This window comes from Aegilops tauschii, chromosome 2, assembly GCF_002575655.3.
Source record: "Aegilops tauschii subsp. strangulata cultivar AL8/78 chromosome 2, Aet v6.0, whole genome shotgun sequence".
NCBI lineage: Eukaryota > Viridiplantae > Streptophyta > Magnoliopsida > Poales > Poaceae > Aegilops > Aegilops tauschii.
The window spans coordinates 386,317,112-386,461,290 of NC_053036.3; positions in this window are offsets into that span (position 1 = coordinate 386,317,112).

The window sequence follows — 144,179 nt, forward strand, 5'->3', positions numbered from 1 at the left end:
GACTATCAGCAACAGGATAAATTATAGCTGCCTCAAGGAGCTTTAGTATTTCTTTTCTTACCACTTCTTTCATTTTAGGATTCAGCCGTCGTTGATGATCACGAACTGGTTTGGCATCTTCTTCCAAATTTATTTTATGTTGACATAGAGTGGGACTAATGCCCTTAAGATCATCAAGAGTATATCCAATAGCAGCACGGTGCTTCTTCAGAGTTTTCAATAGTCTCTCTTCTTCATGTTCTGAAAGGTTAGCACTAATAATAACAGGATATATCTTTTTCTCATCGAGATAAGCATATTTAAGAGTATCAGGTAAAGGTTTGAGCTCAAACACAGGATCACCCTTGGGTGGAGGAGGATCCCCTAGGATTTCAACAGGCAAATTGTGTTTCAGGATAGGTTCCTGTTTAAAGAACACTTCATCTATTTCCCTTCTTTCATTCATAAACATATCATTTTCATGGTCTAGCAAATATTGTTCTAAAGGATCACTAGGAGGTGCGGCAATAGAAGCAAGACCAATAATTTCATCCTTACTAGGCAATTCTTCTTCACGGTGTTGTCTACTAAATTTAGAGAAATTAAACTCATGAGACATATCACCCAAGCCTATAGTAACAACATCCTTTTTGCAGTCTATCCTAGCATTGACGATGTTCAAGAAGGGTCTACCAAATATAATGGGACAAAAGCTATCTTGTGGGGAACCAAGAACAAGAAAATTAGCAGGATATTTAGTTTTCCCACACAAGACTTCAACATCTCTTACAATTCCCATTGGTGAAATAGTATCTCTATTGGCAAGTTTAATTGTGACATCAATATCTTCTATCTCAGCAGGTGCAATATCATGCATAATTTCTTTGTATAAGTCATAAGGTATTGCACTAACACTAGCACCCATATCACACAAGCCATGATAACAATGATCTCCTATTTTAACAGAAATAACAGGCATGCCTACCACAGGTCTATGTTTGTCTTTAGCACAAGGTTTGGCAATTCTAGCAGTTTCACCATAGAAATAAATAACATGCCCATCAATATTATCAGCCAAGAGATCTTTAACAATAGCAACATTAGGTTCAACTTTAACCTGCTCAGGAGGTGTATAAGTTCTAATATTGCTTTTACGAACCACAGTTGAAGCTTTAGCATGATCCTTTATTCTAACAGGGAAAGGTGGTTTCTCAACATAAGAAGTAGGAACAATAGGATCATTATAAGTGATAGTCTTTTCTTCAACTTTAATAGGTGCAGCTACTTTTACTTCTATGGGAGGATGATATTTAAACCACTTCTCCTTGGGAGATCAACATAAGTAGCAAAAGATTCACAGAAAGAGGCTACTATCTTGGAGTCAAGTCCATATTTAGTGCTAAACTTACGGAAAACATCGGTATGCATAAAAGATTTAACACAATCAAACTTAGGTGTCATACCTGACTCCTTACCTTCGTCAAGATCCCAATCTTCAGAGTTGCGTTTAATTCTATCCCATAAATTCCATTTGAATTCAATAGTCTTCATCATAAAAGAGCCAACACAAGAAGTATCGAGCATGGTGCGATTGTTTTTAGAAAGCCGAGCATAAAAACTTTGAAGAATTATTTCTCTTGAGAGCTCATGATTGGGGCATGAATATAACATTGATTTAAGCCTCCCCCAAGCTTGAGCGATGCTTTCTCCTTCGCGAGGCCAAAAATTATATATATAATTGCGATCATGATGAATAAGATGCATAGGATAAAATTTCTGATGAAATTCTAATTTCAATCGTTTGTAGTTCCATGATCCCGTGTCATCACATAGCCTATACCATGTCGATGCATCTCCCTTCAAAGATAAAGGGAAGACCTTCCTCTTAACAACATCACCGGGTATACCTGCAAGCTTAAATAATCCACAAACTTCATCCACATATATTAGGTGCTCATCAGGATGATTTGTTCCATCTCCTGCAAAAGGATTAGCTAGAAGTGTTTCTAACATACCCGAAGGAATCTCAAAGTGGACATTTTCATTTTCATATTCATTTTTAGTAGGTTCAGTAGGTTGAGGAGAAACTCTTTGCTCTAATGGTCAGGGTGAAGATACCCCGAACAAGCCCCTCAGAGGATTACTTTCCATAGTAACAAGTGACAGTAAATTTCAGCACACTATATAAAATTTTCCTTACCAAATTCCACGTACCAAAGGCGCTTCACTCCACGGCAACGGCGCCAGAAAAGAGTCTTGATGACCCACAAGTATAGGGGATCTATCGTAGTCCTTTCGATAAGTAAGAGAGTCGAACCTAACGAGGAGCAGAAGGAAATGATAAGCGGTTTTCAGCAAGGTATTCTCTGCATGTACTTAAATAAGTGGTAACAGATAGTTTTGTGATAGAATAATTTGTAACGAGCAACAAGTAACAAAAGTAAATAAAGTGCAGCAAGGTGGCCCAATCCTTTTTGTAGCAAAGGACAAGCCGGGACAAACTCTTATATAAAGGAAAACGCTCCCGAGGACACATGGGAATTATTGTCAAGCTAGTTTTCATCACGTTCATATGATTCGCGTTCGGTACTTTGATAATTTGATATGTGGGTGGACCGGTGCTTGGGTGCTGTTCTTACTTGAACAAGCATCCCACTTATGATTAACCTCTATTTCAATTATCCGCAACTACAACAAAATTATTAAGGTAAACCTAACCATAGGATGAAACTTATGGATCCAAATCAGCCCCTTACGAAGCAACGCATAAACAAGGGTTTAAGCTTCTGTCACTCTAGCAACCCATCATCTACTTATTACTTCCCAATGCCTTCCTCTAGGCCCAAATAATGGTGAAGTGTTATGTAGTCGACGTTCACATAACACCACTAGATGATAAACAACATACATCTCATCAAAATATCGAACAAATACCAAATTCACATGACTACTAATAGCAAGACTTCTCCCATGTCCTCAGGAACAAACGTAACTACTCACAAAGCATATTCATGTTCATAATCAGAGGGGTATTAATATGCATATAGGATCTGAACATATGATCTTCCACCAAATAAACCAACTAGCATCAACTACAAGGAGTAATAAACACTACTAGCAACCTACAAGTACCAATCCCGGACTTGGAGACAAGAATTGGATACAAGAGATGAACTAGGGTTTTGAGAGGAGATGGTGCTGGTGAAGATGTTGATGGAGATTGCCCTCTCCCGATGAGAGGAGCGTTGGTGATGACGATGGCGATGATTTCCCCCTCCCGGAGGAAAGTGTCCCCGGCAGAACAGCTCTGCCGGAGCCCTAGATTGGTTCCGCCTCGTGGCGGCGGAGTCTCGTCCCGAAAGGTTGCTTATGATTTTTCTTCGGACGAAAGACCTCATATAGCAGAAGATGGCCACCGGAGGGCCAACAGGGGCCCACGAGGCAGGGGGCGCGCCCAGGGGGGTAGGGCGTGCCCCCACCCTCGTGGCCAGGTGGGGCCCCCTCTGACGTACTTCTTCCGCTCAATATTTTTTATTATTTCCAAAAATAACTTTCATGGAGTTTTAGGACTTTTGGAGTTGTGCAGAATAGGTCTCCAATAATTGCTCCTTTTCCAGCCCAGAATTCCAGCTGCCGGCATTCTCCCTCCTTATGTAAACCTTGTAAAATAAGAGAGAATAGGCATAAGTATTGTGACATAACGTGTAATAACAGCCCATATTGCAATAGATATCGATATAAAAGCATGATGCAAAATGGACGTATCAGCAACCTATATGATGCAACTATAATAAGTACACAAGCAAGCAAGGGATACAACACAAATAAGCTTGCACAAGTAAAGGCATGAGATAATCAAGAGTGGAGCCAGTGAAGACGAGGATGTGTTACCGAAGTTCCTTCCTTTTGAGGGGAAGTACGTCTCCGTTGGAGCGGTGTGGAGGCACAATGCTCCCCAAGAAGCCACTAGGGCCACCGTATTCTCCTCATGCCATCACACAATGCGAGATGCCATGATTCCACTATTGGTGCCCTTGGAGGCGGCGACCGGACCTTTACAAACAAGGTTGGAGCTGTCTCCACAACCGAATTGGAGGCTCCCAACGAAACCCCGGAGCTTCACCACAATGAAATATGTCTCCGAGGTGACCTCAACCGTCTAGGGTGCTCAAACACCCAAGAGTAACAAGATCCGCAAGGGATGAGTGGGGGGAATCAAATTTCTCTTGGTGGAAGTGTAGATCTGGGCCTTCTCAACCAATCCCTAGAAAATCAACAAGTTTGATTGGCTAGGGAGAGAGATCGGGCGAAAAAGAGCTTTGGAGCAACAATGGAGCTTTTGGGGGAGAAGAGGTGAGTCAACTTGGAGAAGAAGACCTCCTTTTATAAGGGGGAGACAATCCAACCGTTACCCCCGCTCAGCCCCGCACAGGGCGGTACTACCGCTGGGGGGGGGGGCGGTACTACCGGTGTGGCCAGCGGTACTACCGTTCCACCTCGCGGTACTGTCGCGCAGTGAGAAGAGAGCGAGAAGCAGAGCAGGACCTGGACCCAGGTGGTACTACCATGGTGATATGGGCGGTACTACCACCTAAGAGTGGTACTACCGCCTCTACTGCCGCAGCTAGTGCCGCAAAACCTGACACGAGAGGAGGACCCTTGAATCGAGGCGGTAGGAGCACGACGCCGCAGCGGTACTACGGCTGGGAGCTCCAAGCGGTACTACCGCCGTGGAGCGGTACTGCCGCTTGTAGCTCTCGACGGGTACTCCCGCTGGGGTTCGCGGTACTACCGCTGGGACCAGATCTCAGGGAGAAGGCAGCAAGGGAGCCTTCAACGAAGCGAAAAAGCTCCGAGGGTGCAAAGGGGATGTGTACGTGTTGATTCTACCCTAGCCAAACCAATGCGGACCCCCTCTTGATAGTACGGTGACTCCTACGACACAAGTCCACCAAAATTGAATCGAAAGGGCTACACCGTCTTTGCTTCAAACACCGAGGGGAGGGCATCGTCTCGTGCCAAAGGACTAATCTCTGAAATACTCAACACACATGATTAGTCTGCAAATATGTTGTCATCAATCACCAAAACTACTTAGAGAAAAACATGCCTTAACAATCTCCCCCTTTTTGGTGGATTGATGACAACACGGGATTTGCACAAAAAGGTAAGACAAGAAAGTAGATGAACCCCAGAACTACAAAATATAGACGGAGCTCCCCCAGAATGTGTGCACCTAAGAAGAGGAGACAAAGTAAAGCAAAGCACATACATTGGGATCAATACTCCCCCTATATTTTAAAGTCTGACGACATTAGCAACAGGAAATTGAGCAAATAGAGCTAGGAAGCATAAGGTACTTGACAAACTAGATAATACAAGGATAAGGGAGCATATGTCTCACACCATATGAAAGGGTACCGGTTCTCACAAACATAAACCAAACAAGCGCCAAACACGAGAAAAGAGTTTGCGAGAAAGACAGGCGAGGCAAACACGCCACACAAACACACACTCGCAACTCGACACGGAAAATCCCTAAGCTCTCCCCCCTTTGGCATTGAGACACTGTCGTGGTTTTGTCACGGCAGATGTCCTTAGTGTCAGGACATAGTCGCGAGGCCGACGCATCTATGTGGTAGCTTGAGAGGGGTTGATCGGGACGAGAGACGCAACACACACGATAAGGATTTAGACAACTTCGGGCCCCGGGAAACATCATCCGGCAACAACCCTACATGCTGTTTGAGGCTAGGTCTCATTATCATCACGAGAGAGTCGCCGGTAAACCGGCTCTTTGTGTCTAGCCCTAGAGATTGTTTCTTCTTGCCTTGTCCCTCTTTAGGGAGCCCTACCCCTCCTTATATATGTTGAAGGGGCGGGCTATATGCGGAGTCCTATTAGGATTAGGACTAGTCTATCTCTAATAAAAACCGGATACAAGTCCTGGTCTTAACTCCTTGTAAAACAAATATTCCTCACGCCTTTCCTCTTAAACCGGCCCACCATAGTATGAACCGGCCTTCATGAACCGCCCGTTGGGCCACTGGGTCTTGTCGCTCCTCTGACCCGCCTGCCGGATTACCAATGAATCATAAACCGCCAGGTCCAAACGGGTCGCCAGTGAATCGTTAAGTCTCAGCCGGGTCTCAAGTAAACCGCCAAGTCCGTCCGGGTTATACTGTCGGGCAGTTTACGCCGCGGGGTATATCCCCGACATTAGCCCCCAGTTTAATTCGGATTTATCCATGTTAAACTGATCCTGTAAAACAAACACAAGAACAAATTTGACAGATTATGCTCCGGGTTAAGAATTCTTGTAAACCGGCATCTGATGATCCTTAAGTCCTTGTCATTTCCTCCTTCTAGAAAATCCGGGTTAACAAGCCAGCTTCATACTGAGCTTCATACTCAATTTGCTGACATTGGTTTCTCACAGAGAAATATCGTGAAGAATAATCCACTTGAGTCGGCTTCCAAAGCGCCGGTTTAAGAAATATTGGTTTTGAAATACTCATATGATATTCAACCGGTTTGAAGATGTAGAAACTTGCCGGTTTATCATTGCCAACACTGTCGGGTTATAAAAACTGATAATTCCGGGTTATGATTGTTGCCAATGCCGGTTCATGATTGTTGCAGACACCGGGTCATAATGATTGGTGATGCCGGGTCAATCTGGTTTGCTCAAAACTGAAAATCGGAAGATATTTCTCCCTTATATCCATATTACTTGTAGCCCCCAAGTCTTGAACAGAACAAAGTGATGATTTGAGACTTGTTTCCATATAATTACTGCCACTTTGAAGAAATCCATGTTGTTCATCTCTAGTAAAAACTGAATACTCCATATATGTTGTAGCCCCCAAGTACCGGGTTGTCATGCTTGTAGCAACCTGGGACTTGTAATTGCTTATAAAAACTTCAATTAGTGTAGCCCCCAAGGGCCGGGTCATTATGCAATAATGAGCAGAGACTTTGTAAATATAATCATGTAGACTTGAGCAGTGATGTGTAGCCCCCAAGGGCCGGCTCATAAGGTAATACTGAACTGGGACTTGATATATACTTCAATGAAAATAACATCTTATAATGTACCCTCCATCGTAGGGCTTGAATTTTGACAGGAGCAATTAGTAGCCCCCAAGGGCCGGCTCATTATGATGTGATGAGTCGGGTCTTCAATAAGGCCAATAAAAATGACTTTGCATTAGCCCCCAAGTGTCATGGTGCATGCTTGCAGCGACATGAGACTTGCATATTTGATATAATCTCAATTTGAATAATGTAGCCCCCAAGTGTCGGGTCGTAAGCCTGCAGCGACTCGGGACTATTTCCTCCATTGTAGAATAAATCATATCAATTGATAAAATAATAGCCATTGCGCTGAAGCGACTTTGAAAACCTCAATCATAATACTGTTTATTGATAACCATAATAAAAATCCAGCCATGTTGGCTATTAAAGATTTGAACTTATACCCAATGATTTATGAGCCCATGATTCCATTGGCGCAATCCAAATATATACTGGCGACTTATAGTCCAAAGCCAGGACGGGTTAACAAACACCGGATAATTTCTCATCATACACTGGCGACTTATCTCTTAAAGCCAGGCCGGGTTAATAAACACCGGTGATTTATAATTATGCTTTATTCAACCTGTTTCTGCATACAACAAGTTTAAAGTGTCCTGGCAGTTTACCACCGGACGGGTCATAATGCCCAACATATAACCGGGGTTGATAACCAAGGCTGCACTTAAGAATAATCAAATATGAAATATATCATACCTGTGACATTAAATCACATCATTGGTTGGCCAACTTTATTGTAGTAAAGGTCATAACCCCAACCTTGAGTACTGATAACTTCTTCCATATTGTGCCGGTTTATGATAAAACCGTGCCGGGTTGTGATAAACACCGGATTAACCATATATAATACTGGCGACTTATAGTCGAAACCAGACCGGGTTAATAAACACCGGATTATAATTGATCTTGTACTGACAACTTGTAGTTGAAAGCCTAACCGGGTTGATAAACACCGGTTTGAAAACATCACCAATCTTATCAAAAGAAAGAGAAACTTAGCAAAAGGAAAATAAAACCGTTGTAGTCGAGGCTTTTTACGGGCTGCTAGGCCCTAAACTCGACAGAAAAAAAATCTCCAAACAACATTGTGAGCTGTGCTCAGTGGGTGCCTATGTTTGAGCTGTTGTTTTACAACACTCTCTTTGGCCCCGGATTGATGTGGCTTTGAGCCGATCAAGAGGTGTGACTGTGGTTCGGATACAACCAAGCCCCCAAGTGATGCTGTGGCATTACGCTGATCAAGAGGTGTAGCTATGGTTCGGGTACGACCAAGCCCCCAAGTGATGGTGTGGCATTACGCCGATCAAGAGGTGTAGCTATGGTTCGGGTACGACCAAGCCCCCAAGTGATGCTATGGCATTGTGCCGATCAAGAGGTGTAGCTATGGTTCGGATACGACCAAGCCCCCAAGTGATGCTGTGGCATTACGCCGATCAAGAGGTGTAGCTATGGTTCGGGTACGACCAAGCCCCCAAGTGATGCTGTGGCATTGCGCCGATCAAGAGGCGTAGCTATGGTTTGATACCACCAAGCCCCCAAGTGATCAATAATATGATAAGCCAACAAGGCATGATACCCATGTTTGAACCGCGCCTCACAGCAGCAGGTCCTCTTTGGCACCCTTTAACTTTTTGCAAGAGATAAATTCTTCTTGGACCGGGATTTTGAACCAGATATTGAGAGCTTCAAAGCTTTGTGGGAGATATCTTTCCCTTGAACCGGATTTTAAACCGGAATCTTCATTTTCAGCCGGAAGTTTTCTGACGGCCTTTAAACTCGAACTTGCGAGAAGTTAATTCCTTTTTGAACCAGACATTGTTAAACCGGATTTGATCGCTTCAGAGCTTTGTGGGAGAATAGATTTCCCTTCAACCGGATTGTAAACCGGATATTGAGAGCTTCAGTGAGACTGACTTCCCTTGAGCCAGATTTTAAACCGGAATCCTTTCTGATGACCCGGAACTTCTTCATTGAGCCAGGATTTTGTAACTGTCATATACTTTCTAAGCCGGAAATTTTCTGACGGCCTTTAAATTTTCAACAATATAACAGTAGCCACCGGGACCGGGTTATCTGTCCCTCCATCGCCATGGGGTTCTTAAATTTGCTGAAACTGGCAAGATTTGCTGAATCATGTCATCGTAGCCCCCGAGTCTCAAAGGTGACTCGAGGAGTTGGCTTGAGATTCTCTATATTTTGACCTTGATATAAACCGGCATAACTTATATATCATTGGTGTTGATAGCACGATGTGAATCCATAGAAGGTTGAGGTGACTGTGGCGGGTTGTAAATGATCCCGTATGAGCCGTGTCAGCAACTCGGCCAATGGTTCCTTCCAACTGGTGATTCGAAGTTAACCAAACTGTAGTGGCGGCGACTTGTGCGCCTGCCCATTGAACCACCTAGTGCAGACGGCGGTTGATAGTATATGATAATTTGCCTCCATTTTGTTGAAAGAAAACCGGGCTACCCAAGCTGTGACTTGCTCATACTCAATAAACAGTTCATGCAGACAGGTGTGGCCCAGTGTGTTGATGTAGACCAGGCCGCGAGAGACGGACGACAAAGACGACTACGGCTTCAGAGGCGGCACAGACACATGAGTCGGCCGCGGCGTTGTAAACCGGCGTGGACGGGCGAGTTAGCCACATTATATTGATGTAAACCGGTCTGCAAAATGGTGGTTTGCACATATATTCATCGATCTTGATGGCATGGTAAGATACTAGCACCTTATAATGGTGGCGCGAGTTATATATCCATGACACAACCATAGCTTCTGCAGTGAATAATTGTCATGCATAAACAATATTGCAGACCAAGGCAAAGATAAACTGATCTTTGACAAAAAATAATATGTGCTAATAAAACATTTTTTAGATGGACATCACCTGATGTGTTTAGGCCGAAAAATAATCCGCCATGAAGTTGATGATCACTAGGTGAAACTGAAATCCCTCACGGGTGAATCGGCCGTGGGAGCAGACAGATAAATCAGCCACGACGTTTGTAAGCCGGTGCGGACGAGCAAGCTGTCCTCCGCGTTGTAAGCCGGCGCGGACGCGTGAACCGGCGGCGAAGGCGGACGGGCGAGTCGTCCATGGCATTGTAAGATGGTGCGGACGGGCGAGTCGGCCGGCGCGTTGATGTAAACCGGACCGCTGGGGCGACGGCTGTATATAACAACACTATAGAGCAGAATGGTTGTTTTCAAAAAATTAATAAGTGCTGATAAAAATAAACTGGATGGATATCACCTGAACTGGAGCAAGGCGTATACGCTCTGGCGAGTCGTTTGAAGTGCGTCCGCCACAGCGGCGGGTTTGGAGAGGCGCGGCCGAACCGCCGACTTAATATAACCCTAGCGGCTCAAAGCGGCAAGGGCGGCTCTACGCGGCTCCGGCGGGTTGATATAGATTAAGCTGCACGGGCGGCGACTCAGCATCTGGGGTCGGCGGCTCAATGCGATGGTGACAGAGGTGAAGACGGCGACGGCAGCGGTTGTTCAGGGCGGTTCTTGGCGGAGGCAGCGTTCGAGCGGCGGTTCAACGCGACCGCAGCAGGCTCAGCGTGATGCGGCCTTAAGCGGCCGTCGGGCGCACCGACCCGGAGACGGCCGCGACTGAGGCGACGAGAGGTGAGGGCGATGGCAGCAAGGCGAATTGTGACCAGGGAATCCCGATGGCGGCTCGACGCAGCTGCTGGTGAGGAGGCCCGCGGCCGGGCGAGTCATGGTGGTGACTCGGCGAAGGTGAATCCAGAACAGAGGGCGCGCGTGGCACGGAACTTGGTAATTCCCGCTCGGAGTCATGCAGGCACGACCACGAGGAGAAAGAACACAGTCGACGAGGCATGGAGGCGCATGAGCCAGAGGCCGGGACAGAGACGCGCTGGCCAGAGGCCCGCGGCCGGAGGCAGCTTTGCGCAGGCAGGCTTAGAAGTGCTGCGGCAGAGACGTCTGGGCCCAAACCGGCAGTCGCGGCGCAGATGCCCGATCGTGGAGCCCATGTTCAAAGAGTACTACTAATCCCATCAAGAATATCTGCGTACATACATGCCTTACTTTTCCTTTGATTGATCCTTCACGTGGGGTCACGGTAGCAAGTACTACTCCACGGTTGAATTGTTTATTAGCAAGTACTACTCCTTCACGTGGACTGCAGCTTTTTCCTTCCTTAATCCTTGAATTAATCTTCTAGCAGATTCCTTATAGCCATCGGAGTCGACCAAAGAAGACCGGTTCGTCTTCAGATAATTTTGGAACAAATCAACTTTGTCTTGATGTGATGTACGTACGCGGCGGTGGCAATTCGGCGAATCTTCGAAAATAATCACAACTCGGCGGATCGCAAAAAACAGCCGGCTGATGCATATCCTTCAAACTGTTTCTTTCTTCATCCGAAAAATTTGCAAACTTCTCGAACCCTAGAAGAGATCCCTTCAAGAACTCAACACCACCGTGCGCCGTTGCCCCACGGTGGGCGCCAACTTTTGGCGCGCCGGCCGGACTTGGCGGTTTACTTGAGACCCGGCTGAGACTTAACGATTCACTGGCGACCCATTTGGACCTGGCGGTTTATGATTCATTGGTAATCCGGCAGGCGGGTCAGAGGAGCAACAAGACCCGGTGGCCCAATGGGCGGTTCATGAAGGCCGGTTCATACTATGGTGGGCCGGTTTAAGAGGAAAGGCGTGAGGAATATTTGTTTTACAAGGAGTGAAGACCTGGACTTGTATCCGGTTTGTATTAGAGATAGACTAGTCCTAATCCTAATAGGACTCCGCATATAGCCCGCCCCTTCAACATATATAAGGAGGGGCAGGGCTATATGCGGAGTCCTATTAGGATTAGGACTAGTCTATCTCTAATACAAACTGGATACAAGTCTAGGTCTTAGCTCCTTGTAAAACAAATATTCCTCACGCCTTTGCTCTTAAACTGGCCCACCATAGTATGAACCGGCCTTCATGAACTGCCCGTTGGGCCACCGGGTCTTGTCGCTCCTCTGACCCGCCTGCCGGATTACCAATGAATCGTAAACCGCCAGGTCCAAACGGGTCGCCAGTGAATCGTTAAGTCTCAGCCGGGTCTCAAGTAAACCGCCCAGTCCGGCCGGGTTATACTTTCGGCCGGTTTACGCCGCGGGGTATATCCCCGACAGACACCAAAAAGGCAAAGAGCGCAGCTATGGCTCCAGGTGATAGCAAACTGAGGGGCTCCATCATCACATCCCGACAGGATCGTCTGCACTGCCATCCTTAGTCGGAAACTGCTCGGTGTCTGAATCGGTCCACGGACAGTGCTGCTGAATCCACTCCTCCTCATCAGTGATCTTGCCCTCAGATCCAGTGGCAACGGTCCCACCCAATTGATGCATGAGCTCCTTGTGACGACTCCTGGCCTGCTTCTCAGCCACATGAGTCATGTACTGACCATGAGACTCCATGCAGAAGAGTTTCTTCATCTTGCACTTGGGCTTCTTTGCCCAAGAGGGCTCTGCTCCAGAAGGCTCATAGTCATTGTCATCATCAGCCTCGGTCTCCATGTCAGCAGCTCCAGGAAGAACGCCAGAACTCGGAGCTGCGGTGCCCAAGTTCTCCTTCTTCCTCAGACGCTTGATCTCATGAGAAACTAGATCCCTAGTCTCCAACAACACCTTAGGATAAACACGCTCCCAGACCTTCTCAATGAGCAACATGATAAACGGTCCATAGATAGGGCACTTTCGCTCAGAGATGGCGGAAACCAACTCAGACCACATGACATGAGAGATATCCAAAGATTCTCCAGTGTTTTCTTCCTTCTCATGTTAACAGAAAAGAAGCATGTCCACAAGGAAAGAGTGTACCATATCCAAGTTGCCAATGCGAGGGAAGAGAGTCTCCCTGAAGATGCGATGGAGAATGTCTAGAAATGCAGGCAGCTCATAGGTCTCCTTCTTAGTCACTGGGTGAATCCTCAAGGTATAGTATGGCCAGAGAGATTGCTTGTGAGTGGAAGTTGCATTGCGGTGAGGACAAAATCCAACTGGGTTCTCAAGACCTTGATCCTCAACTTCAAAAAGCTCCGTGAAGGCCTTCCACTTGACAGAAAGCAGCCTGCCATTTGTCATCCAAGTCAGAGTCCTGTCCTCATCTGTTCCAAGATGGACGGTGGCATAAAACTGAGCCACCAAATCTGCATCAAAGTCCTTGTTGAACTGAATGATCCTGAGGATGTTCAACTGAGAGCACATCTGAAGAGCCTCCCCAAAGTAGACAGGATCCTTCTCCATAAAGTCAACGTCGATGGAGCGAACATCAACAAAAAGATTCTTCTTGGATTTGATCACATCAAAGTAGATGGCATACTGAAAACGGTTCCAGAACGGGCGGCTGACCAAGGCGGGTTCTTGAGCGACCTCATAGGGGTTGCGCCGACACTTCTCCTAGAATTCCTTGGCAGACAACTCTGTCACAGACTTGGTCCTTGGCTTGGGCTTGGACGCACTCATCTTCTTCATTTGAGGAGGAGGCGGAACACTTGATGAGGCCGCCGTTGTCTCAGAGGTGCGGTAGCGCTTGGAAGTTGCACGCCCGGGGTCGACACGGCGCGCATGCTGCTCAGAAGGACCATCACCTGGAACCGAACACACGGACACACGAAACAGCCAGAAAGAACGAGCATAAGCCACCAAACACAGCAAAAGAGATAAAAAATTGGCAGGAACAGGATGGAATTGGGCAACCAGCGGTAGTACCGCGATCCATAAGCGGCAGTACTGCCCTAGCGGTAGTACCGCTCCAATGGGAGCGGTAGTACCGCTCAAGACAGGGAAACAGCGGTTCCCTACTGCCGTGGTCAAATCCGGCACTACCGGGATGCCAAATTCAAAAATACTCCTACCAATTCTCAATCCAAATAGTCTAGTCGCCTTCTCCAACCTACTCAAGCCTTGATTTAGCCAAAAATCGAGAGATGCAACCACTATTGCCCCTAAGACACTAGATCTGAAATCTAGACAAGAGGAGAAGAGGAACGGGGGCAATACCGGCATCCATGGCAAGAGGACGGGGTGGGATCGACTCCACCGAACGAAATGGAGAGGGACGGCCTGGAGACGGCGGCCCGCCGGAGCCCTCCCGCGGCGAGACGACGCTGGAGAGATGAAGAGGGACGAGTGGGCGGTGCAAATGGGTATGGGGGAGACGAAACCTCCCCCTGCCCCGACATAACCCCTTGGTCCCGCCCCTCAACGGTAGTACCGCTCGTGTGAGCGGTAGTACCATTTGTCAACACAAGTGGTAGTACCGCGCACCACCAGCGGCAGTACCGCCCAGCAAGACCCAAAGACTAGACACCAAATGGCTAGCTCAAAAAGAAGGAAAAACAAAAGGCAAAAAGAGGGAACCAAGACACAGCAACGAGAACACTAGCGAGAGGACAAGAAACACACACCTCTTCAAGAGAGGGCGGTGGCCGAGGCCACCTATGTTTGAGTCAAGAGGTATGGCACCACGAAGATTGTAACCTTGGGCCCATGACCAAAACTCGTCTTTGAAGCACAAGTACCATAAAAAATGGCTAATGTGAAAGACTTGATCAATTTATGCATAATGGGGGGAGGGAGAGTTCATTGAGAGAACAACACTCCCCCTATGTCCTTGCCTACACCTAAACAAGACAACAAGTTGAGTATGGTGGGGTGTGCAAGGGTTCAAGCAACATTGCTCGAATCAATGATATTTAGCTCATGCCTTAACTCGCGAAATCTTGCTTCATCCAAAGGCTTCGTGAAAATATCTGCAAGGTTATCATGAGTGTTGACATAGTTGAGCTCGATCTCCCCTCGCCTAATGTGATCCCGGATGAAGTGATACCGAATCTCAATATGCTTCGTCTTGAAGTGTTGAACCGGGTTGAGAGAAATCTTGATGGCACTTTCATTGTCACACCAAAGAGGCACTTTGTCACAAATGACACCGTAATCCTTTAAAGTTTGCCTTATCCAAAGAAGTTGTGCACAACAACTACCGGCCGCCACATACTCCGCTTCAGTGGACGAGTGTAGCGACCCGACCCGAATGGATCAAGTCTCTGTGCTTAAGTGTCATCCCTGGATCGGTATGCTGACACACACAGTACTCGAGGATTTATAACAGAGTTAAATCACATGTATAAAGTAACGTAAATACTATTACCTCAATCCAAATAGCGGAAGTAACAAGGTTGTGGATTCCCATCAACACCAACGGCAAAGTTGAGTGTAGAAATCGTAACCCTAACGTATCACTTACTCGTCGTTAGAATCCTGCAACATGAAACGTTGCAGCCCGAAAACGGGTCAGCACATGGAATATGCTGGCAAATTCACACCATAGAGAAATGATAAACAAGGGCTATCACTACATGCATATATGGCTGGTGGAAAAGCTCTATGGTTATAATGTTTTTGCGAAAAGCCAATTTTTCCCTACTGCAAAGGAATAAATTTTATTTAACTATCATGGTGGTTGTGAAACATTGAGATGGTTGACAGCATCTCAATCCCAATTAAGAAGTAATTAACCCAACAAATTATTTAAGTAACGTGATGAGATCAACGGGATAATCCAAGAACTAGATACTCAAGATGTCCATAACCGGGGACACGGCTAATCATGATTAGTTTATACACTCTGCAGAGGTTTGTGCACTTTTCCCACAAGACTCGACCGCCTCCGCTGGATTCTCTCACTACATGATGTTCGAGAAACGGATGACCGAGACATAGTCTTTCAGAAGCGTTTGCACCTTACGATGTGATAGACCGTACCACCTACATCCCCTACATCTGCTAGTCTACCACTGTAAGAGTTCACACAACTTAATCAACTATGCTAGAGCCCATAATAGGTTGCGGCTACACACGGAAGTTTCTAGCATGAAAAATCTCATGATCCCTTTGAACCTGGGTGGCGGTCCAAAAGAAAAATAGGCAATCCTGGAATACCCAGGTACCTCAATCCACCCAGATGTGAGTTTTAGTTGCCACCTTAAGGTTAACCATTAATTAACAATCTCACATCTGTAGTGAATATCTCTCAAACCCAATCCACGTCTAGAAGCATAGCATAGCAATATAAGAAAACGTAGAAGTAACTCCCAAGGGTTTGATAATAAAACAGGTAATAGGTACTACCTCAACTACTTCCCGATACCCACAATTTAATTAGATCCTAACCATGCAATGTTTGAGGATTGATCTAATGCAATAAAACTGGGTAGTAAAAAGGTATGATCAAAGTGTGAACTTGCCTGCAATGTTGATGAAGATGATTCACACTCATAACTCTTTATAGTTCTACTCATCACACACCGGTCAATCTATCGTAAGCAAGCAATGGTAACCACACATAAGCAATCACTCAAAAGATCGAGAAGAACGAAGAAGATACTTCGAAAAACACCAAAACCAAGCAATTAACTCTTGCAACATAAAACAATTTCTAACATTACCAAAATTATATGAATTTGGCCTTATCAGAAAGTTTAGGTCAGGAGCTTCGATTAGCAAAAAGAATCAACTAAATCGGAGCTACGAAACTCAAGTTACGATCAAAAGAAGATTTAAATTCAAATCTGATCTAATTCAAATTGTAAAATTTCAAAAACATGTTTGAGTTGGATTACTGGATAGAGGGGATCGTAACGAAGAAGTGGGCGTTGGTTTTGTTGGATTTGGACAAACGAGCAAAAAGTTGTGACCGTTTGAAGAACAGGGACTAAACTAGAAGTAAAATCATCACAGATAGGTCCCTGGCGAAAAATAATCAGAAAAAGGAAAAGCTAAATAATGAACGTTCACTGCCGAACCCTAATCTATGCACACGTTTGTTCCAGAGGCTTACATAACGAACGCTCTCTAAATAATCTAAACCAAAAGAACAGGACTAGGTTTTCTAAAGAAAACCGATCTAAGTGTTTTTTTTAAACCGAAAGAAAAGCGGCGGCTTTTACCGGCTTGGCGAAATAACCCGGCGGCGGTGGCGGTTCTCCGGTGACTCTCCGGCGAGGCGGGGCAGTGGCGACGGCGAGCTCCGGCGCGGCGCGGCTTCACGACGAGGGGCGAGGGCGGCGAGGTGGCGCGGGCGGAGTGGGGCGGTGGCTGTGGTGTAGGGCAGCGGCGGCGGCGGTTGACCACGGCGGCGGCGGCTGCGGGCTCCGGTGAGATGCGGGAGGGCGGCGCGTCGAGCAGAGAGGAGAGGGCCCGGGGTCTCGCGATTTATAGGGGAGGGGAGGAGGCGGCGTGGAGGAGGGGCAAGGGGAGGCGTGCCCGACCGGGACTCAGCGGCGGCGGCGGAGTCGGCCACGCTCGGGACTTTGTCCCGAGCTCGGAGGCGGGCGCGAGCGCGGTGGGCTGGGCTGGCTTGGCCCGGTTGGCTGGGCCGGCCCAGTTCGGTGGTTTCTTTTTTTTTAAACAGAGGGAAAAGAAAAGAAAACAAAAATAAAATAAAATATTAAATAGGCATATAATATATCAAAATTTTCATAAAAAGATTTTCTACAACATGAACATTTTTCTAAAGTCAAATAAAATCCACACAAATTTAAATAAATCAAACAGTGCTACTGCCTTAATAAAATCCAATAAAAATAATTTTAAAAATACCAAAATGATTTCAAATTTATTTCTCTCCAATTTTCTGATGTAGGGAATCATTTTACCCTAATTTCCATATATTTTATTTTTGGAGAATTTTTTTTGAATAAAACTCAAATAACTATATTGAAAATAATTTCAAAATGGATTTTAAATTTGAGTTTCTTTGAAACTCCCAACTCATATTTCATATATTTTGAAGAAGTCATTTTATCTTCTCTCGTGAAAATCATTGAGTTGCATAAAGTTTTAGAATTGGAAATATTTTCAAATGAAATTCAAATATTTTCAACACCCCTTGTCATTTAAATAAATGGAAGAAGTCATTTCATCTTCTCTCCAGGGTTTTGTGGTGAAAAGAATTTGAATTCATGGAGATCATAAAAGCAAAATGAAAGTTTGGGAAAGTCCTTTTATTCCCTCTCATTTAACTTTCAAAAGATTTCGAATTCACTCACTTTCAGTCAATCAATCAAACAATCAATCCAATCTATCTGTTTATTATAACATTCCAAAATTTAGAATTTTGGGATGTTACAACGAGAGAGACACACAACCTTGCTTTTTGGAAGACCAACTTACCAAAGAGCAACCAAGGAATTGGCACCCTCCGGAAGTGGACTTCCTATCCACTTTGTCCCCCGCCCAATCCGAGTCCGAATATCCTGCAAGCATGAAGTTTGCTCCTCTTGGGTACCATAAGCCAAAGTTTGGGGTATGAGCCAAATATCGAAAGATTTGTTTGACCGCCACAAAGTGGCTTTCCTTAGGTGCGGCTTGAAACCATGCACAAATTCCCACACTCAACATGATATCCGGTCTAGATGCACAAAGGTAAAGCAAGGAGCCAATCATGGAGCGATATACCTTTTGATCCACCGCTTTACCATTGGGATCAATGTCAAGTTGGCACTTGGTGGGCATTGGAGTGGAAACCGGCTTGACATCACTTAGCTTGAATCTCTTTAGCATGTCTTGAGTGTATTTGGCTTGGTTGATGAAGGTTCCTTCTCTTCTTTGTTTGACTTCGAATCCAAGGAAGAAATTCAACTCTCCCATTGAAGACATCTTGAACTTAGAGGTCATGAGAGCGGAAAATTCCTCATTGAAAGCTTTGTTAGGGGAACCAAAGATGATATCATCAACATACAGTTGGCACACAAACAACTCCCCTGGGTCGATTTTCCCAACTTCAAATCCACGATCTTGCAACAACTCGGAAAGGTGGTTATACCACGCATGTGGGGCTTGTTTAAGGCCATAGAGTGCCTTATCGAGTTGATACACATGCTCGGGGAAGTAGGGGTCCTCGAACTCGGGGGGTTGTTTGACATATACCAACTCATTAATAGGACCATTAAGAAAAGCACTCTTCACATCCATTTTTTGCAACTTAAAGTTATGATGAGAAGCATAAGCAATCAACAAACGAATGGATTCAAGTCGGGCAACGGGAGCAAAGGTTTCACCGTAGTCGATACCCTCGACTTGGGAGTAGCCTTGTGCTACCAATCCTGCCTTGTTGCGAACTATTGTCCCATGAGCATCTTGCTTGTTCTTGAATATCCACTTGGTTCCAATGACATTGTGGTTCCCCGTTGGCCTTGGCACCAATCTCCAGACCTTGTTGTACTCGAAGTCGTTGAGTTCTTCATGCATGGCATTGAGCCAATCCGGATCTTCCTTTTGGGGTTCAACACAAGAGACAAACGCGTGATGTTCACAATAGTTTGCCAATTGTCTACGAGTGCTTACCCCCTTTTGAATGCTTCCAAGCACATTCTTCATGAGATGACCCTTGGTTGAGAGCTTGGATGCAATCTTGGCGGCATGACGCTCCAGTTCCTCCTCGGGGGTGAGTTGAGGAGCGGTCACTTGATCATCTTGAGCGCCGTCTTGAGCTTGTTCTTGATCTTGAGCTTGCTCTTGATCTTGAACTTGCTCGGAGGAGAGAACTTGACCTTGGGCATCACTTGGTGATTCAACACCGTCTTGACATTGATCTTGCCCTTGGTCTTGTTCATGATGTTGAGGGCCTTCACTTTGTTCTTCGGAAGCGTGTGGGCCTTGGGTTGGTGATGGCTCCACTTGAGTGGAGCATTGTCCTTCTCCTTCGGCCATAAGGGGTTCCTCAATGGGTAGGATAAAGCCAACTCCCATTCTTCTTATGGCTTGGGGAGGAATTTCATCACCTACATCACAAGTGCCACTTTGCTCCACTTGGGAGCCGTTATTCTCATCAAACTCCATGTTACATGTCTCCTCAGTAAGTCCCGTGGACTTATTGAGGACACGGTAAGCATGAGAGTTTGTTGCATAACCAACAAATATGCCCTCATAAGCTCTAGCCTCAAATTTAGACAAACGAACAACTTTCTTGAGAATGAAACACTTACACCCGAACACCCGGAAGTACTTGAGGTTGGGCTTGTTACCGGTGAGTATCTCATAAGGAGTCTTGTTCAAGCCCTTGTGGAGGTAGAGCCAATTGGATGCATGACAAGCGGTGTTGATGGCTTCGGCCCAAAAGTTGTATGGAGACTTGAACTCCGCCATCATGGTCCTTGCCGCATCCATCAATATCCGGTTCTTCCTCTCCGCTACACCATTTTGTTGAGGGGTGTATGGTGCGAAATATTGATGCTTGATCCCCTCATTACTAAGGAATTCATCCAAGGTGTAGTTCTTGAACTCGGTGCCGTTGTCGCTTCTTATTGTCAAGATCTTTGCATTGTGTTGTCGTTGGGCTTCATTTGCAAAGTCAATGACGGTTTGTTGGGTCTCACTCTTCCTCATGAAGAAGTATACCCAAGTGTATCTTGAATAATCATCCACAATCACCCAGCAATACTTTCTACCCCCAAGACTATCAAAGGATGGAGGCCCAAAGAGATCCAAATGAGGGAGCTCCAAAGGCCTCTTCGAGTAGATGATAGTCGTGGGAGGGTGAGCCTTTTCATGAAGCTTTCCTTCGATACAAGCACTGCAAGCACGATCTTTAGCAAAACTAACATTTGTTAGTCCACGGACATGGTCCCCCTTGAGAAGACTTTGCAAAGATCTCATATTGACATGGGCTAAACGGCGATGCCAAAGCCATCCCACGTCAACTTTAGCCATTAGGCATGTCGCGGTCTGAGTGGGTCGCTCCGAAAAGTTAATCACATAGAGACCATTCTCGACATGCCCAACAAAGGCTACTTTAAGAGTCTTGCTCCACAAGAGGGCCATGGTATCAACATCAAAGAAAGTGGCAAAACCCATGAGTGCAAGTTGATGAACGGAAAGTAAATTGTATGCAAGGGACTCAACAAGAATGACCTTATCGATCGTGAGATCATGAGAAATGACAATCTTGCCAAGCCCCAATACCTTAGAGGACGAGGCATCACCCCACTCGACATTGGTGGGCATAGATGGAATCTTGTGAACGTCCACCACCAAGTCCTTGCTTCCGGTCATATGATTAGTGGCTCCACTATCGAGCAACCATGATCCCCCACCGGAAGCAAACACCTACAAGAGATCAATGCTTGGTTTTAGGTACCCATTTTGTAATGGGTCCTTTGATGTTAGTGACAAGGGTCTTAGGAACCCAAATAGACCATTCAATGTACTCATAAGGAGAACCAACAAATTTTTCATAAACATGCCCATCATTAGCACGGCACAACACATAAGAAGGGTTAAAGTCGCCGGCTTTGTTGGAAGGGGTGGCACTGCCCTTCTTGACACCACCACCCTTCACATTGTTCTTCTTCTCCTTGGAAGCACCCTCTCCATCCTTCACAAAGGTTTTCTTGAGAGGGGGAGGTCGTTTGGTCTTGTCATTCTTCTTCTTGTTCTTGGGCATGGTTGCGAACCCAATCCCCTCCTTGGCCACAACTTCCTTTTGGTTGCTCAAAAGGTCGTTGAGGTTCTTCTCACCTTGTATGCACGACACAAGGCCTTTCTCAAGTTGCTCCTTCAACTTAGCATTCTCCTCAACAAGATGCACATGCTCACAACAAGGGTTAGTAGCATTTGCATTATCAATTAAAACCATATGAGAAAAAGTGGCTTTCTCCTTGGTTAGCTTCACTTGGAGTTGATCATGAGACTCCTTGAGGCTAGCATGAACACCTTTCAAGACCTTGTGAGCCTTGTCAAGTATATCAAACTCCTCCTTGAGTCTAGCAAGATCAACCCCAAGTTTGGCCTTCTCGGAATTTAGCGCACGAGATACAACAAGAGCATGATCAAGATCTTTCTTTAATTTAGCATGATCATCGCTGTATGACTCCTCAAGAGCCAAACGATGACCACGCTCTTCCTCAAGAGTGTTAGAGAGATCCGATATCTCATCGGCATAGTCACGACTATGCCCCTCCATCCTAGAGGTGGTCTCTTAGTGAGCCTCGATCATGTTATTGGCTTCACCAAGTTGTTCCAAGAGAGCAACGAAGTGCCTCTTGGATTTACCCTTGAGTTTGCTCATAAAAGACTCAAACTCATTCTCCTCCACATTAGACCCCTCATGTTCACCAATGCAATCCGTCAAAGAGGGATTACTAATGATGGTAGTTTTGATGTTGGGGGTTACCTTGTTGGTGGCTTTAGCCATGAGGCACTTGGCAGTGATGTTCTCATTGGGCGAGTTGAAGAGAGACACCCGTGGAGTTGTTGCAATGGCAACGGAGGCCATGGCAACCGACTCACCATCTTCATCATCATCATCATCCTCATTGTACTCTTCTTGTACCACCAACGCCTTGGGAGGAGTCTTCTTGGTGAAGTTGCTCTTGTTAGGGAAAGACTTGGCCTTGTCCTTTCGGATGAGCTTTCCACCATTGTCTTCCCTCTTCTCATAAGGACATTCCGCAACAAAATGGCTTACATTGCCACAATTATAGCAAGTCCTCACACGTTGCTTGACCTTCGCGCTACTTGAGTTGTTCTTGTTGAAGTTGGGCCTTGAGTTCTTCTTGCTCCAAAATTGCCTTGAAGCAAGAGCCATGTGTTCATGATAGGCATACTTGGTATCTTCAGGGTTGCTCTCCTCTTCTTCCTCTTCATCCTCTTCTTCCACACTAACCTTGGCTTTTAAAGCAAGGTTGGTCTTCTTTGCTCTTTGAGAACGTAGCACCGCATTGTCGGCGGTCTTGTCCAAGATGCTCATAGCCACAAACTCATCCAACACTTCACTTGAGGACAAGGTGTGGAAGTCCGGCCTTTGACGAATGATGCAGGACATGGCCTTGTGGTAAGGCATCATTGCCTTGAGAAATTTGCGCTTGATCTAATTGTCATCCGTGTCCTTGCTCCCATGATCTCGGAGTGAGACCGCGAGTTTGGTCATTCTCCGATAAATCTCACGAGGTTCTTCATCTTCTTACATTGCAAACTCATCGGCTTCATGTTGCACCACTTCATAGTTGGAGCGTTGAATGCCTGCGCTTCCTCTGTAGAGGGAAACAACTTGGTGCCAAGCATCTTTGGCCATGGCGTAGGGCCGGAGGTGAGGAAGATCTTCGGGTGGAATTGCAACTTGGATGATGAAGAGAGCATTCTCATTGAATTGATTGTCCGCGGCTTCTCTAGGAGTGAAGTTGATTCTGTCATGCGGATAGAAACCTTCTTCAAAGATTCTCCAAAAATTAGTATTCACATGATTTGGATGACGCTTAAACCGATAGACCCAAGAATCAAAGTCCTCATTTTTTACAATCTTAGGGGGAGGACCGGCATGATTCAAATGATTGGAAGGAATGGGTCCACCATAAACAAGTGGAGGTTCCACATGGGCAAAGATGCCGGTGCCATTTTTACCACTAGAAGAAGGAGCCTTTTCACTAGTAGCTTCCCCCTAGTCGGAGTTAGCATCCGTCACCTTGTTAGTGGGATCACCCACTTTTATCGGTGCGGTGGATAGTTTAAGCCCTTCAATGAATTTGTTAAACATGCTTTCAACCTCGGTCTTCATGGAGGTTTTCAATGTGTCCAAAGCCACATTGAATTCCTCATGAGAGATCGCGGTTCCCCCATTGGCCGTAGACGAGATTGGATTCACACCAGAGTGCTCCTCACCACCGTCTATGGTGTCAACCATACTCTTCGGACCGCAAAGTCCTTAATAAAGAGACGAGGCTCTCATACCAATTGAAAGGATCGACATAGTTGACTAGAGGGGGGGGGGGTGAATCAGCAACTAACAATTTTAACTTTTCTTTACCAATTTAAACTTTGCATCAAAGTAGGTTGTCTAGATATGCAACTAGGTGAGCAACCTATATGATGCAACTATAATAAGTACACAAGCAAGCAAGGGATACAACACAAATAAGCTTGCACAAGTAAAGGCACGAGATAACCAAGAGTGGAGCAGGTGAAGACGAGGATGTGTTATCAAAGTTCCTTCCTTTTGAGGGGTAGTACGTCTCTGTTAGAGAGGTGTGGAGGCACAATGCTCCCCAAGAAGCCACTAGGGCCACCGTATTCTCCTCACGCCCTCACACAATGCGAGATGCCTTGATTCCACTATTGGTGCCCTTGGAGGCGGCGACCGGACCTTTACAAACAAGGTTGGGGCTTTCTCCACAACCGAATTGGAGGCTCCCAACGAAACCACGGAGCTTCACCACAATGGAATATGGCTCCGAGGTGACCTCAACCGTCTAGGGTGCTCAAACACCCAAGCGTAACAAGATCCGCAAGGGATGAGTGGGGGGAATCAAATTTCTCTTGGTGGAAGTGTAGATCTGGGCCTTCTCAACCAATCCCTAGAAAATCAACAAGTTTGATTGGCTAGGGAGAGAGATCGGGTGAAAAAGAGCTTTGGAGCAACAATGGAGCTTTTAGGGGAAAAGAGGTGAGTCAACTTGGAGAAGAAGACCTCCTTTTATAACGAGGGAGACAATCCAACCGTTACCCCCGCTCAGCCCCGCACAAGGCGGTACTACCGCTGGGGGGGGGGGGACGTACTACCGCTGTGGCCAGCGGTACTACCGTTCCACCTCGCGGTACTGCCGCGCAGTGAGAAGAGAGCGAGAAGCAGAGCAGGACCTGGACCCAGGGCGGTACTACCGTGGTGATAAGGGCGGTACTACCGCCTAAGAGCGGTACTACCGCCTCTACTGCTGCAGCTAGTGCCGCAAAACCCGACACGAGAGGAGGACCCTCGAATCGAGGCGGTAGAAGCACGAAGCCGCATCGGTACTACGGTTGAGAGCTCCAAGCGGTACTACCGCTGTGGAGCGGTACTGCCGCTTGTAGCTCTCGAGCGGTACTACCGCTGGGGTTCGCGGTACTACTGCTAGGACCAGATCTCAGGGAGAAGGCAGCAAGGGAGCCTTCAACGAAGCGGAAAAGCTCAAAGGGTGCAAAGGGGATGTGTACGTGTTGATTCCACCCTAGCCAAACCAATGCGGACCCCCTCTTGATAGTACGGTGACTCCTACGACACAAGTCCACCAAAACTGAATCGAAAGGGCTACACCGTCTTCGCTTCAAACACCGAGGGGAGGGAATCGTCTCATGCCAAAGGATGAACTCTGAAATACTCAACGCACATGATTAGTCCGCAAATATGTTTTCATCAATCACCACAACTACTTAGAGAAAAACATGCCTTAACACGATTGCTCCCACCACTAGTGCGGAATCTTATGAAATTAATGCCGCTTTGCTTAATCTTGTTATGAAAGATCAATTTTCCGGCCTTCCTAGTGAAGATGCTGCATCCCATCTGAATAATTTTGTTGAGTTGTGTCATATGCAAAAGAAAAAATATGCGGATAATGATATTGTTAAATTGAAGCTATTTCCGTTCTCACTTTGAGGTCGTGCTAAAACATGGTTTTCATCTTTGCCTAAAAATATTATTGATTCATGGAATAAGTGTAAAGATGCTTTTATTTCCAAGTATTTTCCTCCCGCTAAGATCATCTCCCTTAGGAACGATATTATGAGTTTTAAGCAACTTGATCATGAACTTGTTGCACAATCTTGGGAGAGGATGGAATTGATGATACGAAATTGCCCTACTCATGGTTTGAATTTGTGGATGATTATACAAAAAAATTATGACGAATTGGAATTTTGCTTCTAGAAATCATTTAGATTCGGTCGCGGGAGGTGCTTTTATGGAAATTACTTTAGGAGAAGCTACTAAACTCCTAGATAATACTATGGTTAACTATTCTCAATGGCACACCGAAAGATCTTCCACTTGTAAAAAAGTGCATGCGATTGAAGAGATTAATGTTTTGAGTGGAAAGATGGATGAACTTATGAAATTATTTGCTAGCAAGAGTCCTTCTATTGATCCTAATGATATGCATTTGTCTACTTTGATTTAAAGTAATAATGAATCTATGGATGTGAATTTTGTTGGTAGGAACAATTTTGGTAAAAATGCGTATAGAGGCAATTTTAATCCTAGGCCGTTTCCTAGTAATTCCTCTAATAATTATGGTAATTCCTACAACAATTCTTATGGAAATTATAATAAGATGTCCTCTGATTTTGAGAATAGTGTTAAATAATTTAATATTTTTGCAAAAGAGTTTCAATGCTTTAATTGAAGAAAAATTGCTTAAGATTGATGATTTGGTTAGGAACATGGATATAATTTCTCTTGATGTTGATTCTTTAAAAATTAGATCTATTCCACCCAAGCATGATATTAATGAATCTCTAAAATCTATGAGAATTTCTATTGATGAGTGTAAAGAAAGAACCGCTAAGATGCGTGCTAAACGAGTTTGGTTTGTAAAATCATGTTCTTCTAGTTTTTGTGAAAATAATGATGAAGATCTTAAAGTGATTGATGTGACTCCTATTGAATCTTTGTTTTCCAATATAACACTTGATAAAGATGGGACTGGAGATGAGTCAACTTTAGTTAAAAGGCATCCCAATGATTCGGAGTTTTTAGAACCTGATGCAAAAATTGATAGAAGTGGGATTGGAGAGGTCAAAACTTTAAGTAGCAACGAATCCACTCTTTTGGATTTCAAGGAATTTAATTAAGATAATTGCTCTTTAATAGATTGTATTTCCTTCTTGCAATCCATGTTGAATTCTCCTCATGCTTATAATTAAAACAAAGCTTTTACTAAACATATCGTTGATGCTATGATGCAATCTTTTGAAGAATAGCTTGAATTGGAAGTTTCTATCCCTAGAAAATTTATGATGAGTGGGAACCTACTATGAAGATTGAGATTAAAGATTATGAGTGCCATGCTTTGTGTGATTTGGGTGCTAGCGTTTCCACGATTCCAGAGACTTTATGTGATGTGTTAGGTTTCCGTGAATTTGATGATTGTTCTTTAAATTTGCATCTCGCGGATTCCACTATTAAGAAACCTATGGGAAGGATTAATGATGTTCTTATTGTTGCAAATAGGAATTATGTGCCCGTAGATTTCATTTTTCTTTATATAGATTGCAATCCTACATGTCCTATTATTCTTGGTAGACCTTTCCTTAGAACGATTGGTGCAATTATTGATATGAAAGAAGGAAACATTAGATTTCAATGTCCATTAAGGAAGGACATGAAACACTTTCCAAGAAATAAAACTAAATTCCTATATGAATCTATTATGAGAGCTACTTATGGATTGTATGCTAAAGATGACAATACCTAGATCTATTCGTGTTTTTATCCTAGCTAGGGGCGTTAAACAATAGCGCTTGTTGGGATGCCACCCAATTTTATTTTTGTGTTTTTTGTTTTGCTATTGTTCACTACTGCAGGATGCTGCTAACGCGACACTATGATAAGAGACCCTTTGACGAAACTGTGTGCGATGCATTAATCGCAAACGAGGATGTAAAAAACCCATCAAAAAAGGTGCAAAACGTTTGCGATGGCGGAGCCATCAAACACGGTTCAAATTTTAGTTGCGTGTGCGATGCAGGGCACACGGTTAATCCATTCGAACTATTTGCGATGAGGCAGAACAATAGAAATGGGCAGCCATATCAATGTGTGTGCGATATACGGCATACAGTTCGCTGCGTGTGCAATGCAGGGCACACGGTTAATCCATTCGAACTACGGCTCGCAGTCGACTTCACCAAACTTGAAGACTAGTGGAAGATGATCATTCTGCGCCATGGTGGTGGAGGTCTGCGGGGGGGGGGGGGAGGGGAATGGGAGGCGAACAGTAAGGTTGCCCGTAATAAACAATGGCTCGGGCGCCATTAATGGAGAGTAAGGCGGGCGGCCATGGAAGTCAAAGGCCTCGCTTCCTAGTGAGTATGCGCAGCATACAGCTCGCACGCTTCCCGGTGAGCCTGCGCATTGGAGGACAGCTTGCACGCCTCTCGGTCAGCCTGCGCACCAGACTGCGCTCGCACGCCTCCCATTCAGTCAAGGTCAAGCAGCTGTCCGCACGGCACCTCCTACGGTCATTAAAACCAAGACACATGGCGTCACGTGAATGGTTAACAGAACGCACACGTTTTGAATTATACAAACGTTTGAGATATTAAAGTGGCAGCTATTTTTTCAAAATGCCTTTGTTGGCTGTCATTATTTGAGTGTGCCTTCTCTCAAAATGGACACGAAAAATACCACATCATGTCGGGTGCCATTCCATGATAGCATGCCAAGTTTCATGAATTTCAGACGAGTTTTGGATTTACTAGAATTTAAAAACCAGGCATCTTAATGTTTTGTCGGCAATCAACGGTGCCCTGGTGTTTGAAATTCATTCCCATTTCTTGCATGGGACTTAAGCATGCACCTAAGGAAACATATTTGATTTTTCAACCAATTTATATGCACTGGAGCATGTTCATTTAGTTCAAATTTGAATTATGCACATAAATGCATTGAAAACTCAGTTAATGCATAAAAATGTCCAAAAGAACCCTGAAAAATCACAAAAAATGACACAACACTCCTGTTGTTCTATGTTGACACGAGAAATTTTTTTGAAGCAATAAGAGGCAGTGGATATCGTTTCGTCCCCAAAGGTGGGACGTTCCCTACCGAAACCATGATGCTTGTTGTGAGAAACTCTGGTTTGTGAGAAGCATATACCCAAACCTGCCCCAAACGGGACAAGATTTTTACCACGGCATGTTGATGCCGCTCCATGAAAGCATGCCAAGTTTCATGAATTTCAGACGAGTTTTTGATTTACTAGAATTTAAAAATGAGGCATCTCAATGTTTTGCCGGCAATCAACGGTGCCCTGGTGTTTGAAATTCATTCTCATTTCTTGAATGGGACCTAAGCATGCACCCAAGGACACATATTTGAATTTTCAACCAATTTATATGCACTGGAGCATGTACATGTAGTTCAAATTTGAATTATGCACATAAATGCATTGAAAACTCAGTTAATGCATAAAAATGTCCAAACGAACCACGAAAAATCCCAAAAATTAACACAACACTCCTGTTGTTCTATGTTGACATGAGAAATTTTTGAAAGCAATAAGAGGCAATGGATATCGTTTCGTCCCCAAAGGTGGGACGTTCCCTACTGAAATCATCATGCTTGTTGTGAGAAGCTTTGGTTTGTGAGAAGCATATACCCGAACCTGCCCCAAATGGGACAAATTTTTTAACACGGCATGTTGATGCCGCTCCATGATAGCATGCCAAGTTTCATGAATTTCAGACGAGTTTTGGATTTACTAGAATTTAAAAACGAGGCATCTCAAAGTTTTGCCGGCAATCAACAGTGCCCTCATGTTTGAATTTCATTCCCATCTCTTGCATGGGACCTAGAAATTCACCCAAGGACACATATTAGATTTTTGAACCAACCTTAGTGCATTGGAGCATGTGCTTGTAGTTCAAATTTGAATTATGCACATAAAATGCCTAGAAAACCTATTTAATGCATAAAAATGTGCAAACGAACCCCGAAAAATCACAAAAATTGACACAACAGTCCTGTTGTTCTACGTTGACACTAGAATTTTTTTGAAAGCAATAAGAGGCAATGTATATCATTTCGTCCCCAAAGGTGGGACATTCCCTATCGAAACCATCATGCTTGTTGTGAGAAGCTCTGTTTTCTGAGAAGCTTATACCCGAACCTGCCCCAAATGGGACAAATTTTCTACCATGGCATGTTGACGCCGCTCCATGATAGCATGCCAAGTTTCATGAATTTCATACGAGTTTTGGATTTACTAGAATTTAAAAACCAGGCATCTCAACGTTTTGCCGGCAATCAACTGTGCCCTGGTGTTTGAATTTCATTGCCATCTCTTGCATGGGACCTAGAAATTCACCCAAGGACACACATGTGATTTTTCAACCAACTTTAGTGCATTGGAGCATGTGCTTGTGGTTCAAATTTGAATTATGCACATAAAATGCCTAGAAAACCCAGTTAATGTATAAAAAAGGCCAAATGAACCCCGAAAAATTCCAAGATTGAACACAACACTCTTGTTGTTCTATGTTGACACTAGAAATTTTTTGAAAGCAATAAGAGGCAACAGATATCGTCCCTTCACTAAAGGTGGTACGTTCTCTATCGAAACCAACATGCTTGTTGTGATAAGCTCTTGTTTGTGAGAAGCTTATACCCGAACCTGCCCCAAATGGGACAAATTTTTCACCACGGCATGTTGATGCCGCTCCATGATAGCATGCCAAGTTTCATGAATTTCAGACGAGTTTTGGATTTACTAGAATTTTAAAACCAGGCATCTCAACGTTTTGCCGGCAATCAACAGTGCCATGGTGTTTGAATTTCATTCCCGTCTCTTGCATGGGACCTAGAAATTCACCCAAGGACACACATGTGATTTTTCAACCAACTTTGGTGCATTGGAGCATGTGCTTGTAGTTCAGATTTAAATTATGCACATAAAATGCCTAGAAAACCCAGTTAATGTATAAAAATGGCCAAACGAACCCCGAAAAATTCCAAGATTGAACTCAACACTCCTGTTGTTCTATGTTGACACTATAAATTTTTTGAAAGCAATAAGAGGCAACGGATATCGTCTCGTCCCCAATGGTGGTACATTCCCTATCGAAACCATCATGCTTGTGGTGAGAAGCTCTGGTTTGTGAGAAGCTTATACCCAAACCTGCCCCAAATGGGACAAAATTTTCACCACAGCATGTTGATGCCGCTCCATAATAGCATGCCAAGTTTCATGAATTTCAGACGAGTTTTGGATTTACTAGAATTTAAAAACCAGGTATCTCAACATTTTGCCGGCAATCAACAGTGCCCTGGTGTTTGAAATTCATCCCATCTCTTGCATGGGACCTAGAAATTCACCCAAGGACACAGATGCGATTTTTCAACCAACTTAAGTGCATTGGAGCATGTGCTTGTAGTTCAAATTTGAATTATTCACATAAAATGCCTAGAAAACCCAGTTAATGTATAAAAAGGCCAAATGAACCCCGAAAAATTCAGATTTTAGTTGCGTGTGCGATGCAGGGCACACGGTTAATCCATTCGAACTATTTGCGATGAGGCAGAACAACAGAAAGGGGCAGCCATATCAATGTGTGTGCGATATACCGCATACAGTTCGCTCCGATGAACTGTTTGCTATTAGGGAGTGCTACAGAAACGGTTAGCCAGATCAAGGTGTGTGTGATATACGGCATACGGTTCACTCGAGAACTGTTTTCGTTTAGGGCACACAACAAAAACGGTTGAACTTAACAAGATGCGTGTGATACATGGCAAACAGCCGACTCGGATGAACTGTTTGCGATGAGAAATTACAACACACACGGTTAATACAATTAGTTTGTGTGCGATTCTGTGTGTACAAAAAACTTTGAAAATGCAAACTAGTTGCTTGCAGTGGCTAGGAGTATCGCACACGATGCGTCTGCGAGTACTCGTGTGCGATGATTAGTAAGTTACACATACATTTCCTTATGTTAACACTTGTGTGATAAATAACACGTGGCACCAGATATGGTATTCGGGTTGTGTGCATGCTCCACTTAGTCTTCCCGCGCTCCAGTGAATGCTTCCCATGCTCCACATGGGTGAATTGTAAAATCCACGCCTCTTCCCTCATCGGCTTCCCGCCACCAGCTAATGGCTTGCTACATATAACCCAGGCGGCAACGCACCGTCGCGACACTCTGCGTAGATCTAGTCCTCACCCATCTACCATTAGTTATTCCAAGCATGCCGAGCAACGACCAAAGCTTCGACATTGACGCCTACCTGCGTTACATCTTCGGCGAGGAGAACGAGCCGGAGCAGGTCGGGGAGCAAGAGCTTCATCGGCCGGTGCAGGCACCATGGCCCATCGGCAGCGATTTCGGCGTGACAGTCCTTGGGAGCACAATCAACATATTCTAGAGGAGGTGTGATGAGCAGTTTGCCATCCACCGTGCAAAAGATCCAGAGCTGCTCGGCGGCATGATCGACGACCCACCGGAAGAGCCATCGTGCCAGTGCTCATCGAGAGCCTGATGCCCCGCAAAGAATGGGCAGAGGACCTCTGCGATCCACTCAAGACACACGCAGCCTGCGACTTCATCATTGCCCGCGGCGGCCGTGTCAACCTCGATCCCGATGATGTGGTGGCCAGGATTGAGTGCATCCTTGGCGGAGTTGATGTCCCCGACAAAGTAGAACATCACCAACGTGATATCTTGAGGATGCAGGTGATGGACGAAATTTGCTACCAGGCCAGAGACATGGAAATGGAGCGGTTCTGCGGAGATATCATGCGCGCGATTGCACGTTGTCAAGCTCTTCTGGAAGAGGCCCAACAGCCCCAAGAGCCTCCCAGCGCCAGCAGCTCCGTAGCGGAGGCGGGTCAGGCTACTTGGAGTGAACGGCCGCAAGGGTGCTATGCTGATCATGGAGTCTGAGAAGACCGTCGTCGGAAGGCCGCCAGCTCAGCCTTTTAGCCTATATTTTATTATAATTGTATGGATATGTAGGTTGTGAGTGTTCTAGGCCTTGCCGCATGTGGCATTTTAAATTATCCTGAATATGTAAGACAATTATTAACCGTTACCATTGTAAATTTGCCTCAACGGCGAGCAGAGCGCGTGCAGGGACGCTAGAGCAGAGCGTGCTGTGGCCGCCTCAATGGCAGGCCGCCTCAATGGCGAGCAATACGCGCGGACGGACGGGAGCAGAGCGCGCCGCGGCCGCCTCAACGGCAAACAACCACGTGGTCAACCTTCTGCCATCAATAAATTTTTACCTTATTTCTCGTCACATTGCAGATTACAACGCAATAAGTAATTGCAAATCTATTCACACCTATCAAACTAATATGTGTTCACACTTAGCACTGGGCTATAAAAACTACCCACTCGAAAATTAGTTCACAGTTCCTCTCCTCATCACCCACAAAACTAGTATTTCCTGTCAAGTCGTTCCGCCATGACCGGTAGGAGGAGTTTCGGGTGGACATATAACTAGGCAGCAAAGACCAAGGCCGCGGAAGCACTAGAGAGGTCCCGCCACGAAGCGGCAGCCGCACAGAGATGTCCTGGTGCACCGCGGAGCCCTCGAACGAGCTCTCACGGGCACGCGAGGGCTCTCACAAGCTCACTCGCCGCATCGGCCATCGCAACGAGCTGGCGTTCCTGAAGTCCTTGGCCGGCGACGACGACATTCTCACTGGCATCATTAAGCAGCAGGAGCTGGTCGACGGCTTGATCAAGCTACTCGAGATCAGCGATGCCTCGGTTCACAAGGCGATCGGCCTCATCGAGCAACTCATGGGTGACAGTGCGAAGCTCCTCAAGGCACTCGCCGAGAAGGAGGAGGAGGCCGCCGGCTGGAAGATGCTGCATGAGCAGAGCAGTGCCTCGGGGATGACGCTGACAATGGTCGTCGGGGAACTGATGGGTGACTTGAGGAAGCTCCGGATCGAGCGCGAGCAGGAGGTGGAGGAATCCGTGGCTGCTTTCAAGCAAAGTCGCGAGGAATTGAAGAAGGAGCTGGAGGATGTCGTCGCCCGGCTATCCATCAACGAGTAGAGACAGTAGCGACCCAGATCGTTGTCTGCGATTTCCTTCTTCTCTTGCCCCCGTGTCTTCCGGGCTTTGCCGCATGTGGCATTTTAAATTATCCGGAATATGTAAGACAATTATTATCTGCGCCATTGTAAATTTGTCGTCGTATTATCCGTTGCCATTTTATTTGTCGTCGTATTATCTGTTGCCCTATGTGGAAATTTTAATTAGGCCAGAATACGAGTTGAGAACACGAACAAAGCAAATGCTGTCATGGGATCACAAGCAAACACCCTCCGTCCAGGTGCTTTAATTAACCCATTAATGGAGAAGTTGTGAGTGAGGCGGGCGGCAGCTGGTGCATGGAGGTCAAAGAGCTCGTTTCCCGATGAGCATGGGCGGCCTTGTTGCTCGCACGTGTCCCATCGAGCCTGCGAGGTGGACAGGATTGATAACCCACAAGTATAGGGGATCGCAACAATTTTCGAGGGTAGAGTATTTAACCCAAATTTATAGATTCGACACAAGGGGAGCCAAAGAATATTTGTAAGTATTAGCAGCTGAGTTGTCAATTCAACCACACCTGGAGATTAATTATCTGCAGCAAAGTGATCAGTAGCAAAGTAGTATGATAGTTTTGATAATAGTGACAACAGTAATAGTAACGGTAATAGTGATAGCAGTAGTTTTGTAAAAAAGTGCAATAGTAACAGCAGCGGTAGTAACTTAGCAAAGACAATATAAGATAAATTCGTAGGCATTGGATCGGTAATTTGTTGGATGATATTCATCATGTGACAGTCATAACCTAGGGCGATACAGCACTAGCTCTAGTTCATAAATATAATGTAGGCATGTATTCCGTAAATAGTCATATGTGCTTATGGAAAGAACTTGCATGACATCTTTTGTGCTGCCCTCCTGTGTCAGCGGGGTCCAATTGGAAACTAAGGGATATTAAGGCCTCCTTTTAATAGAGAACCGGAACAAAGCATTAACACACGGTGAATACATGAACTCCTCAAACTACGGTCATCACCGGGAGTGGTCCCGACTATTGTCACTCCGGGGGTGCCGGATCATAACACGTAGTAGGTGACTATAACTTGCAAGATCGGATCTAGAACATAGATATAATGGTGATAACATCAACGGTTCAGATCTGAAATCATGGCACCCGGTCCCAAAGTGACAAGCATTAAGCATGGCAAAGTCATAGCAACATAACTCTCAGAACATAGTGGATACAAGGAATCAAGCCCTAACAAAACTAACTAGATTACATGATGAATCTCATCCAGCTCCTCACCAACCAGTGAGCCTACGAAGGAATTACTCACTCCCGGTGGGGAGCATCATGGAATTGGCGATGGAGAAGGGTTGGTGATGACAAAGAACGAAGATCCCCCTCTCCGGAGCCCCAAACGGACTCCACATCTGGCCTCCCGATGAAGAACAGGAGGTGAGGGCGGCTCCGTCTCGTGGAACGCGATAATTCTTTCTCCCTATTTTTTTCTGGAAAAATGTGATTTTATAGCGTCGGTTTTAGGGTCTACGGGGCCACTAGGCGGGGACAACCCACCTGGGCGTGCCTGGAGGGGGGCGCCCTGGTGGGTTGTGCCCACCCAGGTGCCCCCCTCCGGTTGTTCTTGGCTCCAGAAATTCTCTTTTATTGTATAAAAAATCCTCGAAAAGTTTCGTTCCGTTCCTAGAACTTTTATTTCTGCACAAAAACAACACCATGGTAGTTCTGCTGAAAACAGCGTCAGTCCGGGGTTAGTTTCATTCAAATCATGCAAATTAGAGTCCAAAACAAGAGGAAAAGCATTAGGAAAAGTAGATACGTTGGAGACGTATCAACTCCCCCAAGCTTAAAACTTTGCTTGTCCTCAAGGAATTCAGTTGATAAACTGAAAGTGAAAAAGAAAAACTTTTACGAACTCTTTTGCTCTTCTTTGCACAAATAAGCTTAAACAGCACCCAGGTTTTCAACCAATCATTATAACTAACCATGCCGACAATAACTCTTAAAAATTATATTAACTCATATCAATGACATAATCAGCTAGCAAGCAATAATAAGATATCTCAAATAGCAACACATTATCAAAACAACTATGATATAATATGACAATAGTGGTATCTCGCTAGCCCTTTCTGAGATCTCAAAACATAAATGCAGAGCACCTCCAAAGTTCAAGCGGCGACTAAACATTATAATTCATGGTAGAAAAGATCCAGTCATGATGCACCCAACATTAGCTACACACAATGCATCAGCATGCCATCAATGCTCTCAAGTTCCGGCGCTTATTTTAGAGGGTGATGACACAAAATAAAAGTAACTGGATAGTCCCTTCATAGAGGGAAGCAGTGATTTGCAGAGGTGCCAGAGTTCAAGTTTTTAAAATAGAGGTAAATGATATTTTGAGAATTGCACCCTTCTTGTTTACTTCACGACTATCAGTTATCAATATCTCCCATGCTAAACACGCCAGTGGCGGTTCCCAAGCGATAAAGTAAATGTTATGACTCCGTAGGAGTTTTTGTTTGATTATTTGAAAGATCAATTCTTTTTGCAGTTTGGGACTGGGCATCCCTGTTACCGCCCTTTTCTCGTGCGATGGTGAGTGAATAAACACTCATCCTGAGAATAACCTGCTTAGCATGGAAGATACAGACTACCTCCTGTTGTTCCATGAATGATCCAGGCACACAAAAAGGATATTTATTTGAAGTTTTTAGAGATGGCACATGTTTACTTAGGATGGCAGGGTAATACCGCATATAGGTAGGTATGGTGGACTCATCTGGAATGACTTGGGTTTCAGGTTTTGGATGTACAAGCAGAATTCCCACTTAGTATAGGCGAAGGCTAGCAAATAGGTTGAGAAGCGGCCAGCTAGAGAGCAACAACGGTCATGAACATGCATTATGCATAAGTAACATTGGACACTAGCATGAGTAGGATATGAACACCATGAACATAAATATCATAGAGGCTATGTTGGGTTTGATTCAACTACATGCATGAACATGTGCCAAGTCAAGCCACTCGACATTCAGAGGAGGATACCATATCATCATACTACATCACAATCATTTTTAACGCAATCTTGACATCCAAGATAAATCATTATCCACTCCTAGATACTTATGCATGGCATGAGAAACTATAATCTCTAATGCTCATTGCAAACATGTTTAATCATAATGGGCTAAATCATGGATACTAGGTTAAACATATTTACAAAAACAGAACCCGTTTCTCTCTGCCACAACCAGTTCATCAAATATCGTCATTATTGCCTTTCACTTGCATGACCGAATGATGTGATAATAATAATAGTGCAAGAGTGCCGTGGACTAAGCTGGAATCTGCAAACATTTTATTCAACAGGAGAAGACAAGGTAAAATGGGCTATTTATTAGATCAACAATAATGCATATGAGAGCCACTCAACATTTTTATCATGGTCTTCTCCTCGGTGCGACTCAATAAAAAGAAAAGAAATTCAGAGAAACACACTGAAATAAATTTTGGATTTTTTGGTTTTCTTGAACAAGAAAATAAAAAGGGAAAAGCAAAAACGAGAAAAACTATTTACACGGGAAAGCTCCCAACAAGCAAAAGAAGAACAAGGAACTCTTTTGGGTTTTCTTTTAATGCTGCAGCTAACTACTCTAGAAAGAAAAAGCAAAAAGAAGCTAGAAATATTTTTGGATTTTCTCAAGGTTTTTCAAACACACAAGAAGAAAGCGAGAAAATAAATTTAACATGGATAATAAAATGAGAAAGTGTGGACACCGACAACTGGAATGAAATGTGTGAACATGAATGTAATGTCGGTGAGAAACACATACTCCCCCAAGATGAGGCTTTTGGCCTAACTTGGTAATCAGTCAGTAGCCTGGATAATAGTCGGGGTGGTAGCTCACGAAGGCTCTCGGTGCGGATGCCTCGGCCTGTCGTGAAGCCACAACTGATGCGTTGTGAGCTCGGGCCTCGCTCTCGAGAACAAAATATCCTCCCCTGTTGTGATAGACAAAGAGGGCAGGTGCAGGCAAATACATGTATACACCGTGCTCTTGGTTAAACAACAATTTATAAGTGAAATTATGGGGATCACCTCTAAGGATCTTATGACGTTTCATAGCATCAAAGTCTAAATACTGCGTGGGTAAAATAGGGTCATATGACAAAGGTGAAACACCCAGCTCTCTTGCTAAGCGTGTGGCATAAATCCCACCATAAAAATAACCACTATTAGAGTTGTGTTGCAACCTGCGTGCAACAATCGCTCCAATTATAACTTCTGTCACCCGTAAGAGCGGTGCGTATGAGGCTCAAGTCGGGAGCACAAAGTGTACTACAATCTTGTTTTCCTACAATACATTTCCCATTGAACAATGCAAACTACTGAATTGCGGGAAAATGAATGCTCTTTATTCTACCTTGCATCACTCCCCTAGTCTCACCGTAGCAAAGACTATTCAAGAATGTTTGGAACTCAGCTCTTGGTGGTTCGTCTAGCGAACCCCAGATGGGATTTTGCAATGTTGAGCAAATCTCTCTAGTGATATGGTAAATGAATTTTCGTACAGTTTAAATGACACCCTAGACTCACGGGGATGGAATTTAAATCCTTTGAAAAATGATTTAGTGAGAGTGTGGTGTTGATTGCACTTATCTTAAATGTAGGGACCGAGATCGGCATTGTGAACATATTGCTCAAATTCCCCCTTAATGCCCACGCTCACCATATAATCATCGCATGGCCATAAGCATGTTTTGGTGGCGGCATCTCGTATGGAACTCTCACTTGGTTCAACATAAGACCGACGAGCGGAGCTGTCACTAGAAGATGCCCCCGAGGATCTCCTCCGTGAAGAACTCCTTCCAAAAAGGTTCATCATATTCGCGTACAATTTTCTGAAAAAATTTGGGTGACAAAAATTTATCAACAAAACTTTACAAGATTGATAGCAACTACTCATAGGGATACATAGAGGCCATAATAAGCATTCAAACTACTTAGAACTCTAAGAATTCAACATGCAAGCTCATCTACAGCAACGCCAAGAGTAGGTAATTATTCAAAATATAAACCACTAAAACAAAAACTAATTGGACAAACGGAGGAGTCACATAGCAAGCAAGAATCCCCCGAAACAGTTTTGGAAAGGGAGCTTCGAGCAAAGAGATCAAAATCCGCGGGTTTGCGAGCAAGAACACAAGAGAGAGAGAGAGAGCAATGGTGATTTTTTCTGGAGGTAGGTGATGGTGTGGTATGAAGAGATAAGTGAGGGGGCCCACGTGGGGACCACAACCCACCAGGGCGCGCCTGGGGGTCCTGGCGCGCCCAGGTGGGTTGTGCCCACCTGGTGCACCTCCCTCTGATATTATTTGCACCAAAAATTCTTTAATATTAAAAAAAATCGTATTAAATTTTCAGAGCATTCTGAGAATTTTTATTTTTGGGTCATTTTTTATTTCACGGGAAATTCAGAAAACAGACAAAACTTGGCATTTTATTTTATTTAACTAATAAAAACAGAAAACAAAAGATAGGGATAGAAGGTAGTGCTCACTAAATTCATCAACTTCATACCTCTAAAAAATGGTCCATTAATAAGGTTGATCAAGTCTTATTAACAACCACTTTCGATTAGCATGAAACCGAAGAACTTTCGTAAATCACTAATTTACCTCAACGGGGATATGAATGTCCCCAACAGTGAGCATTTCATATTTCTTTTTGACAGTAGGTAGATGTAGTTGAAAACTTCCAATAGTGATTGCCGGAGATTTCTCAATAACATTAATACCATTCACTTGGAATTGTTTCTTCGGATAGTGCACCGTATGTTCGTTACCATTGATATGAAAAGTGACCTTACTTTTATTGCAATCAATAACAGCCCCTGCAGTATTCAAGAAGGGTCTATCAAGTGTAATTGACATATTGTCGTCCTCAGGCATCTCAAGTATAACAAAGTCAGTCAAAATAGTAACATTAGCAACAACAATGGGCACATCCTCACAAATACCGATAGGTATGGCAGTTGATTTGTCAGCCATTTGCAAAGATATTTCAGTAGGTGTGAGTATATTCAAATCAAGTCTTTTATATAAAGAGAAAGGCATAACACTAACACCAGCTCCCAAATCACATAAGGCGGTTTTCACATAATTTATTTTGATGGAGCATGGTATAGTTGGTATTCCCGGATCTCCAAGTTTCTTAGGTACCCCATCTTTAAAAGTATAATTAGCAAGCATGGTGGAGATTTCAGCTTCCGGTATTTTTCTCTTATTGGTGATGATGTCTTTCATATACTTTGCATAAGGAGGCATTTTTGAGATATCAGTCAAGCGAGTACGCAAAAAGACTGGCCTCAGCATTTCAGCAAAGTGTTCAAATTCTTCATCATATTTCTTTTTAGTTGACTTGGGTGGAAAGGGCATAGGTTTTTGAACGCACGGTTCTCTTTCCTTACTGTGTTTTCTAGCAATAAAGTCTCTTTATCATATCGTGTATTCGGGGGTTGTGGGTTATCAAGATCAACTGCTGGTTCTATCTCAACATCATTGTCTGGTTTTCTAATGTAATTCTCGAACTCATAAAGGCATTGGCTAGGGTGCATATTGTGAGGATTATCATTATCATTAAATATCATAAGAGAATTTACCTGTACCACCTTAGGCGGCGGCGGTGTATTAAGCCCATGTATTTCTTCAATAGGAGGTGAAATTTTGACATCCTCAGCTTTAATACCTTTTTCCTTCATAGATTTCTTTGCCTCTTGCATATCTTCAGGACTGAGATATAAGATACCCCTGTTCTCCGGAGTAGGTTTAATAGGTGGTTCAGGAAGAGTCCAATAATCATAATTTTTCAATATGTTATTCAATAATTCTTTAGCTTGTCCAACAGTTTGTTCCCTGAAAAAAACCCAGCACAACTATCTAGGAAATCCCTAGAAGCATCGGTTAGTCCATTATAGAAGATATCAAGTATTCCATTTTCTTAAGAGGATGATCAGGCAAAACATTAAGCAATTGGAGAAGTCTCCCCAAGCTTGTGGGAGACTCTCTTCTTCAATTTGCACAAAGTGAAATATTTCCTGTAAGGCAGCTTGTTTCTTGTGAGCAGGGAAATATTTTTCAGAGAAGTAATAGATCATATCCTGGGGACTACGCACACAACCAGGAGTAAGAGCATTGTACCAAGCTTTAGCATCACCCTTTAATGAGAACGGAAATAATTTGAGGATATAGTAATAGCAAATTTTCTCATCATGTGTAAAAAGGGTGGCTATGTCATTCAACTTAGTAAGATGTGCCACAACAGTTTCAATTTCATAACCATGGAAAGGACCAGATTCAACCAAAGTAATTAACTCTGGGTCGACAGAGAATTCATAATCCTTATCATGAATAAAGATGGGTGAACTAGCAAACTTAGGATTGTATTTCATTCTAGCATTCAGAGGTTTTTCTTTATACTTGTTGTCGTGGGAAGCAATGGCCACCTATGGGACCAAGGGCCCCTTGCTGGTTCGGCAGGGGGGATGTCGCGTTGCACAATGAGCAGAAGAACATGGGACGGTGCGGCAACGATCACACAAGCGATTTTACCAAGGTTCGGGCCGCCGTGAGGCGTAAAACCCTACTCCTACTTTGGTGGATTGATGCTGGAAGAATGGTGGTGTAGCGTAGTACACTTGCCTGGCAGGGGCAGAAGTGGCTACGTGCGTATGGGTGTGTGTGTTGTCCAACCTTCTAACCCTTTCTACGGTTGCCATGGGCCTCCTTTTATAGTTGAAAGGGGTTACCACAATGGCAAAACAGTCATTATGGACTGATAAGATAGCAAACAGTGCTATCATACCTAACTCTGCAGGCTGACAGGGTGCATTAAATGCACTGCTTAATGCCACGTCACTGGTTGCCCGGCAAGCCTTGCCGGGGTGTCTCACCAGCTCGATGCCTGCTCGCTTGACACGTCGCATGACGGGTGTCATCTATAGGCATTTCCTGTAGAGAAAGGCCGCCATGTGGCAAATGGCTGCCACTTAGTCACTTTGCGGCTCGACCGCATCCATCGACGACTTGGGTCGTGGTGGAGTGGTTGAGTGAGGTGGTTTTGCCACCGTGAGTCCCGGCAGGCCCTGCCGGGATGTCTTGGATGTTTTCTTCGAAGGGCGACCGTGCCCTTGCCGAGCTCGCCTGCCCAGGAAGGGAGGCTTTTCTCCTGGTGGTATCTTGCTTCTCCGGCTTGATCTTGGTCCTTCGAAGCTCTTGGTCTCTTGTACTCTGACACGGCCTCAGCTTGTCCATGCACGAGTCAGGGGAAAATATATACCCTTGTCTATTTTCCCCGACATAAGCACCCGGGCCTGAGCCACACGTGTTGGCGCGACACGTTGGGTTAGGCCCCAGAGAGTGCACAGACACGTGGCAGGAAAGGGCTGCGCATGTCGTTTTGCCATGGCGACTAGTCAATCCAACGTCCACTTTGCGCAATTACTACGCGTCGTGGGGTCGTGGGACTGTTGCAGTTATGATAAAACGGCAACTTTCTGAAGCATCGCGCCTTTGTTTTGCACTTCTCCCCTTAAGAACAGGGAAAAGCGGAGCGGCACGATTCACCTATTGCTTGCCTCACCCTTCCATCATCTTCTTCCGCAAGCCAAACAACGGTTCCTCCTTCCTTTCTCCCGTCCGCCGCCGCCCTTCCCACTGACTCCTTTCTCCTTCCGCATCGCCGCCGCGGAAATGGGGAAGAAATCCTCAAAGAAGGGAAAGCAGACGGTTGCGGTGAAGGAAGTTGCCGCCGAGGGAAGCAAGAGGGCAGCGGAGCTGAACAAGGAACGGAGGGGAGACGTTGTCTTCCTTCCGTCGATCTTGAGCGGCCCAGTTCTTCAAGCGGGGTATGGGTATCTATGGGGGAGGCCCGTTCCGAAAGGGCACGGTGCGCCCAAAGTTTTTGCGGAGGGGAAGGAAGATCCGCTAGACTCATATCGATTCTTCTGCGCTTACTTTATCTGTGGCCTCTGTCCCCCCTTCTCCGAATTCTTTGAGGTGATCATGACCATCTATGGATTCCACCTCCTCGACTTCACGCTGAATGCAATGGCGACCATGGCCTTTTTCGCGCACTTGTGCGAGAATTTCGTCGGAGTCAAACCCAATGTGGATCTGTTCCAGCATTATTTCGTTCCGCGGGTGGAGAACAAGGGTTACCGCTCCGGAAACATTAGCTGGATGCCACGGGTGGCGAGGAAGCTCTGGGATTATATCCATGGGAAGCAGCACGAGAGGTGGGATGAGTGCAGAGGGGATTGGTGCTGGATTCAAGATGAGGAAGCCCCTGAATTTTGTGAAGCACGGAAGGAATGTGTTGAGCGCGGAAAGGAATGGAGCGCTCATGGCCTTATTGAAGATAGGCTGCGCCCGGCAACCAACAGGATTACCCGTTTGAAAGCTGCCGGGCTAACCATTGAGCATGTGGGGGCAGATTTTGTTCTTCGCTGTATCTCGCCACTGCAGGAGAGGGACAGACCCGCCTGGCTATATGGGGATGCTGCTGATAGGATGAGGTTGCTCCCAGGATTGGCCAACAACTTATCAGTTTATGGCCACGCCTTGTTGTGCGACCAATTGTTTGGCTGCTTCGAGCTGTTCAAACTCCTGGCAACTGTTATCCCTCTGAATATCAATTCAGCCCGGGATCAGATATACTGAAGTGGATGCCGGATTGCAACGCTCAAGGGGTGCAGGTGATTGGCGTCTGCCCACCCTTGATGAATCGCTCAAGTGGTCGAGCACCCTGGTGGAGAAGGCCAGCAGGGTTGAGGCTGGAATGTACAAACGCACCTCCTCTGCGGAGGTGGCGTATATCTTAAGGAGGGTTGAGGAGGACAAGGCTGCCCATCTCGCAGAGATGGCAAAGGCCGCGAAGGCCGGGAAGGACAAGGGAAAAGCCGAGGACGAGAGCTCTTCTCATGGTGGTAGCGAAGTGCAAACCACGAAAGGAGCTGCTGGGGAAGAGCTTGCCGGGGATACTCCTGCCGGGCTTGACGCCTTGGCCACAGCAGCAACGAAGCTTCAAGAGGAGGAGGAGGAGATAGGCGAGGTGGTAGAGCTCGAGGAGGAGTGGCTTGCGGCTGGGCCTCAAGCCCCCGAGCCAGTCCCAGACCAGCGCACCCGTAGGCGCACCGCCAACCGAGGGGCGGCGGTCCCCAATCCAGCGCCAGCCGCAAAGAGGTTGAAGAAGACCACTACCAAGGTCACCAAGGCTGAGGTGGCATGTCTCTAATCTCCTCGCCTTGCTCAGACCAAGGCTTCCCCCGCCAAGCAATCGGCGGACGTGGAAGTGGATTCCAGCCCCCACTCCGGCTCGAGCTCCTCATAGAGCTCGTCTTCCCCTGAGCCCCCGGCACCATGTTGGGAGCCAAAGCTGCCGGGGAGTTCCATCCCTCCACCTCCAAAGAGAGGAAGGGAGCCTTCACCTCCCATGGAGTTCAACTTGAACTCCATGCTTATTGAAGAAGAGTAGGGAAGATTTTTCCTGCCTTTCGTAAGCATTTTCAATATGCTTGATTACCTTCACTGACTGACCTTTCGTTTTGTTGTTGCTGGCAGGGAAGTGGAGGAGGACACGGAAGCCCTTATTTACCACCCATGAAAGAAGCTCCGTTGTCTTGGGTCATTGAGGGGTGCGGAGAGCCCGGCCTTGGCGGGGAGTGATGCGGAGGACCCCGTGCCGAGCCCCCAGTCCAGCCCTCGGCCCGGGAGTGTGGACTTGGCTCCATCCGTCTGAGGCGATGGGGATGGCTTCCCTGTTCCCTCGGCCAGAGGGGGAGGTGAGACGATGGAGGGCGAGCCCCTCCCAGAGGGGCATGCTTCCCCCGCCACTAGAGCTGAAAGAACCCTCGCGGAACCCTCCGTGAATGAGGTCGCGCGGAAGGCTACCGTGACTACCATGACAAAGGGCGAAGTTCATGGCCCGACAATAGACGTTGCCAGGGAAACTGAGGTCCCTGCCTGGCAGACTTCCCCAGGCATTCCACTTATTCCCTTTCTTCTTTCTTGTTCTAATCACTTCTCTTGGTTTCCCCAATTGCCTTAAACTTCCGTTTCTTCATTGTTCGCCGGCCTTTTCATATGCAGCCCCCCAAGCCGAGGAGCCAGAGCTGCTGGAGGTGGTGGCTGATATAGGAAGGGCTGCCTCAGATGAGGCCATAGAAATTGCTACTGCTGAGGGACAGGACCTTGCCGCCGAGAACGCCCAGGATTCTTTGGCGGTGGTAGAGCATTCCTCGGAGAACGCCCTGGAGGAGGAAGTGGTGGTGGAGGGGAAAGTTCCTCACCAAATCATGGACCCGCTTCCTTCCTCTGGGATCACCATGGAAATTCCGCCGCCCCCTCAAGTACACTGGCCATGGTGTTCTCGTCGCCCGGAACTGGAGCCCCCGGCCCATCTTTGACTATGGGCGTGGAGCTCGATGAAGAGCTTCGACGCCTCCCGGCACCCCTATACTAGGGGGCTGGAAAGGCTGATGACTTTGCCACCGTCGCAATGGACTTGTCCTTCCTGGAGTCCATGGTGACAGGCATGAAGGAGATGCAGGGCCGACACGACCAGAAGTGGCAGGCGCTCAAGGAGTGGCACGAGTCTGCCAGCAAGGTGGACTAGAAGCTGAAGGACAAATGTCTGGAGCTGCATGAGTGGCATGATAAGTAGTTCAAGGTGCTCATGAGGCAGTAGGAGATGCTCTTGATTACAAAAGAGGATGTCTTGGCCCGCGAGGCGCGCCTGGCGGACCGCAAGGCATCTCTGGATGCCAGGGAGCAAGAGATCTCCCTCCGGGAGGATAAGCTCGAAGCCACTCTCCGCTCCAAGGATGACAATCTGGAGGCTCTTGTGCGTCAACGCACCAAGGAGCTGGAGGACAAGCATGGAGCTGCCCTGGACAACATTGCTGGTGACTCGGCCGACCAACTGAAGAAACTCACCGAATACCTGGCCGCTGCCTCTGCCGCCAAGACCGACCTCGACCAACAGGTGGTTAAACTGATGGAAGATCTTGCCGGGAGCGCCAAGGAGGTGACAACCCTTAAGGAAGAAGCACGGAAGGTGGAGATCCTCTTAGCTGACATGCAGTCACAGCTCTCCTCCAAGACCTAGTCTTGAGACCACCAATGGCACCATCACCGACATGAAGGCCAGGATCGGCTCCCTGGAGGGCGCGGAAGAGTCCATCGAATCCCGCCAACAGCTGTTGTCCAAGGACCTGGATACTGCCAAGCGCCTCCGGAAGAATGCAGAAGATAAACTGAAGAGCCAGTCTGAGCAAGTCAACCTCTGGATCAAGAGCCTGATCGACATTGCCGAGCTTCTCATTGCTCAGGCTGTGGTGATGGGTATGGATGGCCCAACTTTCTCGGTCAGCAAGCACGAGGTCCCAAGCGCCAAGCTGGGAGTCTTTTTCAATGAGCTGATCAAGAAGCCGAAGGTGCATGAAGAGGGGAGGGCCGAGCGTTTTGCGACTGAGTCCCGGAAGCTGGCTCACGACGCCCTCTTCATGGTCTTGAGCAATATCGCGTGCCGTCATCCGGACCTTGACCTTGATGACGTATTCAAGAAGCCGCCAGTGGGCGCCGACGTCACAACTGCCAAAGAGAAAGCTGCTTCCCGGGCCGCCAGGGTCCTCCATGTCCAAGCGGCTTCGCCCAGCCACCAGACCAAGTAACCGGCCATTGTCGCCCCTGCGTTATCCTATAATAAACAAGACGTATGTTTTGTGTTTACGCACTATATCTCTCGTGTTCGCGTGTAACTGATATTCTCTGCTGAATCTTGAATGCGTGTTTATCCCTTTGAGCCTTATATGCCTATGTTTGCACGGTCAATCCCTATATCTGTTCTGGATGCCTGCCGGTAGCATATTGCCGCGAATGTCGTAAGGGTCTGGCCCTTAACAGTCATCTTGGCATGGACGCGTCCCGATAGGTTTTTCCTTGGTAGTTCTTGATGCAGCCTCTCGCCCTGTGAGCATGGCTCGGGACAGGACGATGGTGTGATGAAATAAACTGGCCAAGGTTTCATCGCATGAGGGTTTTCATGATACGAACGCTTACTAAAGCCAAGGGATAAACAACCGCGAAAATCCAAAATGCATCAGTAAGAAAATGGTGACGTAGACTTAGCTTTTTGTCTTTAGCTTATTTTCTCTCCGCCGGGCCACGCGCACTTGGCGTGCTCGCAACGCCCGGTGGACTGGAAGTAAAAAACGGCTAGCTTTCTTGCCCCCGGTAGAGACCGATACACGTCACATGCACCTGGCAGGTAGTGGGGCTATGGTGCCGGGCTCCTCTGGTCCCCCTCCCCTTTCTCCCCTTCCCTTTCGAGTCAGCTGGGCGGCAGCCATCGCATGGATCATGCCAATGCAGGCAGCCTTATCGAAGCACGCATGCCGAGGCATCAACCAATGGATTCATACCAGCGCTTCACTCAGGATTTCCCGAAATGGGGAAATACTGGACCGAGTGTCGTGCGGTAATCATCGACATTGACGATGCCAGGGCTAAAAGCGGCTCGACTGCTGACGAAGGGAAGGGACGAAAATGAGGGAGCTCACGCCCGCACGTCTTGTCCCCTTTCTCCGAACGGCGCCTGAACGGCGGGCACGCCGTATGGGCCGCCGAGAGGAGCGCGTCTCTGCCAGCAGCAATCTCCGCCGCAGTTGCGGTCATGGCAGGATGTGGTCAACGGAATAATGCGGGCATGGGGACGGCCCCGCTTGGTCTTCGTCTTCGTAGGTGCCATAGATGCCAAAGGCTTCGAGCGGACTACCATGGATAGGGCACGATGCGCACACTTTCAGATTCGCGCAAGCGATCCCCCCTACCTAGCACGCTAAAGATGTCGCGGGAAACCACAACCACCTATGATACCAAGGGCCCATTGTTGGTTTGGCAGGGGGGTGTCGTGTTGCTCAAAGAGCATAAGAACATGAGACGGCGCGATAACGATCACACAAGCGATTTTACCCAGGTTCGGGCCGCCGTGAGGCGTAAAACCCTACTCCTGCTTTGGTGGATTAATGGTGGAAGAATGGTGGTGGAGCATACACTAGTACAAGTCGGTGCTATACAATCGGTATTTAACCCCTTTCCGCGACATTGTTCGGAAGCGTCACCTAGTGAGTGTGGGCGATAGGGGGGTCCTTCCCACACGACCCAGAAACCGTCGGGGATATGCCCTCCTGGCACACACGCTCGGCGAGCACTCAAATACAGAAATACGTACAGTAGTGATAAAAAATACAATTATACAGGCGAAATCATTTCCTGTCGTAAGTACATCCCACACAAGCAGTCACCGCTAAACGTTTCCGTTCGTATATACATCCCACACAGTCACTCCAAGGAAAACGTTTGCGCAAGGTGGCGTAACGCAAACAGTTTTCAAGAGAATGTCGTGTGTGATTGTTCATTGATCCAACACGGTTTATTCTAGAAACTGTGTGTGTTGCCTGAGGTCATCACCCATGGTGTTTTCTCAATAACTGTTTGCAATAGGAAAACCCAATTAGCGGGCTAATTACCCTATTATTAATAATCCATTTACTAATCTAATTGACATTCATATTAAGCACATAATATATTCCATTTCCATATTGAGGAAGCAGGATTTCAGAATTGAAATACATCGGAGTACAACATGATATAGCTTCAGCACTCAGCTACCCCATTACACAACTACACCAGCAGCAAGTTTCAAATGCAACATCTAGAACCTTTCAAAATTAGCATCATAGACGGTACATAGAGAGATGCATCTCATCTGGAAAACTGCTGAAGCGGAAGGCAAATATTGAGCCTTCATTCATGTTGAAGGTCTTTGCAACTTTAGGCCAGTGCCTGTGGATGATTGACCATCCATCCTTCGACCTCTTCAGGAACACTTCAACATTGAATTGTGGGTGTTGTATGAAAACTTTCCTCGCCTCCCGACCACAGAGGTAGTTTGCGAGGTAATCATCAGTGAACCCTGAAAACAAGGATATGCATAAATATCTTCTCTATATTGGAAATGGGGCAAAGGAATAAAAAAGGCAAGGTATAATAGTTAGTACCATCTTGTAAACCTTAGTGCTTCTCATTGTTTCCCTGCAACACATATATGGTAGTTAGTCATCAGGTTAAGTAAGGGTTCGCATGCTATCAGTAAAATATGTTGATGATAAATAAGCACATTGCAAATTCATCAGATTAATTCAAGCCACATGCAAAACCCATTTATCCAAACCAAGCATGATTAAGAACTAGGAAATATAGCACTTTTATATGTTTCTCATGTATTAAGTGCAGCCAAATTCGATTTATTCCTCACATGGTATACAATAACAGAATGCAGCCATAACAATTGAACATCACATTGCAGAATTGAACCAAGCAGTTAACTAAACACCACAACAAATGAACCAAACGTTAACTGAGCACCACATTGCACAATATAACATACTCCTAATAGAAGATGAGACAGTTAACCAAACCAAGCATGCTTAACAACTTGGAAATATAGCAATTGTATTTGTTTCTCATTTATTTAGTACAGCCAAATTCGATTTATTCCTCACATGGTATACAATAACAGAATGCAGCCATAATAATTGAACATCGCATTGCAGAATTGAACCAAGCAGTTAACTAAACACCACAACAAATGGGCCAAACGTTAACTGAGCACCACATTGCACAATATAACATACTCCTAATAGAAGATCAGACAGTTAACCAAACCAAGCATGCTTAACAACTTGGAAATATAGCAATTGTATTTGTTTCTCATGTATTTAGTACAACCAAATTTTATTTATTTCTCACATGGTATACAATAACAGAATGCAGCTACAACAATTGAACATTGCATTGCAGAATTGAACCAAGTAGTTAACTAAACACCACAACAAATGAACCAAACGTTAACTGAGCACCACATTGCACAATATAACATACTCGTAATAGAAGATCAGACAGTTAACCAAACCAAGCATGCTTAACAACTTGGAAATATTGCACCCTGAAGAATTGAACATCACATTTGCAGAATTGAACCAAGCAGTTAACTGAACACACGACATATAGAACCTATACACTATAGCAGAAGATTGCATGGTAAAAGTAGATAGCACATTCACTAGAATTTGTTAAGGAAAGGCAGTAGCTAGCAAGCTGAACATGGGTCCTTATAGTGAGCTAATAAGACAAGCTACTCCTCATTGTCGGAGATATCGATGACGATTGGCTCCTTGGACATGGAAGAGGGCGAGGCCTCCGCATCGTGGGTGCCCTCGTTGTAGTGGTGAGTTTCCTGAGCCGCTCCGGGCACCAACCTGCTGGCTCTCGAGATGAGGTAAGCACGCGCACGCTGAGAAAACGCCTGTAGTCTTCGTGGAAGGCACTAACGGTGGCCTCGAGAAAACGCCACGAACTGTCGTTTAAAGCAGCCAACCATGTCGCGGTGTAGGCGCGCGAGGCGTCAACGGTGGCCTCGAAGACTTAGTGCTCCTCCAAGATCTGGGGGTCGGCACGAATGGCAGCCATCACGACCTCATTCGTGTGTGCGGCCGCGATTTACTTCTCCGCTGCCAAATGCTCTTTGAGTTCCTGGCTATACTGCGTGCACCATGGCTTAGGCTGGCGCTTATTTGGTGGAGGGGTCGGTGATTTGGGTGGAAGGTGTCGCGCTCGCGCCGGCGGTCGGGGCATGTGGGATGTGGAAAGAGGAGGAGGATGGGGGTCGGGTGTGGATTACCTGCCTGGATAGGCGAGGCCGAGCAGCGTGAAGGAGGATCGCCGGCGAGGAGGCGGCGCTGCAAGCAAGGAGTGAAGGTTTCAACTTGGAAAGGAAGGCAGAAACAGGGGAAATGTGGCTTTTGGTAAGGGGGAGGGGGCGGGGAGGTAGATATTTCTGCGGAAGCCGAAAATTTGGAATCGCTTCAGCAAAAAAACTGGCACGCAAAGTGTCATCAGACACAGTCCCTTATTCAGAGCGGGCTATGGACTATAGCCATCGCACCTTCTCGCATAAGCAAGGTGGTGTACTATACTCCGACGGTGCTCCAAGATATTTTGTGCTGCATCTCACACGGTTGGTTATAATAAACTATGTGGGATCTACTTGATTTTTCGTCTTGATTTGAATTACATAATGGGGTCACATCGGCCATGGACGGTGTTTGAATTGCTAGACCTTTTATCTGTAGTGAACATGCAACTATATGCGTGTCATAAAAGAATTGGAATTATTCAGGGTTCGTTTGGACATTTTTATGCATTAAGTGAGTTTTCAATGCATTTATGTGCATAATTCAAATACAAACTACATGCACATGATCCAGTGCATATAAATTGGTTGAAAAATCAAATCTTTGCCCTTGGGTGCATGCTTAGGTCCCATGCAAGAAATGGGAATGAATGTTAAACACCCTGCCACCATCACTCGGCCGCAAACATTGAGATACATGGTTTTTAAATTCTAGAAAATCCAAAACTCGTCTGAAATTCATGAAACTTGGCATGCTCTCATGGAGCGGCATCAACATGCCGTGGTAAATTTTTTGTCCCATTTGGGGCAGGTATGGCTATATGCTTCTCACAAACCAGAGCTTCTCACACAAGCATGATAGTTTTGGTAGGGAACGCCCCACCTTTGGGGACAAAACGATATCCATTGCCTCTTATTGCTTTCAAATTTTTTCTCGTGTCAACATAGAACAGAACAACAGGAGTGTTGTGTTATTTCTTGTGATTTTTCGGGGTTTGTTTGGACATTTTTATGCATTAGGTGAGTTTTCAATGCATTTATGTGCATAATTCAAATTTGAACTACATGCACATGCTCCAGTGCATATAAATTGGTTGAAAAATCAAATCTTTGTCCTTGGGTGCATGCTTAGGTCCCATGCAAGAAATGGGAATGAATGTCGAACACCCCGCCACCATCACTCGGCCGCAAACATTGAGATACCTGGTATTTAAATTCTAGTAAATCCAAAACTCGTGTGAATATCATGAAACTTGGCATGCTAACATGGAGCGGCATCAACATGCCGTGGTATTTTTTCCCATTTGGGGCAGGTTTGGGTATAAGTTTCTCACAAACCAGAGCTTCTCACAAGAAGCATGATGGTTTCGATAGGGAACATCCCACCTTTGGGGACGAAATGATATCCATTGCCTCTTATTGCTTTCAATTTTTTATCGTGCCAACATAGAACAACAGGAGTGTTGTGTCAATTTTTGTGATTTTTCGGGGTTCGTTTAGACATTTTTATGCATTAACTGAGTTTTCAATGCATTTATGTGCATAATTTAAATTTGAACTACATGCACATGCTCCAGTGTGTATAAATTGGTTCAAAAATCAAATCTGTGTCCTTGGGTGCATGCTTAGGTCCCATGCAAGAAATGGGAATGAATTTCAAACACCAGGGGACCGTTGATTGCCGGCAAAACATTGAGATACCTGGTATTTAAATTCTAGTAAATCCAAAACTCATCTGAAATTCATGAAACTTGGCATGCTATCATGGAGCGGCATCAACATGCCGTGGTAAATGTTTTGTCCCATTTGGGGCAGGTTTGGGTATAAGCTTCTCACAAACCAGAGCTTCTCGCAACAAGCATGATGGTTTCGATAGGGAGCGTCCCACGTTTGGGGACGAAACGATATCTATTGCCTCCTATTGCTTTCAAATTTTTTTCTCGTGTCAACATAGAACATCAGGAGCGTTGTGTCAATTTTTGTGATTTTTCGGGGTTTGTTTGGACATTTTTATGCATTAACTAAGTTTTCAATGCATTTATGTGCATAATTCAAGTTTGAACTACATGCACATGCTCAAGTGCATATAAATTGATTGAAAGATCAAATATGTGTCCTTGGGTGCATGCTTAGGTCCCATGCAAGAAATGGGAATGAATTTCAAACACCAGGGGACCGGTGATTGCCGGCAAAACGTTGAGATACCTGGTATTTAAATTCTAGTAAATCCAAAGCTCGTCTGAAATTCATGAAACTTGGCATGGTATCATGGAGCGGCATCAACATGCCGTGGTAAAATTTTTGTCCAGGTTTGGGTATAAGCTTCTCACAAACCAGAGCTTCTCACAACAAGCATGATGGTTTCGATAGGGAACGTCCCACCATTGGGGACGAATCGATATCCATTGCCTCTTATTGATTTCAATTTTTTTTCTCATGTCAACATAGAACAACAGGAGTGTTCTATCAATTTTTGTGATTTTTCGGGGTTCGTTTGGACATTTTTATGTATTAACTGGGTTTTCAATGCATTTATGTGCATAATTCAAATTTGAACTACACGCACATGCTCCAGTGCATATAAATTGGTTGAAAAATCAAATCTGTGTCCTTGGGTGCATGCTTAGGTCCCATGCAAGAAATGGGAATGAATTTCAAAAACCAAGGCGCCGTTGATTGCCGGCAAAACATTGAGATACCTGGTGTTTAAATTCTAGTAATTCCAAAACTTGTCTGAAATTCATGAAACTTGGCATGCTATCATGGAATGGCACCTGACATGCTGTGGTATTTTTCTTGTCCATTTTGAGAGAAGGCGCACTCGAATAATGACAGCCCACAAAGGCATTTTGAAAAAATAGCTGCCACTTTAATATCTCAAACGTTTGTAAAATTCAAACCATGTGTGTTCTGTTAACCATTCACGTGACGCCACGTGTCTTGGTTTTAATGGCTATAGGAGGTGCCGTGTGGACAGCTGCTTGACTGAACAAGAGGCGTGCGAGCGCAGTCCGGTGCGCAGGCTCACCGGGAAGCGTACAAGCTGTTCAATGCAGGATCTGTGCATCTCTTCAATGCAAACGGTTCAGATATGGTATGCAAATTAAAGCCAGATTTGGCGCTAAGCCAAGAGACACTGCGATTTGTCAAAATATGCAGCTACAAATCAATAGCACTATCCATTTTTTGCAACTAAAATTCAGTAATTAAGCATAGATTTCATTCATACTAGAGATTAAGCAGTCGTTCTCACCGGGAAGCAAGACAGCCTTGGACCGTCGTCCGCCTCACTCCCACTGGTCTATATTAATGGCGGCGCTGAGCGGCCGCACCCCCATCCTCGCCACACACACAATTCCTCTCTCTCCGCCCGCATCCTTGACGCCGCTCTGAGTCCTCAAAGCCGTCAGTCTACGAGGATGCCGCCGAAGCGCCCCATCGGAGGGAGTGGCAACGCCGGGGCTACTGAAGCACCGGAGCATGGCATTCATATGGAGAGAGAGGTTTCCGTCGCCGCCGACGAGGTGCAGAACGAGGCTGCGAACAAGCGGAGGCGGGTCGAGAAAGAACCGCAAGCGACTCTAGCAGGCCTAGACTTCATCAACAACCTCCCCGATGATATGTTGATAGTCATCATATCCCTCCTCCCAATCAAATATCGGGCGAGGACAGCCGCCCTTTCCCGGCGGTGGAGCCCCCTATGGCTCCTCACCCCCGTCGACCTCCTCGACGCCCACAAGCTTTGCCATGGCTATTGCAAAGCTTGGATGCGTTCTCCCAGATCCTCGGCAGTCACCATGGCCCAATCAAAGGCCTTATCATGGGCAAGTTGCATTCTAATGGCAAGGACCGAGCCAAGCTTGACGAGTGGTTCCGATCCCTCGCCATAGATCAGCTCGAGAAGCTTAGTTTTAATGATGGGCATATGTGCTTGCTGCCAATGTCCGCGCTCCGCTTCGCGCCCACGCTGCGGCTCACCAAGTTCATGGACTGCCATTCCCCCCCTTAATGACGCGCCCGCTCTTTTTCTACCATGACCGAAGCACCTCGAGCTCGTCGCCGTCCACATCCCAAAGGATGACATGGAGCGCCTACTCCGCGGCTGTACTGCAGTCGAGTTCCTTCCTCTTCAGGCGATGAATTGGTCGAGTACCTTGAACATCACCTCCAGGACTCTCCGGACTATTTATGTGTGTTGCTGGTGCTGCAACGAGAGATCACAAAAGGTGGACCACAATATGGTCATCTAGGACACACCTTCACTTGAGAGATTACTTGTAGTTGATCAACAAGGTCCAACAAGAATCAATGTCATTTCTGCACCGAAATTGAAAGTGGTGGGCTACTCGTCTGTCAAATACTACAACTTTCAGGTACAACAGTCGCATTATACTCCTTGATATCAATGTTATTTCTAGTTTTGAAGATGTATGTTCGTCTGTCATCCAGCGAAGCTTCACCTAGACTCTAGGCACAGTGAAGGTGTTGGCACTAGAATCTGTCGGCCCCAACCTGGACCAAGTTGTTAGTTGCCTGAGATGCTTTCCGTGCCTGAAGAAGCTGTATATCGAGGTGATGTTCCTTTCCTATTAAATGTCAACCATAAGGGAGTTCAATTTTTTGCACCTTTTCCTAAGTTTACAATGACAATGTACTATGATTTTTGAAGGAAGTTTGGAGGATTTTAGGACATACACCCCCACCCCATATTGGTTGCTTCATTCATATGGTTACAATCGTCCATAAGCATTTCTCCATTGGATTCATCTGTACTAGTTTTATTAGGGAATTTTTCATCCAGTTCAACCTCTTGTGAAGAAGGCTACATGTTTCTAGATTGTAATCAAATGCCCATGTTAATCATGCCAGATCAAAGATGGCACATTGGTGCATTTTACAAATCCTGCAAACCAAATGGGCGTGTAGCAGTGTTCAAAACTGCATGTAGGCACTAACACGTTCTCTTCTTTTGCACATAATAATAGGCTCGGAGGTGGATAATGTTTATAATGACAATCACATCGAATGCCTGGATCTACATCTCTCAAATATTACTTTGAACTCTTACCGAGGGACCTTACCAGAGATTACACTCGCCAGGTTCTTTCTTGCCAGAGCAAAGGTGCTGAGGGTACTGAGGTTGAACGTGCATTTAATTAGGAAAGATGAATGGTATGATTATCAGAGCCGGTAGGTACTGCGGAATGGAAGAGCCTCCAAAAATGCCAAACTTCGTATTGGAAGAGCATATGGCAAAGCAATTGGAAGTCATTGTGTCAAACCCATACATGACTTGTCAGCGGCCGATCCCTTTTCAGAAATGACGCAGCTTGCAATGTTTGAATTTGGGCATTGTAATCTTCGAATTTGAACCTTGCAATATTTACGGTATTTGTTAGATTGAACTGTTTCTGTTCTCTTGTGTCAACGCAAACAGTTCATCCGAGTGAACCGCATGTCGTATATCGCACACACCTTGATCTGGCTGACCGTTTCTTTTGTGTTGCCTAATCACAAACAGTTCATCCGAGTGAACTGTATGCTGTACATCGCACACACCTTCTTCTGGCTGACCTTTCTTTTGTGTTGCCTAATCACAAACAGTTCATTCAAGTGAACCGTATGATGTACATCGCACACACCTTCATCTGGCTGCCCGTTTCTTTTGTTCCTCCTCATCGAAAATGGTTAATTGAACTGAACCGTATGCCCTGAATCACACACGCAACTAAAATCTGAACCGTGTTTGATGCATCCGTCATCACAAACGTTTTGCACCTTTTTTGAAGGGTTTTTTACACCACCATTTGCGATTGTTTCATCGCACACAGTTTCGTCGAAGGGTCTCTGATCGTAGTGTCGCGTTAGTAGCATCCTGCAGTAGTGATAGTACACTTGCCTGGCAGGGGCAGCAGTGGCTACGCGTGTATGGGTGTGTGTGTTGTCCGACCTTCTAACCCTTTCTACGGTTGCCATGGGCCTCCTTTTAAGTTGAAAGGGGTTACCACAATGGCAAAATAGTCATTATGGACTGATAAGATAGCAAACAGTGCTTTCATACCCAACTAGGCTGACAGGTGCATTAAATTCACCGCTTAACACCACGTCACTGGTTGCCCGGCAAGCCTTGTCGGGGTGTCTCACCAGCTCCACGCCTGCTCGCTTGACACGTTGCAGGACGGGTGTCATCTGTAGGCATTTCCTATAGAGAAAGGCTGCCATGTGGCAAATGGCTGCCACTTAGTCACTTTGCGGCTCGACACCGCATCGATCGACGATGTGGGTCGTGGCGGAGTGGGTGAGTGTGGTGGTTTTGCCACCGTGAGTCCCGACAGGCCCTACCGGGATGTCTTCGATGTTTTCTTCTAGGGGCGACCCTGCCCTTACCGAGCTCGCCTGCCCGGCAAGGGAGGCTTTTCTCCTGGTGGTATCTTGCTTCTCCGGCTTGATCTTGGTCCTCTTGATCCGCATGTTGGTCCTTTGAAGCTCTTGGTCTCTTGTACTCTGACACGGCCTCGGCTTGTCCGTGCACGAGTCAGGGGAAAATATATACCCCTGTCTGTTTTCCCCGACACTTGCCTAATACACTACCGTAGGATGTTGCTAACGCGACACTACGATTAGAGACCCTTCGAGAAACTGTGTGCGATGCAATAATCACAAACGGTGGTGTATGAAAACCGTCAAAAAGGTGAAAACGTTTGCGATGGAGGATGCATCAAACACGGTTTAGATTTTAGTTGCGTGTGCAATGAAGGGTATACGGTTCAGTTCAATTATCTGTTTGCGGTGAGGACGAACAAAAGAAACGGGCAGCCAGATGAAGGCGTGTGCGATACACAGCATACGGTTCACTCGGACGAACTGTTTGTGATTAGGCAACACAAAAGAAACGGGCAGCCAGATGAAGGTGTGTGCGATATACAGCATACGGTTCACTCGGATGAACTGTTTGTGATTAGGAAACACAAAAGAAACGGTCAGCCAGATCAAGGTGTGTGCTATATACGGCATGCGGTTCACTCAGATGAACTGTTTGCGTTCACACAAGAGAATAGAAACAGTTCAACTTAACAAGACGTGTGTGTTGTGCGATGGGATTGCATGCGGTTCACTCGGCCCTTGTAGTCAGTGTGTGACCTCTGTCGCAACCTTTCGCTCCCCAGGCGCCTCTTCGTGTACCGTGGCAACCGTCCACCGACTCTTCGCCTTTCCCTCTCGATTTGGAACTGCTGCCGCATGCTAGCTCTTCCTCCCTCCTCCATTTGCCTTCACCCTTCCTTCTGCCATTTTTTGATCGTCTTCTCCATGGAGGGAACAAGCCGGAAACGACCCCGTTATTCTTGCCCCGATCTGAATGATGACGCGGTGGAGGAACTCATTGATCGGTGCGACGTCATCACCTCGGCTAGCATGGCAGGTTCGTTCAAGACCATTCTCGACTCAACTAATAACATCATTACAAGGCGGCCAAGGGTCCAGGAGCGGTTTGATCTCCCCTATATTCTTCGCCGTGACCCTGCTGACTGGCGCGGGGACGAGGGAAGCCTCGCCTTGTGTAAGTTGATGCTGCTTGATAATGATACGTATGATTTTAAGATGCCATCGCTTGAGGGCAAGGCTTGGGCAGGCGCAAATGGAGATTGGGTTGTTTATATTGGCTACAACTGCGAGTGGGAACTTGTGAATGTGTACACTCGTCACCGGGTTCCACTTTGAAAAATCTCAGACTATTGCCCAGAGGTTGAGTACACCGGTATTCTATGTGAGTTCAAATACGATCATGCTGACTGTCGTCTACGAAAGATAGCAATTTGTCGAGTTCCCAAGCGCTCTTGGGGTTATAGGAATGCTTATATTGTCGCTATCTTCGACAAGCTTGTTGCCGTCCTTCATGGTTCGACTCGATGGATATTGCTCAAAAATCAGTTTCTATACACGGATGAGTACTGTGATGCAATTCAATACGAGTGTCTTGTGTTTGCTGCCACCACTCGTGGCACTGTTTTTGCATGGAATCCTTATGATTTCGGTATGTTTGTCTTCCATCGTAATTTTAATTGTTTCGTCCACATGCATGCGGGTTAGGTAGTTTCCCTTTACTAATGAACCTTCTTGTGTTTCCAAGGTCCTGTGAACATTCCACCACCTATACTTGAAAATTTTATTCACGAGCATGAGGACGAGCAGGACCCATATACTCGGTGGCGCCTGGCAACTTATTCCGATGGATCACCTCTTCTTGTCTATATACGCGGCACTGCTGATGTTACTAAGGAAGTAGGTGTTGTCTCGTATGGTCGCACTCTCCTGACCTATTCCAACATCCGTTGCAGGGTATTCGGGATGGATACTAGTGTACTAGCGCCAACACCTTCTCCCTGGTTCAGTATTGAAAGTCTTGGAGGAAACTCGCTCTTCCTTGGACAAAACTATCCAATGATGGTGGAAGGCGATCCAGCTGCTGTTGACACAACGTTACTACCATTTATGAGAAGCAACTGTATCTATACCTCGGACATTACTATGCTTCCCTACCATCCCAATATGGGTCCTGACATAGGCCGATTCAGCCTCGATGATGAGTCCTGCGTTGGTCTCGAGATTGACAGTAGCTGGCCCTTCCCAGAGAATCACTTCTGGTTCAAAGCAAGCGTTTCCAACGCCGACGAGTGGTTGATCTGAAGTTCATTTCATCGCTTTGTTATTTGTTGTGTGAGAAAAACTTTACTAGAATGTTTTGTTGGAAATGATCTATAATCCAACGTGTATCCTCGTTGTCGTTGTGGGTTGATGACTTGTTGTACGTAGTCAATGGTACATTTGCATATGCGTCCATGAACTCACGCCTGCTAGTGGTGTCCATATGAATAGTGCTAGTGATTTTAGTTGCAAAAATTAGATAGTGCTAGTGATTTGTAGCTGCATATTTTGACAAATCGCAGTGTTACAAGGTTGACAAATGGCAATGTTACTAGATAAACAAATGTCAATCTTTCCAGTTTGAGAAATGGCAACATACCCAAAATGACAGATATGCAAATCTTACCCAATTGTTTGTACATGGTTTCACACGGGTCATGCAAAACAACTGTTTGCGTTGAAGGGATGCAGAAATCCTGCTCGACACATTTTCCCTTGGCTTCATGGGGAAGCTGTCGGTTTGCATACGTGTGTTCTATGTTTTATATTTAAAAACCGTTGACATTTTTTAAAAGAAAATCATTAGGTAAGTCCGTACATTAAGAGAGAAAAACGCAAGTTCGTTCAAACCATATCTTTCATTTAGTCACACTGCGAATTTATATTCATATGATCGAGAATTCGAGATACAGTATTAAACCCCAAAAAAACTATTTCCGGCGGCGGTGGAGGCGGCGTGGCGCGCCGTCGTTGTCGTTGTCATCCTCCGGGACGCCGTTGTTGAAGTCTTCAAGGCAGCATGAAATGTTCTTCACTTGTAAATAAAACATCATGTCGACGCGCGATCGACGGGCGGGGCACGGGAGGACGACAACTGGCGCCGCTGAGAGGTAGCGGTCGACGGGAGCGTCCCATGCCGCTGGGGGGGGGGGTGCACGGGCATGGGCACGGGCGCGGCGGGTGCAGCCAAACGCACGGGGACCGGCGCCGCGGTGGGTGGAGGGGCGCACACGGGCGCGGCGGGTGCAGCCAAACGCACGGGGGCTGGCGCCACGGTGGGTGGAGGGGCGCGCATGGGTACGGGCGCTGGTCCTGGCATGTACATGAGCTCGCGCGGGTCCCCGGAGACCTCGCTGATGCCGGCAGCTTCCAGCTCTGCGATAGTGTTCGGCGACCAGCCCGTCAATGCTACGGGGATGGTCGCTGGCGCGGGCGCGGGGATGGGAGCTGGGACGGGAGTGGGGGTAGCAACCGCCGCGGCCAACTCGTTCTGGGCCATGTCCATGAGGCCCCATTCCTCCTTATTTTCTATCTCCTCCAGCTCGGAGTCGACTTCACCAAACTTGAAGACTAGTGGCAGATGATCATTCTGCGCCATGGTGGTGGAGGTCTGTCGGGGGGGAGGGGAATGGGAGGCGAACAGTAAGGACGCCCGTATTAAAGAGCGGCTCGGGTGCCATTAATGGAGAGGAAGGCGGACGGCCATGGAAGTCAAAGGTCTCGCTTCCCAGTGAGCCTCCGCAGCGTACAACTCGCATGCTTCCCGGTGAGCCTACGCATTGGAGGACAGCTTGCACGCCTCTCGGTCAGCGTGCGCACCGGACTGCGCTGGCACGCCTCCCGTTCAGTCAAGGTCAAGCAGCTGTCCGCACGGCACCTCCTATAGCCATTAAAACCAAGACACATGGCGTCACATGAATGGTTAACAGAACACACATGTTTTGAATTATACAAACATTTGAGATATTAAAGTGGCAGCTATTTTTTAAATGCCTTTGTTGGCTGTCATTATTTGAGTGCGCCTTCTCTCAAAATGGACACGAAAAATACCACATCATGTCAGGTGCCATTCCATGATAGCATGCCAAGTTTCATGAATTTCAGACGAGTTTTGGATTTACTAGAATTTAAAAACCAGGCATCTCAATGTTTTGTCGGCAATCAACAGTGCCCTGGTGTTTGAAATTCATTCCCATTTCTTGCATGGGACCTAAGCATGCACCCAAGGACACATATTTGATTTTTCAACCAATTTATATGAACTGGAGCACGTGCATTTACTTCAAATTTGAATTATGCACATAAATGGATTGAAAACTCAGTTAATGCATAAAAATGTCCAAAAGAACCCTGAAAGATCACAAAAATTGACACAACACTCCTGTTGTTCTATGTTGACATGAGAAAAAAATTTGGAAGCAATAAGAGGCAGTGGATCTCGTTTCGTCCCCAATGGTGGGACGTTCTCTACAAAAACCATGATGCTTGTTGTGAGAAGCTTTGGTTTGTGAGAAGCATGTACCCAAACCTGCCCCAAACGGGACAAATTTTTTACCACGGCATGTTGATGCCGCTCCATGAAAGCATGCCAAGTTTCATGAATTTCAGACGAGTTTTGGATTTACTAGAATTTAAAAATGAGGCATGTCAATGTTTCGCCGGCAATCAACGGTGCCCTGGTGTTTGAAATTCATTCCCATTTCTTGCATGGGACCTAAGCATGCACCCAAGGACACATATTTGATTTTTCAACCAATTTATATGCACTGGAGCATGTGCATGTAGTTCAAATTTGAATTATGCACATAAATGCATTAAAAGTCAGTTAATGCATAAAAATGTCCAAACGAACCCCGAAAAATCCCAAAAATTGACACAACACTCCTGTTGTTCTATGTTGACATGAGAAATTTTTGAAAGCAATAAGAGGCAATGGATATCGTTTCGTCCCCAAAGGTGGGACGTTCCCTACCGAAACCATCATGCTTGTTGTGAGAAGCTCTGGTTTGTGAGAAGCATATACCCGAACCTGCCCCAAATGGGACAAATTTTTTAACACGGCATGTTGATGCCGCTCCATGATAGCATGCTCAGTTCCATGAATTTTAGACGAGTTTTGGATTTACTAGAATTTAAAAACCAGGCATCTCAACGTTTTGCCGGCAATCAATAGTGCCCTGGTGTTTGAATTTCATTCCCATCTCTTGCATGGGACCTAGAAATTCACCCAAGGACACATATTAGATTTTTCAACCAACCTTAGTGCATTGGAGCATGTGATTGTAGTTGAAATTTGAATTATGCACATAAAATGCCTAGAAAACCCAGTTAATGCATAAAAATGTCCAAACGAACCCCGAAAAATCACAAAAATTGACACAACACTCCTGTTGTTCTATGTTGACACTAGAAATTTTTTGAAAGCAATAAGAGGCAATTGATATCGTTTCGTCCCCAAAGGTGGGACATTCCCTATCGAAACATCATGCTTTATGTGATAAGCTGTGGTTTGTGAGAAGCTTATACCCGAACCTGCCCCAAATGGGACAATTTTTTTACCATGCATGTTGATGCCGCTCCATGATAGCATGCCAAGTTTCATGAATTTCAGACGAGTTTTGGATTTACTAGAATTTAAAAACCAGGCATCTCAATGTTTTGTCAGCAATCAACGGTGCCCTGGTGTTTGAAATTCATTCCCATTTCTTGCATGGGACCTAAGCATGCATCCAAGGACACATATTTGATTTTTCAACCAATTTATATGAACTGGAGCACGTGCATTTACTTCAAATTTGAATTATGCACATAAATGCATTGAAAACTCAGTTAATGCATAAAAATGTCCAAAAGAACCCTGAAAGATCACAAAAATTGACACAACACTCCTGTTGTTCTATGTTGACATGAGAAAAAAATTTGGATGCAATAAGAGGCAGTGGATATCGTTTCGTCCCCAATGGTGGGACGTTCTCTACCAAAACCATGATGCTTGTTGTGAGAAGCTTTGGTTTGTGAGAAGCATGTACCCAAACCTGCCCCAAACGGGACAAATTTTTTACCACGGGATGTTGATGCCGCTCCATGAAAGCATGCCAAGTTTCATGAATTTCAGACGAGTTTTGGATTTACTAGAATTTAAAATTAAGGCATGTCAATGTTTCGCCGGCAATCAATGGTGCCCTGGTGTTTGAAATTCATTCCCATTTCTTGCATGGGACCTAAGCATGCACCCAAGGACACATATTTGATTTTTCAACCAATTTATATGCACTGGAGCATGTGCATGTAGTTCAAATTTGAATTATGCACATAAATGCATTAAAAGTCAGTTAATGCATAAAAATGTCCAAACGAACCCCAAAAATCCCAAAAATTGACACAACACTCCTGTTGTTCTACGTTGACATGAGAAATTTTTGAAAGCAATAAGAGGCAATGGATATCGTTTCGTCCCCAAAGGTGGGATGTTCCCTACCGAAACCATCATGCTTGTTGTGAGAAGCTCTGGTTTGTGAGAAGCATATACCCGAACCTGCCCCAAATGGGATAAAAATTTTAACACGGCATGTTGATACCACTCCATGATAGCATGCTCAGTTCCATGAATTTCAGACGAGTTTTGGATTTACTAGAATTTAAAAACCAGGCATCTCAACGTTTTGCCGGCAATCAACAGTGCCCTGGTGTTTGAATTTCATTCCCATCTCTTGCATGGGACCTAGAAATTCACCCAAGGACACATATTAGATTTTTCAACCAACCTTAGTGCATTGGAGCATGTGATTGTAGTTGAAATTTGAATTATGCACATAAAATGCCTAGAAAACCCAATTAATGCATAAAAATGTCCAAACGAACCCCAAAAATCACAAAAATTGACACAACAGTCCTGTTGTTCTATGTTGACACTAGAAATATTTTGAAAGCAATAAGAGGCAATTGATATCGTTTTGTCCCGAAAGGTGGGACTTTCCCTATCGAAACATCATGCTTGTTGTGAGAAGCTGTGGTTTGTGAGAAGCTTATACCCGAACCTGCCCCAAATGGGACAATTTTTTTACCATGGCATGTTGATGCCGCTCCATGCATGCCAAGTTTCATGAATTTCATACGAGTTTTGGATTTACTAGAATTTAAAAACCAGGCATCTGAATGTTTTGCCGGCAATCAACAGTGCCCTGGTGTTTGAAATTCATTCCCATTTCTTGCATGGGACCTACGCATGCACCCAAGGACACATATTTGATTTTTCAACCAATTTATATGAACTGGAGCACGTGCATTTACTTCAAATTTGAATTATGCACATAAATGCATTGAAAACTCAGTTAATGCATAAAAATGTCCAAAAGAACCCCGAAAGATCACAAAAATTGACACAACACTCCTGTTGTTCTATGTTGACATGAGAAAAAAATTTGGTAGCAATAAGAGGCAGTGGATATCGTTTCGTCCCCAATGGTGGGACGTTCTCTACCAAAACCATGATGCTTGTTGTGAGAAGCTTTGGTTTGTGAGAAGCATGTACCCAAACCTGCCCCAAACGGGACAAATTTTTTTACCACGGCATGTTGATGCCACTCCATGAAAGCATGCCAAGTTTCATGAATTTCAGACGAGTTTTGGATTTACTAGAATTTAAAAATGAGGCATGTCAATGTTTCGCCGGCAATCAACGGTGCCATGGTGTTTGAAATTCATTCCCATTTCTTGCATGGGACCTAAGCATGCACCCAAGGACACATATTTGATTTTTCAACCAATTTATATGCACTATAGCATGTGCATGTAGTTCAAATTTGAATTATGCACATAAATGCATTAAAAGTCAGTTAATGCATAAAAATGTCCAAACGAACCCCGAAAAATCCCGAAAATTGACACAACACTCCTGTTGTTCTATGTTGACATGAGAAATTTTTGAAAGCAATAAGAGGCAATGGATATCGTTTCGTCCCCAAAGGTGGGACGTTCCCTACCGAAACCATCATGCTTGTTGTGAGAAGCTCTGGTTTGTGAGAAGCATATACCCGAACCTGCCCCAAATGGGACAAATTTTTTTAACACGGCATGTTGATGCCGCTCCATGATAGCATGCTCAGTTTCATGAATTTCAGACGAGTTTTGGATTTACTAGAATTTAAAAACCAGGCATCTCAACGTTTTGCCGGCAATCAACAGTGCCATGGTGTTTGAATTTCATTCCCGTCTCTTGCATGGGACCTAGAAATTCACCCAAGGACACACATGTGATTTTTCAACCAACTTTAGTGCATTGGAGCATGTGCTTGTGGTTCAAATTTGAATTATGCACATAAAATGCCTAGAAAACCTAGTCAATGTATAAAAAAGGCCAAACGAACCCCGAAAAATTCCAAGATTGAACACAACACTCCTGTTGTTCTATGTTGACACTAGAAAATGTTTGAAAGCAATAAGAGGCAACGGATATCGTCCCGTCACCAAAGGTGGTGCGTTCCCTATCGAAACCATCATGCTTGTTGTGAGAAGCTCTGGTTTGTGAGAAGCTTATACCCGAACCTGCCCCAAATGGGATAAAATTTTCACCACGGCATGTTGATGCCGCTCCATGATAGCATGCCAAGTTTCATGAATTTCAGACGAGTTTTGGATTTACTAGAATTTTAAAACCAAGCATCTCAATGTTTTGCCGGCAATCAATAGTGCCATGGTGTTTGAATTTCATTCCCATCTATTGCATGGGGCCTAGAAATTCACCCAAGGACACACATGTGATTTTTCAACCAACTTTGGTGCATTGGAGCATGTGCTTGTAGTTCAAATTTAAATTATGCACATAAAATGCCTAGAAAACCCAGTTAATGTATAAAAAAGGCCAAATGAACCCTGAAAAATTCCAGGATTGAACACAACACTCCTGTTGTTCTATGTTGACACTAGAATTTTTTTGAAAGCAATAAGAGGCAACGGATATCGTCTCGTCCCCAAAGGTGGTATGTTCCCTATCGAAACCATCATGCTTGTTGTGAGAAGCTCTTGTTTGTGAGAAGCTTATACCCAAACCTACCCCAAATGGGACAAAATTTTCACCACGACATGTTGATGCCGCTCCATGATAGCATGCCAAGTTTCATGAATTTCAGACGAGTTTTGGATTTACTAGAATTTAAAAACCAGGTATCTCAACATTTTGCCGGCAATCAACAGTGCCCTGGTGTTTTAAATTCATTCCCATCTCTTGCATGGGACCTAGAAATTCACCCAAGGACACACATGCGATTTTTCAACCAACTTTAGTGCATTGGAGCATGTGCTTGTAGTTCAAATTTGAATTATTCACATAAAATGCCTAGAAAACCCAGTTAATGTATAAAAAAGGCCAAACGAATCCCGAAAAATTCATTCCCATTTCTTCCTTAGTACCTAAGCATGCACTGAAGGACACATATTTGATTTTTCAACCAATTTGTATGCACCGGAGCATGTGCATGTAGTTTAATTTTGAATTGTGCACCTGAAATGGCTAGAAAACCAGTTTAATGTATGAAATGTCCAAACGAACCCTGAATAATTCCAATTCTTTTACGACACACACACAGTTGCATGTTCATTGCAGATAAAAGGTCTAGCAATTCAAACACCGTCCATTGCCGCTTTGACCCCATTTTGTAATTCAAATCAAGTAGATCCCACACAGTTTATTCTCACCAACTGTGTGAGATGTAGTACAAAATATCTTGGAGCACCGCCGGTGTATAGTACGCCTATGGCTTATGCGAGAAGGTGCGTCGGCTACAGTCCACAGCCGGCGTGTCAAGCACACTAGCTCGCTCCCCCGAAACTCCCGCCTCTGCATCCCTCGCAATCTCGAAAATATCTACCGCCTGGAAGGTTTTAATGTTTGATAGCACACGATTAGTATGTGCGGACCGTGTGCGATGTTTGTTACTCCCGCTCTGCTTCAGTCCCTTGTTTCAAATTTTCAGTAGCCCCGGCATTTTACTCCTACTTGTGCATCCCTCGCAATCTCAAAAATATCTGCTCGCCCTTGATCCAAATTTTCAGTAGCCCCGCCTTGTTACTCCCGCCTAGTAAAATTTTCAGTTGCCGCAGTATTTCCTCAAACACGACCTTCGCTCACACAGACACACACAACCCTCGAAACCATTGGTAGGTCGCTGCCATCGCCGGCGCCTCCATCCTCAACCTCTGCCTGTGTGCCGGGGAGCTCGAGTAGCCAATGGCCAAAAGAGGTTTATCGCGACCTTTTCGCCCGACGCCGGAGAGGTGGCCGCCGAGGTGTCCCCGTCGTCCTCCGCGGGCCCAATCCGCCCGCCGCCGTGCCCCTACGCCGGTTCGAGGACTTCACCGTCCTCCCCCGGACCCGGCAGCCGACGAATTCCTACCTCGGGGTCTGGCAGCGGCGGTGGGGGACGTGGGTCGGCGAGATTATAGATCGAGAGACCCACACCCGCCGGTGGCTTGGTAGCTTCCACACGGCCGAGCTCGCGGCCATGGAGTACGACCGCTGGTAGGTCCTCTACCACGGCGCGGCGGCTAGGCCCAATTTCCCGTTCGGCACACGTCCGGTCAACCTCGTTCCGCCGGAGCCAGGGGTGGGGAGCTCGGCTATGGGACGGGAGGACCGCATGGCGTGGGAGCGTCTCGAGGCCGAGGCCGCCGACAAGGCCTACATGCAAGAGCTCCGCCGGCAGCACCCGGAGCTCGTGGAGGCGGAGCGGGAGATCTTTTCCGGCGTGGAGGGAGACGAGGTTATCGCACTCTCCTCCGATGATGAGGTCAAAGGCAGCGAGGACGGTGGTGCAGAGGGCGGCGAGGTTATCGCCCTCTCCTCTAATGACGAGGTCGAAGGCCGCGGCGACGGCGGCACGAAGGGTGTCGAGGTGGGCCCCGAGGACGAGGAGATCGACGTCGACGAGTGGAGGAGTGCCTTCCCCAACGACCCCGACGACAGTACTTGCCCGGACCCAGCTCGCGGCACACCGTACATGACGAGGAAGGATTGGCTCGACCTCTACTTCGACCGAAAGTAGTTTACCTTAGTTTAAATTTATGTTTTATGTTCGGTTATGCAAAACTATCTATGTTTATGTTTGAATGCATGCTACTTTTGGTTGAACCTGCTTTGAACTTGATCAAATTGAAGTTTACAACCTTAAGTTTGGGGGATCGACTAGAAAAGGCCAAAAAATGCTGGAGTATATATATATATATCCACTAAGGGTTTTAGTCCTTTAACTTTTTAAGGATCGCCTAGAGATGTCCTTATGACTTGTTTATTTTAGTTCTTCACAATGTGATGCTCTATATGTGCAACTATTTGCTGTGCAGTTCAATTTCATCAATAACAGTTTCAACAATAGCACTATGAATTACGATATTTGATTGCTGTTAAGGATATTGCAGTTAACATGCCTTTTCGTTTTTAAATTGTTGTTCAGCAACATGCATTGTACTGAATGACTAAATATGCAATCCCAGGCTACATAACAACAAGGAAGAGTGTTACCTTAATGTTCTGATGATGACAATATCTGAATCTTTTTTCTTTTGCAATGGATCCTGAAGCAGTTTACTGAAGATTACCTCTCAAACTACATTATTGGCGGCCGGCCATCACAAGGGGTTGGACTAGAGTCCTGCATGCCTTCTGCATCCAGGAGTGCACAATAGGGCCATTCCGCTTCACCTTGTTCAGCAATTGGAATGTCCGTCGCCTCTTTCTTAACCATCTGTAGTAGTACAAGTATAGAACCCTGGTACATCATTCTTTATTTGGTGCTTCTGTAATTCTTAAACATATGTACAGGTGAATCGAATAATGCATTGGTTGTTTGAACCTGATGGATATGAATAAAGCTATAGCCTACTTTCAAGTTTAAATTAGGTACAATTTTAAATAGCAACAATTAAATTACGGCGAAATTACGTTGTGCAGGTCATTACGGCACACACGGTTGGTAAAACACAAACGTTTGCGATATACACCATAATCCGAGATGGTACACAGAGAGGAAACATGTGCAAGCATGCACACAGTTGCCGTTCGCAAAGCGTGTGTGATGTCAGACACTATCACATACGGTGCGGGAAAACTAAATGTGTGTGATTGTCTACCTATCGTACATGGTTTATAATCATGAACTGTTTGTGATGTGCCAGACATCGTAAATCTCCCGTGCCTGGAATCTGCCTAGAAAGCTCCCATGCCTAGAATCTGCCTGGTTTTAGGGAGAACCATAAAGCTCCGACTGCGATGGCAATGCGAGCACAAACGAGTAGCAAGGATGAAGCGTTTGGGATATTCGAGATATCGGAAACGGTTATATAGGGACAACTGTATGCATCAAGGCTCCCTATCCCCGACGGTTTCTGGGTCGTGTGGGAAGGACCCCCCTATTGCCCACACTCACTTGGCGATGGTTCCAAATGCTATCGCGGAAAGGGGTTAAAAACCGTTTGTTTAGGACCGACGCGCACCAGTGATAATTTCTCCAGATCATCTCTATCCTTAGAAGCAAGAATATCTCTAGTTGTCTCCTCATTCATAACATAACCTTTTGCTACTTTTGGCAATTCATATCTAGGAGGGCTAGTTCTAGTAGGTGTTTCAAGATTTTCAGTTTCAAGCTCATCATCAGTTTCAATGATATCATGCTGTCTTACTCTAGCAATTTGTTCATCAAGAAATTCACCTAGTGGAACATCATCATCATGCAAGGTACTAGCATCATCATAAGCATCATTCATAGCAAAAGTAGTATCATCAATAACTTGCGACAGATCAGGATTGATAGCATGTGGTGGTGTTGCAAGTTTACTTATAACAGAAGGTGAATCTAAAGCAGAGCTAGATGGCAGTTCCTTACCTCCCCTCGTCTTAGAGGAAAAAAATCTTAGTCTTAGCATCGTTCAGATTCTTCATAGTGATAAATTGATAATAATCGCAAGTGACTCAACAAATATAGCTATGCTCCCCGGCAACGGCGCCAAAAAAAGGTCTTGATAACCCACAAGTATAGGGGATCGCAACAGTTTTCGAGGGTAGAGTATTCAACCCAAATTTATAGATTCCACACAAGGGGAGGCAAAGAATATTTGCAAGTATTAGCAGCTGAGTTGTCAATTCAACCACACCTGGAGATTAATTATCTGCAGCAAAGTGATCAGTAGCAAAGTAGTATGATAGTTTTGATAATAGTGAGAGGAATAATAGTAACGGTAACAGTGATAGCAGTAGTTTTGTAACAAGTGCAATAGTAACAGCAGCGGTAGTAACTTAGCAAAGACAATATAAGATAAATTCATAGGCATTGGATCGGTAATTTGTTGGATGATATTCATCATGTGACAGTCATAACCTAGGGCGATACGGCACTAGCTCCAGTTCATAAATATAATGTAGGCATGTATTCCATAAATAGTCATACGTGCTTATGGAAAGAACTTGCATGCCATCTTTTGTCCTACCCTCCCGTGGCAGCGGGGTCCAATTGGAAACTAAGGGATATTAAGGCCTCCTTTTAATAGAGAACCGGAACAAAGCTTTAACACACGGTGAATACATGAACTCCTCAAACTACGGTCATCACCGGGAGTGGTCCCGACTATTGTCACTCCGGGGTTGCCAGATCATAACACGTAGTAGCTGACTATAACTTGCAAGATCGGATCTAGAACATAGATATAATGCTGATAACATAAATGGTTCAGATCTGAAATCATGGCACCCGGGCCCAAAGTGACAAGCATTAAGCATGGCAAAGTCATAGCAACATCAATCTCAGCACATAGTGGATACTAGGGATCAAGCCCTAACAAAACTAACTAGATTACATGATGAATCTCATCCAACTCCTCACCGACCAGCGAGCCTACGAAGGAATTACTCAATCCCGGTGGGGAGCATCATGGAATTGGCGATGGAGAAGGGTTGGTGATGATGAAGAACGAAGATCCCCCTCTCTGGAGCCCCAAACGGACTCTAGATCTGGCCTCCCGATGAAGAACAGGAGGTGAAGGCGGCTCTGTCTCGTGGAACGCGATAATTCTTTTTGAAAAAATGTGATTTTATAGCGTCGGTTTTATGGTCCGCGGGGCCACCTGGTGGGGACAACCCACCTGAGCGCGCCTGGAGGAGGGTTGCCCTGGTGAGTTGTGCCCACCCAGGTGCCCCCCTTCAGTGGTTCTTGGCTCCAGAAATTCTCTTTTATTGTATAAAAATCCTCAAAAAGTTTCATTCCGTTCCGAAAACTTTTATTTCTGCACAAAAACAACACCATGGTAGTTCTGCTAAAAACAACGTCAGCCGGGGTTAGTTTCACTCAAAACATGCAAATTAGAGTCCAAAACAAGAGGAAAAGCGTTAGGAAAAGTAGATATGTTGGAGACGTATCTAGGATGCACGCGTCCCGTCGAGCCTGCGCGGCGGACTGCTCACACGCGTCCCGTCGCGCCTGCACGGCGGACTTCTTGAGCTCGTCCCGTCTAATCAAACAGCTGCACGCACACCATCGAGTATGGTTAAATTTTGACACGGTTCATAGAATATCCGTTTGCAATATTAATGTGTCAGCTATTTGTTTCAAAAAGGACTTCGTTGGCAATTAATGTGTGCGCCTTGTCTCAAACTGGACGATTTTTTTACCACGGCACATATGTGCCATGTTATGAAACCATGCCAAGTTTCATGTCTTTTGGGTGAGTTTTTTATTTACTGGGATTTAAAAACCGAGACTCTCAATGTTTCAGGACAACGAGAAGTTTTTAATTCATTCCCATTCCTTAAATCAGACCTAAACATGCACCCAATGACACATGTACGATTTCCCACCCATTTTGCTTCACTGGAGCATGTGGTTGTAGTTCAAATTTGAATTATGGACTACATTAAATGCATAGAGAACTTAGTAATTAGTAATATATATACAATGCCAAACGAACCCTGAACAGTTTCAAATTTCAGCACGACACTCCTGTTATTCTATGTTGCCTATAGAAAACAAAGTTCAAGGTGAGAAGAGGCATCGATTATCGTTTCGCCCACAAGAGGGGCATGTTTCCCTACCGGAACCACGAGGGTTGCGACAGGCTCCGGTTTGTAAGAGGCTTGTAATATAGCTTCGCCCAAATTGGACAATTATATGTACCATGTAGTGACACCATGCCAAGTTTCATGATTTCCTGGTGAGTTTTGGATATATAGAGATTTAAAAACTGAGATTCGCAATGTTTGTGGACAAGCCAGGATGGCGAGATGGTTGAATTCATTCCCATTCGTTCCATGGGACCTAAACATGCACCCCAGGGACACATGTACGTTTTTTCTATCCATTTTGGTGCACTGGAGCATGTATTTGTAGTTTGGATTTGAATATGGGCATTAAATGCCTAGAAAATTCAATTAATGAATAAAAAAGGTCAAACGCACCCTGAATAATTTCAAAGTTCAGCACGAATCTCCCGTTGTTCCGTGTTGTGTGTAGAAGAAAATATGAGGCTAGAAGAGGGAGCGATTATCATTTGGCCCACAAGGGGACACGTTGGCCTATCGAAACCATGAGGGTTCTTGTGACATGCTCCGGTTTGTAAGAGGTTTGTAATAAAGCTTGGCACAAATTGGCAATGTTTTTACCACGACATATATGTGCCATGATGTGACACCATGCCACCTTTGATGACTTTCAGGTGAGTTTTGGATCTATGGGGATTTAAAACCGAGATTCGAAATGGTTGAGGACGAGCCAGGACTCCTGTACGGTTGTAATTCATTCCCCTTCCTGGCATGGGACCTAAACATGCACCCAAGGACACATGTATAATTTTCCTAGCCATTTTGGTGAACTGGAGCATGTATTTGTAGTTCATATTTGAATTATGGACATTAAATGCCTAGGAAACTCAATTAGTGTATAAAAAGGCCAAATGAACCCTGAATAAGTTTAAATTCCAGCTCGGATATCCTCTCGTTCCATGTTGCCCGTAGAAGAAAATACAAGGTGAAAAGAGGCAGTGATTACATTTCGCCCATAAGGGGAACACATTTCCCTATCAGAACCATGAGGCTTCTTTGAGAGAAGCTCCAGTTTGTAAGAGGTTTATAATAAAGCTTGGCCCAAATTGGACAATGTCTTTACCACGACATATGTGTGACATGAGGTGACACCATGCCACCTTTGATGACTTTCTGGTGAGTTTAGGATTTGCGGGGATTTAAAAACCGAGATTCCAAATGTTTGATGACGAGCCAGGACACTGGTACTGTTGTAATTCGTTCACATTCCTGGCATGGGACCTAAACATGCACCCAAGGACACATGTATAAATTTTCTAACCATTTTGGTGAAGTGGAGCATGTATTTGAAGTTCAGATTTGAATTATGGACATTAAATGCCTAGGAAACTCAATTAGTGTATGAAAAGGCCAAATGAACCCTGAATAAGTTTAAATTTCAGCATGGATATCCTGTCGTTCCATGTTGCCCATAGAAGAAAACAAAAGGTGAAAAGAGGCAGTGATTACGTTTCGCCCACAAGGGGGACACGTTTCCCTATGGGAACCACGAGGCTTCTTTGAGAGAAGCTCCATTTTGTAAGAGGCTTGTAATAAAACTTACGCCAAAATGGACGAAAAAATTCCTCGACATATATGTGCCATGTCGTGACACCATGCCAGGTTTCACGATTTTTGGGTGAGTTTTGGATTTACGGGGATTTAAAAACCGAGATTCTTCTCACGAAATGTTTTCAAATACCACATGGTTCACTCACGAAAGCCATGTGCCTACCAAACCGTGGCCGATGCCCCCCTCTCCCCCTGCTGCGCGCGAGATCTGAGTCGTGCATTCTAATTGGCCAGAACCCAATCCCCACAGATCATACGTGTGCCCCGTTGGATGCTCCTAGATCGAACGGCAACCCTCAGCCCTTTCAAGAGCACATGGAGTACATGGGTAAGCACTGTGCGCATGCGTCGTGCTAGCTTACGCTTCCTTCTCTACTATGTTTTCTAAACAGGCTACCATTTCCCGCCACTCCTCTCACCGCTTTCCCGCCTCTTCTTCCATCGTTTTCCCGCTACCAGTGTCAGTGCTCATTGAAGGCTAGCGGCGACACACCGACCATGTAAATATCGCACACAGTTTCTAAAATCACAAATGTGTGTGATAGGAGGGAGTAGGTCCCATAGGGTGACTAGCGTGAAACGCATTAATGGCAAGGAGGCAATTCCTATCAGCAAGGGGCGGCTTTCCATCCGCTAGCCTAGTCAAATAGAACCCAGAAGTTTAGCATGCTCGGGCTGGAGTAGTCCAAGGATGGGTGACCCGGTGGGAAGTTGCATATCTCAAGCTTCATTTAAATGCCATGACACGATCATTATAGAGATAAATATCTCTATAGTGACCTATCATGGAAATTATATAAACCATGGGATCCTTGTTTTGCTAATTTGTAGACTATGTTTTATTGGTTATTTTTTGCTCTAAAAAATTAAAGAATGATTGACTTGACCTGTCATGGCAATTATATAAACCTTTTTCAGGTCGCATGCAGGGTATAGGGGGCAGGGTGTTCTTATCGAGCATGTCCCCCCTTGTGCGGCTTATAGATGCTGCACATATCTGTGGGCTCCTAGAGGTATATATACTATCCTTTACCCACAATGAGGGGTCCCACACAATCTATCCCTTTGACCCAACAACGAGAAGGGTTTGACCATGATGGTTTCCTATTGATACTAGTAAGGTATACGTGCATTGTGCGCATGAGATTTGGTAACCAAATTATGAATAAATACCACACTATAGCATGTAAGCTTTGAGTCATATATGCATGATGTAGATGTTCGCTTAATTCTTATAGTTCATCTCATTCAAATCAATTAGTTTTATAAAAAAATCTATTTTAAGATTCATGGAATTGTGTATTGTAAAGCATAAAGTAAAAACAAAAAAGAAAAAAAAAGTTTGGGCAATTAAGATATGGACGATTCTAGAACAAAGGATAAGTGCTTGTGTTTTGAGGTTTGTGCGTTATGCTTAAGTTCAACCATGGAGTCTTCTAGATTGTACATGTGGCAGAATCTGGTGGAATGTAGATGATATCCAACGGCCAGTAGTGCTCGGATTTGCCATCTCTGTACCGTCAGATTGGCTTCATCCAACGACCAACTTTCAAAGTTATTCGCACACTATATAGGGGTATAGATATAGATGTGTGCCATGCTAGACCAAATAAAGTCTGAGCGCATGCGTTGGACGACGCCCCCCCCCCCCCCCCCCCGCCGCCTCGAAGTTGGGGAACCGACATCGTACGTATTGAACCAGGCTTGGAGTCGGGTACGGTGTTCGGTTTGTAATGTAGTTGGTGGCCCATTGAAGTTGTGCATTCAGGATTTAAACACATCACACACCACCGTACCCATACATATTTTCGGGCCGCATGCAGTGTATACGGGGTCTTCTGATCGACCACATCTCCCTTGTGCTTTTTTTGTGACGACACGCATATCTGTGGGCTCCCTGAGTGTATATATATCATTCCTTTGACCGATAAAGAGGGGTATGTGCTGGCCATGAATGGATTCCTCCTAGTTCGTGTTAGGGCCGGTCACCGTCACATGTCGCTCAACCAAAGCTCGAGCTCATGCATTGTCAGGATTCCCTCCCACATGCTCAGATTGCTGGGTTCGACCTACATCGTACCCCGTGTATCTCGTCCTTAACTACCTTGCCTTCATGGTTGTTGTCTGTATCGAGAGGTAGGCACCACATCTAAATTGTACATTATTCTATATTGAAAACACACATAACCCCTTACCAATGTACATCATTTTGGGCCGCATGCAAGAGGTGCTGGTTTTGTGGTCCTCCTGTGTGATTTTTATGATGGTTCAATCTATTGGCCCAAGCGGTTTATCGACAACAACAGTTTTTCATTTGACCAAACGATAGATTCATTGGTCCGTCTTATGGTAGGTCATGGTAACATGCATGTATGACCAAAGTATCATTACGTGCATCCGCCCCGCTGACACGAAGTGGGAGGTGGTGGACCAAGCATCCTAGCTAGCTACGACATTATGTCATTATTATATCCAAGGGTGCTTTCGGGTTTGCGAGGCAGGTGCCACCAAAGTTATGCATTGTGTATTTAAAGTTTTAAACATCACACCCAATATTCCTGCATATATTTGGCCACTTCCAGATGGTTCTTAACTTCTGGCCCCTCTCATCGATCTTCGACGACGCGCCCAACCGTGGGCCCGCACGGTCAAAGTTGTGCATTGGAATTTTGAACATCACAGACCACCCTTTTCACTCATATATATTTGGGCCACATGCTGGTGTGGCTATCTTCTGGCCCTCTCTAACATTTTTTGCTGCAAAGACTCTGATGACGCTCAACGGACACGGGTATAGTATCTTAACCGTGTGCGATGCAAGTGTGTTGTGAATCACGACGACTGCGCAAGCGCGAGCGAAGGTGGAGGTACTGGCTCAACCGTGTGCGATGCAAGTGCACTGTAAAATCACCATGACTGAGCAAGCGCGAGCAAAGGGTGGAGGTACTGGCTTAACCGTGTGCGATGCAAGTGCGCTGTAAAATCACCACCTGCGCAAGCTAAAGGCGGGTAAGTTTATTTGGAAATTAAGACGAACCATGTGCAATAGACCAGCTATCTAGAAATATAAAAACAAACTTCCCGCCTTGAGCGTTGCAAAAATCGGCGGTTCCGCCACTTTTCCTTATTATCATACACGCATATTCTTATTGGACCGTGCACGATCTTGGGCACTCCCGCCCCGCATCAATTCCTTTACCCAAATTTTAGTAGCCGCCGTACTTCAACCGTCGCCCACACTCCTCTAGCACCCGACCTTATAGTAAAATTGCAGTAGCCGAGGCATTTGAACTGTCGCCCTCCCCCGTCCACCACCATCTCCACCCACCATTACTAAAATTTTCAGTAGCCGTGGCGTATCCTCAAACACCCCCCTCCACAGTCCCCCCACCCGGCCCCTCCCCCCTTCGAACCCAAGCTCGTGGTCGCCGCCGGCCCCGCCACCAACCCCTGCCAGTCTGCCCGTTCCTCCTAGCTTAGATAATAAAGTTCAGGTTACCCAGCGATTCCCATACCGTTTCCCCACTCCCTTGAGTTTTTAGATGAGGCCTGCGGTGTCCCTCCCCGCCAGATCAACATCCCCTGCTCCAGAATGTCGCAGCCTAAGCTCGACCACGTATCCCGGGGAGCCCGACGAGTGATCGGCCAAGAAGAGGTTTATCATGGCCTCTCCGGCGGACGTTGGCGAGGTGGCCGCCGTTTGCCCCGACCTATCGATCCCGGAGCAACACGTCGCCATGGAAGCCGGCAAAGACGTTGACTACGCTGCCATGTTGAAGGCTTCATATTAGCGGGCTAGCGTATTACTATATCTCGGGAAAGCTGGCTTGACATCAAGCTCGTCGACAACGATGGCTTCACTCAGGCCATGTCACAGGTTAAGTGGTCCATCCCCAATCCCTCTGGTTCAAACACCGTCGATCTCTTCTACAGCCCTGTTGCTGATCTCCTCTACCAAGCGGTCAAGGATTTGCGATCCTTATACGCCATCGATCCCATTTTGTCATTTCTGAAGGACACGTTCTACGGCGGCGTCTTGGGATCCTCAATTGCCAAGTCAGATCTCATCGACCACGACCACGACCATGAGGAGGGCACCCACGAAGGTTCTTCCAAGGTGAAACAACCCATCTTTGACATCAGAGAGCGCACCATGGGTCTGTGCTCTTCGAACTGGAAGGATCTCGTCCATGAAATGTGAGGCAACATCTTACCTTTTCTTGCTTGCCAACCCATACCCTTTGTTGTAGTAGCATTTTCCGTGCGGTGCTTTAACTGTGTCGTGTTTAATTATTTCAGTTATGCAAAAATGTATTGTTCAATAGGGCTATGTGATGCTTAAGTATGAATTGTCCACTTCAGTTTCACGAATGGCTATATTTGGTTGTTTATAGTGAGTAGATGCCTTTTTTTATCCGTATTTGGTTGTTAGGTTGGTTGTAGTGAGCATTTTTCCAGTTATCGAGCAGATGCCTTGTTTATATGTATTTGGTTCTTAGTTTGGTTGCAGTGAGCATTTGTCCAGTTATCAAACAGATGCCTTGTTTATCTGTATTTGGTGGTTAGGTTGCTTTTTTTAGCATTTGTCCAGTTTTCAAGCAGATGCCTTGTTTATCTGTATCTGCTTGTTAGGTTGGTTGCAGTGAGCATTTGTCCAGTTTTCAAGCATATGCCATGTTTATCTGTATTTGCTTGTTAGGTTGGGTGCAGTGAGACTCTGTCCAGTTTTCAATGGCTATATTTGGTTGTTATACTGATCATTTATGCCTTGTTTATTTCAGTCATTCACAATGTGTTGTTCATTATGTGCAAGTCGGAACTGTGCCGCTCGACTGCATCAATACCAGTTTGAACGACTATATTTGGTTCCAGTTATGCCTGGTGTAGTTAACACATGCCCTTTATTTCAGTTTTACACATTTATCCAGTGTGATGTCTAAGCAGTACATACGTTCTATTCATTTTCAACACTACAAGTTTGAATTGCAATATTTGATGGTTGTTAAGCCTGCTGTCGGTAACATTGCCTTCCATTTTATATCTGCTTTAACAGCATGCTGAAACCAGCACATTCAAGCTATCATTTGGAGATGATGTTGTTTACCTTTGCTATAGTTGTTTGATGTTAAGGTTGTTGTACTTATCATGCCTTTCCACTACTTATGTAGGACAACAACGGGAGTGGCCACCATTTTCCTCTGAGATGAGCTTCATCCCTCGGCTTGTACTCCCCCCGTCGTTCCATAATGTAGTGCTTATAGATCCTGGACACTTGTTAGCTTCTAAGACTTGTTGCTTGTAGGTACATATGCCCTTGGCAAGGATCCATGCATCGACCTTTTTGCGTATGGGGCAATGAGATATTCATTAACGAGAATCAAGTGAGGAAACTAATAAGGATTATTAGCTAAAATATACGAATGGTGGCAAGAAAATTTGTTTATGCTCAATCCAACACAACAGTGAGCCGTAGGATGGTAACTACAAACTCTGCAGCCTTCTCTTTTTACTGCCCATAATGAGTTGTTAGACAACAATGTCTGAATCTTTTTCGTTCGCAGTGGTTCCTGAAGCAGTTCACTCAAGATTACCTCCCAAAGTACATGATTGGTGGACACACAATGAAGGTTAAAGTATTTCATCCAGACCACAATGAGCATCGAGAAGTCGTAATGAAGAAAGTGAAGGATGGACGGGCAACCATCACAAGGGGTTGGCCTAGAGTCGTGCGCGCATTACGCATGGAGGAGGGCACAATATGGGCATTCCGCTTCACCTTCTCCAGCAACTAGAATGTCTTTCGCCTCTCTCTTTACAGACTTTAGTACAAGTGTGGTTCATCATTCTTTGCTCGGTGCTTCTATAGTTCTTCAGTATATGTACCTGTGCATCGAATTATGCATTCGTGGTTGAACCTATATTTGTAATAAACATGGTTGGATATGAAATAGGTGATTGCCTACTTTCAAATTCAAAACATGTGATTTTTAAATTAGGGATTACACTGCACATGGTTTGCGAAAGCGAAATGTCTGCGATAGACGTGGAGATCAGACACGTTTCGAGGATCCACTACGTGTGCGATCAAATCTCCACTGCACACACGACATTCTCTTGAAAACTGTTTGCGTTAGGCCACCTTGCACAAACGTTTACCACATAAAAACTATGCGTGATGGACAGCCTTTGCCACACAGTTTCTTCTATGCACAGTGTGTGATGCATTCAATAACGCAAACGATAAAATTGTTAATATTGTGTGCAAAGGCAACACTATCACAAACGATTTAACGGGGAAAATTGTGTGTGATGTACCTATGAACAGAAACGTTTTCCTTGGAGCGAATGTGTGGGATGTACATATGAATGGAAACGTTTAGCGGGGATTGACTGTGTGGGATGTTCTTGCGACCGGAAATGGTTTTTCCTAAATAATTGTATTTTTTAGCACTACTATACATATAACCGTATTTGAGCATTCGCCGGTCGCACACGACCTCATTTTGCAGAGCGTGTGAGCCAGGAGGGCATATCCCCGACAGGTTCTGGGTTGTGTGGGAAGGACCCCCCTATCGCGCACACTCACTTGGCGACGGTTCCAAATGTCGTCGCGGAAAGGGGTTGAAAACCGTTTGTATAACACCGACACGTACCATTGGTTCTTGAATAAATTACACATTATTACTTCTGTAGTAATTGTGTCTTGGTGTTTTAAGTAGTGTTTCTGCCAAGTAAGATCTTTGGGATAGCTTACGGTGATAGTTGATTTGATCTTGCTAAAAAATAGAAACTTTTGCGCTCAGTCCCAGAATTGATAAAAATCACAGAAGCGTGATAAAATTCTGAATTTTTTACACAAGATTTATATACAAATTGCCTCTGTTTTACTAATTTTTCAGAATTTTTGGATTTACATAAGTATTCGAACTATCCATATTACTACAGACTGTTCTGTTTTTGACAGATTCTGTTTTCTATGTGTTGTTTGCTTATTTTGATGATTCTATGGGTAGTATCGGGGGGTATGAACCATGGAAAAGTTGGAATACAGTAGATATTACACCAATATAAATAAAGAATGAGTTCACAATAGTACCAAAAGTGGTGATTTAGTTTCTTATACTAACGGAGCTTATGAGATTTTCTATTGAGTTTTGTGTTGTGAAGTTTTCAAGTTTTGGGTAAGGATTTGATGGACTATGGAATAAGGAGTGGCAAGAGCCTAAGATTGGGCATGCCCAAGGCACCCCAAGGTAATATTCAAGGACAACCAAGAGCCTAAGCTTGGGGATGCCCCGGAAGGCATCCCCTCTTTCGTCTTCGTCTATCGGTAACTTTACTTGAGGCTATATTTTTATTCACCACATGATATGTGTTTTGCTTGGAGCATCTTGTATGATATGAGTCTTTGCTTTTTAGTTTGCCACAATTATCGGCGTTCTGGGACCCGGGGACCTGACTTGCCTGCTTGCGGCCCATGGTGTGGCTCCATCGACGGCCTGGTACGGCCCATCTTCAGCACCAAGAACTCAAGACCCTCACGAGGGGCCAAGCCTCGCGAGGCGGACGGACCTCCAGAAGGAGCGGCCTCCTCTTGCTAACTCCTGAGGAGTGGAGATTTCTTTGCAAGTCTCACCTCGCAAAGTTAAGATGACGTGAGCCGTGACGACCAAGGCCAAGCGGGCGCAGTGCAGCAGTTTCCTCTTTCGTGCTAAAGTGGCAAGCGCAGGCGCGGAGTCCCGAGAATCAGCCAAAGGTTTCCATTCCCATGCAACAAGACCAAGACCGCTAGGCCGGCAGGACGAAGGTCATCGCTGAGCCCACCACGGCGTCATGACCAGAGGCTTTGCAGGCGAAGACTACCTTTTGTCAGGATAAGATGTACTAGTTGTCTCCCTTCTAATTTGGCCATTGTGGGATCCCTTCCCGCCTCCATTTTGGGGGAAGAGGACCAAGGCCACTATATATAGGACCTAGCCACCACCATAGAGGGGGACGGAACATTCAGATCATCCTCTCTCACAGCAGCTCAAGAACACACCTCCTGAGGTCGTTCTTCCACTGTACTAGTTCATCCCCGGCCCACCTTGAGGCCAATCCACCACAAAGAAGGAGTAGGGTTTTACACCGCAAGGTGGCCCGAACCTGGATAAACTGCTGTGTCCCATTTCCTTCCTGTTCATCGAGCTAGGGCGTGAGATTGGCGAGTAGGCAGACTGGGGAGGGTGAGTTCTTCGCACGCACCCTAGAGTTCGCTATCAAGGGTCTGTGGAGCCCGAAATCCGACATTTGGCGCGCCAGATAGGGGTGCGTCGGAGCCTCTCTTCCTCCAGTCGATTCATCACCGTTTTGCTGTCCCCATGGCTGATGCTCGTCGAGTTCGTGCTGAGCGCCGGGCCGCCCTCGCCGCTCGTGTTGCCCAGACTGCGCCCGCCGGCGATGGTGCTCCCCGCCGTTCCCCGTCGCCCACGATTAACGCTACCACCGGCCCCGCGGCCCACGAGCAGCAGGCATTGTCGATGCAGCCCTCCATGCGGCGAGATGGGTGCACCGCCACTTCGTCGCTAACCCCGGCGACTGCTTATCGTCTCGCGCTCGTCGGGGGCCGGCGAACGCGCAGGCTACACTGCTCATGGCGTGCGAGCTCCTACTCTATCGCCCCATCGATGACCTCTACAAGGACTGGCTGGACCGCATCGTCGAGCTCATCAGCGCCGCCGGGGAGTCTCCTGCGCCATCTCGCTCGCTGCCTCACCCGCTGCCTACCGCGGGCGATGTGGCCCACGGCGCGCCTCCTCCACCTCCCAGACAAGACGTCGCCCTCGAGCCAAGGCATGAGGCTCCATGGCGCGACCCGCCGCGTAGGGCGCCGACGCGTGACGAGGAAAGCTACCAGGTGGTGCAGCGGCCGCAAGGAGATGTGCGTGCGCTCCCAGCACCGCCACGTCAAGACCGCGCGCCGCCTGGGGTGTTGGCGCGCGAGCGCCAAGATCAGGCTCCACCTCTACGGTGGGCTCCCGTGACCACGACGGGATGCCGCACGTTCACTTTGGAGCTACGCAGCATCGTCTGGCCAGGGAAGTTCAAGCCCGAGCTACCTGCACGCTACAACGGCACCCCCGACCCTGCCGAGTTCCTGCAGCTCTACGAGCTGAGCATCGAGGTGGCCAACGGCGACGAAAAGGTTATGGCGAACTGGTTTCCCATGGCCCTCAAAGATGGTGCGTGCTCGTGGCTCCTGAACGTCCCCGCGAGATCGATCTCCTTGTGGGACGAGATGCGAGAGCGCTTCGTCACCAACTTCCAGGGCACTCTCGTGACTGCCCACCAGCTGCAGGTGACCTGCGGAGCATGAAGTAGCAGCCAGGAGAGACCTTGCAGAAGTACATTCAGCGCTTCAACAGTGTCCGCCTCAAGATTCCCATGGTGTCGGATGAGGCCATCATCTCAGCGTTCATTGATGGCATCCGTGATGTCAAGATGAAGGAGGAGCTTGCCATACACGAGGACCTGTGCATGGCTCTAGAGATGTTCAACATGGCAACCAAATGTGCGAGGGCTGAGGAAGGTCACCTCTCCCTCCTGGAACTTCCAGAGGCTGACCCAGAAGACAAGAAGGCCAAGGCCAAGGACGTGAAGCGCAAGCGACCGGCTGTGCTCGCGGCCGAACCAGAGATGAAGCGCGGCTGCGACCACCCGGAGTCATCCAAGGGCAGCCGCCCGTTCTGCGTCTTCCACAACATGCACCGTCACAACACCAACGACTGCTAGCAGCTCAGTGCTATCCGCGATGGGCGCCTCGGTCGTCGCCCCGAGCGCAATGTCCGAGGCTATGGCCGTGGAGGTGGCCAAGGCGGAGCACGCTGGGACGGCCGCGACCCCTGCCAGGACTGGCGCAATCAGTCTCGTGAGGACCGCTGGCAGGGCCAACCTCGTGAGGGCGCCTGGAGAGATCAGCCTCGCGAGGACCATCTTCAGGGCAATGTCGGCCTTCCTCCACTGCCGCCACCGCCAAGAAGGAATGACGACCACCACCAGGACGAGGGGCTGGGGGCTTCCAAGAGCCTCGAGCCATTGCTGCCATCCTGGGCGGCGCTCAGGCCCCTGCCTCTCATCGTATCTTCAAGCAGTTCACTCGTGAGGTGAACGCGGCCCTCCCCAAGCTCGAGGCAACACGTCCGCTCAGGTGGTCCAAGTACACCATCACCTTCAACTGTTCCGACTAGCTCAAGTGTGCGGCAACTGCCGGTGCCCTCCCGATGCTCTGCTCGCCTACCATCAGCAATGTCCTTGTCACTAAGACTCTCATCGATGGCGGCGCGGGGCTCAATGTTCTCTTGGTCGAGACATTCGACCGACTCCAGGTGCCCTATGACTAGCTGCAGCCTACCAAGCCCTTATCAGGAGTGACCGACGGCTCCACCACCCCGATAGGGTAGATCCGCCTCCCTGTCACCTTTGGCAAGCGCGGCAATTACCGAACTGAGCTCATCGACTTATACGTCGCCCACATTCGCCTCCCGTACAACGCCATCCTCGGGTATCTGTCCCTGGCCAAGTTCATGGCAGTAACTCATCATGGCTACAATGTCCTCAAGATGCTAGTGAGCTGCGGCATCATCACGGTTTCCTGCGAGGAGAAGGACGCGGTGTGCTCTCTCGAGCGCGCCTACCAGGCTGCGGCGGTCGAGGACCCAGATGATGAGGGTGCTGTCTACCCTCCTATGGCTGTCCCCAAGAAGAAGGAGCAGTTGCTCCGCCAAGGACCTCAAGAGGGTGGGGTGTCCGGCGGCGCTGCCTCAAGCCCTGCGCCCACTGACGGGGCGCCTTCCCCTCTCGCATAGGAAGGAGCACCCGGTGCCCCTCTTAGGCTGGGCTCGGGGGATCTCCTCTGGAGGGCCTCTGACCTGGCCAACATCACGAGGGAGGCGCTCGGCCACCATGTGGAGGCGTGCTTCAACACACGTTTCCGCAAAGAGAGCACAGGGCGCGAAGCACCAAGCGCTGAGGGGTTCATCACCAAGGCAATCGAGGAGCTTTAGGAGGCAAGAGCTATGTGAGGCGACCATCGCCCACCACCCGGCGTGGCTCCCTGCCCCGGCGAGGACTGCAAGCTGCGCGCCTGCATCAACATCCCTAGGCTCAGTAGGGCTGCGTCTCAGGAGCACTTCTGGCTGTCCATCACTGGCCGGCGCGAGTGCCCCCCTCACAGCTACATTCGCATGCCTTTCGGTTTGCTGAACATGGTTGTCGTGCATCAGCGCCACATGCGGGGCGTCCTGGCGCCTCGTGAGGCCAGGCACTAGGCGATCCTGTCGGAGGTGGTGACGGATCCCCGTGAGCACCCCAGGCCCCTAGAGCCTCCCGAGGTTCAGGACCTTGGCGGCTCATGAGGAGCGACTTCTGCAGCACGCGTCTCCAACTACTCCAACACCTCTTCAGCAACGGTGCCACGTGACACGTTTTTGGTTTGTTCAGTTGGGGGCACCCCTCGGGCTGCACTATCCGCAAGCCGCGTGGGTCCATCCCTGCGGCATGTATCATTTTTGCATCTATCAGAACTAGCTCTACCCTTTGATCATGAGTTGCTTTTATGATCATCACCTGCTTGCCTGGTGTTTATCGCCCTTTGCGGCCTCCCCGCGTTGCTGACCGGCCTCTTGCTCATCCCGCAACGGGGGCTACACATGCTGGCATGATGCTTGTGCTCGGGTCCGTCCCTACTACGCTGAAAAATCTGAGAGATCGAGCTCTGGTTCGCGGCCTACCCCGCGCACGTCACCTCACCAGATCCTCAGTGCCTTCATCTTCTTGCGGAAAGATCAGCGGCAGGGCAGCAACCGCGGCTGTGTGTTATCATCTCTTTCTTCGACTAACTCGCAGGAGCCTCCGGAGCCAGACTACGAGCGGCCTCGTCGGCCACTCCCTTTTCGTGCAATTCGCTTGCACGTTAAAGGGGGGGGGGGCTCGTGAGCATCGCGCCTCTGGAGTTCCTACTAGATCTCGAGCCCTCACCCCCTGGCCTTGACCACGGCATCACGACCTGGCATACCAGCGGCGGCTGAGCCTTGGTCGAGGGCAGGGACCCGAGGATGTAGAGCATCTAGATGAGCGAGGAAAGGGGGAACCAGCGTGAGCTCCGGCTAGAAGCGCCATCACCAGAGCACGGTCAGGCGTCGCGCAAGGGAATCACCGCAGGCTCACCAAGATAAGTCACCCATGCATATCAGCGTGAACCCTGCGATCCAGTATTTCGACTCTCGCAATCTCGCTCGGGCATTGCCACTTCCCTTTTCGGCATTCAGGGAGCTGCTTGCACGCCAAATGGGACCTCTCGAGCATCGCACCTCAGGAGCTCTTACCGGACCTCGGGCCGCTCACCTCCTGGCCTTGACCAGTACATCGTGACCTGGCATACCAGCGACGGCTGAAGCCTTCCTGGGGACTGGGTCCTGTCGGCGTAGAGCACTAAGCTATCGCGAGAACGAAAAGGGGGAACCATGCCGGGGCGAGATATGCCGCTGCGGAATCATACTAGGGAGGACAACATTTGAGCAAAAGCACTATAGTTTTTTACATACCCCCATGGGGCTCATCAAAATTCCGCGCAGGGAAACAAAAGAAGAAGACATCGAAGGACCCCGACCATTGGGTATGACCCACAACACTGAGCGGATGCCGCTGCTGTGCTTCGGGCGCGGCGACAGCTCGGCGGCACGTAGCTGTCGTCGCTGGACTTCGGAGAATCGCTGGGCTCGGGAGAGTCGCTGGATTCCAGGGAGTCGCTGCCCGCAAGGCCAGGGGCGAGTTCAACACCCATGGCCGCCCTGCGTGGACTGCCTCTCCCGAAGCAACACTCCAGACGCCGGCCGTCCTCGTCAAAGACCTTGAAGAACAACGTGGAGGCACCATCATACTCGAAGTGGATGGCGAGGGCCCCCTCTGGACAGCAGGCGCAGGCGACCTCGCCCCATCCTCGATTCATGAAGATGTCGCCCGGGGGAACGACCTTGACCTCCGCCCCCGTGGCTAGGCTGCAGCACCCGGCGTGTCGCAGCCACAGCTCAAGTGGCCCCCTTGGCGGCATCTCCTCGGCAAAGAACCTCGGGAGCCGGAACCACGTGCGCGGCGGCATTGCCGCCCAAACCATGAACTCGCGCGAGGTGACCTCCGCGTGGGTTCGCGGGCCGGCTGGCCGCGCAGCCTCAGCCTATCCACCGCGATCCCGGCCCGCGCAGCGCTGGGTACTGCTGCCTTGTCTACAGCTCTATGTGCAGGCATACAGAGGGATTGGGGAGCAAGGCGGAGGCCGCTCATACCAAGGCCGCGTTACCTCCTGCCCTTGGTCAGCGTCGCGAGGGCGGCCAAACCTCTTCTTCGGCGGAAGTGGCCCAGGCTCCTCCGAAGGGGTTTTTCCCTTCTCCGCCGCGGAGAATCTCCTGATCGGCGCCTTGGATTCTACAACAAGACGGCGAGACAAAGAAGAAGAAGAAGGAGCGGGCACAGGGAGGCCAACCGCCGGCCTCCACGATCCCACGCAATGATGATCTTTCCCTACATGCAGCAGGCTCTTGTCAAGTCGAACGATTACCGAGGCAGCATGGGGAAGCGGAGATGCCCACGTCCCATCAAGAGCCACGCGTCGACCAAGGCCGTAGGCGTTTTGGGCCCGCGGCGCTCCGCCGTTGCCCTTTGGCTTCGCCTCGAAGCAAAGCTCGACCGCGCCTTGGGCCCGGGGGCTACTGTCGGTGTTCTGGAACCCGGGGTACCCAGACTTGCCTGCCTGCGGCCCATGGCATTTCTCCATCGACGGCCTGGTACGGCCCATCTTCAGCACCAACAACTCAAGACCCTCGCGAGGGGCCATGCCTCGATAAGGAGACACTTCCTTGCGTGCGAAGATATAGCTAGTGAAGAATTAGTTTTTTGCCCGTAATATGGACTCACTTCCTTGCGTGCGAAGATGTAGCTGGTGGGTCCCAGCTGCCGGGGGGAAACTTTTTTTGAGGCCCTTCTGGTAGGTCCCGCTATAGGAATCATTATTTTGCGCGTAACAAAGAGGCTCTTCCTTGCTGTGGCCGTGGACCCAACTGTCAGCCTTTCCACGTACAGTCCTCTTCCGATGGAAGTCGTTCCTTGACCACATTGACCATGCCGCGCCGAGAGCACCAAGGCGATGGACGACAGCGAGGCCTAAGATGGGAACGATCTGGAGTCGTGGAACAAGGGGCACTGGAGTCCCTAGCGGAGGGGAGTACGAGGGACTGGTTCAGCTGCCTTCGCCGGAGAATGATAGAAGGTGTGGGTGAGTACAAGTATGACCTGGCCACCGTTGGGAGTAGGGTGGGGCGGCGAGGTCTGCGCAGCAGCACAGCCGGCCACGAGAGGCAGATGCAAGCGCTCCAGCTGGCGATGGTTTTGGCGGCTGGAGCAAGAGCAACTAGATCAGAGATTGAAGAAGCAGGATCGCCGTTGGATGTCAATCCAACGACTACAAATGTCAGAATAATTTGTTGACTTTATGTTTTAGACCATTAAATCAATTTTTTCACTAAATGGACAACACTTTATGCATGCTTCGTCTAGTGGGCCAACAAAGCCAGCTTCGAAAGCTATGGCGGAATGCAGCCCATTTATTTAGGTTTTATAGCCCATTTCATTTTGTTTGCCAATACATCTATTTCCTGGGCCTTGACTCAAAAAATAATCTATTTCCTGGGCTGGGTAAAAATAATAATAGTCGATTTACTATTTATGATAATTTACAACACATTTGATTATTTATTCGAATACACCTATTTACTGAGTTGGGTGGAAAATAATATTGCGTACATGTAGCGCATATATCATTTCTGATAATTTACAAGCCATTTGATTTTAGTAGAAATGGACCCATTTTCTAGGATGGGTGAAAAGAAAATCATGGTCTGGACTGAGCATTTATTATAAAAAATAATATTGGGATATGAATATTATTAAAAATTAAGTTGGGCTTGGTAATCTTATTATATAAAAAATGAAATGGGCTGCGCATTTTATTAAAAGAAACATAGGCTAGGCTATGCTTATTTTAGGATCTTGTGTACAACTGTCGGGCCAGTTGCATTGCTGATGTTCAACAAAAAAGGCATGTGTAGTACAATACAACTTTACATGGCTACTCGGCCCACATTCAACGACGCCTGAAAAGGCCCAAACAAGGCTTCTGTACCACTTTTTAAAGTCACTGAGCTCAATTAATAACTTAAGAATTTCTCAAAAAAATAACTTAAGAAAAAAGCTAGAGTATAGTGGAACCTAATTAAAAGTTGTCACGAGTGAAGAAATAATTCAATGGCTCCCACTTGTGTGTGTGGGTGTGTGTGTGTGTGAGAGAGAGACCCATCGGTCGATGCTCGTGAATACATCTTTCAGCCATATGCATTGCTGATGCTTAGTAAAAACTTATATAGTTGACACAATCATAGAGAACATCATAGCACACTGAACTTGCATACAAAAGTTTCACGCAAGCAGCACAATTAGGGTGGAAGCAGTGGATCGCTACGGGTAGGGCTATGTTAAAACCAAAGAACTCGTACATAACAGTTCATCATCTTTATCAATGACGGGGAAATATCTTGAATGATGTGCAAAGAAAACAGACAGACAACACAATAAGTTCTGCTAGCACATTAAGTTGACGTACACCCCTTTCTAAAAAAACTTCAGGTACAAAAAATAGCAAAGGTCACAATCAAATGTACTGGCACATCAGTGCTTCACACCGATAGCTCAGATTTAACTAGTATCTAAGAAGATTCGGTTTTTACCTCAAATTAGAGCACATCCAGGCAGCCAACCCTTCCTCTTCTCCTAAAGAAGCAGTGGCCTCCGCCGCGTGATGGAGTAGGCCCTGTACTATCCATCGTTCCGAGCAACACGGGGAAAGTTTGACGTTGACTCCTGTAATGGACATCGTCGACAGACCCTCGCACCAGCAACGGCGACTTGACTTTGATTGGTGGATTGACCACTTCTTCGACATGCACGAACACTCGATACAGGTACATCCCTAACATGGTCCGTCGCGGCCTTGGTGGTGACGAATGGTACAACCCCGGTTCCTGCACCGGCATCTCATCACCAATCACCTTCGGTATGGTGGACGACTTCTTCATCCATGCCATAACTGTCAGAGCCCAGCTGTCTAGAGGAACAAACATACTTACGAGCTCACCTCCAAGGTCGTTGATAAGCTCATTCATGGACTCGATGTTCCAAGCACGTCGAGGCATGCCGTGGAAGGTAAGCTTTGTTAAAAACTCAAGGTCAGAGGGCACCGAGCCCCATCCTGGGTGCCACCGATCAAAGTTCACTAGCGCGCCAACGCAGAACAAACGCCGGGAAGATTCGAAAACACGACTACAGTCGAAAGTTGTCCGGAACCTAACAAAGAATTCAGCCGATGGTGGACAGACTTCGACGAGCAAGTCACTTATTTGGATGCCGTGTGCAATGCCAAGAGCTTTGACAAGGTCGTCCGGCGAGACGGGAGGCCGGTCGCCGTTGATGGTTACCATCAACAATTTGCCGGCAAACTGGTCATCAAGCATCGCCATGCCACTGTTGAGCGACAACACGCAGCGCCCGAAGGCAGGATGGACCTCAGGATCTCCGGCTCGGAGATCTGCATTGACCGGTGACATGAAAGTGCGCTTGAGTACAGGGATTACAGGAGGGGGATTTGGGGGAACTGGAGTAGGAATCGAGATTCCAGAGGTAGGGGAGGGGCGGGAGATTGGGGATGAAAAGGTAGCATGAATTTCGAACACGCGCCAATATGCTCTCGGCGCGCAAGCGCATGGAAACACCGGTGGCACCCACATGTCGGCCTAAGAGTCCCTTTTCTTTCTTTTTTTGAGAGCCCGGGCTAAGAGTCATAATTGACCTGTTTGGCATTGCGTTACTACTCGGCCCATATTCAACGACACCTCACTGGCCCAAACAAGTGTACATCATCGAAAAGACACTGAGCTCAAATTATAACTTGAAAAAAGGAGATATACTCTGAACACTGGAGAATGGTGATGCCCTCATTTAGCCCACCAGCAGTTCGAGACAATAAATAGTTCGAAACAACGATATATACAACATTCAAACACTGAGTAGTGACTACTACTGACATAAACATCAAGACATGATAGTTCATAAGAAGTGTTGCTACACCACCAAAACGCACCCATCTGCAGCGCTCAGACTCTCATGATCCAGACGAGAATGACATTCTAAATAGAGGCAACTATTACATAGTAAGAGTGACATAGACGAGGATGACCAAATGACAAGGAATCAATATGCATAACAAAAGAGAGAACTACCCATCCAGAACAAGCAGCAAAGACAACAAGTCATTTGAAGAGGGATGATCCGACACCATCATATTTTGCAGCCAGGCTTCAGCCACCAGTGATTCGGAGACACCAGTACTCCACCCTTTCGACGTAACAGCCCAATTACCTATCAACCTGAAGGCTTGAACCACATCACTGCCTGTCGGACTTGAGACATCCAAGGATCAAAGTTAATCCAAATGCCTTTGTCATTCTCACCTTCTTTTGGCTGCATGCTGTATCATTGACAATCAGGGGAGTCTGCTCCCGAAGTCCTAGGGCTCGCCGTGTAGACAAAGTTTTCCCTAGCAAAGAGAGCCTCTCTGCCATCAAGGTCCTTGCCAATGGTGATCTCCTGGTTAATCAGATAATTGAGTCCGAGAAACAAAGAGTCTGAACCAAGGCTATTTACCCACCTCCAACTCAAAAATCCTGAAGGCCCCAACAAGCTGGTATGCTGCTCATAGACGTAACCTCCACTGTCTGGATACTCACGTATTTCACGGTGCTTGTACACAGTGGGGTTTTTGCAATATAACTTTTTTGGCTCATGTGTGCGAATGATCATCAGTCTTTTGCCGCCGTCTGATCGAGAGAGGAACCAGTTGTGCTTCCCTATTTTTTGCAAAGGTGGTGCGATTACAAAGGGCAGTAACTGTAGTGACACTGCATCATATAAAAAAGGACAGGCATTTTTAATGTAAGATCAACATTGTTCAGAGTATGAGTAGGATAATGCAAGAAACAACATTGATATGTCCTTGTTGGAACTGAGAGGAAAATACAAGGAAATGTATATCGGGTTCGAAAATATAGAAGTGCCATCCATGGTTATACTCACTCATGCATGTTATGTAATCATGTTCTATCCTCACAAACAAATTCTTCAAGGAAACTAACAGACCATGCATTGTTATATACTCATGTTCTGTGGGCAAATTTTTTGTGAGGATATTATTCTAGCCATTGATTGCTGAAGGGCAAATATAGGTTGTACACATGGTAAGCATTACAGGATTTCACCACTTCCAAATATAGAGTTCTCCATATGCACATTTACTTCCCTGATGTATGGTTAGATGAAACCAATAGTGTGATGCATGTTTCTACATCATGAAAATGAGGAAACTAACATGGCTATTGATACACACTCATATTTAGTAGTATATACATTACTATAAAGTAAGGAGAATATCCATATCTTCCAAACCGTTTTATTATTCAAGGGTACAAATTGGCTGTAATGACATGGTCACAATTGCATGAATTAACTCATTCCAAATATAGCTGATTTATGGTGTCTCCAATACATTGCTATAGTTCTACTCAAATTGTGCTCAAACAGGGATATGCTAATCGTCACAAAAAGTTCAAACAGTGTCATGACGTTATCATTAACATCAGACGAAAACAACTTACACGCGCCGTCCCAGCAATACGTGGTGCCATCTGCTTTGTCGATCACGTAGATGATGCCATTGTGTTTGATAACATCATAAAAGTGTGTATCAGCTTTGATGATCCACTGCAAGCTGAGTTGTCTCCAGCTAAAGAAGGCACCGGTGTAAAGATAGGCGAGTCCACGGTCAAACAAGGCAATTAGCTTGAAGTCTGCGTAATCCGCATGTCGTGTGGGCACTTGGAAGATTACAATCTTCTGCAAAACAAGGTCCGTCCAACTGACGTGGTAGTCTAGATGACTTGGACTGCGACGGTAAAACCCTATATAATACAACGGAGGAAGGATAATCTCATGAGAGGTCTGGAAGTTCACGAGCACCAACTTTCTCCCATCTTCTCTGACGGCAGCCATCCAGTAGGATTTCATGCCGACCTTGTACATACTTGCCAAGAAGTTTCGGGCGATGGTGATCGGATGGAAATCGAGGGAAATGATGTACGGCGACCCACTACATACCTGCAAGTTTCAGCTAATGGAGGTCGGATTGAAGTTGAGGGGCATCATGTACGCCTCCGTATCATGGTGAGCAAATCTCGCAAGACCAGACAGCAGCAAGCAGGGTGTCTTGAAAAGCTTAGGCCTCGCTTCGATGATGGCCGTGTCCATGTCCGTCGAGCATTCAGCCAACCGCACAATGCTCAACATATCCATACACGAACAACAGAGGTTGAGGATGTCACTGGGGAGATTGCTTCAATCATGGCTCATATGGATGTTGCGCGGTTCGCGTTCAACCATGGTGGAGTTTGGAAGGTGGGGTTTTTAGGGGCTTGATTTACAATGGAGAAGGCTCTCGGTGCTGGGGCGACTAGGGAGGGAATAGTGGTACTGGGGGAGGCGAGGATACGTGGGGTCAAAGTGAGATGATGAAGAGTGACCTTAGGATCTCCGGCGAGACGGAGATGGAGATGGATTGGTGCTAGGCGGGGAGAGGGAGACGAGACGAGGCATGCTATACAGAGGCGGCGATAGTGACTGCACAATGCACAAGGTGAGGTTGACTTTGGTAACCCGAACACGCCACCTGGACTAGTGTCACCTCAGGCGCAGGGTCTTGTCACTTCACTGTGAGGACCGGATGAATAATATTTTGACCATCAAGTGTACCACAATTTTTCTACTACTAGTAGTAACATACAGAGTAGTACTATATAGCAGAAATAGGTCTCCCGTGCTAGCATGCCTCTGGGTTTACTTCATCCTCCAGGTAGCATCCATATTGCGAGCAGAACCAAATTCTCACGCATGCGGAAGCATGAAGAAGGCTTTTTATTTTTTTTAGGATAATCGCATATATTCCTTAACCAGAAAAGGTTGTTTCTCGCAGGCACGCGCCAATATCAATCTGAACGAGCTAGGACATATTTTTTGTGAAAAGAGATGGATATGTTTGTATATTTGTTCGTCCACCCAAGTGGGTTTTGCGTAGATCCCACCTGTCAGGAGGGGTGCAGAAATAAAAAGTAATCATAAAATGTTTCGCCATGGTGATTCGAAAGAGTGACCTCAACTAACCAGTGGCACATGTAGTGATAGAAGGATGGGCACCTACACGGACACGGACCACTTCTCAGTACCCTACCTGCAAAGCCTTTTTGTTTTGCGGGTTGGTCTACCTAGCGGCCTAATCAACTGCCTGCATGCCACTTCTCCCATTTACTTCTTCATCGGGAACCGATTTTCCTCGGCTTCTTCACCTCTCCTTCATTTGAATTCAAACCCCACTGGATTCACATCCTCATTGAGTAATTCCGAAGACCCTTTAAATTATCATCTTCTTCAGTTAGACTAGCCATCTTAATCCTAATTCTCCAAACCATAGCCCTCCGATCCAGCGGTTCCAAATGGTGAAAGAGAGCCCTATGCAGGTTTTTAGCGTCAAACATGTCCTCGTCGAAGGCTCGTTGAGCATAGTTGCCACCTTCACCGACCACCCAAGGGTTGTTCGGGAGTGGATCAACAATGTACCCAACTCCGTCCAAAAGTTGGAGATGAAGGTCGTCGGTCTCGACGCAGAGTAGACGGAGTGTGCCACTGGGAAGATCCAACGCACCACCATCCTTCAGTTGGGCCTCGAAGATGAAGTTTTGGTGTATCACATCATACATGCGCCCTCCATACCAGGTGAGCTCCACGATTTCATGTCTCGGGAGGACATATACTTCTGTGGGGCAGCCATCGAAGGGGACAGAGAGAAGCTGACGCCGTACAACCTTGACTTGGAAAACATCACTGACCTACAAACCAAAATTCCTGTAGAGGATTGTGATAAAAAACACCATCCCTGTTTGATGTAGCAAATTTTGTGCTCGGAACAAATCTTGAGAAGGGTGACGAGACACTGGGATTAAGGTCGTCTGGATGGGAGAATTATCCCTTGACCTACGAGCGAATAAAATATGTTGCCCTCAATGCCCGTGTGAGTTTCGAGATAGCTGCAAGGTCGAAAGAGCTTGTTGCGAAGCCGTCTCCCACAGAAAATGAGAAGAAGAAGAAGAAGAAGAAGAAGCTGCACCAGCAACAGGACATTATAGATGGATGAATTATTTCCTCTCTTGTAAAAATTATATTCCCTCTCTGTGTACATTGATATGGATGAACTATTTCGCTGGTGTGCATGTATTTGGAACAAGTGTACTCTGTGTACATTGATATAGGTCCACACTGATGCCGCTTCCCCGTAGCCGACCTATGCTGGCCCGTGGCCGCACGCGGTTGAGAAGCGCGTCAACGTATGACGGCAGGAACGGCTCCAGGCTCGCTGGCTCAACTATGTTGAGTACATCACATTCGCAAACTGTTATTCCTTTGAGCAGGTTGCTCCCGCCCACGAGCACACGCCTATATGTATCCAGCATTCCAGACTCGCCGCTGAGTGGTACATCCTCGGAACAGTGCAAGTGGTCGGAATCTCGAGCCCAAGTCGAGCTATGTGCCCCGGGTAGATCACTGGCTCCCGCCCGAGCTCATCCAGAGGGTGAGCTAGTAAACGTCATGCGGCACATCACAACAGACAAGCACCTCGACATGCGTCGGCCGGGAAGTGACTTTTCTTGGCCACATGCTCCATTGTCTCGTCCAAGATCAGTGTGGTACTGCAGTCGAACATGCAGGTATAAAACTAGGTGCAGCTGCATGTGCATGGCCGAGACGCCGATGTTGGCGTGGAGGAGTTGCTACTCGCTGGCGGCGCAACGTGCAACATGGGCTAGCTAGGCACCTGTTGCCATGCTCGGAGGACGAGCAAGAAAGGAAAGGGTCTTGCATGCGTGTATAGATTCATGCAGGAAATTATTTCCTAGAAATACGACCTTGGTTTACCTTTTTTTGAGGCTATAGATGACCCACACAAGGAAATCTATTACAATCGTTGGATGAAAATTAGTGGTGCGGGAGTATGGATCGGAGCATGGGAGGGGAGTAGGCAAACCTCGTCCCACTCGATTCCCACGATGACGCTCGAACCCATGACACCACACGTCCGCCGACCTGCGCCTCACCCCTCTCGGTCCCACCGCCCCTCTGCTTTTATGAGAATGACATGCGGGCCAGCCGCATTTAGGGTCCACATATCATTGACTCAAAGGCAGGTGCAATAGCCGCTGAAGCTCGGCCCCGTGGGCCCCGAGAGGGAAATGTAACTCCTGCGCCAGGCCTTGTGGTGCTCCTGCAGTACGAACTCGTGCCAAACCCAGAATTTGTTTCTTACTACTACAAATGTGCCAGCCCGTGCGTTGCAATGGATCCAAAGTAGTAGAATAATACTTGTTCACAAACTTGAAATATAAACACTCTAGCTTTGATATACATATATCAGTAAAAATAAATTATGCTTCACCGAAGACATATTCCTCGGGTTGGTTTGATGAGGTGAGGGGCGGGTGTGACTGGTTTCAAGACAATAATAGATTTTTAAAACATTGGAGCAGATTTATTCCTAAAATTTTGTAGCGTGGCATGGCATCCGGTGCACCTAAGCATCTGGAAAAAAAGTGGAGTGCACTCTAAACACATTATGTATTTATTTTTCTCTAGCCTTTCCAAGCCATGCAACCAAGCCACATAAGCTAGTCATGCATGCAATCCATAAATTGCAATATACTCATGCATGCAATGCCGCCACATCATCTATTTATGCCTGTTAGTCATAGGTTTTTTTGCATTAGTCCAAATATTAATGTTCCATAAAACTAAACTCCAAATGTCCGCCAGAGCCGAGGCAAAGGATGTACGACGGGGGTGGTGGAGGCGTCTTCGTAAGAGGAGGAGAGCTCAAAGGATAATCTTGCACGTCCGCCGCCACCTGCATATCAGTGCGAGACTCCTCGAGCGCCCACTGGAGCTCGCGCTCCTCCAGGGACCGGCGGAGTCACGGGATTTTCCTAAACCACGATGGGCACCATGCAGTACTCCTCGTAGCCGGGGGTGCGGTGCTCGCGTCCCGACTCCTAGGGTACTGTCTGGAGCACACGCTCAACCACCTCATGAGCCGCGAGGATGCCATGCTCGCAGCCGTGCTATTGGAGCACACGCTCGTGCACCTGAGCGGCGAGGATGCGATGTTCACGGGTGTGCTGCCGGAGCACGCGCTTGTCCATGTCGAAAGCAGCGATGATGGGATGTTCACGGGCGGCGATGAAGCGATGCTTGCGGGCATGCTGCTGGAGAACGCGCTCGTCCATATTGTGAGTGGCGAGGATGCGATGTTCACGGGCGTGCTGCCGGAGCACGCGCTCGTCCACGTCGAGAATGACGATGATGCGATGTTCGTGAGCGTGCTCTCGACGATGCGATGCTTGCGGGCATGCTGCTGGAGAACCCGCTCATCCACATTGTGAGCGGCAAGGACGCGATGCACCTCCTCTTGACCGACCAGGGCATGCTGCTGGAGCAAAGCTACCCCTCGTGGCCAACGAGGGCGAGCCGCTAGATCACACTGTCCTCCGCGTGGACAGTCAGCGCGCGCTACTCGCGGTCGTAGATGACGTGCTCCACCTCGGTGATGTCGGAGACTCCGTCCTCTTCCCAGGCCGCGGCGCCATCCACTTCGGCAACGACTGCATGCTCCGGTGGGTGTTGTGTCCCTACGGGAGCTTCGAGCTACAGTACCAGTGGGGGCAGGGGGTAACCTTTTCATTGTTTCACGTGGTCTGAGGAGAAAAATAGAATCGCAAGTAGCACAATATGTTGGAACGTGTCGAAGGAAGGCTGGCAGGAGCAGTACAACAAACATCACATGCGGACCATATTTTGAGAAGGGTTTAATCTAATTTGTGTGAAATGTGTCTGTGTGATGTACGAGTAGTACCATATCATTGACATTCATGCACGCAACAAACATTTGTGTGCATGATTTCACCCTATTTTCTTATTCTGTTTGGGAGTGGATTTGATTTTTGTAATCGGAGCTCATTTTTGTACTTGGTTTCAATTTAGACTATGCATGTATTATTGCGAGAGAGATATATAGAGAGAATATTTGTGTGACAAAGAGGGGGGCGGGGGCAGTGATACCTGTGATACCTAACGAGAGAGGGGCATATGTGTGTTCGAGAGACTTTTTGTGTCATACAGAGAGGAGTGTCTGGAAGGGAGAGAGAGAGAGACAGTGTGTGTGTTAGAGAGAGAGGGAGAGAGGTGCGTGTAACGTCGGGATCGACAAGGTTACAAGGTTGTAGATATGGGAGAGCGATAGTGTGTGTGCGATGAAGGGACACACTGACAGCGTCTATTTGCGTGTGAGAGAGCTGGATAGACCTCGACAGCATGGCTAGCTAGGGGGTGGAAGGTTATGTATGGTAGAAAGACAGATGAATGCGTGTTTGTTGCAAGGAGACCTAACTACATAGATGGGGGTAGTAAGAAGAAGAGAATGGCGGTGTGCCTTTTTGTCATGGGATTGAAGAGAGACCAAGAGACACACATCATGTGGAGAGGTGTGTGTGTTTCTAGAGAGAGAGAGAGGGAGGCATGGACCTGAATAATGAGATGGGTGCTCATGTGTATGTTATAGGGAAGGAATTGTCTAGGTGGTAGTCTTATGATGGCGACCCAATCTTTCAATGAGAGTGGGATAAGTACCGACTTGGTGGATTTTGACATTGACGATCCAGCTATATCATACCCAGTGATACAAAATCGACAATCGTTACTAAACAAATCTTCGATGGACGATGATCTTGTCGTATGCACAAAGTCAACCTGAATAACGAGAAGGAGTTCCTCCAAGCAACCAAAGAATCGGCTAGAACTAAGATAATGCAATCGTAATTGCCAATATGAAGTAATTGAGGATAATGGTGGGTTTGATGGTACTGAACAAAAGGCGGTACTCCTACACACACCCTCAAATGCAAATTATAGAGAAAACAGAACAATGTGTACACAACAACGCGAGTTCTAACGTAGAAAAAGGGTAGTAGCCTTATTTATATCTATAGACTATATTAATATATTTTTATTTGTATAGTTATATCTATATTTATTCCACTCCCTCCGTTTGTAATTTACTCCGCACATATATAGCTTTGACTGCATCCAAATTTTATAAAGCTTGACCGAATTTGGTGAAAACAATATGAACATTTACACTAACAAATTTAAACGATGTGGAAATAAAATCAATGATGAATCAAATGATATATATTTTGTGGTGTATATGTTAATACTTTTTCCTACTAATTGTTGAAAGTATACAAAGTTTGACTTTAGAGAAACCCAATATGCGGTATATGTATTATACATTCCATATTCATTAATTTTCTGGAGTCAATGCATGTATTTGCACGTACACGATATAAACCGTGGATTGATGTTGATCCAATGGTCCAGGTGGCTGCGATTCAGATCTACTATAAGTATCCATACACGTTCTTCTCGAACGACCAACACGACAGTGTGATCAATCCACACAAGAAGATCTAAATAAGACCTCCAGACGTGCCACGTGGCTTCATGGGTGCCCCCCACAACATATTATTCATATTACGTTGACTGAAATAAAGATAAATCACCCAAAACAAGACCTTCCCGTTTTTTGTTCCTACGATGATGTACCGTGCACGTACCTAGTTGTATAGTGGCAGCAGTAGTAGTACAAACTCCATAGTAGGTGTAGTACAGAGTGCTCCTACTCTATCAATGAGTCCCATCAGACACCAAATTTCTTGGCTTCCGTGCTACAGCTAGATCTTCCCCTCCTCGTTTCTGTTTTCCAACGAGGCGGGCGGGTGCAGTTTGCTGATAGTCGGTTTGCTCAACTGCGGTCCCACATCAAAATGAAATTGCTAGGCAACACACCTTCCCTAGGTATGTGGCATGTCGGACGAGCCGTGGAGTACTCCCGATTCCCAGGCGTGTGGGGGTGCGACGCGAACGCGGCAGGCCTTTTCCTTTTACTAGCAATGTGCCCGTGCATTGCAATAGATCCAAAGTAGAATAGTACTTGTTCACAAACTTGAAAGAAAACACTCTTGTTCTGATATACATATATACCACTAAAAATATATTACTTTTCACTCAAAATATATTTCTCAGGCTGTTTTGATGAGGTGAGGGTGGGATGTGGTTGCTTTTCAAGATAATAAGGGGTTTTCTACACATTGGAGCAGAGAAGTGGGCTATTGTTGCAGAAATGCCACAACTTACCTCACAATCGTTAGATGAAGATCTAATGGTCAGAAATGACGAATGGCAGACACACCACCATCACCAACTGAGTCTTTTATGGGAGTAGAGAAACATGTATAAATTGTAACATTTGGTTCTGCTCCTTGGCGCGATCGATAGCTAGAAATAACGATTGGAAACGCTAGGGTGGGGCTTTTCCTGCCAGATAAGCAGGGTAGTAGCTTAGGTTGGCGCATCGTCGGTTTGGTCACATGCGGTCCCACATGTCGTAGTGATATAAAGCCTAGCCAATGCGCATTCGCCGAGGGTTGTAACGATAGTGTGATATGCGACGGGGAAGGGACATGCTTCATGTACGCGTTCCAGTTTCTCATTTTGAACTTGCGAACGTGACAAGCATGCTGCACGAGTAGTTTTGAATTTATAGGTTTGGTCTCAGTTTTTGAATTTAGGAGTAGTTCATAGGTCGGGTCAAGCATCGATCTTAAATTACGAAGTTGATGGAAAAGGTAAGCACAACTTATAAATTGACAGATGGAGTACTAGTTACAGCGATGCATATAATTGCCTCCAGATGTGAGCAAAGGGATCGCACATGTGTGTATTGACTGGAACGAGAATGCAATAGCACAATAAGAATGAAGGCCACGATGGTGCGATCGTAGTGGTGGTTACAGGAGGCAAGAAGAAAGATGCATCCATCAACGTATGACCTCGTTCTCCTTGACTGAGTGCGCCGGGCCACCGACCGGCGGCTTAGGAGCGGCAGCTTTCATGGCGAGGTCAAGGTGCTTGTCAACAAAGGCGTCCAAGGCTTCCAACCGGTTGACGAAAGCCAACATCGTAGCATCCTCATCGGGCTTGTAGATACCTATGTACATGACTTCCTCGTACACGTGGATGTGTAGGTCGACGAATTCTTACAGGGCGAGGCGCCTCGCGGACCTCCAGGTGGACATTCTTCGTTGCGTCAGCGGGCAGTCGCAGGGCCACCAGTGCTTGAAAGTGGTTCTCACAATGGAGGCCGATTAGGGTGGCAGGTAATGAGGAGCCCGGGCGCGCGGGCTGGAGGAGTACGGAGATGTCATCCACGAGCTTCTTGACGATGGTGAACTTGTTGATGGTGGCAACGATCATCTGGTCCAACTAAGAGTCGTAGCTGGTGTCGACGATGGCCATGAACCAGCCGGTTGCCAACACCATCGGGTACGATCCTCGGTGCCATGCCACAGGCCGGCGTCGTGGACCATCTAGCACAGCCGCTCGCGTGCATCGCCGCCATGGGTCTGGAGTGAGCACTTTTGCGCTAAGTGTAGGTGCTTAGGTGCGTACGATGTGGTAGATGCATTGGGAATGGAGGAGCGCCTTTATATGAGTGCAAACTGCGTAGCATTCACATCGTGTTGCCTCTATTCCCCGTACTCCTCCCATTACTTCCCTCATGCATTCAGGATGCTAATTGAAGGAGGATGCATCATTGGCCGTTCAAACATTTCGGGAACTGCTACCCTCTCCCTTGTTTGCATTAAAGCTGTATCGGGAACTGTCCTGGTTTACTAGTAGCTATCAAATCGAATAGTACTGCGATGCCCGCTACACGCCCGGCTGAACACGCCTCCTCGCCTCCATCAAACGCCTCCGTTAAACCCGCATGCAAACCAAGAAGCCTACTCCGGCCACACGTCCATTCATGAGCGGCTGGAATTAAATGCAACACCGACCGAGCTCCTCCCGTCCGCCCTCAGTTTAAACGAGCCCAGACGCCGGCCAAGCTCCTACCGTCCGCCCTCTATTTAAATGAGGCCAGACAGCGGGCAAGAATCACACCCCTCTGCCGCTCCCCCATATCCTCCTTCACCATTTTCTGCACTCTTCCGATGGCTCCCGAGGAGCCGTTCTCCGGCATACTACCCGGCCGTGTGGCCCGCCGAGCCCTCCGGATACGAGCGAGGCTGCTCGGTGCTTCACCTACCTCGCTTGGCCCGACGGAGCCAGTTGCCGCCCCAAGCCAGCGCATGGTTTAGCAACTCGCTGCTCTAGTTCTGCTCTATGAGGAGTGGCGAGTTGCTCCACGCCGTCACGGTGGCATGGGCGTGGTCGCTGCCGCGTCGTACCGCGCCACCAGTGTCTGCGGCTGCGCTTCCCGTGTCTGCGGTGGCCGCGCCTCCCGTGTCTGTGGGCGCGCCTCCCGTGCCTGCGGCAGCGCCATGCAGGCAGAGACAGAAGCCGGGTGCGCGGAGAGCGACGAGTCGGTGGCCAGCTTCTCCGTGTCCGCCGCCATCATCGAGGAGAAGTAGAACACGGGAGGCCGCCACCGCTTGGGTCCCATGAAGGCCACCGTCGAGGCAACGACTGCGTATACAGGTGGTTTCTTGGCTGCTTCATCTCTTGCGAGGACCTTTGACGACCCCGCAAGTGTCTGCCGGACATGAGGAAGACAAAGGGATCCGCGGGCAGCCATTCAGATGAGGTATTAATTATACCATGAGAGACGGATTAGCACCGCTTAGTTCATGTAAATGTAATGAAATCCATCATGTTTATATGAAGATCTGGCTTTTTTATAAGAAATCCTTCATGCTTATATGAAATCAGTCCGTGTTTGCATGAATTTCCTCTGGTTGGTTAGAGTTGTGAAAATGTATGCCGCTGGCGTTTGATGTCGTCCTCCGCAGAAGGAAGCAGGAGGAAATATGTTGGTTGCCGTTGGAGAATAATAGTCACATCCAATCCATTTGAGTTAATTGCGTGTATGATTCCCCCTCTATGAAAACTTAATTGCATGTACAGTGTACATGAATTGCAGGGTGGCTACAAATCCGTACAAAAATTTGAAAAGAAACAAATCCATCCTTAATCTTGTATTCTAAGTACTATGTGGGATGATACTACTCTTATAAACAACAGAGTTGGTGATGATGGTGTGCCTGCCATCCTGCAATATAGGCCGTCCGATTTATATCTGACGGATAGGAAGGAAACTATGGCAATTTTGGAAAAAGATACCCATACTCCTCTCCACATTTGCAAATAAGGCCTTCCCTCGTTCATTCTTTTCTCTCACAAGATAAACTACTCGTACAAATGCATCTTGATATTCCATGCAACGCACATGCATCTTGCTAGTATACTCTTATAAAAAACAGAGTTGGTCATGATGGTCTGCCTGCCATCCTGCAATATAGGCCGTCCGATTTATTTCTGACGGACGGGAAGGAAACTATGGCAATTTTGCAAAAAGATACACACACCTCTCTCCACATTTGCAAATAAGGCCTTCCCTCGTTCTTCCTTTTCTCTCACAAGTCACAAGATAGACTACTGATACAATGGCATCTTGATATTCCGTGCAACGCACGGGCATCTTGCTAGTTTCTTTTTAAATAGTTACTGCAATAATTGGGTTGAAGTGATATATTTTATGTCTACCCCGAATGATCTCAAATTCACTAGTAGTAACAAAGAAAAGGTTAACTTGTTAATTAACAGAAAACATGGTGAAAACTATCACATGAGGCCGGTAAAAACAAGGCACACTGGGTTCAGCGTCATCGTCACTACAGTTGTGCGCGTGCGAGAAGTCTACATATCAAGGGGGCTACAGAGAGAAAGACATATCGAGTGTGTGTGAGGGAGGCACAGACACACAACTAGCGTGTGTGTGTTTGAGAGAGAAGCCAATTGATAGATTAAAATCAAGATCGAGTTGTCACCCTTCTGCTGTCATTGTTGGGGGCTAGGGGAGGGGAGAGGGAGAGAAAGACATATCAAGAGTGTGCGCGCGGTAGGCACAGAGGCACAACTAGCGAGTGTGTCGTGTGTGTGTTTGAGAGAGATGCCAGTAGATAGATTAGTATCAAGATTGAGGTGTCACCCTACTCCTTCGGTGTCGGGAAGTGGGTGTGTGTGGGGGGGGGGGGTGGGTAGTGACACTTAGATATTAGATATAGGGAGAAGGAGTTTGTGTGATACATATCTATATTAAGGGATAGGTAGATAGCATATGTGCAAGGCATACATAAAGCATCACGGAGATAAACAAGCGGTGTGCGCGCGCGCGTGCTACTTCTTGAGCTTGCGTTGGTTTTTCCCTTGAAGAGGAAAGGGTGATGCAGCAAAGTAGAGAAGTATTTCCCTCAGTTTGAGAACCAAGGTATCAATCCAGTAGGAGACAACGCACAAATCACCTAATACCTGCACAAACAATCAAACAACTTGCACCCAACGCGATAAAGGGGATGTCAATTCCTTCACGGTTACTTGCAAAAGTGTGATCTGATAGAGATAGATAAACGATAAAGTAAATATTTTTGGTATTTTTGGTTTATAGATCGGAAAGTAAAAGATTGCAAAATAGTAGATCGGAAACTTATATGATGGAAAATAGAAACTTATATGATGGAAAATAGACCCGGGGGCCATAGGTTTCACTAGAGGCTTCTCTTGTGATAGCAAATAATACGGTGGGTGAACAAATTACTGTCGAGCAATTGATAGAAAAGCGCAAAGTTATGAGAATATGTAAGGCAATGATCATGAATATAGGCATCACGTCCATGTCAAATAGACCAAAATGATTTTGCATCTACTACTATTACTCCACACATCGACCGCTATCCAGCATGCATCTAGAGTATGAAGTTCATAAAGAACGGAGTAACGCATTAAGTAAGATGACATGATGTAGAGGAATTAACTCAAGCAATATGATGAAAACTTCATCTTTTTATCCTCGATGGCAACAATACAATACGTGCCTTGCTGCCCCTGCTGTCACTGGGAAAGGACACCGCAAGATTGAACCCAAAGCTAAGCATTTCTCCCATTGCAAGAAAAACCAATCTAGTTGGCCAAACCAAACCGATAGTTCGAAGAGAATTACAAAGATATGAAATCATGCATAAAAGAATTCAGAGAAGATTCAAATAATATTCATAGATAAGCTGATCATAAATCTATAATTCACCGGATCTCGGCAAACACACCACAAAAAAGTATTACATTGAATAGATCTCCAAGAACATCGAGGAGAACATGGTATTGAGAATCAAAGAGAGAGAAGAAGCCATCTAGCTACTAGGTATGGACCCGTAGGTCTGTGGTAAACTACTCACGCTTCACCGGAAGGGCAATAGGGTTGATGTAGAAGCCCTCCATGATCGAATCCCCCTCCGGCAGGGTGTCAGAAAAGGTCCCTAGATGGGATCTCACGGGTACAGAAGGTTGCGGCGGTGGAAAAGTGTTTTCGTGGATGCCTCTGGTGGTTTGGGGACATTTGGGAATATATAGGCGAAAGAATTAGGTCAGGAGGTGCACGGGGGGCCCACAAGGGTGGGGGCGCCCTCCGGTCTTGTGGCTGCCTCGTAGCTCCTCCGACTTCATCTCCAAGTCTCTTGGTTGTCTACTGGTCCAAGAAAAATCATCGCGAAGGTTTCATTCCGTTTGGACTCCGTTTGGTATTCCTTTTCTGTGAAACTCTAAAACATGACAAAAAACAGGAACTGGCACTAGGCTCTAGGTTAATAGGTTAGTCCCAAAAATAATATAAAATAGCATATTAATGCATATAAAACATCTAAAATAGATAATATAATAGCATGGAACAATAAATAAATTATAGATACGTTGGAGACGTATTAGCGCGCGCGCTCATGTGTGTGTGTGTGAGAGAGAGAGCGAAATCTCAAAACAAAAGGTGCTCTGCTGGAATCCCATTGTATGTATTCATATGGTTCCGGGACTTGAGTTAACCTTACGCATATGTGTGCGAGACATAGTTATACTTTGAGACATTAGTGGCGGTGGGTGGGCAGAATTATAGGGGTGGGCGTGTTTGACAGAGAGAGCATGTGTGCTTTTGTGTGAGAGACTTGTAGGACGGGGTAGAAAGACGAATTCTAACCTTGACGGAGGGAGAGAAACACAGGAAGTGCGCGTGTGTGATTCCGATGCCCACAGAGAAATGAGATATGTACGCGTGTGAGAGAGATTGCACGATTCATTCACGTATCACTATCTAGCGACTGTGGACATGCATCGCTTGAACACAAATCAATATCTACTTTGTATCATGGCCAAAGATACAATATCGATTCAACGCTATAAAGATTGGACACTCACATATCGCATTTTTTTCTTCCAAATAGTCCTTTTCAATTGTGCATGCCAAAGTTTGAGTGATGTTGCTTCAAACAACGACTGTAGTTATCATGTAGATGCACCATTGTTAGTTTTGCATTCAAATCCATTAGTCTTGGACGATTTAAGTTTCTATTATGAAGACGTCCAAGTTATCGATGCATCATCCTGAGTTATTGTCTTTTTTCTGGGGTGGACTTCATACCAGTTCTTAAGTGCTGACGTGTGCCCTGTGGACACAGTCTCGGATGACCTTCCCGCTAGCACTATCCAAAATTTGTTGAAACTAGATATGAACGATCCCGCGGGCGGCAAAATCTCCTGCCTCCTTCTAAAATTTGTGCCACCTAGTCTTTAGCATGCAAATCCCCTTCTGTCCTTGGTGCACGGAGAACAATAGTTACAATACAGCCCTCATTTACATAATAGGTCAGGCTGCTTTGGTAACTTCCGGTTCCGCCCACCACACGGCATCCCCATTTCCTCCCCCCTCCCGCAAAAACGACTGCTCCACAACACTAGAGCATCTTACATCACGCCGTCCGTACTTCATCGGCCTTACTACCCCTCCCCTCTTGAAACCCTAGATTGCTCATCCATCAGCCTACCAGAGCCCATTCACTGCCACCGGCGTCCACCTCATCGTATCTGCTTCTACGGCCGCATCTACCCCTCCCACCTCCCCTAGAAACAAGTAGACTGCTCATCCACCACAGTACCACAACCCATTCAGTGTCGGCCTTGTCCACGGCACTAGATCTGCTTCGCCGATACTCTCGTCAACCACAGTGCATCTACAGCGGCTCCTTCCTACTCCCCACCAGAGACGCTTCGTCCACACCCCCGGAGCCGCCCCACCAATGCCCCCATCGACAGCCTCTGATCCTCTTCGCCGACACCTTCCTCAACCCTACCGGAGCCGCTTCGCCGACACCATCCTCAACCCTACCCGAGTAGCTTCGCCTATACCACTCTCAACCCTACCAGGGCCGCTTTGCCAACGCCCAAGTCCACGGCCTCAGATCCGCTTCGTCGCACCCTCGTCCAACCTACCGGAGTAGCTTCTGACGCCCCATCCACGACCGTAGATCCGCATCATCGACACCATCATGAAGCCAACTACCGGAGCAGCTTCACCGACGCCCTTGTCCATGGCCTCAGATCTGCTTCGGCCACACCATAGTCCACCCTACCGGAGCCGCTCCACAAACACCCTACTCCACGGTTCTAGATCTCCTTACCGGACCCCGACAGCTAGCGCAGCGTCATCACCCTTAACGTTTCTAACCTGATTCCCACCGGCTGGCAAGACGCCAAGCACCTGCCGCGGCCTAGGTACTTGTCACCTTTAAACCCGTCTAGCATCACCTGCCTGATGTACTTCAAATATACTAACATGTCGCTGTTACATGTTATGCAGCTGGCAAAAACTACAAGGACGATGTTTCTTCTGGATCTAACAGCTTGGCCAACCAAGATCCTGGACTGAGGCATTGCTATGATCTTGTAAGTGTGTGTCTCTCCCTCTCTCTTGTATTGTTGTGTGCCTGCTATCGGTTCTATATCCAGCATATCTTGTAGTAGGGGTCCTAAGCCAGGCATCTTGGAGCGATGGTAACACGGACACGGGATTTTACCCAGCTTCGGGCTCTCTCGAAGAGATAATACCCTACATGCTGCTTTTGATTGTATTCATATGGGGTGTAGTACAGAGCACATGTATCTACCACGAGATTGTTCTAATGAATCCCCCCTTTTTCATTGACGAGCCTGGCCTCAGTTTATATAATGCACCAGAGGCCTAGGGTTCAGGAGAGTCCTTGTCTTGGGCACCAAGTCTTGTGGAATATCCCTTGTATGCGGCATGGGCTGCCCGAACTGGCCCAAAATTGAACCGCCATGGTGAGTACCCCCTAGTCCAGGACACCGTTAGTAGCCCCCTGAACCGGTCTTCAAGTTGGGGACGCTCCTCGGTTCTTCCTAACTGTTCTTCAACTTCGGTCGTCGGTCTTGAAAACTGGTTCAACAAATATTTCCATCTTCAATCTTGAGGATTGCCAAGCTAAACCCGAAGAATTCACACGTCGGGCATCCGAGGAGATCTTTATGTCTTCGGCCTTTATCAATGCCTTATTACTTTCACGCCACACCTCGGGTTTGAAGTTGTTCCCGTGCGACAGTGTCCTCTTGCGTCCGAGCTCCAATGCCACACTGCATTCGAGATATCTTTTGCAGCTGAGCACCAACGTCGGACCGCTTCCGAGCTCCAACACCAGAATGTATCCGAGCTCCAACGCCGGACTGTCTCCGAGCTCCAACACCGGACTGTATCCGAGCTCCAACGTCGGACTGTATCCGAGTTGTCATAGATCACCTCGGCCCAAAAATTGAAAATGGTTTAATTGAGATTCGATTTGATAATTTTAAAATGCGAGGATAAGATGTCAGAAATCTTGGTATCCAAAGAAAGGTCCCTAAGGGGCATTCTTTTTTTTTCAATCTAAGATTCAACAAGCCAACCGAGCTTAATGCCGAAGATGCCCTCTATGGATTTAATTTCGATTTGTGCAAATGTATTCTCTACTGAGAAGTATAGCCAGTAGCCCTCAAGGTGTGCGTCGGCCAAAAATCTGAGATGCACATTATAGGAGATAGTGATTGGCGGACGGGCCCTTGAGAGAGGGTTTTGAGATGTCGCTGAAATATATTAGCTTGATGCCGGATAGGTCCTAGATGGTGCCTATTGTTGTCCGAAGACGCGTTTGCCCATTGTTCGGTCAAGACGGACACTGAGCCCTTTGAATTTTCTGCATTGAATAGGCAATGCAGTAGCCCCCGAGACTTTGGTCGGGTGGCAACACCAGATCAGGGGATCGTTATGCCCCTTTAATATTAGTAAATGATAAGCCCGAAGCCCAGTAGCCCCCAAGCCTTAATGTGGGCATGGGTGGCCAAATTAAGGATCGATATCCGAAGTAAAATCACAAATTATGTGTAATGATTCTATGTATCCAAGTACTTTACATCATTAATGCTCGGATCCGCATTGTACAAAACTTTCTTGACCGACCATCGGCTTCCACCTCCTCGGCCAGTAGCTGAGGAGTGTTTGTCCTACTTTATAAAGCCTTTATGAGGGCAAAGATTTACGACAAACAAGGCAATCCGGCCATACGGTTTTATAAACAAAGGTACGCAGAGAGATATGTTATATTACTGTTTTAACATAAGAAATGTCTTCCAAAGAAAATAGTCCCGCTATCGGTTCCTTTCTTTGGGTTGTCATGCTAAGCATGATCATGAAACCTCAACTCCGATCGATGTGGGAGCAAAATATTGAGGATTTAGTTTGGGGAAAGTTCTCGAACAATGTGGTCTTTAGCGAACCCAAATTTTCACTTCCGTCGTTGCCGACCAATTATATCCTTTTAAGATGGCTAGCTTTTGGCTTCACCCAGTCTGAGGTACTAACCCGGATGACCCGGTAGTAACAATCACAGAGGTGCTCCCTTTACCGCCTAGCCGAACAATCGGGAACGTAGGGGTAAGCACAGGAGCCAGGCAACCCAGCTTGGCCAAAATCTTAAGGCAAATGGATGCATATGCATGGCTTTATAACGATGATTACGAAAGGCAGCCCTTGTATATTAAATACAAATGCCGATGATATGTTTATTTTGACTCCATTGCGGCCGTTTATCAGTTGAAAGTGGCCCATCGTCGGCTTCCACCCCCTTGTAGATGCTATGCAGGGTGTTTCCACAATAACAAACAACCCTTAGCCGACGTCTCGGTGCCCGAAGGGGGTTGTGTTAGCGGAAATGAGGCAATCAGATATACGGGCTTTATAACTTTCACTTAGTCATAGGAGCTTAAAGTTGGGAGGCCAAATATTAGCACCCGGTTAATGTTTAGCGAAAGCCGAGGTCAAGACGTTAACACTTCAGCCAATATTATGAACAGCCCGTTGCTTAACACTGGGTGACCTCCATCGATCTTATAGTTTAAAACAGTCATCGGATTGCTGACCAGTTTACGCTTATTGTGACAGTCAATTTTCGGCTTTCTCCACTGAGAAGCTTAACCATGCGAGCTGGAAGCACAATCGTAGTGGTTCTGCCTTTGCACACCTAGCCGAACAAAGCGGAACGTAGGAGGCAAGCACAGGAGCCGGGCAACCCAACTATTGACCAAAGACACAATTCGAAGCCGATGCATATATAGCAATATCTGAGAATGTTTTTGCCGAATCTCTAAAGGTGCACTACAAAAAAAAGAGACATCCATGACATTTTGGGCCGAACGAATTTTTTTCTGTCAGACTTATGACACTTCTATGACAATAATTGTGACAAAACACGATATCATCATAGATGTGGTGGGATCCTACTTCTATGACAAAAAATCATGACAGAAAATGGGCTTTTCATCCTGGGAGGGCCGGAGACGCAACTGCATGACATTCTTTGGGCCGTCCATGACAGAAAAAACTGTGGTAGAAGCGAGGGCGAGGAAAATATCGGGGTGTTCCCGGTTAGGGTGGGTGGTCAGGGCCGAGCGATGCGCGTTTCTCTCGTACACGTACGCGTGTGGGTGCGAGGCATTGGGCTCTAACTGAACCCGAGCGATTGCACTGCAGGCTACGCGTTACTGAACCCGAGCGATCGATCGATGGCTGTTAACTGAACCCGATCGAGCGATTCCTTCGCTACTGCTGCTAACTGAAGCCGATCGATGCTGCCTCTGGATGAACAGTGAGCATTGCTGGGGGGGGTTTGGATGAACAGTTCCCGATGGGGTGATACGTCTCCAACGTATCTATAATTTATGAAGTATTCATGCTATTATATTATCCATCTTGGATGTTTAATGGGCTTTACTATGCAGTTTTATATTATTTTTGGGACTAACCTATTGACCCAGAGCCCAGTGCCAGTTCCTGTTTTTTCCCTTGTTTTAGTGTTTCGAAGAAAAGGAATATCAAACGGAGTTGAAACGGAATGAAACCTTCTGGAGAAGTTATTTTTGGAAGGAAAGCAACCCGGGAGACTTGGAGTCCACGTCAAGAAAGCAACGAGGAAGGCACGAGGCAGGCGGGCGCTCCCACCCCCCTAGGCGCGCCCTCCACCCTTGTGGGCCCCTCGTGGCTCCCCTGACGTATTTCTTCCAACTATATATATATCCATATACCCTAAAACGATCGGGGAACAGAATAGATCGGGAGTTCCGCCGCCGCAAGCCTCTGTAGCCACCAAAAACCAATCGGGACCCTGTTCCGGCACCCTGCCGGAGGGGGGGAACCCTCACCGGTGACCATCTTCATCATCCCGGCGCTCTCCATGACGAGGAAGGAGTAGTTCACCCTCGGAGCTGAGGGTATGTACCAGTAGCTATGTGTTTGATATCTCTCTCTCGTGTTCTTGATTTGGCACGATCTTGATGTATCGCGAGCTTTGTTATTATAGTTGGATCTTATGTTGCTTCGCCCCCTCTACTCTCTTGTAATGGATTGAGTTTTCCCTTTGAAGTAATCTTATCGGATTGAGTCTTTAATGATTTGAGAACACTTGATGTATGTCTTGCCGTGCGTATCTGTGGTGACAATGGGATATCACGTGATTCACTTGATGTATGTTTTGGTGATCAACTTGCGGGTTCCGCCCATGAACCTATGCATAGGGGTTGGCACACTTTTTCGTCTTGATTCTCCGGTAGAAACTTTGGGGCACTCTTTGAGGTTCTATGTGTTGGTTGAATAGATGAATCTGAGATTGTGTGATGCATATCGTATAATCATACCCACGGATACTTGAGGTGACATTGGAGTATCTATGTGACATTAGGGTTTTTGTTGATTTGTGTCTTAAGGTGTTATTCTAGTACGAACTCTAGGGCTGTTTGTGACACTTATAGGAATAGCCCAACAGATTGATTGGAAAGAATAACTTTGAGGTGGTTTCGTACCCTACCATAATCTCTTCGTTTGTTCTCCGCTATTAGTGACTTTGGAGTGACTCTTTGTTGCATGTTGAGGGATAGTTATATGATCCAGTTATGTTATTATTGTTGAGAGAACTTGCACTAGTGAAAGTATGAACCCTAGGCCTTGTTTCCTAGCATTGCAATACCATTTGTGCTCACTTTTATCATTAATTACCTTGCTGTTTTTATATCTTTAGATTACAAAAACCTATATCTACCATCCATATTGCACTTGTATCACCATCTCTTCGCCGAACTAGTGCACCTATACAATTTACCATTGTATTGGGTGTGTTGGGGACACAAAAGACTCTTTGTTATTTGGTTGAAGGTTGTTTGAGAGAGACGATCTTCATCCTATGCCTCCCACGGATTGGTAAACCTTAGGTCATCCACTTGAGGGAAATTTGCTACTGTCCTACAAACCTCTGCACTTGGAGGCCCAACAACGTCTACAAGAAGAAGGTTGTGTAGTAGACATCATGGGGGTGGATGAACAGGACCCCGTGGTGTTGCCTTTGGATGAACAGGACCCTGATCGATTGAGCCGGTTGGGGCTGGATGAACAGGACCCCGTGGAGGGTAGGATGAACAGGACCACCCCGTGGAGGGCAGGATGAATAGTAGACGGTGGAGGGCTAGATGAACAGTAGCCCGTGGAGGGGTGGTTGAACAGGAGCCCGTGGAGAGGGCTGGTTGAACAGTAGCCGGTGGAGTAGCGCGCGGTGGAGGCTGGATGAACAGGAGACAATGGATGAACAGTCGCAGGTGGAGGCTGGAGGAGGTCGACGGTGGATGAACAGTAGCCCGTGGAGGCTGGAGGGGGTCGACCGTGGAGATGAACAGTATCCTGTGGAGTCCCGTTTCGCGGTACGCCACACCCCTCCCAATGAACAGGACCCCCGTTTCGACCGTAGCGCTCCAACACAAGTCCGTTTCGTCCGTTTTGCAGTACGCCACCCCCTCCCGATCAACAGGACCCCGTTTCGACCGTAGGAGGTCCGTTTCCTCCGTTTTGCGTTACGCCAGACCTCTCCTGATGAACAGGATCCCGTTTCGAACGTGGCCGGTCGAACACAAGGTTGTTTCCTCCGTTCTGCGGTACGCCAGGCCTCGTTCCCATCGGCTGTTCCGTCCAAGCCCTGCCGATTAACACGACGACGCATTCCGTTCTGACCCAGCCGGTTGGCACCCCATGAACACGACGACGACGCTGTTTCTCCGTTCCGACCCAGCCATGTACACAAGCGATGGCCATACGTATGCGCGAGTAGGCGTTCGAGACCCTGCCCGTATGTACGTATGTGGCCGTATTTTCTTTCTTGCACACTGGCCGCTATACGTACGTGTACATGCTACGAGCGTGCCCCTACATCGACCAGTATGTACGTACATGTTCGCGACCAGAGTGACAACGCTACGTACGCTTCGACCAGGTGGGTCCCGACTGTCAGGCACTTCCTTGCCTGCGAAGATGTAGCTGGTGGGTCCTAGCAGTCAGGGGGCAAATCTTTTTTTTGCCCGGACGCACTTTATTGCGTGCGAAGATGTAGCTGGTGGGTCCCAGCAATGAGGGGGAAACGTTTTTTTCGCCAAATACGGTGGCCCGTCCAGTGGTCCCCGCTATCAGGTGGAGGAATAATTATTTTGCGCGTAATAAGGACGCACTTCCTTGCTGCGGCCGTGGATCCAGCTGTCAGCCTCTCCACGTACAGTCCACGTCCGATGGAAGCCGTTCCTTAACCACGTTGACCACGCCGCGCCGAGAGCACCAGGGCGGTGGACGACGGCGAGGCCTAGGAAGGGGACGACGCGGAGCTGGGGAAGACGCGGCAGTGGAAGCCCACGCAGAGAGGAGTATGAGGGTTCACTGGTTCGGCTGCGGTGTGAGGCTACCGTCGTCGCAGGGCCTGGCCAGCGGTGGGAATAGTAGTGGGCGGTGAGGCCTCCGCGGCAGCACAGCCGGCCACGGGAGGCAGGAGCATGCGGCACGACTGGTGCTGCTTTGGGCGGCTGGAGCAACAAGACCAGAGGTTGAAGAAGCACTACGGCTGTTGGATGGACATCGTACGGTCACTAGAGCTAGAATCGTTCATATTGACTAAGTTGACAAAGCACTCCGTCCCCGTCAACTTAGTAGGCCCACAAGTCAGCCTTCCACCAAGGTGGGTCCCAACCAGCAGGGGGAGTATTCATTTTTTTGTGCGTAATAAGGAGGCACTTCCGGTGGGTCCGAGTTGACAGCGGGGGGACGTTTTTTCACGCAATACGGTGGCCCGTCCGGTGGGTCCCAGCAGTCAGGGGGCAAACGTTTTTTCGCGAAATACGGTGGCCCGTCCGGTGGGTCCCTGTTATCAGGTGGAGGAATCATTATTTTCCGCGTAATAAGGAGGCACTTCCTTGCTGCTGTCGTGGACCAAACTGTCAGCCTCTCCATGTACAGTCCACATCCGATGGAAGCCGTTCCTTGACCACGTTGACGACGCAGCGCCGAGAGCACCAGGGCGGTGGACGACGGCGAGGCCTAGGAAGGGGACGACACAGAGCCGGGGAAGACGCGACAGTGGAAGCCCGCGTGGAGAGGAGTACGAGGGTTCACTGGTTCGGCTGCGGTGTGAGGCTGCCGTCACCGCGGAATAACGGGAGGTTTGCGTGAGTAGAGGGATGGCCTGGCCAGTGGTGGTAGTAGTAGGGGGCGGTGAGGCCCTTGCGGCATCACAGCCGGCCACGGGAGGCAGGAGCAGGCGGCACGACTGGCGCTGCTTTGGGCGGTTGGAGCAAGAAGACCAGAGGTTGAAGAAGCACTACGGCCGTTGGATGGACATCGTACGGTCACTGCAGCTAGAATCGTTCATATTGACTAAGTTGACAAAGCCCTTGGTACGCGTCAACTTAGTAGGCCCATAGGTCAGCTTCCGAAACGGTGCGCCCCAGATGTCAGGGGGAGGAATCATTTTTTGGGCGGGTGAAGCTAGAATATCTGAGATTGAAGAAGAAGCACGGTATCCGTTGGATGGACATCCAACGGCCACTGCTGCTAGAACCGTGTGTTGACTATAATAAGTTGACAATGCCTTGCATACGCGTCAACTTCTTTTTTTAGGGGACGCATCAACTTAGTAGGCCCACAAGTGTGTGGGAGAGAACTTATAGCCCATTTGCGATTTGTAAGAATGTACAGCCCATTTTTGAATTCTAATGGAATTTACTACAGCCCATTTACAGTTTGTTAAAAGTACAACCCATTTTCTAGCTAGGACAACGATTAATAATTTCAACCAACCGTTCAAGACAGAATTCGATAAAATTTCCCACATTTTGATGGGATCCGAAATATTTTTATCCTAAAATTTCTAGTCAGATTAAATATAAATTTGTATTACGTAAAAATCTAACGAAACATTGCGCATGCAACAATTACAAATTAAGATTTTCAAAATCCATAAATAATATTTTATAAACTAATTCCGTGCTTGGTGCATTTTTTATAGTTACTGCCCAGTTTTTATAATTACATCCCATTTATTATTTTTAAAGCCCATTTTCCTGTTAATCCTACTGCATCCCTCCTAGGAAAGATTTGCAGCCCAGCGGGGCGGATAATAACAAGTTGACCTTGCCTGGGTATTCCTAAAAAACATATAGCTGGGCTAGCCATTTTCATCTTGAAAAAAATTAATATCTGGGTTGGATATCTGTCCTGGGCTAGACGGGCCACAACCCGCCCAGTTAATACCCTGCTCTCCTCTGAACAACAACGAAAACATCGCCAAGAAAAACTCTGCAGTGCTCACGCCTCAAGAACACAAATGCTGCTCGAGCTGCTTGGTCCCAGCTGTCAGCCGCACCTTGTGCAATGCTCTCGTTTATTGACTACATAGGTTGACTATGGTGTGGGACCGTGATGTCAGGAAACCACGAGGAAGCAAAAAAAATATAGTTATACATAATAAGGAGGCACTAGCGTACGTACGGCTATGGCCCTAGTTGCTCCCTACTGTCAACCAGTCAAAATAAAGTCATCTCCTGAATCCTCATGTTCATTGACCGTGTTAACAATGCTCGGCGCCACGGCGAGCGCAACAACTCGAAGGACGACGGAGAGGGCCTTGCGGGCCCTACGGATGATCTGATACAGCGCCCGCTGCTCATTCAGGAAGCTAGGATCATCGGACACCTATGAGCACCTTCGAGAGACTAAGACGGCATGAAACGGTAAGGCCGCGCTTGGGAGCTCTGGTTTATTTCACAACTGTATTAAGATACAAGTGTAATTTACACGTCAACGGAAACAACGCGTAAAATACAGGCGTAATGAAACCGAGGGCCCGAGGTCTGTAAGTAAAACTGGCAGGTTGCGCGTGTAATTTGAGAGACCGGTGTATATTTTACTAGTCGAAATCGACCAACCAAGGGCTTCGCTCGAGACCATCTGCTTTTATTTACAAGCGTCAGTTTTACAAGCAGTTTTGGTTGGAAAACGACGATCCAATCACGGCCTAAGATGATGAGTTGGTCGGAAGATCATATGGTTTCACGTCTAACCTACCCGACTTGTCGTATAGGCTATGAATGAAACATAAGACGATGAACTTCTTAAGCACGGAAACAACAGAAGAGGATGATCTTCCTAACAAGCAAATCAGTGGCATTAGATCGACATGCAAAACAATACGAAGCATTATTCTCAGGAGGCACGGTGAACAGCTCGTGATGCCGCATGCCACAACATTCCAAGCTCAACTTTGCAATCAAACACAAGGCCTGGCATTACATAGACAATATTCAGAACAAACTCTTAAAATATCTTACATAAGTCAACATTTATGTGACTATGCATCTCAGCAGAGTAGATATTTACTTCTGAACTGAAGACAGGAATAGGAAAAAACGATCGACGTTACTCACAGCAAAGGGCGTCCCACTCAAAGATATCAAATGCATGTCTTCTGGCTAACATCAATCAGCAAAAATTGACAAGGTTCTCCAGTTCCAATATATTAAACTAATGTCAACTTTGACAAGCTTTTCCCATTCAAAATATGTAATGCCTATGATTGTGGAACGGGCAGGGTTTGTCATCAGTTTGTCATCTGATAGTCCGGTGGCTCAAGGTGACGACGAATGATTAGAGAACCATTCGATGTATTGTGCATGATGAAGTATTATTATGGAGGACATGAACCATCTGAACATTTTGTGCAGTTCCTCTAAAATCAAGCTGAGCATCCCTGTGGATTTCGTATTTATATGCTGCCAGAAAACAAAGACACATCAGCACACACATGAATATTGGCCCCAGTGTCAACCCACCAATCGGTGGACTAACAAACTGAAAGTACGGTAAATAGATTACCATACCCAGATGCCCCATCATTGTTGCTTAGAGTGACATTGACAGACTTGGAGTCCTTTCCTGGCTTCTTGGTACTTGTTTGGGCACTTGTTTGCCCAGTGTTCCTCCGAACCACAAGTAAAGCGGCCATCTCTGCAGACTAGTCATGTCACCAGTGTATACTAATACTCTGTAAAGCTTCTCGATCATTCCTTGTGTAATGTAGCGCAAACAGTGACTGCTTCTTTCTACAAAGTGGTAAGACCAACTGGACCCACTAATGCAGCAGTTTGCCTTAGACACATTGGCTCCTTTTGTGCAGTTCAACTAAAATCAAAGTCGGAATAAAAACCGAGCTTTAATTTTGATATCCTTGTAAGCAACAAAAGGTATAAGGGAAACAATTACTGAGAAATAACGGTTGATGACTTATACTCCCAGAAGAAAAACATCTACTGATCTACCTTATCTTAATGGGAAACAAAGCAGGAGAGTAGCAATTCTCAATCAGTGTGATTCATTCATATTAACTGAGACATTATCTTAACAATGCTTTGTTTCAACATGTATAAAGAACGACAAAGCAGAAAAGTATCATTCCTAAAACAATGCGACTGATTCATTTTAACGGAGACATTATCTTAACAATACCTTGGTTAAACATGTAGAAAGAACTACAAAGCAATAGTACCATTTGTAAAACACTATAACTAATATATAATAACAGAGACATTATCTGAACAATATATTTCTTAAACATGTACTCCAGCCGATCCCTAACAGAAATGGTACTCCCGCCGATCCCTAACAAGTGTTGCAGTTTTGAACTAAGATTCAGTAGTTAATTTTGAGGAAAGTAGGTACTGACCTTTCAAGACCAAGATTTGAAACAACGCCTGAGGTGGATCTAAAAGAGATCTCAACACATATATGGAAATCCGGTCTCATTTTGTGCAGTTCCACCAAAATTAAGCGAAGCAAAATGTCGCAATAGCAACAAGTTGAATAGATATACCTGTTTTAACAGAGGCAAACAAGGAATCAATTACTGGCCAATAAAGGAGGATGAAACATGCGGCCACAAAAATGGTAATCCCGCCAATCCCTAACAAGTGTTGCAGTTTTGAAATAAGATTCAGTAGTTAATTCTGATTGTGGCATTGCTTAATTTTACTAGCGGCATTAGATTAACAAAAAGCATAAACAGTTCTAGGGGAGAGTGGGCGCAACAACAACATGTGCTTCCATCTACTTATAAAGGGGGTGATGCAGAGTTTGTTGTAACAAAGCAACAAGCATAATGTCTGGGTTGGTCCCATTTTTGTTCACTACTTAATGGGAAAAGACAGCAATACAATAGCTTCAATTCAACATTTATTTAAAACGGTACCAATACAAGTAGCACAGCATCTCAAAACACACTGCACGATCATGTGGATGAAGGCAAGTACCAACCTGTCATGACACACACAAGAACATGTACGAATCTGCCAACACGAATAGGAAATCCAATCTCGTTTTGTGCAGTTACTCTGAAATCAAGTAAAGTCGCCGGTGAGACATTTAAGTTTGCTATAGCAACATGAATAGATATCCCCGATTTAACAGAGGCAAAAAAGGAAACAATTACTGCCCATAAAGGAGGATGAAACATGCAGCCACAAAAAGAAGCATCTATCTTATCTTGATGGAAAACAAAGTATAGGACAGTAGCATTTCTAAAATGGTTGCATTGATTCATATTAACAAAGAAATTCTCTTAAAATAGTTCAGTAGTTAATTCTGAGAGTGGCATTGCTTAAAATACAATAGCTTCAATTCAACATTTATTTAAAACAGTACCAATACAAGTAGCACAACATCTCAAAACACACTGCACGATCATGTGAATGGGACATGCCAGCACCATGTGCGTCCACACGTATAAATGGGTGATGCAGAGTATGTAGCCAAACAGCATATCTGCGTTGGTCCCATATTTGTTCTCTTTGAAACTTTTTCCGATGTGAGGGCAGCAAATCTAGTCTTGCACAAACTACCCGACCCCCCAGTTTCTTTCCCTTTTCAACAAAGAGTTGGGTTCCTTACAGATGTGTGTACTGGGTTACCCCCTTTTTCCCTTTTCGACCAACAAAGCGGTTGGATAGCTAGTCTATACTACTTTCACTCCCTCCTTTCCTTATTGAACCACGTCCTAGATTCATGCTCCACCCCACCGCACCCTCCTTTCCTCTTTGAACCAAGACCTAGATTGGACTACAAAATCAAAAAAGATCAGCATGCAGCTAGACCAATGATGGTTTCAAAGAAACTTATACCTTAGGGTCGTCGGGATGTGGCAAGGCGTGCAGCGGGAGGTCAGATCTGCCCACACTACGTACGGCAGCGAGGAAGAAGGGGTCGGTGGCCCTCCCGCACAGGCGCTGGGTGAAAGAGAAAAACGCAGCCAGCAGTGGATTGCCTCCCTCGCCGAAGGCGATAGAGTGAACGCTGCACCTCCTCCCCTTCCTAGTGCGACGGGATCCGGACGCCTCCTTCGCCAGCTGTCTGTGAGGGGGTGAGAGAGACAGAGGCCACAACGCAGTCTTGTTTAGATCTGGTGAAGAGGGTGAGAGAAAGTGAATATAGCAAACCCTAGCAAAGAAACGCTAAGCCTCCAGCGTGTATATATATATGTAGCGCGGCGAGAGTGTGGAGAGTGCAAACCCTAGCGAACAAGCGCTGAGGCTCCAGCTTATATATATACTGTAGTACGGACTGAGCTCCGGTGCCTTAACTGCACCTGCTTTTGGCTGTATGACAGGTGGGCCAGCCACATTTTGGGCCCACCTGTCATAAACCTAAAGGCAGGCGCACTAAAGTCAATGAAGCTGTGTCCATATAGTACTCATGTATACGACTAATATATAGTGGAGTGGTTTTCTTATTCTCGCCATAACAATCGTCTTAAATTGTGTAAGTACGAAACGAAACTCTTTATTTAACGTACCAGTGAAGAAAACTATACTTCCGATGAACTAACGATCCACGCGTCCTGGTCGCACTTCCTGTCCTTCATGTGCGGTACACTACCCTCCCTTAAGTGAACAACCACACATGCGCCAAATTATCAGAAACGTGTGAGAGTGTGTACAAATAAAGAATTTTAATTTCAATTATCGGAAAGGTTTGAGAGTATGTACAGTTTGCCCTCTCTAATAATTATGGTTTGTTCTGTTCGGCCTAAACTTGGTCAAACATTACAAAGTTTGACTTCAATCAAATCTAATATGAGGAGTAAATAAAAATGGAGGGCTACTACGTCCGAGTAAATAGCATAAAACTACCACTTTTCGTGCTAGGGTTCCAAAAAACTACCACTTTTTGTTTGTGACTGATACCTACCACTTTTCTCGTCGGCTGTCTCAAAAAACCCAAATCACCCGTTGCTAGCGTTTTTAACCGTTTTCTGATGGTCTGGGCCCGCCTGTCAGGCCACGTCAGCGCTGCGCGTGACGGCGAGGCCGTTAACGGCCGTTACTCGGACCGAGCCGGTGCGGTCGGACCGTACCCGCTCGCTCGCTGTTGGCAGCATCTCTCTCTCGCTCCTCCTTTCCCCCGTGCTCTCTGTCTCTCCCGACGATGGCGGCGGCGACGAAGAAGGACGACGGCGAGCCTGGGGCGACAGCCAGCGGCGAGGGCGGTGCTCACTTCGAGGTCAACAAGTGGCTAGGCAGCGCAAGTTTCCCGACCAAGCGCTCGTCTGGGCCACCGACGCAGGAGGTCCAGATCTCGCCGGTGTTCCGCGCGGCCAGGGCAGTGGCCAAATGAATCCACGCGGATCCAGAAGGTGGGCACCAGTGGGCCTCCTCACTTGGTGGCTTGGAGTAAGTTATGAATTGTTTTAATCATTTTTCTTAGTTTATTTATGAACTAGGGTTAGGATTTGTTTCTTAGATTGTTAATGAATTAGTTTCTTTGGTATATTATTATGTATACATTGTAAGCAATATATGAATTAGGGTTTAGGTTTGGATGATATGTTGTGCAAGTGAAACTGTTGCATACTTTTTAACTTGAAAATCTGAAGAAATCTGAATGTGTTGTTTCTTTTTTTTGCATAGTTTGGATGATGAAGTATGGGAAATAGGGGCTGCATTTTCAGGGTAGAGACAACATGGAAAGGAAGTTTTCCTTATCAGAAATGAATTACCTGTTATTGTTAGCACTTATTGAACTTGAGGGCTATGGGTTGGATGCCTATCTGTCATATGTTAAGGATGAGGGTAAGGGGCTGGAGGGGATTGAGGTTTTGGACAGTGATGAGAAGGTGGAGGAGATGCTAGATTTGTTTGCTGAGAAGAAAATATTGAACATAACAGTGACAGAGGCTAGTGACACAAATCCAGCAGGTGCAAACATGGACCACACCTTGCTTGAAGAGCAGATTCCAATGAGTCAAGTTGGTGATCCCATTGTTTATAGTGTTTCCCAAGAAGGTGTCCTTTTCCCTGTCTCAAATTCTTCACAGCCTCCACTTGTGCCTGTTGATCCATATTTTAACACACAGCAGAGCTGTAATTTCAACAAGGGAAAAGAGGCAGTGGAAATTGAAGGCATTGAAGCAGAAGATCAAGATGAAGATGAGTTGGACAAATCCTCTTCAGATTTTGAGTTTTTCAGGGGTGATTACAGAGGGAAGAAAATTTCATACAAGTCTTGGGCTAGGGGAGAAGATGAAGGTGGTGAAGGAACAAGTCAGCACTATAGGGACGAGGAAGAGATGGCTGATCATTATTTTGGGGCAACTTCTGAACCCTCAGAGTTTTGGCAGGAGCCAAATGGTTCTGAAGAAGATGATGATGAAGAAGCTTCAGATCATGTGAAAACTGTGGCACAGAAGATACCTGTGAGGAAACAAGGCCCAACAAGCAGATCACACAGTGAGCCAGATCACATAAAGTTTGAAGATTTCGTGCCAGAAGCTGATGAGTTCTGCTTTCTAGGTGATGAAGGCATTTCTGATGAAGAAGATGATGCACCTAGGTTGCCTTGTGGCGGGAAGAGAAAATTGAAGAAGAAGAAGGAGAGAATATGGTATGATTCCTCTAGGCCTGATGCACATGAACAGTTTATGATTCATTTGTGCTTTCTGAATGTGGTAGAGTTCAGAGAAGCATTGAGAAACTACCATGTTAGGACACTTAGGAACTTTGAGTACCATAGGAATGATCCAAGTAGGATCATAGCCTGGTGCTCAGATAGAAAGCATGGTTGTGAGTTTTATATTACTGCTTCTAAGATTGCCCATGAGTCAACCTTTAGCATCAAGAAGATGAATCTTGATCACACATGTGGAGCAAGTGGAGAGAACACAAAGGTTACCATGAAGTGGGTTGCAAAGGCTGTGGAGGATACTGTAAGATCTAATCCTGGTGCAGGTGTTGAGACTATACTGAGTTATACAAAAAAGAAATTTGGAGTACATGTTCCAAAAAGTTTGGCCTACAGGGCAAGGAGGAAAGCAGTTGATGTTGTGCAAGGGGATCACAAGACACAATACTATAGGTTAAGAGACTATCTGCAGTGTATTTTGGACACAAACCCTGGTAGTAGGTGTGTTGTGACAACAAAGGAATTTGAACTCCACCCAGCACCTACCCCAAGGTTTCATTACATGTTTTACTGTCTTTTTGCTTGTAAGGAGGGGTTCCTAAATGGTTGCAGGCCTTTCATAGGTAAATCTAGTCTGTATAGTGCTTAAATAGGGATTGCATTACATGTTTACTAAGCACTAATGGCTTAAAATGCAGGTCTTGATGGATGCTTCATCAAACTAAGCACTAGGCAGCAAATCCTGGCAGCAACAGGGAGGGATGGCAACAAAAACATCTTCCCTATTGCATTTGGTGTTGTTGACAAGGAGGAGACAGATAGTTGGACTTGGTTTCTTTACACAGTTAAGGACAGTAATTGGTAGTGGCAACAAGTTTGGGCCCTACACAATTATGTCAGACAGGCAAAAGGTACAACTACTCTTCATGATTTAACTGCTTTTCCTTGCACTATGTAATGCTTTCTCTACTTCACTAGTTATTAATACAAAATCAATGAACAGGGTCTGCTCAATGCAATAGAGGATGTATTTCCTGATTCCCCTCAAAGATTTTGTTTAAGACACATATATGCCAACTTCCAATCGGCTGGGTTTAGAGGGGATGAATTGAAAAAACATCTAGACCAGGTTGCATATTCTTTCACTAAGCATGGGCATGATCTGGGCATGGAAGCATTGAAGAAAGAGAGTGAGGAGGCATGGAAGTGGTTGTCCAACATACCAGTCCATACTTGGGACCAGGCATAGAATGGATACTATATGCAAGACAGACCTTGTTGTAAACAATCTTAGTGAAGTTTTCAACAGGATGATTCTGGATGTTAGGAACAAGCCCATAAGGACAATGCTTGAAGGAATGAGGACAAAACTCATGATCAAGTTTCAGAAGATTAGGGAGAAGACAGAGGCATGTAGGTGGGATATCACACCCACTTACTCTGAGATATTGGAGGAGGCCAAGAAGTGGGCAAAATATTGTGATGTATATATGGCTGGACCAGGCATTTGGCAAGTTACAAGTAGTTCAGAAAAGACCTACTGTGTAAACCTAAACAACTACACTTGTGACTGCAGGAGGTGGGATATGACAGCTGTTCCATGTAGTCATGCTATAGCAGCAATGCAGAAGGTGAAGCTACACCCTGAAGATTTTGTCCATGAGTTCTTCAAGAAGCCCCTCTACTGTGAAACCTACAAGCATATTATATACCCTGTTCCAGGCCCTGATTGTTGGCCACACACCATGGGGGATGACATATCTCCTCCAGTATTCAAAGAAAAGAAGGGTAAAAAGCAGACAGCTAGGAGGAAAGGACATTTTGAGGTGCCTGCCAAGAAGGATACATCAAGAATTGGGACAGTGAGTTGTAGCAATTGCAATAAGCAAGGTCACAGATATACCACATGTGGTGTTCCACTGAAACCCAAACTGCAGATGAGAAAGAATAATCACCAGGTATGCTTATTGATAAAGAAATTTCTGTTTCATAGGCTAGGTGGTTTAATTCTAATTTGCTTTGTTAAATGTGCAGGAGAATAGGTTAGACTACTCTTCATCTACCATGGCTACTACAGGTGTGGTTGCACCACCACCACCATCAGCACCATCAGCACCAGCCATAGCTAGGAAGAGGCCTGCAACAGCCACAGCTACTCCAGGACCAGCAAAGAGGAACAAGGCAGCTGCTTCTGCTACTCCAGCACCTGCCACATCAGCACCTGCCAAGAAGACCAAAGCAACCAAGAAGACAAGGGCTCCTAGCACATCTTCACCAGCCAAGAACACAAGGTCATCCATTGCCTCTCCAGCAAAGAACACCAGAGCATCAACAGCCAGCAGAGGAGGGGGGTACACAGGTTTCAATGCTCCAAGGCAAGATGCTCACTCTAAGATGGAGATTGGGTCCAAGAGGGTTAGGAAGCCAACTAGAAAGTGGAAGGCATATTTCACTGCTAGTGGTAACTATTGAGTGCTGGAAAGTTGTCTTGTTTGCACTGTATGAGTGCTGAAACCTAAGTGTGTGCTTGTTGAAACCTATGTATTTGTTAGCTGAAACTTGAGTGTTTGCTTCCTAAAACCTATGTATTTGCTTCCTGAAACCTGAGTATTTGGTTCCTGAAACCTATGTATTTGCTTGCATTATGAAACCTGAGTGTTTGCATTATGAAACCTGAGTGTTTGCATTATGAAACCTGAGTGTTTGTGACTTCTGGGTTGCACTTCCTGAAACTTATGAGCTTTGCAACTGATGCACAGATTGATAGAAACATTCTTTCAAAGAATCAAACATTCTTTCAAATAATCAAACATTCATAGATTCCACCATGCAAACATTCTTTCATACAAAGAGTTGTATAGAAAGTGGAAGGGATACATAGCTCATACTCTTATTCATAATAAAAATAACTACTAACAACTCTCAATCGTAACGATCGAAGAAACGGCGCCACTTTGCTCTGGTAGAAGGGTGAGGAGCGATTACTGCCTGTGCCCTAGCCCACCTGATGATCTTCCCTGAGCTCTTGCGCCTGCCGCCAGGGACAAGAACTGTGAACTCATCTGAGTTGCACTTCTCCAAGATCTTCTCTGCCAGCCTCCTCTTGAACTCCAGCTCCCACTCTAGCTCCCAAGCTGATGGCATGGGCACCGCAGGGCGAGCCCTTTGCCTCCTCACATCCATTGCATGCACTGCCTCCTCTTCCTCATCTGTCACCTCCCCAAGCTCTGGATCCATCTAGGGTTTCAAGAGGTGGGGTGTGGCGGCTGTGTTCTGGAGGGAGGAGGGTGGGTGGAATAGGCTATTTATGAGCAGTGGAGGGTGGGTGGAGTAGGCCTAGGTTTGTAAATATAACTGGGCCACAAAGCCCAGGTACAAAACACTAATAAACATAACAACCTTTTAAACATAAAAAAACACATAGCCTAGTCCAGTAGTGCTTATCACTGACTCCATAACATAGCATAAGAGATTCAAATACAGGCAGAACATTCATTACAACTTAGTTCATAACTTAGCATTAAAGGTTCTAGTAGCATAAACTACAGTTCTTAACATTGGCATTTACATAGACTAGATTAGCTTCACATTCCCCAAAATGTACACCCCATATCTTCACATCAGATTGTTAGGCCACATACTTATAAAGGCCTTGGGTGTACTTCACCATCTCCAGAACACACTTCATGAATCAAGGATGGCCTTGATTTTCTCAAGTTTCTCCTTGCTTGCATGCCCATCCTTCAGCAGCTCATTCACCACATGCTCAAGCTTGGCCTTCTCTATCTTAAGCAAATCTCTCTTCTGTTCAACCTCCTTTTTTGCCTTCCTGGTATTCTTGATAATGTCAGCTTGACTCTGTAAAATGCACCTTTGTTCCTTGGCAAGTTTGAGCTTCTCCATCTGAACCTCCAACCTAGCACTCTCTTCTACCTCTTTATTATTCTTCTTCTCAAATTCTTCCCCCTCAACTGCCTTCTGGTAATCCATGTGGTCTACCCTACCATCCTGCCAATCAAACATCTTGGATACATCTTGGACAAGCTTTGTGTACTCAATGCACAACTTGTCATTTTCAGTCTTAAGCTTGGCCAAATGCTTCTCATACTTCTGCTTATCAACTACCCTGCCACAATTCTGTTCATGGTACATGTCCCACGGCCTGGACAAGCAATTCTGAAGAATTGGATGCCAGGGCTTGTCAACCCACTCAGTAACACCACAGTTAACACCTTCACTCTGCATTTGGAAATTGAAATATACATCTCTAAGTGCACTCAATTTCATAACAACAAATCAGATCAGACTAAGAAACTGAAGGTGAGGCTTAAGTAAACTGAATATGTTGTTTAATATAACTCAAACTATAACTGGAACCCAACCTGCTTGTACAAGTACATTCACCAAATATATGCTTCCTATACATAAGCATTTTTGATAGTAACCATATCCCTCAATACCTTAATACAAGGCATATTGCAGTTCATCCTAAATAATACAATGCAGGTTCATAAGAGCAACTTGTCAACATAATATTGTGTGGGTTCAGAAAAGCAACCTGGCATCCTTGTAAATACATGTGTGGGTTCAGAAGAAAATGATTCCAATTAAGGTACTATACCTGCGGCACTGGACAACCATAGAAACGCCTTCCAGTTAAGGTTCCTTCAAATGCCACACACTTAATTGGCCTCATGTGGTGCATCATGCAGGTGGGTTTAGGAAGCTCCAGCTGGCCACAGAAAAGAGGCTCCACGGTGGTGTCAGGGGTCTCTTGCATGAACACAGCAACAAAATCACCTTAGCTCACAGAACCAGACATAGATCACAAATTAATTCCCAAATCCAGCAAGAACCCTAACCCTAACCCTACTTTTCAAGCATACATAAACATAGCTCAAACAGCAACCATAACCCTGCCTACTAAATAACAGTAACCAAAGCTTACCCTAGCTCACCAAGTTGAACACTAACCTAATCTAGCTCCTAGATGAACCTAACCCTAGCTCATCAGATCGAAAAACTTACCCAAAGAGCCATGTCCACGCTTGTGATGTCGCACTCATCCTCTGAGCTCGTATCCCCGTCATTCCAGGAAGGCATGGCGGCGGTGGAGCTTCCACAGCGCAAGTCGCCGCCGGCGTCCAAGAGCAGAGAGGAGAGGAGAGTGAGAGCGAGAGAGAGATGAGTGCGGGCAGGGGAGCAGAGTGAGAGCAGAGTGAGAGGGAGGGAGACGACTTAATGAGCGGTCCGACCGCACCGGCTCGGTCCGAGTAACGGCCGTTAACGACCTCGCCGTCACGCGCGGCGCTGACGTGGCCTGACCGGCGGGCCCGGACCGTCAGAAAACGGTTAAAAACGCTAACAACGGGCGATTTGGGTTTTATGAGACAGCCGACGAGAAAAGTGGTAGGTATCAGTCACAAACAAAAAAGTGGTAGTTTTTTGGAACCCTAGCATGAAATGTGGTAGTTTTATGCTATTTACTCACTACGTCCATCCGGGTTTTTAGTCCACACCATTTTTTAATCAAAGTTAATAGCTGGACAAATAAAATTACAGGGGAGCTGGAGACAAAGTCGTGAGAAGGCTTAGAAATCAATACAAAACTTATGCTCTTAGTACCAACGTCGATCCTTCTTCGAGGAAACATTTGGTTCATAGCCAATTGTGTTATAAAATTGCACCAACGTGAAAGACGACTGCGTCCCCAATGCAACCAAGGTGAACTGACGAAGGATATCATCTTTGTGGGTAACAAGCAAGGAGCACTGATGGAAGACAGCTTGTTTTTCATTGAAAATCGATCAGCTTCACCAGCCGACGCAACCATGAGCATCGATAGGTCATCGTGGTGATGCATCATCCATTTGGCGTCAAGTTTGGGTGAGGCACCTATGAAGTTCGACCAATCCTCACTGTAGTCTGTTTCTTCTCAGTAGTCAAGCTCGAGGAAGGAAGAACCACGTGGCAGAGGACAGTGAGGCAGAACAACAATGGCCATCCAATTTTGTGCAGTTCCACTAAAATTGAGGAAGACATGCCCGGGTATGGAGATACGCATTGCTGTTTCCAAAAATATAAAAAAGGGATATAGTGTTGTTACTTTGTTTTACAAGATTAACAACGACATCTCAATTGTCAATAAGAATTATGAAAAGTACACCAACAAACAGAAGAATCATGATTATCTTGGTGGGAACTAAACCAGGATACCCGAGAAAAAAAGCATTTCTTCATTTAACCAGTGATAGTATTAGATTAGCAGCTGCAATAGGAGCATATGGACAATGACCACACAACCACCATGTACTTTTTGTCGAAACAAAATGTATACCTCCACCGAGGCATAAATCATGACAACTTTTCGTGTGGCATTTCCTCTATAATAGTAGGTGATGTTGGACTAGCCGACGAACCCTAGCTATTATACATGGGGAGCTCGGGAGTAGTCGCATAGAAGAAAACCCGCATGCAGCAACCTGGGGAGCTGGACCAGTACAAGAAGTTACACCTCAGGTGGGCGAGATGTCGCTTAGGCGGGATCTGCCCACACGACGGTAGAGAACAAGGGCGCGGAGGACCTTCGTCCGTGCCAGCACCGGCTCCGAGAGGACGGTGCGCATCGGCTTTCTCCATCACCGACGGCGGCAACGTCAATGCTGCACCTCCTCACCTCCCGCAGCGGACGGGATTCGGCCGGATCTGTGATCACCGGTGAGGAGAGAGATAGTGTGGACACTGTCATCTTGTTTTGATATGGAGAGGGTGAGAGAGCGAGACGCGAGAAACTCTATCAAACAAGAGGCTATAATGGAGTAAAACAATCTCTCCATAGCAGTGGTTTTAAATAGAATACGCGCATTCCCGGAAAAAAGAAACAAAAACTGGCGGACAATTTTTTAACGTACCAAGAAATAAAACTCGATCAAAACACGCCCCCGTTTCCAGGTCGCGAGAGTCGTCGCGCACACACACATAGACATAGACATGCATATACATGTTTACGTAAAATTCCATTTCCATCTCCATCTCCAATCAATTTGTCCAACTAGCACATTATTTACGATGTTAGTTATATACGCGGCAATATTAACGTACACCATCTCTTGTTTGCGGGCGTCCGGACCGCTGCCACAGCCGCTCCTGACCAACCCGAACCCTCTTCATCACCCGCGCGTGCTTCCCGCCCGAAACGGTCAGTGCCGCATTCATGCCCACCAGAGCGGACGCGACCTCTCACTGGCGCCGGCATTGAAGCGGTGCGCCGGTCGAGAGAGCGTCGCCCGCACCGCTTCCTGGTGCACGCGACTGCTCCGCGTTCAAAGGTCGCAATAGCCAGCCACAACTTGCATGTAAAAAGTTCTTGGGAGTCCGTGCCACAGCTAGCTGTCCTCCCCAACTCGTCAATCTCTTCCAGTAGTACTAGTACTCCATGGCGTGATCCATTGACAAGCAGGCGGGAAAGTTATCGTATACTCGGTTTGCGGTGAGTGGCATGCCGAGCGACCGTGTGGGGTCGAGCCGTGGAGGAGGGTGAGACACGAACGCAATAGACGTGATTTAAACGTTGGTTTTGCTCGATGGCGCGATCCAACGAAACAAAATGTTGGTTTCTTTCCGTTTCCATTTTTTCTCCGGAAAAACGGAAACTTTCCACTCCATTTTCATTCCTACTCCAAGGTTGCCCTGTTACAACATTCCATCAAATACAAAGGAAAACTAACACGCATGCTGATGCATCTCAATGATTCACATATCATAGTCAATATTTACTTCACAACTAAAGACAAAAGTTGTGAGAGCGTGTACGAAAGAAAAACTACTGATTGGGTCACTACGACTTAAACCCTAAACCCTAAACAGGATTTAATTTCCTGGCTAGGTAGAACCTGTCAAAGGAAAGACGGCTGGCACCCTCGGATCATACGATGCTTTTTTGCAGTTCCACTAAAATCGAGCTGAGCATCCCTGATGGCAAAGATATTGAAGAAGTGTGATTAGAATAATAGTACTGACACTAGTTCATGAGACATAAACTCATCACAAGTAGAAGCCGATAGAAGTAGAGAAAGATCGACATGGAGATGGAGCTACGTGGGGAGCTGCGGCAGTGGAGCAAGCCGGCTCCAAAAGGAAGATGGACTACCCGGGACGTCGGGCTGTAGCTAGAAGGGCGGTTGGGATGTGGAGTCGGCCCATACCGCGGTGACCCCCGATTGGGACGCACCTACTGTGGATTTTCTCCCTCGCCGATGTCGAGCGTGTCTACGCAGAACATTGTTCCCTTCCCCCAGCTGTGGGATCAGGCCGGATATGTGACCAGTGGTGTGGCCACCGTCGTTCTATGCTTGTGAAGAGAGCAACCCAAGCAAGCAGGCTTGTAGCTTAGGCTCCTGCTAGTGTATATATAGTGGTTTTCTTTTTCTCTCCATATCAACCATTTTATATTGCGTACGTGTCATTGAAGAGTGAAATGATGGTTGCTTCTTCCGACTAACTTACTATGTGATTTGACTGCTCCTTTAGTGGCCCCTACACGTACTCCCCCTACGTGTATGCAACAGTCACACGTACACATGGACGCAAAAACGCGCGCGACGCCCTAATGCATGCATGTCTGAGCACACGATGGAACACACACGGTCACGCTCAAGTGCGCAACCTACATGTGCATGCATACACATACTCAGCCAGGGTGAGCTAGTGACCGTATAAACACCGGAAAATGTATATATTGAGCACAATGAGCATATTATGAAGTCCATTGACCGTATTTTTTACAAATATACAGTGACAGACAGTGTATTTATCTCGTTTGAAATTAAGCCATATTAACCGGAGAGGAGGCAGTATGGACTAGCATTACTTTACTGTGTCCCGTCAACTTGCCGAACGAGGAGAAGCTTGCAGGACGGGAGAAGCTTGCGCGCGGTGGCTCGCAGGACAAGGAGAAACTTTTGACTAATGCAAGCTGTCCTTCGCTCAGGCGGTGGACGTGCAACAGTTAATTCGGTGTCAGATTGCCAGAAGCATACACTATACTAGTACTATTATTGTTGCACTTCCCGAAGAGGCGAACAACCAAGCGCAAAGTTTATTAGTACTACTACTATAGTCTATAGAGGTACTATACTAGTACTATGAACCGGATGGAGGAGCATCTGCACTCTTATTATATTTTTAAAATATGATAAAGCAATCTTCAACACATTTGGTTCTCTTCGAGGGTTCTCGCATGTTATAATGGAAGTTGATTGCATGGAACACTCGCCACAATTCTCGCTTAATTCTGGCTCATATCCTGTTACAAATAGGAGCGCACGGTAATATTTCCTCTTTTTTTGTTATTCAGCATGTAAACAGGTCAGCAAACCTTGCGGCGCATCTTTGTGCGAACCGTGTTTGCTGCACTTTGAATGTGGCCGAGAGCTGGCTTGATGAAACACCTCACTTCCCACTTCTTTTTTTGTGGGGTACCTCGCTTTCCTAGTGACCAGTGTCTTGGCTGATTGTCCTAAGAATGCTTATATATATGAATAAAGCTCTCTCATTTACTCGCAAAAAGATTAAGCCATATTAACCGGAAAGGAGGGATTACGGACTAGCACTACTTGTTGGTGTGTCCCGTCAACTCGCAGAACGAGGAGAAGCTTGCAGGACAAGGTGAAGCTCGCTTACGCCTTTTGACTAATGCAACGTATCCTCACCCAGGCAGTGGACATGCATCAGTTCATTCGGTATCAGATTGCCAGAGGCATACACTGTAGTACCGAACATGCGGAGTACCATCATTGTTCGACTTCACGAAGAGGCGAAGAGCCAAGCGCAAGGTTTAGTAGTACGAGTAGTAATACTACTAGAACCGCATGGTGGAGCCTCTATACTCTTATTTTTCTTAATCTTTGATAAAGTACACATTTATTCCGGAGAAGGGCGGAAAACGGCAGCCCAACATGTAAGGATGATATCGATCAACCATGCTCGAATATATCTTGGCCTCCGTGCAAGCCCGTATGTGTGTTCTCGCTCCTCGTCTCTCTCAAGGAACGGCGGGGTTGGCCATTTTGCCGTCAATTGAGATCAGTTTGCTCACACTCCGGTCCCACATGTCAGTGATATGCCAAGAGGAGGTGCGTTGACCGACTGGCCATACGCGTACTTGGTTTTGCACCTTCATACTACTCCTCCCTCCGTCACAGTTTACAGGGCGCGCTTCATTATGATGCATTTCTCTCAATGCATTTCCACCACCAGAGAGACTTTAGACGTGTTTGGTTTAATGCTCAATTAATTAGGGCATGGTAATCGCAATTTTCTCTCGATGTAGTACTACGGAGTGGAGTAAGTGCACGCATGTGTGTACCCGGGGTGGAAGCACTGCTTGCATGTGTGTATGCATTATTTCCTCTAGTAATAGATTCCATGCTATAACTACCAATGCTATTTTTCAGGCCGATCGCTAGTCGCCTTTGTCCCAGAGATTTTCTTTTTTCTGAAGCGCGCTCTATAAACAGTGACGGATGGAGTAGTATGAGCGGATTCAAAGAAGAGCGTATTGATGGTTGCTTCTTCCGAGCAACTTATAGTGGAAAAGGTGGGTCTTATGATTTCACTGCTCATTACTCACTATTAATATGGCGCAACGACTGGTCTGAGTCTCCCATGCGGCTGTGCACTACCCACTGGGTTCTTAAATATACTCCGGAGTATTTGTCTTTCTAGAGATTTCAACGAGTGACTACTCAAATATTTGTGTTTTTAGAGATTCAAATGGACTACTGTTGGGGAACGTAGTAATTTCAAAAAATTTCCTACGCACACGCAAGATCATGGTGATGCATAGCAACGAGAGGGGAGAGTGTTGTCCACGTACCCTCGTAGACCGACAGCGGAAGCGTTATCACAACGCGGTTGATGTAGTCGTACGTCTTCACGATCCAACCGATCAAGTACCAAACGTACGGCACCTCCAAGTTCTACACACGTTCAGCTCGATGACGTCCGTCGAACTCCGATCCAGCCGAGTGTTGAGGGAGAGTTTCGTCAGCACGACGGCGTGGTGACGATGATGATGTTCCACCGACGCAGGGCTTCGCCTAAGCTCCGCAACGGTATTATCGAGGTGTAATATGGTGGAGGGGGGCACCGTACACGGCTAAAATATCGTATATCAAGTGTGTCCATGGGGTGCCCCCCTGCCCCCGTATATAAAGGAGCAAGGGGGAGGCCGCCGGCCTAGGGAGGAGAGGCGCGCCAGAAGGGGGAGTCCTACTCCGCGCCCCCCTTCCCTAGTCCAATTCGGACCAGATCATGGGGAGGGGCGCGACCACCTTTTGAGGCCTTTCTCTCCTTTCCGGTATGGCCCATTAAGGCCCAATACGAATTCCCGTAACTCTCCGGTACTCCGAAAAATACCCGAATCACTCGGAACCTTTCCGAAGTCCGAATATAGTCGTCCAATATATCGATTTTTACGTCTCGGCCATTTCGAGACTTCTCGTCATGTCCATGATCACATTCGGGACTCCGAACAACCTTCGGTACATCAAAACATATAAACTCATAATATAACTGTCATCGTAACTTTAAGCGTGCGGACCCTTTGGGTTCGAGAACTATGTAGACATGACCGAGACACCTCTCCGGTCAATAACCAATAGCGGGACCTGGATGCCCATATTGACTCCCACATATTCTACGAAGATCTTTATCGGTCAGACCGCATAACAACATACGTTGTTCCCTTTGTCATCGGTATGTTACTTGCCCGAGATTCGATCGTCGGTATCTCGATACCTAGTTCAATCTCGTTACCAGCAAGTCTCTTTACTCGTTCCGTAATACATCATCCCGCAACTAACTCATTAGTCACAATGCTTGCAAGGCTTATAGTGATGTGCATTACCGAGTGGCCCCAGAGATACCTCTCCGACAATCGGAGTGACAAATCCTAATCTCGAAATACGCCAACCCAACAAGTACCTTTGGAGACACCTGTAGAGCACCTTTATAATCACCCATTTACATTGTGACGTTTGGTAGCACACAAAGTATTCCTCCGGTAAACGGGAGTTGCATAATCTCATAGTCATAGGAACATGTATAAGTCATGAAGAGAGCAATAGCAACATACTAAACGATCGGGTGCTAAGCTAACGGAATGGGTCAAGTCAATCACGTCATTCTCCTAATGTGGTGATCCCGTTAATGAAATGACAACTCATGTCTATGGCTAGGAAACATAACCATCTTTGATTAACGAGCTAGTCAAGTAGAGGCATACTAGTGACACTCTGTTTGTCTATGTATTCACACATGTATTATGTTTCCGGTTAATACAATTCTAGCATGAATAATAAACATTTATCATGATATAAGGAAATAAATAATACTTTATTATTGCCTCTAGGGCATAATTCCTTCAGTCTCCCACTTGCACTAGAGTCAATAATCTAGTTCACATCGCCATGTGATTTAACATTAATAATTCACATCACCATGTGATTAACACCCATAGTTCACATCTCTATGTGACCAACACTCAAAGGGTTTACTAGAGTCAATAATCTAGTTCACATCGCTATGTGATTAACACCCAAAGAGTACTAAGGTGTGATCATGTTTTGATTGTGAGATAATTTTAGTCAACGGGTCTGTCACATTCAGATCCGTAAGTATTTTGCAAATTTCTATGTCTACAATGCTCTGCACGGAGCTACTCTAGCTAATTGCTCCCACTTTCAATATGTATCTAGACCAAGACTTAGAGTCATCTAGATTTAGTGTCAAAACTTGCATCGACGTAACCCTTTACGACGAACCTTTTGTCACTTCCATAATCGAGAAACATCTCCTTATTCCACTAAGGATAATTTTGACCGCTGTCTAGTGATCTACTCTTAGATCACTATTGTACTCCCTTGCCAAAATCAGTATAGGGTATACAATAGATCTGGTACACAGCATGGCATACTTTATAGAACCTATGGCCAAGGCATAGGGAATGACTTTCATTCTCTTTCTATCTTTTGCCGTGGTCGGGCTTTGAGTCTTTACTCAATTTCACACCTTGTAACACAGGCAAGAACTCTTTCTTTGACTGTTCTATTTTGAACTACTTCAAAATCTTGTTAAGGTATGTACTCATTGAAAAACTTATCAAGCGTCTTCATCTATCTCTATAGATCTTGATGCTCAATATGTAAGCAGCTTCACCGAGGTCTATCTTTGAAAAACTCCTTTCAAACACTCCTTTATGCTTTGCAGAATAATTCTACATTATTTCTGATTAACAATATGTCATTCACATATACTTATCAGAAATGCTGTAGTGCTCCCACTCACTTTCTTGTAAATACAGGCTTCACCGCAAGTCTGTATAAAACTATATCCTTTGATCAACTTATCAAAGCGTATATTCCAACTCCGAGATGCTTGCACCAGTCCATAGATGGATCGCTGGAGCTTGCATATTTTGTTAGCACTTTTAGGATTGACAAAACCTCCTGGTTGCATCATATACAACTCTTCTTTAATAAATCCATTAAGGAATGTAGTTTTGTTTATCCATTTGCCAGATTTCATAAAATGCGGCAATTGCTAATATGATTCAGACAGACTTAAGCATCGCTGCGAGTGAGAAAATCTCATCGTAGTCAACACCTTGAACTTTGTCAAAAACCTTTTTTCGACAAGTCTAGCTTTGTAGATAGTAACACTACTATCAAGGTCCGTCTTCCTCTTGAAGATCCATTTAATCTCAATGGCTCACCGATCATTGGGCAAGTCAATCAAAGTCCACACTTTGTTCTCATATATGGATCTTATCTCAGATTTCATGGCCTCAAGCCATTTCGCGGAATCTGGGCTCACCATCGCTTCTTCATAGTTCGTAGGTTCATCATGGTCTAGTAACATAACCTCCAGAACAGGATTACCGTACCACTCTGGTGCGGATCTTACTCTAGTTTACCTACGAGGTTTGGTAGTAACTTGATCTGAAGTTACATGATCATCATCATTAACTTCCTCACTAATTGGTGTAGAAGTCACAGGAACAGATTTCTGTGATGAACTACTTTCCAATAAGGGAGCAGGTACAGTTACCTCATCAAGTTCTACTTTCCTCCCACTCACATCTTTCGAGAGAAACTCCTTCTCTAGAAAGGATCCATTCTTAGCAACGAATGTCTTGCCTTCGGATCTGTGATAGAAGGTGTACCCAACTGTCTCCTTTGGGTATCCTATGAAGACACATTTCTCCGATTTGGGTTTGAGCTTATCAGGATGAAACCTTTTCACATAAGCATCGCAACCCCAAACTTTAAGAAACGACAACTTTGGTTTCTTGCCAAACCACAGTTCATAAGATGTCGTCTCAACGGATTTAGATGGTACCCTATTTAACGTGAATGCAGCTGTCTCTAATGCAAAACGATAATGGTAGATCGGTAAGATACATCACATATCGCACCATATCTAATAAAGTACGATTACGACGTTCGGACACATCATTACACCGTGGTGTTCCAGGTGGCGTGAGTAGTGAAACTATTTCACATTGTTTTAACTGAAGGCCAAACTCGTAACTCAAATATTTTACCTCTGCGATCATATCGTAGAAACTTTTATTTTCTTGTTATGATGATACTTCACTCTGAAATTCTTTGAACTTTTCAAATGTTTCAGACTTGTGTTTCATCAAGTAGATATACCCATATCTGCTCAAATCATCTGTGAAGGTCAGAAAATAATGATACCTGCTACGAGCCTCAGTATTCATCGGACCACATACATCTGTATGTATGATTTCCAACAAATCTGTTGCTCTCTCCATAGTTCCGGAGAATGGCGTTTCAGTCATCTTGCCCATGAGGCACGGTTCGCAAGCATCAAGTGATTCATAATCAAGTGATTCCAAAATCCCATCAGTATGGAGTTTCTTCATGCGCTTTACACCAATATGACCTAAACGGCAGTGCCACAAATAAGTTGCACTATCATTATTAACTTTGCATCTTTTGGCTTCAATATTATGAATATGTGTATCACTACGATCGAGATCCAACAAACCATTTTCGTTGGTGTGTATGACCATAGAAGGTTTTTATTCATGTAAACAGAACAACAATTGTTCTCTAACTTAAATGAATAACCGTATTGCAATAAACATGATCAAATCATATTCATGCTCAACGCAAACACCAAATAACACTTATTTAGTTTCAACACTAATCCCGAAAGTACAGGGAGTGTGCGATGATGATCATATCAATTTTGGAACTACTTCCAACACACATCGTCACCTCTCCTTTTACTAGTCTCTGTTTATTCTGCAACTCCCGTTTCGAGTTACTACTCTTAGCAACTAAACCAGTATCAAATACCGAGGGGTTGCTATAAACACTAGTAAAGTACACATCAATAACATGTATATCCAATATACCTTTGTTCACTTTGCCAGCCTTCTTATCCACCAAATAGTTGGGGTAGTTCCGCTTCCAGTGACCAGTCCCTTTGCAGTAGAAGTACTTAGTCTCAGGCTTAGGACCAGACTTAGGCTTCTTCACTTGAGCAGCAACTTGCTTGCCGTTCTTCTTGAAGTTCCCCTTCTTCCCTTTGCCCTTTTCTTGAAACTAGTGGTCTCGTCAACCATCAACACTTGATGTTTTTCTTGATTTCTACCTTCGTCGATTTCAGCATCACGAAGAGCTCGGGAATTACTTTCGTCATCCCTTGCATACTATAGTTCATCACGAAGTTCTACTAACTTTGGTGATGGTGACTAGAGAATTCTGTCAATCACTATTTTATCTGGAAGATTAACTCCCACTTGATTCAAGCGATTGTAGTACCCAGACAATCTCAGCACATGCTCACTAGTTGAGCGATTCTCCTCCATCTTTTAGCTATAGAACTTGTTGGAGACTTCATATCTCTCAACTCGGGTATTTGCTTGAAATATTAACTTCAACTCCTGGAACATCTCATATGGTCCATGACGTTCAAAACGTCTTTGAAGTCCCGATTCTAAGCCGTTAAGCATGGTGCACTAAACTATCAAGTAGTCATCATATTGAGCTAGCCAAACATTCGTAACGTCTACATCTGCTCCTGCAATAGGTCTGTCACCTAGCGGTGCATCAAGGACATATTTTCTGTGCAGCAATGAGGATAATCCTCAGATCACGGATCCAATCCGCATCTTTGCTACTAACATCTTTCAACATAATTTTTTTCTCTAGGAACATATCAAAAATTAACACAGGGAAGCAACAACGCGAGCTATTGATCTATAACATAATTTGCAAAATACTATCAGGACTAAGTTCATGATAAATTTAAGTTCAATTAATCATATTACTTAAGAACTCCCACTTAGATAGATATCCCTCTAATCATCTAAGTGATTACGTGATCCAAATCAACTAAACCATGTGCGATCATCACGTGAGATGGAGTAGTTTCAATGGTGAACATCACTATGTTGATCATATCTACTATATGATTCATGCTCGACCTTGCGGTCTCTGTGTTCCGAGGCCATATCTGCATATGCTAGGCTCGTCAAGTTTAACCTGAGTATTCCGCATGTGCAACTGTTTTGCACCCGTTGTATTTGAACGTAGAGCCTATCACACCCGATCATCACGTGGTGTCTCAGCACGAAGAACTTTTGCAACAGTGCATACTCAAGGAGAACACTTTTATCTTGAAATTTTAGTGAGAGATCATCTTATAATGCTACCGTCAATCAAAGCAAGATAAGATGCATAAAGGATTAACATCACACGCAATCAATATAAGTGATATGATATGGCCATCATCATCTTGTGCTTGTGATCTCCATCTCCGAAGCACCGTGCTTGTGATCTCCATCTCCGAAGCACCGTCATGATCACCATCGTCACCGGCGCGACACCTTGATCTCCATCATAGTATCGTTGTCGTCTCACCAACTTATTGCTTTTACGACTATCGCTACCGCTTAGTGATAAAGTAAAACTATTACATGGCGATTGCATTTCGTACAATAAAGCGACAACCATATGGCTCCTGCCAGTTGCCGATAACTCGGTTACAAAACATGATCATCTCATACAACAAATTATATCACATCATGTCTTGACCATATCACATCACAACATGCCCTGCAAAAACAAGTTAGACGTCCTCTACTTTGTTGTTGCAAGTTTTACGTGGCTGCTACGGGCTTAGCAAGAACCGTTCTTACCTACGCATCAAAACCACAATGATAGTTTGTCAAGTTGGTGCTGTTTTAACCTTCGCAAGGACCGGGCGTAGCCACACTCGGTTCAACTAAAGTGAGAGAGACAGACACCCGCCAGTCACCTTTAAGCAACGAGTGCTCCGAACGGTGAAACCAGTCTCGTGTAAGCGTACGCGTAATGTCGGTCCGGGCCGCTTCATCTCACAATACCGCTGAACCAAAGTATGACATGCTGGTAAGCAGTATGACTTATATCGCCCACAACTCACTTGTGTTCTACTGGTGCATAGCATCAACGCATAAAACCAGGCTCAGATGCCACTGATGGGGAACATAGTAATTTCAAAAAATTTCCTACGCACACGCAAGATCATGGTGATGCATAGCAACGAGAGGGGAGAGTGTTGTCCACATACCCTCGTAGACCGACAGCGGAAGCGTTATCACAACGCGGTTGATGTAGTCGTACGTCTTCACGATCCGACCGATCAAGTACCGAACGTACGGCACCTCCAAGTTCTACACACGTTCAGCTCGATGACGTCCCTCGAACTCCGATCCAGCCGAGTGTTGAGGGAGAGTTTCGTCAGCACGACGGCGTGGTGACGATGATGATGTTCCACCGACGCAGGGCTTCGCCTAAGCTCCGCAACGGTATTATCGAGGTGTAATATGGTGGAGGGGGGCACCGTACACGGCTAAAATATCGTATATCAAGTGTGTCCATGGGGTGCCCCCTGCCCCCGTATATAAAGGAGCAAGGGGGAGGCCGCCGGCCTAGGGAGGAGAGGCGCGCCAGAAGGGGGAGTCCTACTCCCACCGGCAGTAGGACTCCTCCTTTCCTTGTTGGAATAGGAGAAGGGAAGGGAGAAGGAGAAAGAAGGAAGGGGGTGCTCCCCTTCCCTAGTCCAATTCGGACCACATCATGGGGAGGGGCGCGGCCACCTTTTGAGGCCTTTCTCTCCTTTCCCGTATGGCCCATTAAGGCCCAATACGAATTCCCGTAACTCTCCGGTACTCCGAAAAATACCCGAATCACTCGGAACCTTTCCGAAGTCCGAATATAGTCGTCCAATATATCGATTTTTACGTCTCGGCCATTTCGAGACTCCTCGTCATGTCCGTGATCACATGCGGGACTCCGAACAACCTTCGGTACATCAAAACATATAAACTCATAATATAACTGTCATCGTAACTTTAAGCGTGCGGACCCTTTGGGTTTGAGAACTATGTATACATGACCGAGACACCTCTCCGGTTAATAACCAATAGCGGGACCTGGATGCCCATATTGACTCCCACATATTCTACGAAGATCTTTATCGGTCAGACCGCATAACAACATGCGTTGTTCCCTTTGTCATCGGTATGTTACTTGCCCGAGATTCGATCGTCGGTATCTCGATACCTAGTTCAATCTCGTTACCGGCAAGTCTCTTTACTCGTTCCGTAATACATCATCCCGCAACCAACTCATTAGTCACAATGCTTGCAAGGCTTATAGTGATGTGCATTACCGAGTGGGCCCAGAGATACCTCTCCGACAATCGGAGTGACAAATCCTAATCTCGAAATACGCCAACCCAACAAGTACCTTTGGAGACACCTGTAGAGCACCTTTATAATCACCCATTTACGTTGTGACGTTTGGTAGCACACAAAGTATTCCTCCGGTAAACAGGAGTTGCATAATCTCATAGTCATAGGAACATGTATAAGTCATGAAGAAAGCAATAGCAACATACTAAACGATCGGGTGCTAAGCTAACGGAATGGGTCAAGTCAATCACGTCATTCACCTAATGAGGTGATCCCGTTAATCAAATGACAACTCATGTCTATGGCTAGGAAACATAACTATCTTTGATTAACGAGCTAGTCAAGTAGAGGCATACTAGTGACACTCTGTTTGTCTATGTATTCACACATGTATTATGTTTCCGGTTAATACAATTCTAGCATGAATAATAAACATTTATCATGATATAAGGAAATAAATAATAATTTATTATTGCCTCTAGGGCATATTTCCTTCAACTACTACATACGGATGTATATAGACATATTTTAGAGTGTAGATTCACTCATTTTGCTCCGTATGTAGTCACTTGTTGAAATCTCTAGAAAGACAAATATTTAGGAACGGAGGGAGTACACATACGAAGGAAAATGAGTGAATCTACACTCTAAAATATGCCCATTTGAAATTTGTAAAAAGACAAATATTTAGGAACGAAGGAGTATAATTTTGTGCATGGCACATGGATCCGGATGCCGAAGAGGCTTCTGGCAATGCTATCAAGCTTCCAGCATTTGTTTACATAATTGACGTACTATACAAATAATTTTCCAGCGACATGAAATTGTACAATGGTGTGAGCTTTCAGCTTTTGTTTCGTGTGTCTTGCCATCGATGTTCTTTCGGAAACAATAAAAAACTAACTTCCTTGCTAATCAGAGCTAATATTTACATCACAACTGAAGACAAAGTTGTGAGAAGGTGTTATATTAAAATTGATCCATGCTTTCATTGGCAGCAACGTCCCCCAGCTCTGTCTAAATCAACAAGGCACGTTGGGAAAAAAGTAGCTGTCTGGAGCATGCAACATTCCGATCATTTTGTGCAGTTCCACTAAAATAGAGCTGAGCGTCCCTGTTCCAAAGATATTAAGTGTGATTACGATAATAGAGGACTGCCGATGAAACAATAAACACACAAATAGAAGCCGGTCACCTTTGCAGTCTCTCTTAAGACTAACTAGTTGGAGAAGATTAGGCTCGGAGTTGGATGAGGAGGATAGAGCAAAACCAATCTCCCTTTGTGCAGTCGCAATGAAATGTAGAGATGGTGCCCGTGTGACATTTTGGCAGAACTGCACAAAACACTCTTAAGAAAAAAGTGATTTGTGCAGTTCACCAAAAGGACGCAATAGCAACGAGGTGAAATGGATAACCCTGTTTGCAAAAAAAATAGGTAGAAAGGAAACAATTACTGGCCAATAACAATTGATGACACATGCGACGACAAAAGCATATTCCTTGTCCTAAGGGAAGATAACAACACGGTTGTGTTTGTCTAAAACGGTGTGAGGATGAGATTGCAATATGGAAAGTACGCCGGACGAGCTACGTTTTGGGCAAAGAACTATGGAAGATCCACATGCAGCAACGTGGGAAGACGGGCAGTGAAGCAAGGCCGGAGGGGATACCTGGAGGTCGTCGGGATGTAACTAGGTGAGCGGCGGCGGGCGGAATCTGCCCATACTGCGGCAGCGAGCAGCTGGCGTAGGCCCTACCAAGCTGGAGCTTGGTCGGAGAGAACGATGTGTACCGCATATCGGGACATGCTGCCTCGATGCTGTCGAACGGAGAAACAATGCACGTCCTCCCTTTCGGCCGGCGGATGGGATGCGGCCGGATCAGTGACCAACGGTGAGAGAGAGAGAGAGGCCACCGTAGCCTTGTGTGAGATACTCTGAAGAGAGACAAACCAGGCAGGCAGGCCCCATTGTATATAGTGGAGCAGACTACCTTTTTCTCCATAAAAATCATTTTATATTCTGTGTACGTGCCATTGAGCGATATAACTTTATTTAAAAATAACGCGCCAACGCATCAAGTCGAACTTTGTTTCGTGCACGCGTGGTACACGACCTCCGTAGGTAAACAACCGCTACACGTGTTCAAATTAGCACGTGGGCTGCCATTTCGTACAGAAATGAGCTCCACCGTGTACCCGCGCGGGTGTGGCTGGGCACAAAGCGTGAGTACATGCACGGGGCACCTATTCTCTTCTTGTATACGTACACCACCTACGTGGGGTTGTGTGAGAGAGATACAAACGTAGAGAGATATAGTGTGTGGGTTCGTGAGAGTTTTTTTGGGGAGGGGGGGTGGGGTCAATAAAAAAATGTAACATATGCAATGTGTGTGAAATAGAGTCCTGGATATATCATACATATAGAGGGGGCGATCCACGAGAAGAGAGTGGAGCTATCATCGGCTTGAGGTGTCCATAGAATCGAAGAGAGGGATGATATGTGTGTGTGTGCGCGCGCGATCAATAAAGAGTGCCATCGAATTTGTGTGTGCCCACGTCAAAGATATAGAGTGGCTGGCCTACTGGAACGTGAGAGGGGACAGGTGCAGTTTGTCTCTGTGGCATGGATACCTACCTACAGCGCTCGACTATCGGTGTGTGGTGGGGGGAGGCCTAATTAACTATAGAGGTACAATGGCTGGTATATGTGTGGAGGGGGAGAGAGGACTACCTCATGTATCAAGGGAGATCGATCTACCTCATGTATTAAGGAAGATCGATGGAATCCATGCATATGTGTAGGAGAGGAATAAGGTTGGGAGAGAGATAGAGCTAGAGTGTTGGAGGGGGTGGTAGTGGAGTTGCTTCT